This window comes from Oryctolagus cuniculus, chromosome 7 (assembly GCF_051225735.1).
Source record: "Oryctolagus cuniculus isolate XC-2025 breed Fujian yellow rabbit chromosome 7, ASM5122573v1, whole genome shotgun sequence".
NCBI classification, from domain to species: Eukaryota; Metazoa; Chordata; class Mammalia; order Lagomorpha; family Leporidae; genus Oryctolagus; species Oryctolagus cuniculus.
Window position 1 is genome coordinate 55803651 of NC_142873.1, and position 121896 is coordinate 55925546.

A 121896-nucleotide genomic window follows, 5' to 3' on the forward strand; every position below is an offset into this window, starting at 1 on the left:
GAATTAATGCTATAACTGGTACTCAATCAGTACTTTAAACTTTGTATTTCTATGTAGGTGTAAACTGTTGAAATCTTTACTTAATATATACTAAATTGATCTTCTGTGTATACAGATAATTGAAAATGAATCTTGATGGGAATGGAATGGGAGAGGGAGTGGGAGATGGGAGGGGTGCAAGTGGGAGGGAAGTTATGGGTTGGGGGAGCCACTGTAATCCAAAAGCTGTACTTTGGAAATTTACATTTATTAAATAAAAGTTAAAAAATCATTCTGAGGTATTTTAACTTTTTTCATAGCATTGTGGTGCAGTGGATTAAGCTGCCACTTGAGACACAACAGAGTGACAGCTTGAGTCCCAGCCAATCTGCATCGTATCCAGCTTCCTCTACTGCACCTGTGAAGGCAGACGATGGTGCAGGGGCTTGGGTTCCTGCCACCCACGTGGGAGACCAGGATGGAGCTCCTGGATCTGGCTTCAGCCTGGCCCAGCCCTGGTTGTTGCAGCCATCTGGGGAGTGAACCAGCAAAACTGGTTCCCAACTCTGCACAAACACATTCTCTCTCTCTCTCTCTCTCTCTGTCCTTTCAAATAAATAATAAATAGGATTATTCCTATACTCTTATAATTTCTTTCTCAGTGAATTCATTACTGTTGTTTTATTTTATTTTATTTTATTTTAGACAGGCAGAGTGGACAGTGAGAGACAGAGACAGAGAGAAAGGTCTTCCTTTTGCTGTTGGTTCACCCTCCAATGGCCACCGAGGCCGGTGCGCTGCGGCCGGAGCACCGCGCTGATCCGATGGCAGGAGCCAGGTACTTCTCCTGGTCTCCCGTGGGGTGCAGGGCCCAAGCACTTGGGCCATCCTCCACTGCACTCCCTGGCCACAGCAGAGAGCTGGCCTGGAAGAGGGGCAACCGGGACAGAATCCGGCGCCCCAACCGGGACTAGAACCCGGTGTGCTGGCGCCACAAGGCAGAGGATTAGCCTAGTGAGCCACGGTGCCGGCTACTGTTGTTTTAAAATGCTACTGGGTTTTATATGTTAATGTTGTATGCTGCAACTTTACTGAATTCATTCATCAGTTCTAATAGCCTCTTGATGAAATCTTTGGGTTTCTTACTATATAGAAACATGTCATCTAAAACCAGCAATAATTTGACTCCTTCCTTTCCTATTTGTGTGCCTTTTATTTCTTTTTCCTACCTAGTTGTTCTGGTTAATACATTCAATACTGTATTGAACATGAGTGGTAAGAATGAAATCTTTGAGCCGGCGCCGTGGCTCAATAGGCTAATCCTCCACCTTGCGGCGCCGGCACACCGGGTTCTAGTCCCGGTTGGGGCGCCGGATTCTGTCCCGGTTGCCCCTCTTCCAGGCCAGCTCTCTGCTATGGCCAGGGAGTGCAGTGGAGGATGGCCCAGGTGCTTGGGCCCTGCACCCCATGGGAGACCAGGAAAAGCACCTGGATCCTGGCTCCTGCCAGGATCAGCGCGGTGCGCCGGCTGCAGCGGCGGCCATTGGAGGGTGAACCAGCGGCAAAGGAAGACCTTTCTCTCTCTGTCTCTCTCTCTCACTGTCCACTCTGCCTGTCAAAAAAAAAAAAAAAAAAAAAAAAGAATGAAATCTTTGATTCCAGATCTTAGAGGAAATGCTTCCAGCTTTTCCCCATTAAATATGATGTTGGCTGTGGGTTAGCATATATAGCCATTATTATGTTGAGGTATCTAAACCTATTTATTTCAAGATTTTTATCTGGAGTGAATGTTAGATTTTATCAAATGCTTTTTCTGCATCTATTGAGACAATCGGGTGATTTTTTAGCCTTTATTATATCATTGTAATATTATGCTTATTGATTTGCATATTTGAACCACCCCTGTATCCCTAGAATATATCCTACTTGATTCTCATGATGTATGAACTTTCTTAATATGTTGTTGAATTCGGTTTGTTAGTATTTTGCTGAGAATTTTTATGGCTGTTTATCCAGGGCATTGATTACTGATTCCCTCTTCTGCCATTCCTATATGCTGCTGAGCTTCTCCAATGACTTCTTCATTTCAGTTATTGCACATTTAAACTCCAAGACTTCTACTTGGTTCTTTTATAATTGTTATTACTTTATTTATCTGATTTTATATGAAAGGGGGAAAGAGAGAGATAGACGTCTCATCTGCTGGTTCCCTCCTCAAGTCTCAAATTACCAAAGTAGCTGGGGCTGGACCAAGCCAAATCCAGGATCCGGACAGCCAATCTGAGTTTTTGCACACTGGAGGAAGAGAGGAACCCTAGTACCTGAGCTGTCACCTAATGCCTCTCCCCACCAGGATGTGCATTCGCAGGAAGCCAAGACTGTGAGTAGAGTTTGGATTCAGAGCAAGGCACAGACATGCTCAAGCAGTGAGGAAAGTGCCATGCCAAACACCTCTCACCCTTTTAATAATTCCTGTTTCTTTTGATATGCTCTATCTGGTGAGACATCATTGCCATATATTCTCTTAATTCTATAGACCTGGCTTCTTTTAGTTCTTTGAATACATTGATAAAAGCTTCTTTATTGTCTTTGTCTTATAAATCTAATGGGTGGACTTCTGCGAGTTTCTGTTAACTGACTTTTCCTGTGTGAGGCCATACTGTCACGCCTCTTTGCATGCCTTCTAGTTTTTTTGTGTGAAAAACTGGACACTTTAAATAACAGAATGTGGCAACTCTTAAAATCAGGTCCTCCTTCTCACCCACACATCTTGTTTAGGTTTTGTTGTTGTTGCTTAGTAGACTAAGTGCTACTATTTGTTTCCTAGAATAATTCTATAAACTCTGCCATGTGTAGCCACTGAAGTCTCTACTTGGCTCCCTTGTTGGTTAGCTAATAATGGAACAGAGATTTCTCTAAATGCTTTAAAGCGGTAATGCTTTACCACTGATTCTTTACGGAGAAACACCTTCAACTCGTATAGAATTGAGCCTAATCACAAAATATGAGTCCAAATAGATTTCAGAATTGCTATGGACATAGCAATTGCTATGGACTACTTTACTGTTTGTGAAGTGAAGGTTCTATATGTTATGCCTAACTCACATCTATATGTTGGCTATGTGGAGGACAAAAATCATATCTCCTTGTGTTCATAGTTCTACAGATCAAGAGAAACATATCTGGGGCAAGTGTGGTGGCATGAGTTAAGCTACTGCATACAACATGGGCATCTCCTATCAGAATGCTGCTGCGAGTCCCAGTTGCTCTGCCTCTGATCCAGCTTCTGGCTAATGCACCTGGGAAGGCAGAAGAAGATGGCCCAAGCATTTAGACCCCTGTCACCCACATGGGGAGACCTGGATGAAGTTCCTGGTTTCTGACTTAGACCTGGCCAAGTCCTGGCTGTTGCATTTGGGAAGTGAACCAGCAGATGCAAGATCTTTTTCTCTCTGCCTTTCCCTCTCTGTCATTCGATCTTTCAAATAGATAAAATAAACATTTAAAGAATGAAATTTAAGCAGAGATGAAAAGTCTTCCATAAAAGAAAAATCCACCTGATAACTTCACATGTAAACTCTATGAAATATTCAAAGAAGAACTAAAACATTGGGACCCAGGCAATATCTTTATGAGAAGAGCATTGCTGTGACATCCCAAACAGATACAACACAAAAAGTAATCTTTAGAGTAATACCTCTGAATACCATACATGCAAAATATCTCAACAAAATAACAGGCAATCAAATCTAGCACTACGTTAAAAAAAATCACACATCACAATCTAGTGATATTCATCTCAGAGTTGCAAGGATGGCTCAATATTCAGATAAATGAATGCAAGAAATGGCATCAACAGAATGAAGGACAGAAAGCATGCACACACTTCAGTAGATGCAGGAAGCCTTTCCTTCATGGCAGAAATACTGCACACACGGGCTACGGGAGGATCACAATGCGAAAGTAAAGGTACTAAGGCTATATGTGATAAATCCTCCACAGTGAAAATCATGCTGAATGGATGGGGATAAGCTGACAGTGTTTCCACACAGACCTGCAGGAAGATGAAGATGTCCACTCTCAACATATTCAAAGTAGTGTTGCAAATCATAAGATCAATTGAGGACGAGAAAGAAACAAAGGGCCTCAAACTGTAAAGAAGGAAGTCAAAATAACTGCACACAATACTATTTCAAACATGGAAAAGGCTACACACTCAACCAGAAAGCTGTTACAGTAGATGAACCAGTCTGTGTGTGAGCAAAAAAATAAAATAAAATAAAATAAAATAAAATAAAATAAAATAAACATTTAAGGAGAAAAAAAAAAAGGAGGAGCATGAGGATCACACCTGGGTAGCCACATCTGGTCCTGATTTAAATTATGAGACCTGAACTTCAAGCTGACCCCTAATGGGATAACACTTTGGCAGTCTCAGTGGAGGCACAAACATATTTTTTGTAAGGAGGGGATGTGACATATTGTGGCAAGAGTGTGGGCTGTGGCAGCTTGTGGTTCTCAAACCATTGCAGCAGTATCTCCCATGCTTATCTTTCTTTTTTAAATTTTTTATAGAAAGCTTTTATTTAAAAAATATAAATTTCATACTACAACTTTTGGATTATAGCAGTTCTTCCCCCCATACCTGCCCTCTCACCCCAAAACCATCCCATCTCCTACTCCCTCTACCATCCCATTCTTCATTAAGATTCATTTTCAATTCTCTTTATATACAGAAGATCAACTCTATACTAAGTAAAGATTTCAACAATTTACACCCACACAGACACACAAAGTATAAAGTACTGTTTGAAGACTAGTTTAACCGTTAATTCTCATAGTACAAAACATTAAGGACAGAGATCCTACAGAGGGAGCAAGTGCACAGTGACTCCTATTGTTGATTTAACAAATTGACACTCTTGTTTATGGTGTCAGTAATCACCCTAGGCTCTTGTCATGAGTTTCCAAGGCTATGGAAGCCTCTTGAGTCCACAAACTCTGACCTTATTTAGACAAGGGCATAATCAAAGTGGAAGTTCTCTCCTCCCTTCAGAGAAAGTTACCTCCTTCTTTGATGGCCCCTTCTTTCCACCAGAATCTCACTCACAGAGATCTTTCATTTAGGTCATTTTTTGCCACAGTGTCTTGGCTTTCCCTGCCTAAAATGCTCTCATGAGCTTTTTAGCTAGATCAGCCTTAAGGGCTGATTCTGAGGCCAGAGTTCCCATGCTTATCTTTCAATCTTATCTTGATGTTCTTCCCAGTGAGTGATTGTGTCTCTACGTCTTCCCCTTGCAGCTAGGTGGATCTCTGTGTCTGCCTCCAGCAGTCTAGTAAAACAAAAGTGACACTGCAGCTTCCAAGGTTAGGTCACAAGAATGTTCATGGACTGCTGCCTTGCTCTTGAGAGACACACCTTGTTGGAACCCAGCCCCTGTACCAGGAAGAAGTCCAAACTCTCGATTGGAGAGGCCACGTGCAGGTGTTCCGACAAATGGGCCAGTTGAGATCCTCGCCAATGGGCAGCTTCAATAGTCACACAAAACGAGTGAATGCTGACATCTCCAGACCATTCTAGAACACAGCTCCTGGGTCCCTGGATGCTGCAGGGAATCAACAAACCACCTCTTCTGCATGCTGCCCAAACCTCTAACCCACAGACAACATGAAAGATGATAAATGTTGCGCTACCTTAAGCCCTTGAGTTTTAGGATTACCTGTCATGCAGCAGCAATTGAGCACACACTTACACAAGGTGAGTCCAAGCTCTAATGCCGGGACCTTTGACTTGGTCCATCTTCTTTTCTATTTGGAAACAGGCTGCTGTGAGCAGCAAGTGTATGTTGTACATCTTCCCTAGTGTGCCAAAGAGGGTCTTTTGGGTATGTGCCTCGGAGTTGGGGGCAAGGCGTTGGATGCAGCAGTTTGAGAGGCCACTTGGGGTTACACATCCCATTTCAGATCACCTGGGTTTGAGTTCACATTTCCAGCTTCCTACTAATGTGTACCTTGGCAGCAGCAGGTGATGGCTTGAGTACTTGGGTCCCTGCCATCCAGAAGGGAGATCCAGATTGACTTCCAAACTCCTGGTTTTGGCCTAGCACAGCCCAGGCTATTGTGGGCATTGGGGAGTGAACTCACAAATGGGAGCTCGCTCACTGGCTCTCTCTCTCCCCCTCCATGTCTCTGCCTTTTGAATTAAATACATCTTTAAAATAAGCACACGGTTGCTGTTCAAATGCATAAGGTATTGCCAAATTACTTTTTAAAGCTGCTGTACTAAGTTATAGTCCAATGAACAAGGGATAAGGAATCCTGTACCTCTCACCCCAGGGCCCTCACGCCAGCTGCCCCCTGGGCAGAGAGTGCTCTTCTCAGGGGCATTTGCACAACTCGCTCCCTCCTGCCTCTCAGGTGTCCTCAGACAGGGAGGAGGTACACCGGGACTGCTTCTCTGAACTGGAAATTGTCCCACCGCCCCTCCATTGTCCTTGCCCTCCTCTCTCTCTCCCTGCCTAGCCTTGCTACAGAATGTGCTTCCCAAGCACATGGACTGCCTACTTTCTGTCTCCTGCAAGCCTCCACAGGCACTTTTGTCTTCTTTGTTCCCTGAGCACCTAAAATAGCACCCAGTGCAAAGCGAGCTCAAGACTTTTTCTTAAATCGATGAATGAATGTCTACAACCTTTTCAATTCCGACTGCAGCTTAACCGGCTAAGCAGCTGTTAATCCACTGATGTCTTCTTCAGTCTTTCCTGGATCACTAATGGAGTTGCATTCCTCTTTGGGTATTCCTTTACCATAAACCATCCCTTTCTGTGAAACCCTTGCTGATGTCTTTTACCTGATTTCCTATTGAAATGTTCAGTCTCTTTTGTCTAAATTACAGAAATTAGGAAAGTGTGATATGAACTAATCATCTGCATCCCAAATGTCTTCTCCCAGGGTGCAACTTGTCTTTAAGATGTCTATTTTAATGTAATCAATGTTTTAGTGAGGATTCTGTATGTCTTGCTTAAGAAGAAATTATTCTTCTCATGCTGGAGCATTAGCGCTGGGGGACAGTGCTTTCTAAAATCATCTTCTTAATTAAAAAAAGATTAAACTTACTTTATTGAGCACGGAAGGATCCATGCATGAAATTCAAGGCATTGCAAAGGCTCTCTGGGCAGCTGCAGAGACAAGCCCACCCCAGCCTCACCCCCAGAGCCAGGCTCTCTGTTTGTCACCAGCCTGTTCCCCGTCTCCCTCCAGCCAGGGAAGCAGACTGCACCAGGAATCCCGCTCTCAGAGCCGCCAGGTGGGCAAGAGGTGCACGAATGAGGAGCAGGGGCTTCAGTTAAGAAATACCACCAAAGGCAGGGTCCCCGCTCCGGGGCAAGCCCAAACAGGGGATTCTGAGGGGTGCTCAGAGAGCCGCGAGGTAGCAGGAAGGATGGGAGTAATGGGATGGGGGAGGCGTAATGTACCCAGAAGAACTCAGGCTGAAGCCTAAAAAGTTGCACTTTTTAAAATATTTATTTGATCTATTTGAAAGGCAGAGAGAGAGAGAGAGAGAGAGAGAGCGCTTCCATGTACTGGTTCACTCCCCAAATGAATGCAACAGCCAGGGTTGTGCCAGGCTGAAGCAAGGAGCCTGGAACTCCCTCCAGGTCTCCCACATGGGCGGCAGGGGCCCAAGGACTTGGGCTATCACCCACCTTCTCCCAGATGCCCTAGCAGGAAGCTGGATCAAAAGCAGAGGAGCCGGGACTTGCCCTGGCGCTCCAGTATGGGTAGCTGGCCATCGTAGACAGTGGCTTAACCCACTGTGCCACAACACTAGCCCCAAAGGCAGCATTTTCGAAGACACACTCTTTCTGGTGCACCCCGCCGAGGCAGGGGACAGCTGGGGTAACCTGCATGCCCCCAGGAAAACAGCCTCTGGTGTGACCCGCACATCGGCACATGTGTTGATGGGTGGACAGACAGGGGCCAGAGAGCAGGAGGTAGCAGGATCTATCAACTTGTTTGAACTTGGTGTCACTGTTCACTCATCACAGGATGCCAGAGGCCTCTTCACAGCCAAGGATAAAAATTTATTTTTCTTATTGAATGAAAAAAAGTCGGGGGGGGGGGGTGCACTGTCAAAACACAGACACCGCCATCCTAGGATTAGCCAGGCTGTGGCTGCAGAGCCTGCAGGGATGCGTCAGAGTTCTGAGCCTCAACCGACGTCCACTCAACCTTGGTGGGCGTGGTCACACTTCGCCTCCGGTGGGTACTTGGCTTTCATGCGTCCTGTTGTCTCTGCTGAGGACAGCAGCAATGCCAGGGCTCAGGACTCAGCAAACCACCCGCCCCGGGCCATCCTCCTATGCCTGCAGAAATGTAGCCTGTGTTGAGCACTGGATTGAGAACCAAGAGGCCTGTCCATCGTCTCATTTCTTCCTGCAATCGCTCCCCTCAAACACATAACAAGGGAGTTGGCCCCTTGTTCCAAGACACAGAGGCCATCAGGCAAAGAGGGAAGGGGCCAGGCCCACCCACCCCTTACCCTGGCCACATGCTGTGAAAAAGGTCCCGTGTAGCTGAGGCTGGAAACAGGCAAAGAGGCGCCCAGGGCATCTAGCTCAGGGCAAATCCCCAACTCAACACCCAGCACAGCTGTGACCCATCGGGCTCCCGGCTGCTCACCAGCTCATGGCCATTTCAGGAAGTGTTCGTGGAGGGCCTCAAACAGGCAGATAGCACCAAGCCACACGGCTCAGCCCGGGAAGGATCCAGCTCGCTCACAACGTGGTCCCCAGCTGGAGATGCCGCATCTGCAGTAGATCCACCCAGAGCACCCGACAGGTGGTTATGGGGGGGGAGGGTGACATGAGGCGCACCCAGGTCGGGATTCTCCTGATGTCCAGAGCGGAGTCAGCCCAGGAGCCCCCTTCTGGAAAGTTCAGAATGTTTCTAAGGTCATGGAGGCCTCTCCACTGATGGGGCAGCCCAGGAAAGGGTCTTGGATACCCAGTAAATGTGAATCTCAGATAAACAAGGAATCCTTTCTTAGCATAAGTATGGCCCAAGCACTATCTGGGATATCCTTATACATAAAGGATGACTGTCCATTTGGAATTCAAATTCACCTGGACATGGCGGATTTCATTCGGCAACCCTAGATGAGAACGGAGTCACCAGGACAAACCTCAGTCCACATATGTGGCAACACACAAGCAGGTGGAAAAAAAGAAGTCACAAACCAAGCCATAGGTAGCTTAGAGTCCACAGCAGCTGCACAGGAAAGCCCCCCACAGCCGGCGGGCCTCAGCTCTAACCGGTCACCACAGCTGCTGATGGCTGTGTCCCTGTGTGGCAGGCAGAGTCTGGGGCCCTGGGCAGCCAAGGCACACTGGGAGGCAGGGGTCATGGGCAGGACTCACAGAGAAAGCAGGGCCGGAACAGGGTGCAGAGTGGGAGGGGGAGTTTGTGCTCTCACAACACAGAGCGGTGGGAAGCGTTCCTCATGGCCAGGGTAGGAACCTCCCTGAGTCCTCTGCCCCTGGTGTCTGCCAACACCAGGCTCTGAGCACCCGCCAGGCTGAAAGCCAGGCAGTGGGTGCCGTCCAGGGCCGAAGCCACAGACTGATCACCTGAGCTCCCTCCAAGCTGGGAGACTGAGGCCCAGAGCTGCCGCCCTCCAGGGACCCCCAGCAGCTCTGGCACCTCCCCTACACCCACCCAGGAGACCCAGGCAGCCCCAGCGGAAGAGCAGCTGGCCCAGCGCATCCTAACACACAGCAGCCAAAGTGTGCCTGGCGCTGACTCTGTCCAGCCCAGGCCTTCCTCTTCCTCAGCCTCCACACCAGGCCCCTGTCCCTGCTGTCCTGCTCTCAGGCATGAAAGCCCCAGACGTCCACACAACCAGCGCTCCGCCCCGCTGAGAGAGGCCCCTGGCCATGGGGCCGGCCCCAGCCGCAAGCACCGCTCTCATCATCGCTCTTCATGAAGCATTTTTTAACTTCTCATTTAATGCACAAGCAACCCCGCTGGCTCTGCTTACAGATGAGAGCCTTGGAGCCGTGGGCATCCACCAATCTGGACAGTGCCCGCTCAGGGCTAGAGGAGCCCAGAGAGACAACCTCGGACTTGGAAATTCATGGCCTGAACTCAATCCCTGCCTCTCTCAACAACAGGTTACGGGCAGGCTGCAAGTCCTTGCGAAGCTGCTCTCGGACAGCAGGGGGCGCCAATGTCTGCGGAAAGGCTCTTGCCACAGCCAAGCAGACGCAGTAGGAAGGTAAATGCCGAAGGCATAAAGGGGACCAAGGACCCCGTGGGCTGATGGGCCCCAAGAAGCAAAGCCCGCCCTTTTTCCTGGTCGCTGATACAGTGCTCAGACCCAAAGCCGGAGGGTGTGAGACTCAGATGGTGGAGCCTCCTGGTCTGCGGGCCGCGGCTCAGCGGATGTGCGGGGTGGGAGAGCAGCCTCGCCTGCGAGGCTCCTGTGGCTCCCAGCCTAGAGTGTCAGTCCCGTCAGTCGGCCACAGCCCCTGGGTTTTCTCTTCCGCTCGTGGGCGCTCTGCTCACTCGGGTCAGAACCCGAGACGGGGCCAGCTCCCCGAGGAGGGCCTGTTCCTCCTCTAGGTTGGTGGTCCGCTGCTGCTCCTGCTTGTCTTTAAATGTGTGGCTTTTGCAATGCACCCGTTTTTCCTCCGTGGTGGTGGTGCGGCAGCGGCCTCCTGCAGCTTCCTCTACCCTAGCTCTGCAAGCTTGCGCTTCCCCATTAGAGTGGGAATGGTGAGACGTCGGTAGAGGGGCCAGCACAACGCCGGCCGCAGCAGGCACTTGCTAAGCAGGGCTCTGGCTTTGCCGCTGGAGGGGTGTGCAGGGCAGGGGGCTGTGGGAGCCCTGTGACAAGCACTGGCGTGGCTTTGAAGCCTAGCTCCCCCGCTGGTGTGCCTTGAATAAGTACTTAACCTCTCCTGGCCTCAGTTTTCCCCTCAATGAAATGAGGAGAAGGAACGTGAGTCACCTAACACCGCGAGGATGAAGTGAGGAAGCTCTCTCTGTGTCTCTGTGCCTGGATCTGTGAGGGTGCCCACTGCAGGTCACCCGGGACACCTGCAGGAAGTGAGGACAGGCAGACTGGACACTGGGGCACCGGGAGGGCACCTGAATCTGACCAAATACTGTCATTGAATACTGACATGGCACGCACTAGTGAAAACGATTTCTTACATTTTGTACCCATTTAGTGCAGTTTTCCCAAGTACTTCGATATTCAGGGTAGAACATATAGTATCCCTATTTTAAAGAGAAGGCTACTGAAGCTCAAAGAGATGAATCAATCAGCCAATGTCCACCAGCTCCTCAGGCCAGAACCAGAAATAGAACTTCTCTTCCTACCCTGCTTTTGGCCTTCAAGGATGCAATGATCCTATCACAAGGAGAACAGAAGCAAGTGGTATGTGATGGCATTACGCCAGGGTATGGTTGAAACTAAAAGAAAGGAGGGACCAGCGCTGTGTCACAGAGGGTAAAGCTGCCGCCTGCAGGGCTGGCATCCCAAATGGGTGCCGGTTCTAGTCCCAGCTGCTCCACTTCCAATCCAGCTCTCTGCTATGGCCTGGGAAAGCAGTAGAAGATGGCCCAAGTCCTTGGGCCCCTGCACCCATGTTGGAGACCCGGAAGAAGCTCCTGGCTTCAGATCAGCCCAGCTCTGGCCATTGCAGCCATCTGGGAAGTGAACCAGCAGATGGAAGACTCTCTCTCTCTCTCTCTCTCTCTCTCTCTCTCTGCCTCTGTGTAACTCTGCCTTTCAAATAAAATAAACAAATCTTAAAAAAAAAAAAAAAAAGGAGGGAGAGAAGCACCCGAGCAGCAGAAACGAGGTACGTCTGGGGAAAGCTTTGCTGCCGCTGCTGTCCGCTGCAGACCAGAGCCTTAGGGAGAACCCACGGAGCTCAGACGTCTTCATCTCAAATCACCTACTTATGTGAGAGGCAGAGACAGGCAGACAGCTCCCCCTGTCTGGGTTACTCCCCAGATGCCTGCAGCAGCCAGAACTTGGAAACCAGTAGGTGGGAACTCGCTCCTGGTCTCCCAGTGGCTGGCGGGGACCCGAGTACTTGAGCCATCCGCTGCTGTCTGCCAGGGTGCTCATTAGCAAGAAGTTCGATAGGTGGCAGGGCCGGGACTCAAACCCACACACTCTGATAACAGGTGTTCCAGGCGGGATCGGAACCAAACACCTGCCCTGAAACTCACAAATCTTAATGGGGGAGAAATACTGGGAACACAGGCCCAGGCCTCACAGGAGCAGACTGCACTTTTCAAATTCATCCCCCGAAAATATTTTGGACTCTTAAGCACATGCCAAGTGCTGTGCTAACCACTGGAGCAAGGACGCAAACATACCTCTCACCCTCGTGGAGCTTAGCGAGGCAGACGATGATTAAATAATCCACACGTAGATCTAGAACTAAACCTGACCTGAGTGTCACGATGGGAGAGCCCCGGTGTGCTGAGAGAGCCCCAAAGCTAAGAAACACCCCGGGCTGGGCAGGGCGTGGGAGCCCACTCAGGAAACGCTTCAAGCAGAGGAGAGCGCGTGTGAAGCCCTGCTGGGAAAGAAGCCAGTGAGCTTGAGAGACAGTCAGGGAGAAGGCAGGTGGGCAGGGGAGGCAGAGAGGCCACCGAGGGCAGAATTGGATAGGTCTTGCATGCAGGTTGGGGTTGGGATTCGGGTCCTAGTCTAGTAGAAATGGGGCCCTCCTGCTCTGGGCTGAATGCTGGTGTCCCCCCAACATTCCTCGGTGGAGCCTGATCCCCAGCGGGATGGCAGTTGCAGGCGGAGCTCTTGGGTAGTGATTAGTCGTGAGGAGGGAGCCCTCCTGGATGGGCTTAGCCCTGTTATAAATGAGACGCTAGAGAGCTTGCACAGCCCATGCACCATGTGAAGACAGATGCAAGAGCTGCAAGGCGCTGTCTCTGAGCCAGGAAACAGGTCCCTCACCAGACACCAGAGCTGCCAGTGGCTGGATCTAGGACTTGCCAGGTTCTAGAACCATGAGAGGTAAATTCCAGTCGCTGATAAGCCACCCAGCAGCAGGCACTTTGTTACAACAACCCAACAGCCCGAGGCACCAAGGAAGAGCTTGAAGCAGGGAAGAAGCAGGGAAGAGGACTTAGGGGAGGGGGTAGAAAGCAACTTTCTGGCGGGGGGGGGGGGTGTCTTCAATTATAAGCAACAGTAACAGAGTCTGGTTTGCTTTGGACAAAAAAAAAACTGATTTGCTGAAAGAAGATGCTGTAGCATCAATGGGAAGACAGAGAGGGAGCCAGGCGCCAGGGTAGGGCCGCAGCCGTGTGGGAAGGGATTTGTTCCAGCCGCTCTCCAGGGCTCATTACTCATCTCAGGACTCCAGTTCCCCAGAGACAGACTGCCAGGCTGCTGGAGAGACACCCATCTAGACCAAGAATCTCTCCACGAGACAGCGTGCAAGGGGGAAGAGTCTCCCTAAAGAAAAACACAAGAGCAAAAAATTGTCCAAAGAAGAGGGGAGGCACGCTGGAAAAAAAAAAATAAAAAATAAAAAAACTACCCAATGGCTACTGCAGATGCCCAGGGCAAGGCTGGGAGATCATTTGGCATGCACTGGAGTTACCTGGGGCTCTGCCTGGGGAGCGCAGCTCTGCCTCGGCAGCTTCTTATCCAAGGAGCGAGCCACCTGGCGGTGCAGAAGATGGGAGGTAGAGAAAGAAACTGTCAGAGGCGCTCAGTAAGGTCGCATGCCCCACGCCCTGCCCCTAGACCTCATTCTCTGAATCGTGTCCAGCTTTCAGAAGACACAGCACCACGAAATACAAAAGCCAGTAAACCCAGTGGGAGGTGCCAAGGACTGATTTAGTCCATCAACAGCAATTGTATGTGAACCTACTTAGCCGAGGATGGAGGCTGGCATAACTACTCCCTGCAAACCAGACTCTGAATGTGCAGAACCAAACACCAGGGAAACCAGCCGTGGGGCTGCACACAGACCTGTGGGTAGGAGGCATCGGGGTGGGTCAGAACCTCCTGTCCTACCCAGATCCATCCATTGGAACAGCAGGGTGCTTTCCTTTTTGAACAGGCAAACCTTGACCAAAATAGGCGAGTTCAACATGCAATTTCTCACAGGAAGGACATTTCAAATGTGGTTGCTGTCTCTTAGGAAATATACGCTTCAAAGAGAGTAGACATTGCACAGAACTGGAGATACCAATTGGTTGGAGTGGGACATTGGAGTGGGACAGGCTGCCTTTATTTGCCTCCGGGATGCTTCGTTTTGTTGGAACAGAGCTCAGGTTCCTTGGTGCAGTCCGAAGGCAGTGTCCCTGCAATTTCTCAAAGCTTTGTTTTCCCCCCTTTTCAGGGAAGACTTCTTCCACGGCATTTAGATGAAAACTTTGGTGCAAAAGAATAGCACTGATTCCAAGAGAAAGAGCCCAGAGATGAAACTGATGTGCAATGCATCAAACCTTCCAAGCATCACTGCCAAAATCAAGACACGTCTGTTTTTCAGAGTCATTTACGAACATGTCACTTCCATGTGGAGCCAGCTGATGAATGAACTAAGAGAACTGGAGCAAAGAAGGAGAAACAGCACTAGCACCTTCGAGAAACACCTCTTACTGCTAGTGTGTTACAGTAGCTTCCAGACTGCTCTCTCCAGCCTGGGTCCCCGCCTTCTCCACTTTCACCACTTCACCCCTTCTCTCAGATTAATCAGTCTATTGAAGTACTGTTCTTTAATGCTAAGGCACCTGCTTCCTAAAATGATCTTAAACTTGCAGAACCCATGTTCCCCAATTTTTAGTTGTTTGTATATTTCTTTGATGATTTTTGCCCTATCTGTGCCCCATCCATATTATCACTTCTGGAATCTTGCCTCATTGTGTGCAATGTTGTTGTTTGAAGATTTTCAATGTGTGAGAATATAAACAGTTAGTGAACTTTAAAAAGGCCATTGTGTACCACCACAAACCATCTGTGTATTCCCTAGAGGTGCCATACTTTGGGACACCTGCTACAGCCCATCAGTCGAGGCCTGCCCTCTGTTCCCACACACCCTGCGCTGTAGCCAGGGTAGATAACACCACATCACACCACTCCACTCACCCCAATGTTTGTACCACCATCCAGCCCTGCTTCTCAAACCATACTAATGATGATGCAAGACACAGCCCTCTATCTCCACTCCTACTAGGAGCCTCTCCTGAGCCATCCCTGGTCTGAAGGAATCTTGCCTCCGAACTCTCACTGCTCTTGGGGATTTTCAGACTTCTCACACAGAACTTAACACTGGCCTTCTTAAAATACCAGATATTGGTCAATGCCTCCCATTTCAGAACAGCTTCAGGCTTCCTGAGACCACAAGTCTTATCTAGTTACTTTGAATAGGGTCTTTGCATAGTTAACATCTGTTGAAGGAATGTGTCTCCCACGCTGTCCATTGTTCTTTTTTGTAAAATATAAATCTGATCATGTCACTCTGTTCCCTGTAAAATAAAGTTCCAATAACTTAGCAACCATAGATAAGATCCTTTGCAATTTTGGCCCCAAATGTCACTTGATCCACACACACTCCCTTCTGCCCTCCTACCCCCAATCACCAGTGTCCCCCAAGTATACACTCAGTTCTCTAGCTATACCCAATTCCTTGGCTTCCCCTGAAAAGGGTAGATAAATCCCTTGGGCTAGTACCCCTTCCAGCATAATCTTTAACACACACTCTCTCTCACTGTATATCAAACTCCAACTCAGTCCTCAAGGGTCACTCAAATTGCCATCTCTTCCTCGAGCCTCTCCCAGAGTCCTAGGTTCCTATTCTGTATCCCTACACATTTGTTTTATGAAGCATTTGTCAATGACTGCAATTGCTTTGTATAGATGACTGTTTCTCCAATTGGTCCATAGGCTTCCCATGAGCAGGTATCTTACTCAATATCCCCAGTGCCTAGCACAGTGCTTGGCACATAGTAGGTATGCAATAGTGTAGGGTAAGAATGTAAGCTCTATAGTCAGACCTCTGGGATTTGGAACCAATTCTCATCATTGTTCACCTGTGCAGGTTACTTAAATTCTCAAGGCCTCAGTTTCCTCATCTTTAAAATGGTGCTAATGTATACAGTTGTTCTGAGAAGTAAATGAGCTAACAATGGCAATGAGCTTTGACTAGAGCTCTGCACATTAAGTACTCAATGAATTCCCTTACTTGCAGTAATTTTGTCAAAAAAAGCATAGATTTCTAAAGTTTCTATTCTGGGCTACTAATAACTATAGCAATGGTCCCCATGAAAGGTGATGAAGTGAGATAGAAAGAGTGGTGTAGAGAAGGAGAAGGTGAGGGGACTGGGGTTGTGGTGCAGTGGGTTATGCCACCACTTGTGATGTGAGCACCCCGTATCAGACTGCTGGGTCAAATCTCAGCTGCTCGGCTTTCGATCTACCTTCCTGCTTCAAGGAACCACCTGGGAAAGCAGTGGAAGATGGCACAAGCCACTGGGTCCCTGCCACCCATATGGGACACCAAAACGTAGTTCTTGGCTCCTGGCTTTGACCTGGCCCAGCCCTGGCTGTTGCCACCATTTGGGGAATGAACCAACAAGTAAGATCTCTCTCTCTCTCTTTCTCTCTCTCTCTCTCTCTCTTTTTCTCTCTCATCACTGAAGAGAGCTGGGGGCTGAAGAGAGAAAAGTCAGTATCAGGTCCTTGTGTGAGAAGTGGAGAGGTCATGACCAAGTTCACGACTGCGGCCCAAGCAGGCTCCAAGCTGCACCAGGAATTAGGGAACAGGTGCCACTAGATTCAACATCCTTCAACATCCATGAAAGGGAACTGAGCACCCAGGAGAGTCAGGGCAAGAACCAATGGCCAAGTCACAGCCTGGTCAAAGCAGAGGGAAGCTTCAGAACCACTGGGAGCTAAGGAGGCGATGGACAGAGTCGGAGACCTGCGGCAGGAGGAATCCCACTTAATGCCTAAGTAATGGACCTGGACATAGCGTGCCCCACACATTCTGCACGCTTGTGAATGACAGGAAACTTGAATGACAGGAAGTCAGTTCCTGCAAAACTCCTAAAAGGTCTTTCAAAGCTGGGTAAAGAAGAAGAAAAAGGGCTGATGGGCTTCAATGGGAGCAGATGACAATTTAAATCCGTCAGTATACATGGCTAAGATGAACTTTCTGAGCTGCAAGCACCCTCATGGCAATTCTGGATGCCTGAGATCCGGCTGCACCCTAACTACCAGTGAGCAGCATGAGCTGCCTGGAGCCCACTTCCTTCCACAATGAAGAGACGGAGCTGATTGACCTCTGGGGCCCGTTTCATCCCTTTTATTATCCTTGAAAGATTCTCAAAGGCTTCTCTCATTAGTTCCTTCAAGGCATCACCCCTAACTTCGCTAAACTGCTAACCTGCGCATCGTTAAGTGTAAGCTCTCATTGATTTAGAGTTCCCTAGACAGCTCTGCCCTATTACTATTTTCCAACTGATAAGCTTCTGTGTTTAGTGGGGTAACCTGTGCTTCCCCCACTCACTGGACCCTGGGAAGATTACTTAATGCCTCATTACCTGTTGCTCTAACCGCAATGGTTGCTTCCTGTTGCAACTAACGGAAAAGCCAATTCAAGCTGGCTTAAATAAAGGGAATTCACCGACTCATACAACCGAACAGTTCAGTAATGAGAAAGATGTCAGGCATGATCTAATTCAGACTGGATTCCATCCAGTCCATAATTCTCTCGGCTCCGGCCCTTCTCTCTTGTGGAATTTGTCTTCAGACTGGGTCCTCCTGGTGGCAAAATGGCTGCAGCACTTTCAAGCCATGTATTTATTTGCCTAACACTTTTCCCCCAACATCCAGCAAGAAACTAAGATGTCAGTCTGATTGCATCAATGTAGGTTATACAGTTTTCCTCAGAATGCATTGGGGATCATTGCAAGACACCCCCCATACCAAAATCCAAGAATGCTCTAGTACCTTATACAGGGGGTCTTCAAAACATTCATGGAGAATGCACACTTATCTTTGAATTCCATTTTAATTATCTTTTAATTTCTCATGAACTTTTTAATCGCAACGCCATACAAAATCACACAGTATTACATCTAACCTATGCACATCTTTCCATATGCTTTAAATCATCCCCAGATGACTTTCAGTCCCTAATACAATATACGTGTGTCTGTTGCTACAGCGAAATACCAGAGACTGAGTGCTTTATAGAGAGATCCATTCAGTTCAGCATTTTGAAAGTTGACTGCCCAAGACCAGGCAGCTCTATCTGTTAGCACAACACAGCAGAGAAGCAGGAAGAGGAATGGCTTCACACAGATGGGATCGCCTGGTGAGATAGAAAGCCGGATTTAAGGGACAGACTTGCCCTTTTCCTAAGACCCCAGTCTCGCAGGAACTAACTGGAGTCCCGAGAGAACTACATTAACCCTTTCAAGGATGGTTCACACCCCGCGATGACCTCATCACCTCCCACTAGGCCCCACCCCTTAAAGTTCCACTGTCACTATGGAGACCAAGTCTGGCACATGAATATTTGGTGGACACCCTCAAACCATGGCAAAATGCTATGGAAACAGTTGCTCTATTGTAGTGTTCAGAGCATAATGACAGGGAAAGAAGTCTGTCCATATCTAGTACAGACGCAATTTTTTTCTGAATATTTTCCATCCAAGGTTGAGATGGAAGTTGAGAGTGTGAAACCACAGATACAAGGGGCCAATTGTATATCCACATAACCAAGGATGTGGTGTTGTGTTCGTGGCTTAAGCCAGTTAGAGCCTGTCTCAGGATGTGGGTAGGGTCAACTCCGCCCAAAATACATGGTGGCCACCCCATAAAACAAAGGGGTAAGGCAAGATTGAGGTAACCAGCATTTTCACACTGTGAAATGTTAAGTTTCCAAACTGTCCTGGCCCTCTCCTCCAGCAGAGTTCTCTCTGACCTACGTCAGCCTGAGGCCAAAGGCAGCCATCCTTTCCTCTGAACCCACAGGCATTGTGGGTCAGATTTATGGTGACATGGCAGTAACAGAACGGTACTTTAAAATGTTATCCTGAGCACCCTGTTTCCAAAAAGTTCTTCGATGGCCGGCTCTGCAGCTCAATTGGCTAATTCTCTGCCTACGGTGCCAGCACACCAGGTTCTAGTCCCGGTTGGGGTGCCGGATTCTGTCCTGGTTGCTCTTTTTCCAGTCCAGCTCTCTGCTGTGGCCCGGGAGTGCAGTGGAGGATGGCCCAGGTCCTTGGGCCCTGCACCCGCATGGGAGACCAGGAGGAAGCACCTGGCTCCTGGCTTTGAATCGGCACAGCGCACTGACCTTAGCGGCCACTTGGGCTGAACCAACGGAAGGAAGACCTTTCTCTCTGTCTCTCTCTCTCACTGTCTAACTCTGCCTGTCAAAAAAAAAAAAAAGTTCCTCGACTATCCTTGTAATGGATATTTTCTCACTGAGACATTTGAGTCTCTGTTGGTTTTCATTTGTGCTTCTCTGATTTCTGAGATCGAGAGTCTTATCGTATATTTATTGTCTATTTGAATTTCCTTTATAGTAAAGTACTCTTTTAAGTCTTTTTGCTCACATTTTCATGGAATTTTCTGTACTTTTTTTTAAGTCTCTGTGTGGAAACCCTTTTAGTAGTTAAATATTCTGCATACTGGCTTTTTTGGTTTTGTTTTTACTGGTCGAATGGCTCTAAATTCTCCTTATGTTCTATAAGTGTTCCTTAATTGTATTTTCTAATAAACAAGAATTCTTAATCTTGACATTAAAACTATTTTTGTGGTGAGTGTCTATTTGTAGAAGGCATAAAGATACTCTCTTATGTTACCTTCTGGGAATTAGTGCTATCCAAGAAGCCAACCCCAAATTCAGTGACTTAAAGCAAAAATTATTTATTGTTCTCACTCAGGTGCCCAGGTAAGCTTCTCTGGATTAGGCTTAGTTCAACCTGGCTGAGCTCTGCTCCAGGACAGGTTTGGCTGGGGCAGCTTAACCAGCATGGGCACACATCTCTCATATTCTTCTCACTGTCATTGGGCTGGCTCAGGCGCAATCTTTCTAATGATGATAGCACAGTGACAGGGGACAGCAGAGCTATGTAAGGCTCAGAAGAGCACACTGCCCCTTTCATGAAAGCAAGTCTCATAGCTAAACATAAAGTCAAGGAGGGAAAATGTACTCCACGCCTTCTGTGAGAAGAACTGCAAAGTCACATGGGAAAGGGCCTGGGTTCAGGGAGGAGAGAAGAATTGGAATCAATAAACCATATTTTCTATAAACTCGATAGCTTCGCCTTCCATTTAAATCTATATTTCACAGTGAGTTGGGTTTTTGTGTGTGGTGTGAGGTTGGGGTAATTTTTTTTCCACATGAATTCCCAATTGATCTAGTTTCATTTTTTTTTCCAAGAGCATTTCCCCAAATGCATAGCAGTGGTACTCTGTCATTAATTAAGTATTCACACACATCCAGTTCAGTATCTGCACTCCTCCTTGGTTCATTTTCTCTCCCACTGCCGGTACTACATCATCTTAAATGCTGCAGTTGCATATAAATCTTGATATTAGTAGATAAAGTCTTCCGTCTTGGATATTTTTTAGATTTGTTTATTTATTTGATAGAGTTACAGAGAAAAAGGAAGAGAGAAAGATCTTCTATCCACTGATTCACTCCCCAAATGGCCTCAATTGCCAGGGCTGGGAGAGGCTGAAGCCAAGAGCCTGGAACTCGTCTTGGTCTTCCAAGTGGGTGCAAACACCCAAGCACTGAGTCATCCTCTACTGCTTTACCAGGTGCATTAGCAGGGAGCCAGATTGGAAGTGGAGTAGCTGGGACTTGAACTGATGCTCGTATGGGATGCAGCATCACAGGTGGCAGCTTAACCCACAGTGCCACCATGGCAGCCCCAGTCTTGGCTATTCTTGATCCTTTACATCTCATATTTTTTTTTTCAAAATCAGCTTATCACATGCCACCAAAAATATAAAAACAAAATCTCTACAGAATTTTTTATTGAATTTTATTGAATTGTATTTATACAACAAACTGGGAAGAATTGATCTTTGTAAGCCACTGATAGAGCTAATATAAACACAGTGCACTTTCTCATTCATTTGTATCTTCCTTAATGCTACTCAATAAAGATTTTAATGCTCCCTGTAAAGATCATATGTATTATATCTAGGTACTAGATATTTTCATATATTTTAAACTATGCACTTATAATTTAGATTTTTATTCATTACTGATATAAGGAAAAGATATTCTTTATTTCTGGAAAATGTAATGAACTCTTATCAATTCTAATAATTTATCATTGTAGAAAATAAAAATGAACATACAATTAGATCATCTACAAATGATGACAATTTTAATTTTTTTGTTTTTAAACTTTTATGTTTCATTTCTTTCTCTTGACTTATTGGGCTATCTGGTACCAATGCTGAATAGAAGTAACAATAGCAGGACTCTATTTTGTCTCAAATTTTACCTTATCATATTCATGAATTCCCTTTCCTATGTGGTTGTTTAGAATTTTTACTACAAATTGATGCTGAATTTTAGCCAAGGATTTTTTTCTTTTTTTAAAAGATTTATTTATCTATTTGAAAGTCATAATTACAGAGAGAGGGAGAGGCAGAGAAAAAGAGAGAGAGAGAGAATCTTCCATCTGCTGGTTCACTCCCCAAGTGGCTGCAGCGGCCAGGGCTGGGCCAGGCTGAAGCCAGAAGCCAAGAGCTTCATCCAGGTCTCCCACAGGGGTGCAGGAGACCAAATACTTGGGCCATCTTCTGCTGTTTTCCCAGGTACATTAGCAAGGAACTGGATAGGAAGTATAGCAGCAGGGACACCAACCGGTGCCCACATGGGATACTGGCGCGGCAGGCAGCAGCTTAACCTACGCGGTGCTGGTCCCAAGATTTTTCTATATCTACTGAGATGGTCAAAGAATTTTTTCTTTAAATTTGTTACTGTGGTGGATCACACTGATTAATTTTCAAAGGTAAACCAACAATGCATTCCTGGGGTAAACCTTACATAGCTGTGATATATGAAACTTTTTATGTATGACTGCAGATAGACAGACTATTATTATTGGCATATTAAATCTATACACATTATTTTGCTCTTCAGCTACTACTTTGCTGAAATTTTTCATCTATGATTATCAGTCAGATTGGCCTATACTTCTCATCCTTTATACTGCCCCATCCTTTCTAGGTTTCAGTTTCAAGGTTATGTTACTAGCCTCACAAATTGACTATTTTTAAAATGCTCCCTCTACTATTTTCTGGAAAGATTGGAACTACTTCATTCCTGGATGTTTGCCAGAACACACCAGTAAAGGGCATTTAGGGGCCTGAACATTTTTGTGTGTGTTTTTGTTTAAAGATAATGTAGAGTTCCTACAACGGTTCCAGGACTATTTAAACTTCATCATTCCCACTGAGTCAGATTTGGTAAGTAACTCATTTAGAAGCCTGTCCATTTTGTCTAGTCTTCACACAGACAGAGAGGTGCTCATATTATCTTCTTATCATCACCAAAATGTTTTAACACCTACAGTGATTATTTCCTTGTAATTCCTGATGCTGGTTAGTTCTGTATTCCCTATTTTCATTGATTAGTTTCAATAGAAGTTATCAATTCTATTAGGCATTGTGACAAACCGGCTTTCTTGATACTCTCTATTTACTGTCAATTTCATTAGGTTTTGATATTAGCTTTTATCATTTCCTGTTTTTCTGCTCTATTTTTTCTTTTCCTTTATTTCCTTTTGGAAATGAGTGCTTGTAAGTTTTCAGACATTTTTCTTTTCTAATCTACACACCCAGGGCTGTAACTTCCTCTGTAAGTTCTTAAGTTCTGCTTTATCTGCATTCTATTGTGCTTCACATCGTATTTTGTTTTAAACCATTCAGGATAAAACAAAAGAATGCTTTAAAAATTTGTGGAAAATGGGATTAAATGATACATTTATTTTGGTGCAAAAAATTGAGAGCTCTTCTTAGTTTTTTCATAATATGTATTTTCCATAAACTTGTTGAAGACACTGCGTATTTTCTACTATATATTATGAATCTTCTTTTATTTAAAAGTACATTTCTTGATTGCAACTATCTTGAGATTTTTCTCTATTTGCATAGTTGCATTGTTGCTAGTGGACTCACTCTATGATTGTGGTTCTCTGAAGTTTGTAGAGGCGTGTTTTATGGCCCAGTGCACAGTTATCTTGTAAATGAGCCCCAGATGCTGCAATTTTAGAGTACATTGGTACATCTGTTATCTAGTGCTGCATACTAAACCACCCCAGAACTTAGTGTTTAAAACAACAGTTTTTATTTGCTCTCATTTGTGTTTTGAACTCACTGGTTGGGCTCACTTGCGTACGTGCCATTGATAGGTTGGCTAGAGATGAGCTGGTTACAAATGGCCTTCACTGTGCGCCTGGAAGGTGCCTGAGGAATCCTGGCCTTTGCATACCCTCCCCAGTCAGCGAGCTTGGACTCATTCGCACGGCAGCAGCACTCCAACCAGGCCAGGGCAGAACTGCAGGGCCTCTTGCGCCCAGATTCTAAAATCACACAGCATCATCTTTACTGCATTCTACTGATTAAAATAAGTAGCACTTCACGGTGCACTTACTCCTCATGTAGGATCTCTGTCCTTAATGTGCTGTACATTGAGGCTTAATGCTATAACGAGTACTCAAACAGTATATTTCACTTTGTGTTTCTATGGGGGTACAAACTGTTGAAATCTTTACTTAATGTATACTAAACTGATCTTCTGTAAAAAAAAAAAAGAAAAAAAGAAAAGAAAAGAAATTATCAATTCCCAACTTGACTCTCACTGGGATTAAACATGACAATAGGTCTGATCTGATGTCATCATCATTTAAAAAAAATCATCTATTATTTTTCACTTTATGTTTCTGTGTGGGAGCAAACTGTTGAAATCCTTACTTAATGTATACTAAGCTGATCTTCTGTATATTAAGATAATCGAAAATGAAAAATACAATAAAATAAAATAAAATAAGTAGCACTGCCAACTCAGACTCACAGGCTAGGGAAACAGACTCTGCTTCTTCTTAGACCAGAGGTGGGCGTTTGGGTAGCAGTTAAGATGCCACTGCAGATTCCCACATCCCCTGTTGGAATGCCTGGGTTCAAGTTCCAGCATGGGACCCAATTCCAGCTTCCTGCCAGGGCAGACGCGGGGAGGCAGCAGGTGTTGGCTCAAGTACTTGGGTCCCTGCCACCCATGTGGGAGACTTGGATTGAGTTTCCAGCTCCTGGCTTCAGCTTGGCCCAGCCCTGGCTGCTGTTGCAAGCATTTGAGAAACAAATCAGCAGATGGGAACGTGCTCTCATTCCTTCTCTCTCTCCCTCTCTCTCTTCTTCTCTCTCTCTTTTTCTCTTTGCCTTTCAAATAAGTAAGCAGTTTTTTAAAAGCTAAAAAGATACGACTAGTTTTAATCAACCACAAGCGATATATGTCTTTCTTTTGATATGAATATAGATATATCAGATTTTATTTATTTATTTGGTTAATATACATGCTTCTATTCTTTTGCTTTGAACTTGTCTGGGCTCATATTTCAGATGCATCTCTTATAAACAGCATGCTATTGAACTTTGTATTTATTTATGTTCAGATCTGATATAACCTTCCTTTTAATGGAGCACTTGTTCTGTTAACGTTCAGTGAAGTTATTAACCAGTATATCCGGGTGTGAACCTACCGTCTCATCTCATTGTGCACTTTCCAGTTCTCCTGTCTGTTCCATATTTCTTTTGCTCCTTGAGACAGTTATTTCCATGTGTCATCATGACTGAGTCATGAGAAGCCCAGGTACTTGGTCAAACAGTATCCTAAGTGTGTTTGTAAGGATATTTTCAGATGAGATTAAATCAATAGATTCCATAAAGGATGTAAACCCACCGTAATGCAGGTGGGTTTACACTATCAATTGGAAGCCTAAAGAGGAAAAAATGCTGGTCTTCCTGCAAGTAAGAAGGAACTCCTCCTACCTTAAAATGGAGCATCAATCTTTTCCCGCCTTCGGACTAAAGTGGAACAGCAGATCTACTGGGGTCTCAAGCCTACCATTCTCGACTCTCCTGGAATCTCACTAGAACCTACCTTTGGCTCTCCTTGGTCTCTAGCTTGATAACTACAAATCTTGGGACTTGCCAGCCTCCACAATGAGGTGGTCTACTTCTTTATAATGGAAGATCTCTTATACAAATATATGATGACTGACAAAGAAAAGTCTGCACCTTGCTTTAAAATGGAAAGGTTACCTAGGTTACATCCTGCTTCTGCTCCAGATCCCAGCTTCCTGTTAGTGGGAAACCTGGGAGGCAGTATGTAGTTGGGTCCTTGTCACTCACATGGGGGACCTGGGCTGAATTTCTGGTTCCCAGCTCCAGCCATTGTAGGCATTTGGAGAGTGAATCAGCAGATGGGAATTTTCTTTGTCTCTGTCTCTCTGTCTCTGACACACTATCTCTCTGCCTCTCTAAATAAATTAATTTATTAAATGTAAAGGTATTTAAGTACTTAGAATTTTGCTCCCAGTTTTTGAGGCCTCTGTTGAAACTTAGAGACAACAAGGAAATTCACATTAAAATTATGACAGATTAGCGGGTGCCGTGGCTCACTAGGCTAATCCTCCACCTAGCGGCGCTGGCACACCGGGTTCTAGTCCCGGTCGGGGCACCAGATTCTGTCCCAGTTGCCCCTCTTCCAGGCCAGCTCTCTGCTGTGGCCCGGGAGCGCAGTGGAGGATGGCCCAGGTGCTTGGGCTCTGCACCCCATGGGAGACCAGGATAAGTACCTGGCTCCTGCCATCGGATCAGTGTGTTTCGGATCAGCGCAGTGCGCCGGCCACGGCGGCCATTGGAGGGTGAACCAACAGCAAAGGAAGACCTTTCTCTCTCTCTCTTTCTCACTGTCCACTCTACCTGTCAAAAAAAAAAAAATGACAGATTATCATCTTGTAACTTTTAAAAAGTCTTTCCTGGGGCCGGCGCAGTGGCTCACTTGGTTAATCCTCCACCTGTGGCGCCAGCATCCCATATGGGCACCGGGTTCTAGTCCCGGTTGCTCCTCTTCCAGTCCAGCTCTCTGCTGTGGACAGGAGGGCAGTGGAGGATGGCCCAAGTGCTTGGGCCCTGCACCCGCATGGGAGACCAGGAAGAAGCACCTGGCTCCTGGCTTCGGATTGGCACAGCGCTGGCCGTGGCGTCCATTTGGGGAGTGAACCAACAGAAGGAAGACCTTTCTCTCTGTCTCTCTCTCTCTCTCTCTCTCTCTCTCTGTCTATAACTCTACCTGTCAAAAAAAATTAAAAAAAAAAGTCTTTCCTAACCCAGATGATTCTGATGGGAGTCATCCATGAGGTACAAATATTCAACTTAGAACTCAGATCTAAATGCACTATACTCTTTTCCTTCCCCCACCCCCTAGGAAAGCAAAAGCAAAAATAAGCTGGTTGTTTGCATCAGTTTCTATGGAAATAATCAGTTATCCTTTGAGTTTGTTCCTCTCTCCCGCTTCGTGGTCCCTTCTCTTGCTTCGCACACATTTCCACAAGCAGGTATACTCTGCTTCCTCTCCCCAGCAGATACCAGAATCTGAAACATGATCAGAGGAAGCTATTGCTGCCCGAATGCCGCTGTGAAAACACTGTGAGAGGAGAGGCCCGTAACCGTGACCATGGAGATGGTTTGCAATCAGCAAACCAAGGCCCTCGCTTTCCTTCCTCCTCTGGGCATCCAAGAAAGAGTTGGTTTAGAAACCCTGAGCCCACAGACTGTTTGCCACCAACAATGGCATAGCAACGGGATTCATACACTGCTCGTGTCCTGCTTATCAAAACCAAAGTCTCGATAGGTTGAGCTACCTTTTCCACTGAAACCGGAACACTGGTTCAACACATAAGCATTTCAAAACAAAACGACACACACACACAACAAGCTGTCCAATTAGCATGAAAGGAAGGGACTGTACAAAGGCTAAGCCGAAGCGAAAGCAAGAACCCTGGGAAGTGGGCAGGCACTAAAGCCACCTTTAGCTGTGAGTTTCCGTTTTGACAGCTGCAGTGGCTTGGGGTTTATGAAGTAAAGCCTGAAATGACATGAGCACAGTCTATTGGGAGACCCCACCCCAGAATGATGCGGTCTCCCCAGGGCTACGTCCTCACAGAAAGAGTAGACAAGAAACAAGCCTGTTGTGTTAAAGAGGACAAGGAATCTACTCGTTTTGAACTTGGTGTTGGGATAGGGGAAGTCTCTGAGGACTTGGAACCACCGGCCAGTCTTCATTGGTTTTCTTATCTGAATTCATACTTGGCGTTGGTGCCCAGAGATGATTGTGGAAGGCAAAGTAAATCCTCTTTGAGGAACAAAACCTCAACTGAGGACTCAGAGACTGCCCACAATCTTCCAAGGAAAATGTGCAGCTTACAACTGTAAAAGAACTCACACAATACACAAGCAACATGACACAACCGACTACAGTCGGAACATTCCATAGACAGCACAAGCAAATCACAGAGAGTTCAGATGCTGGGATTATGAAATGTAGAATACAAAATGTTCCTACAGCTCCTTCCTTTCCTGTTTCCAAATGGAAGCCATCACCAGTGCATTTCTGATTCTTCAGAGACTCTGCACATGCTTTTCCTCCTTGTCAACCTCTCTCTCCATCCAGGTACCCCCCCTTACGGCCATAAACACATCCAATTCTTTCCCATTAAGGAAGGACAGAGGCCGGCGCCACGGGTCACTAGGCTAATCCTCCGCCTTGCGGCGCTGCCACACCGGGTTCTAGTCCCAGTCGGGGCGCTGGATTCTGTCCCGGTTGCCCCTCTTCTAGGCCAGCTCTCTGCTATGGCCCGGGAGTGCAGTGGAGGATGGCCCAAGTGCTTGGGCCCTGCACCCCATGGGAGACCAGGAGAAGCACCTGGCTCCTGCCATCAGATCAGCGGAGCGCGCCGGCCACAGCGCGCTGGCCGCGGCAGCCATTGAAGGGTGAACCAACGGCAAAGGAAGACCTTTCTCTCTGTCTCTCTCTCTCACTGTCCACTCTGCCTGTCAAAAAAAAAATAAAATAAAATAAATAAGTAAAAAGGAAGGACAGAAAGAAAAGGAAAATGTTTTTCCGCTCATCTTGTTCCACCACTCTTTCTGTTAAGCCTCTGGAAATGGCAACTATTGTAACCTCCCCCTACCCATTCCATCCAAGCTGCAGTGCAGCGTGGCCCTCCCACCAAGACTGGGCTCTTACACGGCTTGTCAGTGTCCTAAGCTACCAATCAGATCATCAAATCCAAAGAACTATTATCACAGCTGTTACTGGTGAGGCACTTGTGCTGTAGCCACTCCCTCCTTCCAGAAACTCTTATGTCCCTGTGACAGCATTTTCTTCTGTTGTCCTCTTGTTTCTCTGGACTTTTTTTCTCAGTGTCCTTTGAGTGTTACATCTCCTCTGTCGTCGTCTTCTTTTTTCTTCTTCTTTTAAGAGCTGGGCGCCAGTTCTAGTCCAGGCTGCTCCACTTCTGATCCAGCTCTCTGCTATGGCCTGGGAAAGCAGCAGAAGATGGCCCAACTCCTTGGGCCCCTACACCTGTGTGGGAAACCTAGAAGGAGCTCCTGGCTCCTGGCTTCAGATCAGTACAGTACTGGCCATTGTGGCCATTTGGGGGGGAGGGGGCAGTGAACCAATGGATGAAAGACCTCTCTCTCTCACTCTCTCTCGCTCTCGCTCTCTTGCTCTCTCTCTCTGCCTCTGCCTCTCTGTAACTCTGCCTATTTACTTTAGTTATTTGGAAGGCAGAGTTACAGAGAAAGAGAGAGGGAAAGACAGAGATAGAGCTATCTCCCCTCCACTGCGTCACAATGGCCAGGGCTGGGCTAGGCCGATGGAACTCCATCCAGGTCTCCACATCAGTGGCAGGGGCCCGAGTACTTGGGCCATTTTCCAATGCTTTCCCAGTCACATTAGTAGGGAGCTGGATCAGATATGGAGGAGCCAAGCGTTGCAGGATGCATTTTAACCTGCTGTGCCACAACACCAGCCCTGTCTGATTCTTAAAATGTTGTTGTATTAATTTTTTGTTCTTAACACTTTTCACATTTTATTGCTTAAAAGAGTCCTCCATCCCTACGGCATGCAGACCCTGGCAACGCAAGAAGTCTCTCCAGAGGGTCTTCCGATGTGAGTAGGCGTGGCAGAATCCATTCCCAGCCCCTCCATGCCCACATGGAGTCCTGGCTAGAATCAGTCTGGATGAGAACCTGCTTGCAATCAAGGTGACCTCTTTCACAAGCTTCCTCTTGCCCATCCTCTGGTCAGGAACATTCCAGAGTGCCAGAATCTCTGGTCCATCAACTTGCTGCAGGTGCTGGAAAAGGAAATAATGATAACGTGGGTAATAAATAGTCTTCTGAGTTAAATGGGTTCCAACTTGACGCTTTCAGGAAAACTGAAGAAAGACCAAATGGAGATGTCAACTAAGTGATCATTAAAATAGTTTCTGATGATAGACAACTATATGAATTGGGGGATATAAGTCAAAAGAGGTTTAAAGAATTGACTGGCATTTCTATAACAATTTCCTCCATCCTCCTCTATCTGCTCAGGTTCTCAGCATTAGTATCAAACCAATAAAAAAGATTAAAGATTTTATGCTAAGCTCTGTGTTGTTTCAGCAATAAGTAATCTTCTTTCATGAATAAATGAACAAGTAGGAAAAAATAGCAACCCCAGAAATCTCATTCAGATGCATTTCCAGTCACCTTTTACCTTTATGTGTAATGATTGCTCATTTAAGACTATAATTGTATTTTAATCAGTTGTGTCCTAAAAATAATTTTAATAATAACTTAATCTAGAGGAAATTAATGAACACTTAGAGCTTTGTGGTCACAGGGCAAAATTCAATTCTTTTAATAAACATGTAGTCATTTTTGTTCAGACAGCAGCAAAACAACATTCAAGAAGAATCTTTCAAGTGTAAAAATGCATTATTTTTGGATTACAAGTGGATTTTAGGATTACATTTTGTGGAATGAAAATGTAATTCCAAGAAGAAAAAAGAAAATATAAAATTTCCACTCTGTTAAAAATGGGCTTGTTCACCTATTTTTCAAATGGATGACACTAGGTAGCATATCATACTATCATTTAATTTCTATTGCACTCATTAAAATGAGTGATGTGACATTTTTTCTGTTAATATGTCAATATTTAAGATAAATCAGAAATTCTCTGTGAGTGAGATCCCAGTGGAAAGAACAGGTCTTCAAAGAAGGAGGTACCTTTCTCTGAAGGGAGGAGAGAACCTCCACTTTGACTATGACCTTGTCTAAACAAGATAAGAGTCGGAAAACTCAAGGGGCTTCCATAGCCTTGGAAACTCATGACTGGAGCATGGGGAGATTACTGATGCCATAAACAGGAGTGTCAATTGGTAAAGTCAACAACAGGAGTCACGGTGCACTTACTCCTCATGTAGGATCTCTGTCCTTAATGTGCTGTACATTGAGGCTTAATGCTATAACGAGTACTCAAACAGTATATTTCACTTTGTGTTTCTATGGGGGTACAAACTGTTGAAATCTTTACTTAATGTATACTAAACTGATCTTCTGTAAAAAAAAAAAAAAGAAATTATCAATTCCCAACTTGACTCTCACTGGGATTAAACATGACAATAGGTCTGATCTGATTTCACCATCATTTAAAAAAAATCATCTATTATTTTTCACTTTATGTTTCTGTGTGGGAGCAAACTGTTGAAATCCTTACTTAATGTATACTAAGCTGATCTTCTGTATATTAAGATAATAGAGAATGAATCTAGATGTGAATGGAAGGGGAGAGGGAGTGGGAGAGGGGAGGGTTGTGGGTGGGAGGGATGGTATGGGGGGGAAGCCATTGGGATCCATAAGTCGTACTTTGGAAATTTATATTCATTAAATAAAAGTTAAAAAAAAAGATAAATCAGAATTGATATATTTTGAACATACTCAAGCTTATAATTAATAATTTTATATGGCAACTTCTTAAAAGGTAAATTTATACAAAATTTACACTTCCATCTATACGAAAATTCTAAAACAGGGAAAATTATAGGGAGAGAAAACAGGAACAATATTTTCTCTGGGAGGGGAGGAGGTACAGACTGACAGAGAAGAGTTACAAGAGAATTTTCTGACAATGATGTTCTTTTTTATTTTTATTTATTTATTTATTTGAAAGGCAGAGTTACAGAGAGGCAAAGTCAGAGAGAGAGAAAGAGGTCCTTCCTCCATCCGCTAGTTCATTCCCCAAATGGCCACAACAGCTGGAGCTGCACCAATCTGAAGCCAGGAGCCAGGAGCTTCTTCTGGGTCTCCCACATGGGTGCAGGGGCCCAAGGACTTGGGCCATCTTCCACTGCTTTCCCAGACCATAGCAGAGAGCTGGATCAGAAGTGGAGGAGCCGGAACTCAAACCGGTGCCCATATGGAACACCAGCGCTACTGATGGTGGCTATAGCACGGCTCCAGCCCCCATGATGCTCTGTACTATAACTGAATTAAGGATTAGGAAGGCAAAAGCATTTGTCAAAAATTATCAGATTATATACTTAAACTGCATACATGCATACAAGCATAAACAAACATGTGAACTCTAGTTAACATTATTTATGCTAAGCAGAGTTTAGGGTTAGACATACTGGTGTCTAAAACTTATTTGGAAATGCATTAAAAATGAACAGATGCATGGGTACGTAATGCAAGTAAAATTAAATGTTTACTGCAAAATCACTGCTTACTGCCCAGCTTTTTCAACCTTTTTATGTGTTTGAAAATACTCATGGGGCCGGGGCTGTGGTGTAGTGGGTAGAGCCACCACCTGCAGTGCTGGCATCCCATATGCATAATATACATAATAAATACATGCAAAAACCTAAACTACAACTGGCTTCAGCATTCATTGACTCTATATTGTCATCAATGGTCCAGGTTTTTTCAGCATCCTGCTTTGCTGATCTCAATGTTGGATTTGTCCTGAGGATGGTACAAAAATGGAAACAGCGACCTCATGTATAACATCCAGAACCAACAACTTAAAGAAGAGAGACCGTGGGGCCGGCGCTATGGCGCAGCAGGTTAACACCCTGGCCTGAAGCTCTGGCATCCCATATGGACACCGGTTCAAGACCCAGCTGCTCCACTTCTGATCTGGCTCTCTGCTGTGGCCTGGGAAAGCAGTAGAAGATGGCCCAAGTCCTTGGGCCCCTGCACCCACATGGGAGACCCAGAAGAAGCTTCTGGCTCCTGGCTTCGGATGGGCTCAGCTCCGGCTGTTGCAGCCATCTGGGGAGCAAATCAGCAGATGGAAGACCTCGTTCTCTCTCTCTCTCTCTCTCTCACTTTCTCTCTCTCTCTCCCTCTCCTTCTCTGTCTGTGTGACTCTGATTTTCAAGTAAAATAAATAAAATCTTTAAAAAATATATAAGAGACCATCTGGCCCTCCAGTAAATACCACTGCCGACTCGTTTGCCAGAATGCCTGTCATTTTGTTTCCCTGACTAATTATGAGGGAAATAGGATTATCTTAGCCTTATCCTGTCAAGGGCCAGGTTCCCCTAAGACATCTCACCTTGTGAAAGGGAGATTGGATGAAACTATACTCAAATGGAAAAATGTTATGTTAAGCAGGTAATCATCTGTCTCTAATGTGCATGCTGAAATTGTAGTACGAAAGAACTAATAGATGTATATGCATGTGGGAGGCTGGCGCTGCAGCGTAGCGTGTAAAGCTGCCACCTGCAGTGCCGGCATCCCATATGGGCACCAGTTCATGTCCCGGCTACCTCACTTCCAATCCAGCTCTCTGCTGTGGCCTAGGAGGGCAGTGGAGGATGGCCCAAGTCCTTGGGCCCCTGCACTTGCATGGGAGACCTGGAAGAAGCTCCTGGCAACTGGCTTCAGATCAGCGCAGCTCCGGCCGTTGCGCCCAATTGTGGGGTGAGCCGGTGGATGCATGACCTCTGTCTCTGCCTCTCCTTCTCTCTCTGTGTAACTTTTTCAAATAAATAAATAAATCTTGAAAAAAAGATGTATATGAATGTGTTTTAGTAAGGATTCTGTTCTCAGATAATGTAGAACATATAATCTCTAAAAAATATTTTGTTTTACAGACATAAAATTCAATGGTATATTTAAATTGTATAACTTTTATTTATTCAGTTGATTTATTGAATACCTACTATGTATCTGAGACTTCTCTTTAGTTCTTTTATCATAGAATAGAGGTGATAGAAACAGAACAACAGGTGTGTAATTGATACTAGTGATTTACCTCTTTCTGCATAATGACTTCCACTTTGATGTCTACAGCACTGTTTGAGGTTTATGCTTATTAGCAAAACCAGCACTTTCATTTTTTGCCTTCTATTGGCTTTTATAAATAAAATTCACTAAATATTCAAACAAATGTCCAAGACACTGATGCAGGCAAAGTTGGCAATACGGAGGCAGCTGAGCGGTTGGCTAGTAACAGTGCTAGACAGCCCTTGCACAGCACTTACTCTGCTAGCATTGCTCGAGGCACTTGACAAGTCCTAAGGCCCTGATCTTTACAACCACTTGGGGAGGCAGGAACCACTACATCCATGCTGCAGATAAGACAGTGAGGTCCACGGGCGGTTTTGCAGTTGGTCAGTGCACTGCGAGCTGTGACTGGGCCCTAGCTCCTTCCAGACTCAACCTCATCTCTCCACCCTCCCCCTCACAGGAGCTCCTGCTGCACTCGGGCTAAGCAGGGTTCTCACAGCTCCCCAGGAAGCCTTGCTTCTGCCAGTCCCATGCCTTTGCACACACTGCCGGCCTGCACTGTTTTTCTCCACTCAGACTCATTCTTCCAGGCAGATAGGCCCACCCTCCTTAGAAAAGCCTTCTGCTATGGACTGGACACGATTTGAGCATGTCCCCCAAGGGTTCTCATGTTGGGACCTCGATCCCCAGTGTGACAAGGTTCACAGGTGATGTGGAACTTGCAAGAGGTCTAATGGTTAAGACTCCTCCTCCAATACCCACATCCCACATTGGAGTGGCTGGTGAGAACCGGCTGCATTCTTGCTTCGGGTTTCCTACTAGGAGGCAGCCAGTGACTGCTCAAGTAGCCAGGTCTCTGCCACCCACCTGGGAGACCTGGATCAGGTTCCTGGCCCCCAATATTATCCTGGCATAGCCCCAGCTGTTGCAGGCATTTGGGGAGCTCGCTCTCTCTCTCTCTCTCTCTCTCCCCTACCTCTCACCTCACTGTATTTCAAATAAAATGAAGGTAAATACAAGAAAATGTAAAATAAAGAGGTGGTGCCTAATGGAGGTCTCAGGAGGTCCTGCTCTCCAAGGGGATGAAGGGAGTTCTCCTGGGACCCCTAGTTAGTGAGTTGTTACAGAAGAGCCCCTCCCTGGTCTCCGGCTTCCTGCCTAGCTATGCAGTGGCTCCTTCTTGCAGGTCAAAGGCCAAATTGGACAGAGCCTCTGACGTTGGACTTCCAGCTTCCAGACCGGTGAGCTGAATAAAACCACTTTTCCTTACAAATCACCCAGCCTCTCGCGTGTTTTGTTGTAGCAACAGAACACAGACTGATACAGTTTCCCTGGCCAATGCACTGCGACACAGGTGGTGCCTGCCCAGCACCAACCCAAGCCCTCTCACCTTGCCCTATTTATGTACTCACAGATCTGGGTTCACCACCAGCACCAGGCCTGGCTGTCCCCTCCTTGCTGCACCCCTGGGGCTGGCTGCTACGCATGACCTGTAATAGACGTTTAAAGCTTAGCTGAATCAATGCAAAAGCTGGTGGATTCCACACTTTCCTGTCTCCTGTATACTGTCTGACACCACATATTGTAGATAGTACAAAGGAGTGGGAGCCTCCTTTTCCTGCCAGCAGCCCAGCTTAGTAAAAACAAAGCAAAGCAAAACACGCCCCCTTTCCTCCCTTCTCCACATCACAATTCAGATCACCGAATCTGAACGGCTTTCCAGCTCTCCCGTCGGCGAATCCAGCCCGGACGCGGGGAGTCCACCACCCCTGCACCGGCCGCCGGGGCGGGGGAGCCGCTGCGAGAAGCCGCCTTCTCGCAGTTCTTGCCTATTAAGGTAAGAGGATTCGGCTGGGCGCCGGAGCGGCCGGGGGAGGGTCCCCGGGAGCGGCCTGGCAGCCCGCGCGCCCGCACCGCACCGCGAACCCAGGCCCGGGGCCCGGGCTGGCTGCCCCTGCAGGCGCGCGGCCGGCTGCAGCGCGGCCTCGGGCTATCTTCTCTCTAGCACCGGAGTCGCCCTCCTGGGTTTCCATGGCCACCGAGGCTGCGTCCTCATCCCTCCACCTTCACCTCGGGCCTCCAGGGAGCCCCGGCCGCAGGCGACGCCCCTTCCCCGCGGAGTTCGCGTCCTCCCTGGAAGGCAGGGCGGGAGGTGGGGCGGCCCCGGGGTGCGTGGGAGGAGCACACGCGCCCCCTCTGGCCGCGCCCCCACCGCTCGCCGGCCTCCGGGTCCCCCCAACCCGGGCCCGCGCCCCGCCCCCCGCAGCCCCGCCCCGCCCCGCCCCCTCCCCGCCGGCGCCCGCCGCTCTTGGCGCTCGGAGCGCGGGCCTGGGGACTCGGGAGCCCGCCGCCGGGGCAGCAGCATGGGGCGCTTCCGCGGGGGCCTGCGGTGCATCAAGTACCTGCTGCTCGGCTTCAACCTGCTCTTCTGGGTGAGAGCCGAGCCGGGAGGGCCGGGCCGGGCAGGGGCCGGCCGGGCGGCGGGCGCGGGGCCGGGGTCCCCGGGGAGCTGACCGCTGCGGCGTCCCGAGCCGGGCTCCGGGCAAGGGAAGGGTGTTCAGACGGCGGAGGCGAGAAGAAGGCAGACAAAGGGAAGGCAGAGAAGGGAACGGGAGAAGGGCAGCGGCGGCGTGGCTCTTCCCCACGAGGGAGCCCTCTGCCCGGGGTAGCATCCCACAGCGGAGCCGCCAGGTGCTGCTACTCGCCTGCCCAGGCTCGGTCCGGGGCGGCCCCCAGATCCGCCGGCCTCCTGTGCTACCCCCGTTTCTCTCTGCCATCCTGCCCGTGCCCAGCCAGGCCGGGTGTTGGAAGCGACACCCCTGGCCTGGAGCCGCGGGGGGTGGTACCCCTTCCGTAGCGAGTGGACGCACCCCCTGGCTCCTGGTGGTTTTGTGGAGGAGACTGAGGGATAGGAGTGAAAACGGTGAGGGATGGGGGCAGGGTCGTCCTTCTTCTGAGCATTAGGGGAGGGTGCTGCCGGATGGGGGGTGGTGGTGGGTGCTCTTCCGTGACAGGGGTGGGGGATGGAGGGGTCTCCCAGAGACATCTGCCCCCAGGCCCCAGCCCACAGCCCGCAGCCACTGCTAAGCACTAACGCTCCCAGAGATGATCTCATTCAAGTTTGCAGCGTTTTATTGAACTGACTCCATTCCCAGAATTAGTGGTTCGCAGAGAGGGAGGGCTGTGACGCGTGGCTCCTGTATTCCTGGGGCATGGCCAAGGCTAGACCATCCCCAGGTGCCAGGACACCTGGTCCCGGGCTCTGGACGACTGTAAGACCAGGTCTGAAAACTGTGTTGTTGGCACCTTCCTTCGTGGGCTTCCCTAAGAGAGCGCCAGCCAGTGCTAGGGCTCAGATGGTCTCACAGAGGGCTCCTTTGGGTGAAGAGGTTCTTGGAGCCGGGAGGAAGCAGCAGGGCCCCGGGGGTGCTTTGAACCCACTGGGCTGGAGGTGAGGTCCTCCTATCTGCTCTGAGGAGGCTGTCTTCGCATGACTGCAGCCAATGAATTATTGAACAGTGGGTCCCGCTCCCATCTGCCAGCCTATTAGCCAGGAAGGCTCCGGACCTCCGGCAGCTCCAAGCTCTGCTGCGGCCGAGAGGCCTCCCAAGCAGCCGGCAGCAGGGGCGAGTAGACAGGAGGCGCACAACAGGCAGCCCCTGCGTTTTGAAGAGGCACGTGGCATTTGTACACCTGGTATTTATTTCCAGCGTACTACAGGGAGAGCCATGGCAGAGTCCCGTATGTTGCATTTTTTAGTAGCCTGCCTTAATTTCAAAAGCCGTGAATAATAGATGTCTTGCTGTAGTGACACCCTTCATTCTCTATGCTTACAAATCAAAAGAGGTTTTGAACAGCCTGAGAAGGAATTTGTAGGCTGGGTTCTGTGCTTATCCATCGCCTGATGCTGTGCCAGCATTCCCAGGCACAACTGGAAGCATTGACTGAACGTGTGCAGTGGGTCAGGGACAGAGCTAAGCGCACTCCTTTCACTATTACACGTATTATTACTTCTTAGTAGTAGTAAGTCATCACACGCTTACTACTGTTATCCCCACGTTTTGCAGATAGGGAAACAGAGGTTCGAACAGGTTCACTTGCCCAAGATCCCCCAGCTCAGGGCAGAGACAGGGCTCCCCTCAACCTACCAGCTCTCCAACACCATGGGGCGTTCCGTTAAGCAGGGGTTCTCAAAAGTGTGGCTCCCCAACCAGCAGCCTCAGCATCTCCCAGGAATTTGTCAGACAAGCACACTCTCAGCTCATGGGACCCTGCAAGTGTTTCAGCCAACCATGCAGGCGATTCTGACCCATGCTCCAGTTTGGGAACCACTCTTAGAAACAATTCACGGGAAAGACATGATTTATGAATGTGGGACACTGTCCACCCAGCTGCTACTCTAGCTGTGGAGACACGACTGATGCATATAGAACAATGACAAAAAGTAAGACAGCTTGTTGCCACGTGACAGATTTCACACTGTGGTCTGTGAACGCAGGCAAGAAGGAACGGAGGAATGTTTGAGTGGCTCCACTGTTAGCCAGTGAGGTTAGCCATGACCTTGTAAGTGCTCTAACTAAGGAGTTTACAGAAAGGGTCAGAGCACTGGCGGAACCCAGAGAATACTCCTACAAAAGGACATGTTAGGGTGAACATGCGGGACTGGTGGGATGGGGGTGGGCACAGGTGAGCCACCCGTGGAGGGGCAGAGCCAGGGGCCAGTGAGCTGCCGTCTGGCCTGGGAAGCAGCAGGCTGGAGAGCAGAGAGCCCAAGAAGGGTGTTCTTAGGCAAGTTATTCTTTCCTCTAGCTGGTACCGGAGTTGTTGAGAGGATTAACAGGAATCGTATGAAGTATCTGCCCTCACCTTCCTATGAACCTAGTGCACAAGAAGTGTTCAGTGTCATTATTTTCATTTTTCAGTGCCGGCATGTAGGAAGCGTTCCATAATGTTAGCTCTCTTTCCCCTGACCCCTTTCATGGCGAGGGGTCGTACACAGGTGCGCGAAGCGACTTGGAGCTCATCTTCACTGGACAGTAACTTCACATGCCCCTCCCCCTTTGACCTTCTGAATTCTCCCTGGGAACAGGAATTTCTGTTTTGTCCGCTGCTATATCCAGTGTCTGGAAGAGCCCCCAGCCCCAACCCTAGGAGGCATCAAATAACTATCTGTAAAATGAATCAGTGAATTTGTAGGTTGGAAAATTTGGCCTTCCTGATCCACACAATCAATTACCCACTCTTTCTGGAAGACTGGCCCCATCTCTGCCTGCTCATCATGCGTTTTCTTTGCTTAGGTAGGGTGAACCCTGTAGGGATGTATGGGGGCCTTCCATACTTGCTGGGGGAGGGGACAGCAGTAAAGCTGTACAGGAGCCACCCCAAGTCTGTAACTACACAACCAAAGCCCGCGGGATGCACTGAAGCAGGTTCCTGATGCTTTAGGGGAAAACAAGGGTGTGGTCTGAATTGTCGGGAACCTACCTCCGCGAGCCCCACCCTGGTTTCTGAAGTTGTCTTTCCCCTGGTAGAAGGGCTTTGCGGGGAGTCTGGGGAAGGGGCTCAGAGCCCAAGACAGCTGCCCTGCAAGGACAGGCCTCGGTAGGACTGGAAGTGCTGACTTGCCCAGGACCTCAGATGCACACGGGCCTGGGTCCCCCTGGGTGACACGCAGACACTCACCCGCAGGCAGGCGCAGAGGCCAGGGTGTGCTTTGTGATCTGCCATTTGACAAACTGATCACAGCCTCCTTCTGGCAGCTGGCTTTACGTCTCCCTAGGCTGTGCTCCTGGTTTTATAAACATTCAACTCCCTCCTTCCAGAGCTAGCACAGCCCTCCTGGCCCTGGCCCGGGGCTGCGGACTGCACTCACCATTGAGTTTTGCAAAGCAAAAGCCAAACCTAGCCACCAGCCCACTCAGTCATTCCTGCTGTCATGGTTGATGTCTGTCATGAAGCCCCTCCCAACATCTGTCACGTCTAAATGCGGGCGCAGCCATCAGTGGATGGCTGTGCCTTTCATTGAAATCACCTTAATGTTTTCTCTCTGTTGCATAGCAATATAAATAAAACACTGCAACCCCCCAAGCCACATACATTCATTTGAAGAAAAGCCTGGCGCTGTTTGTTCCTTGGTTTATTGTTGTGTGCTCAGCGCTTTCCTATCATTGTGCTGCCCTGAGCCGCTCCTGCTGCCGTCCAACAGGAAGCAGGCCTGGCTCGCTGCTGAAAGTCACACGCCATATATGGCTAGCTGACCTTGCTGTCCTTTCCCCTAGCCGTCCTTGAGGCCACCTTGGGTTTTCACTTGGTGAGGCCTGTCAGGTGCCTGCAGGAAAGACAGCGGCTCATGGGCTTCGAGATGAAGCTAAAGATCACTTCTCTCTCTTGCCCAGATTTACTGCAAACAGCAACTTCAGAGCCATCACTTATCAGAAAGACTGGTTTTAAAAATACCTCAAGGGACAGGCATTTGGCAAGGGGATGCCACTTGGGATGCCTGTGCCCCTTATTGGAGTGCCTGGGTTTGAGTCCTGGCTCTGCTTCTTGTTCCAGCTTCCTGCTAATGTGCACCTTGGAAGGCAGCAGGTGGTAGCTCAGCCCTTGGATCCCTGCCACACATCTGGGTGACCAGGAATGAGTTCCCAGTGCCTGGCTTCCGCCTGGCCCAACCTTGGATACTGTGGGCACTGGGGGCGTGTATCAGTGCAGAGGAAATTTCTCTCTCTTTCTCTCTCTCTCTCTCCCTCTCCCTCTCCACCACCTCCCTCCCTCCCTTTCTCATGCTCTCTCTCTCTCTCTCTGTACCTTTCAAATAAAATAAATTTTAAAAAGTGTTTTTAATACCTAATATATGTATTCTTTGGGTTCCACCCAAAAGCTAGACCACCCCTGATGGCAAGCAAGAATCTCTTTAGCCGCACTGTAGGACAGCAGCAGTACCCAGCCCTTCCTGGTGACAGAGGGAGGGAGCTAGTGTTGCTAAGAGTGAGGGGTCCAGAACAGGGGCCAGCATAGAGAGGCCCGCGCCAGAGTTCCAGTGGGCTGGGAGATCTCGGACAGGTTGAGACAGTGTGGCAGTTCAGGTCCAGGAATTCAGAGCTTGGGAGGTGGATACTGGCATCACACCACCTGAGTTTATTCCTGGCTCCACTGTTTGCTGCCTAGGGGACCTCGGGGAAGTTGTTTAATCTCTTTGAACTTCAGTTTTCTCATCTATAAAATGGACCCAATAAAGTACCAACATCTACAATCTTCATGCAAATAAAGTTAATTAATATATGTATTGTAATAAGATGGTACACACATATAGTAATTACTCAATAACGTATTTGTAGGAATCATACAGGTGGGAAAGTAAAGTCTGGACTCCAAGAGGTTCATAAAGGCCAAGAGAAACAAGCAGCTATTTATTGAGCCAACCAAGCAGAATGGTGAGAGTCTTAAAGCTTAGCAAGGGTGTGGCATCAAGAAGATTCCTTCCCCTACAACAGTTCACTGAGCAGATGTGTGCTTCTGACCACCTACTATGTGCCCGACATTCTGCTAAGTGCTGAGGATTCAAAGATGACTAAGACACAGTCCTTGATCTCGAGGCTCTTGGCTCTGTGCTTAGCCTTCATCTGGCCTTTGGTGTGGTTTATTCCGTCTCTAGTCTTTGCTCCTTGAGAGCAGAGACACAATGTACTGCCATCCCCTTCTTCCAATCCCTCAGCACCTAACAAAGGTTTAGCATGGCCCCAGCTAACAGAGCTGTGCACCCTGACCAGAGCCGGGGCTCTCTGTCCCCATCCCGATTCTGGGTTCCCAGGGGAGGCAATGGAGAAACCTTTGGTGACCAGTGCCCCTCAAACTAGAATGGTCACACAGAGCGCATTGGGGGTTGTGCTCAACTCTATATTCTGTTCAGTAGCTCTCCATTTCTGACAGGCACCCAGCTGCTGCCTGTGCTGCTGGCCTGGGCACACACTTTGGGAACCACTGTTTTCAATGCGGCTAAAAGAGGCCAGAGCCCACCAGTGGCACCTGTTTCTGAATGGAAACACCCTTCCTCTGGGCTTGCTCACCTGGCTTGCTTTCTGTGGCCCCCTTAATTCCAGTTACCACTTTACCATGATTGTTTTAAGACTTTTTTTTTTAACATTAATCATTGATGGTTTCTAGAGTTACTTGGAGGCCACCTGTCTGTTGTCCATTGTATTTCACTGTGTTATTCTAGAACACTCTCCAGGAAGTATCTTTGGGTCTCCAATCGTATGTGACAAAAGAAAGCAGCCTCCATCCCCCAACCTGAGTGTTGTCAGTAAATCTCCCAGCAGGGCTGTGCTGCCACAGCACATTGATTCTGTTCTGACCACTGAAACAAATCATGTCATGGCCAAGGAATTAGAGAGAAGGAGTCAGAAAGAGGATGAGAATATCAGATGGCCTGGGGGTTACCAGGGCCTGTCTTTTTCATCCTCTTTGAATTTGAGAACAAAATTAACAATGCTAATTAACATAAATTGTCTTAGTTTACAACATGCATTTTCCCATTCAATAATTGAATCACAAGAACCCTAAGAAATAGTATCATTACCCCCACTTTGCAGATGAAGGAGCTGAAAGTCACACAGTAGGGAGTATGTCCCAGCTCCTATGATTTTAACTCCCTGTATTAGCTAACTGGAATATGCAGAATACAAGGTATAATAAATGTTACTGGTGAAGTCCATGACCAGGGAGGTTATGTCCAGTGTCAGATTTAATCCTGATGTGTTTCAGAAATGCAGGTGTAAAAGAGATGTAGAAAATAATCCAACAAATGGGAAAAGCAGGAGAGAGACTGAGAACACTACAGATCTGTTCAAGGCAGAGCTACAATAGGAGGGCCATTGAGAAAGAGGATGTAACAAGAGAGTTTTTTTTATTTTGTTTTGTTTTGTTTTTTTTTTTGACAGGTAGAGTTATAGACAGTGAGAGGGAGAGACAGAGAAAGGTCTTCCTTCCGTTGGTTCACTCCCCAAATGGCTGCCACAGTTGGCGCTGCGCCAATCCGCAGGTGCTTCTTCCTGGTCTCCCATGCAGGTGCAAGGGCCCAAGCACTTGGCCATCCTCCACCGCCCTCCCGGGCCACAGCAGAGAGCTGGACTGGAAGAGGAGTAACCGGGACTAGAACCCGGCGCCCATATGGGATGCCAGCGCCACAGGTGGAGGATTAACCAAGTGAGCCATGGCGCTGGCCCCAACAAAAGAGTTTTAAAAATTAACTTCAGCAGCAAAACCATGAAGAAGAGTAGCAAACAGTATATAAACATAAGCTACGCGCTGGCTGCTTTCCTACAGACATACTTACAATGACGCCCTTGGTCCTAGGACGGGAACCTGTCGTCATCCCCAGCATGTACCCAAGCACGCAGAGCCCGGTTTGTGTGTGTGGCTGCAGAGGCCCTGCCCTTTAACTCCTCCAAGGCTACAGACTCACGGAGAGACAAAGCTGAAACTCGGCAAGTGTGGGACTTCCAGGCCTGCACTGGCCCATAGTATCTCTGCTACAGATCTCAGGTAGCTCTTTCAGTTGCATTGAATTGAAATAAAATAAAATGAAACGTGACATTCTGTTCTTCAGTCCCAGTAGCCACGTTTCAAGGGCTCAGCAGCCATAGGTACATGGAGGCAGCACAGAAAAAAATTCCCACATCACTGGACAGAGATCTATCTGATAGCACCAGTCTAAATATAATTACTGTTTCTCTCTTAAATATCTCTTTTCATTCTTTGTTCTCATTGGGTCTTTAAGACACTAAAATTAAAGAAAGGGGACATAGTTTCTATTCAAGGCCACTGACACTCGAGGATAGATGGCTTAGAAAACTCGAGGGAATTCCAGCTGTCATGGAAACAGAGCGTAGAGCTAACATAGAAATTAGGAGAGCCTTCACATCTGAGTTATTGGTATCATGGGAGTAGCTTGTCCTGTCTTGAAAAAGATGAGGCTGTCAGCTTGAATGTGACATTAGTGAGTCTACTGATGTCCCACTAAGTGCTGGACACTCGCTGCCCTAGTGTGTGACATGAGGCCATTTAATCTGGTGAGGAGGCACCATAATTGCAGACGAGGAAGCAGGGGGTTAAAGGGTTGTGACTTGCCTAAGATCACGGGACTAGTAAAAGGGGGAACCCAATTCAGACCCAGATGCCTAACCCCCGTTTTGTCCACTGCACTTTGAACACGTGGACACGTTGTGATCCTGTCTAACGGTGCTGTTATTCAGTGGGGACTCTCAGAAGAGGGGAAATGTCTAGAAGAGCGGTTGGCAGAGGTTCTGAAATGCAGGCCAAGCCCTGTCCTCCCTGTGGTAATGGGGATTGGGAAGCAGTCCGCTTGTGGCTGGGAGGGTTGAGCAGGCTTGGCAAAGCTCTCCGCCGAGACAGGGCTGGGCATGCCGGGCCGGGTGAGGGTGCGTTAGAAGCTGGTGTCCCCCAGCCTGGACATTGACTTGTTCTTCCTGCACACCCTCACATCTCTCCAGACCTCAGTGAATGGGTCCGTGCCGCACCTGCCTGACCTCCAACAGGCTCTGGTAGAATTGCTAAGAAAGTTCTCTGGAAAACACCACGCTAGACTCATGTTTCGCTGAATTCCTTGCCAGCTAACTTCTCGTTAAGCAAAGCATTTCGTCTTGTTCCAATCTAACCTGAAACATTTTCATTCTGCCTTAGTCTCTATAACAGCCAAAACGGGGTGAAGCTCATTATTCTTGGCCGGTACGTAAGAATCCTGTTTACACCAACCTGGGAGAGTACTTGGCTGTAACGTGAATATTGTTTAACATCAGGTCTTTGCTTATGTAAAGCCTGACATAGATGAGATACCACAGGGGTCACTGATCACCCCCGTGATCAGTCTTTCTGTGTTCAGAGAACCAGCCGGGTGCTACAGACAGGAAGTCCAGAGAACCTAGAGAAAGTCAATCTTGTCCTCCCATTAAGTTTAATTCGGACTCGCTGGGTTGGGTTTGCATTCTGTATGCATTTAATCTTCATTTGCTAAAGCCATGTGCTCACTAGAATTGGTGGCCAGTAGTCTGTACATTAGTTTTGTTTTATAAAGAAAACTGCACAGCCATCCTCGTTTCCCTAAGTCTTGCTGTTTCCTGCTCTCCTCTTTTCTCTGCGTCTTCTAAGAGAAAAAGCACAATGCATAACCCCTGAGTCAACACAACACACCTTCCAGTGCCTGTGTGTCTAGTCACAGCAAGCTGTTCATCGCGGGTTCCTTTTCTTCCCCTGCACTGATGTTCTGCCAGGGCTTCCAGCTGTCTCCCAGAAATGTCAGCGAAGCCAGGCAAGTCAACCTGGTAACAACCCGAACCAACAGAAGCAGCTGTGTTTGGCACAATGTACAAGAATAGCCTCCCATTCCTTCCAGCATTGACCAGAACACTCCATCTAGCCAGGCTTGAATGGCGGCAACCTCCCGTCTGTGCAGGAATTCAACATGGTAAAATAGACTCTTACCTGAAGGAAGGCTTTCTTCGCATGAGCTCGGTCCTGGGAAAGTAAGAGGGGAGTCAGAAGCACAGTGTCTGAAGGAGTTGCCCTGTGTTTTCCCAGCCTTCTCATTGTCACCTGCTGCCACCGGCCTGCCGCACCTGCTTCTGATGGGGAGGCCAGGGCAGCGGCAAGGTCGCTGGGAGGCTGTTTGGTGGGAACGTCATCTGGCATTCCTCTCTTGTATTTTTGCAGATAAAGTCCTTGATTTTGAGAGGGTGCTATCTGAATGCTGGCCTTGTTTTCACTGTGTGAGAAGATGAAAATCTTGGGAGGCGATTTTCCTCTTTGAGTAAATTGGCATCACTTTGCAAAGCAAATGTGCCTCTGGCTTTCGCCCGCTGAAAGGATGAGGCTCCATTACCCTCATGATAGCATAATGGAGTTCACAATCAGATCGAGAACGGTTCCATCTAGGAAGCGAAGTGCCGCCAAGAGCAAGCATTCGCTTAAAAGCCTTTAATGAAAACTGTAGGGTTGAAATGTCATTTCTGACTTCGTGTGACTTCATCCCGAAGAGGAGAGGTACAGATGAGTTGGACCTGTGTGCACGTGTTATCTGCCCCAGAGAAGCAGAACCAAAGATCGCTGTCTCTCCTTCATCCGGTGGTGTGCCGTGCGCGTGCAGGCTGCTATCGTTGTGTGAGGCATTCACGTGGCCATACAGAGATTGATTCTCTGGGCCCATGCATGGTGCATGGCACATGGTCCTGCAGGCACAGCAAACCACAGAGCTGACACTGCAGCTCTCATTTTGTGTTATTTTCCCAAGGGGCTGTTTAGCTGATTATATTCAACATTGTGTTCATACAGCGCCTTCCAAGGTATCTGCCATTTCCCAGGTGCAGCTGAATTGAAAATAGTGTTTCATGAAGTCCTCCCATGAAGAGCTGTGAGAGACTTTGTTCCCGATCGCTCCTGTCAGCTCCACTAAGACAGCTCAAATGACAAAGAAATGCAGTAGACTGGGTAGGTTAACCACAGCCAGTGCTCTCTGCCGGTTTTGGAGACTGGAGGCCAGCCACTGAAGGTGGCTGCATTCCCACTGTGTCCTCTCATGTTAGGGAGAAAGAGAGAGAAACTTAAGTCCACTAATCCCAGTGGATCAGGACCTCACCCGCCTGAGCTCATCTGGAACTCATTATCAGGGTGGTTAGCCCAGTGGTTAAGGCACGCGCATCCCACATGGGAGGGTCTGGTTTGATTCCCAGCCCCAGCTCCAGCTCCTGACTCCAGCTTCCTGCTCCTGCAGACCCTGGGAGGCAGCAATGATGGCTCAAGCAGTCAGGTCCCTGCCCCCCATGTGGGAGAGCTGGATTGAATTAATGGCTCCAGCTCCGGTCTGGCCCAGACTCAGCTGTTACACTCGTTCAGTGTGTGAACCAACAGGTGGGAGCTCTCTCTGATTCTCCCTCCTTCCATCTCCCTCTCAAGTAAATGAATAGAGAGCTAAGTAGTCTACACCATCACAGCTGCCGTCACATTAGACGTCAGGTTTTACCATGTGACTCTTCAGGGGGACACAGTCCGGCATCACCTCCGTGGCGTCTTTGTGTAGGTGCTCCGTTCAGCCATTTGGCAGAGGCCTGTCAGGAGCCCACTCTGCCAGCTGCTTGGAATGCAGCAGCACAGACTCCGTCCTGCCCTCACACACCTTAGGCCTGCAGTAAAAATGTGTTTAACTTGCAGACATCTGTAAGCAGCAACTGTGACATGAGCTGTGAAGGCAGGTGCACAGCTAGGCCAGGATAGGCTTCCCTGAGGCGTGACGCTGGAGCTGACCTGGGTGTAGGCAGTAGCTGGGGGTGGACGGTGGGTCACTCGGAGTCGAGGAGGTAGCCAGGCAGCGGCCTCCTAGGAAGCAGGAATGACACAGGTGGCCAGTGCTCTCACCCCCTGCCCTGTGTCTCCCACCTATGTATAGGCACACATGATGTCTAGAACTGTTGCAAGTTGCACTCTGCACCCAAACAGGGGGTTTCTGCTGGGCTTGGTCACCAGACAGCAGAGTAGCATGGATTTGCCCTTGTGACCCTCGTCAGCCAGTATCCAGGAGCAGGGAGTGGGGTGACGAGAGGAGCCAATGTGTGGAGTGATCTCAGTGCTACCCCCTCCAACTGGATGAGTGCCTTCCTGGACACAATGTGTGTGATGTGGGAAAGCTTAAGTCAAAAAAAGTACACCTTCAACACAGGAAATTTCGGGGTTAAGCTGCCATCTGCAGCACTGGCATCCCATATAGGCGTCAGTTCAAGTCCCAGCTACTCCACTTCCAATCCAACTCCCTGCTAATGCACCTGGGAAAGCAGTGAAAGATGGCCCAAGTGCCCATCCAGGTAGGAGACCCGGATGAAGCTCCCAGCGCCTGGCTTCAATTTGGCCTGGTCTTCTGAACAATGAACCAGTGGATGAAAGATACCTCTTTTTCTGTCTCTGTCACTCTTTCAAATAAATAAGTAAATCTTTAAAGAAAACAGGAAGTTTCATCAGAAACCCCAAGAAAATGGAAATAACCCCAGTAAAATAGAGTTGAAGTCCGTTAACAACTTCTGCTTCATGACAAAGGACCTGTTTTTGGCATATAGCTAGTCCTCAAAGGAAATTTTCTGTCCCTTCACTTTGCTTTAAATACTTTAAGTCAAGTCTTTCTTCAGACTTCTCTTCTGTTTCTCTGGCTTTAGAGCACAAACTGTCATCTCTGTAGGCACTTGCTTACACTTTGTAGTTCTGTGTCCTGAAAACTCTGGGGAATATGGTTAGCTACTGAAAACACGCCTGTGAAAACACATAATACAACCCCCTGCAGATCCCCTATTTACTAGCATGGGTTTATTTGTCACTGTGTTCCTTTCACTGCATTCTTCTTTTATTTCTAATTTACAATTCCTCTTTGTGAAGAGTGGGCCCACCTTGATCCTCAGAATCCTGTTTCAACATTTCTGGGTGCCTTGTGCATAGCTGGTCCTCAGGAAGGGATGATGACCCAGGAATGATGCTGCCCGTGCAGCACCTTGCGGGCTCCGTGCTTGGGCTCCCACCTGCAGCACTGGGTCTCCTCCGGGGCCGCCTCGTGGGAAGCTCCTCCCTGAGCCTTGAGAACTCGGGAGAAGACCTGGATCTTCCTCATCTCTGAGACTTTGACTCCAATCAAAGTAGATGCTCAATAATTTTTTATGATTAACTCAAGCCCCAACTTGTGCTGTTGTATCACAAAGTGTGTTCTTGCGCAAATGACAATCTTTCTGGGTACACTTCTTCCAAAGGCACAGGGATTGGTGCTGGACCTGGAAGCAGGCAGCCCTCAGCCCAGTGCTAGTGGTTGCTCCTGGCTTCACAGGGCTCCGCACAGCCAGTCCCCGGCGTCCTCTGTCTGGTCCGCCGGCACTCAGGCCTTTCTCTTTGGCCTTCACTGTGCCTGGCACCATTCATACTCACAACTGTTCTCATCAAGATAAGGGCCCCCACCCCACAGTCTTGCAGTGGGCTCCCCAAGATAGAAGCAGACTAAACAGAGGTCAGCCCCAGCTCCCTCTCCAGCACTAGGCTCCGGCCTCCGCCCAGCTCATCTCTGGTCTCCAGCCTGGCGTCGAGGTCAGGCACAAAGCCCTTCTTTCTGTTGTCATCGCTGCTTGGAGTTCTCACCTCTCTCCAGACGCTGCCTGCTCAGTGACCTCTAAGAAGTCAATGCAGAGGTGCTGATGTCCCCCGCCCGCTGGGGTGGCCGCACCTTGCCCCGCCCCCTTGGCGGCGTGCACACGCTTCCTCCTCTGCACACGTCCTGCACCACGGTCGTTACCCTGCGGGCTCTTCTTCCAGGTTAGACAGAAAGCCGGGTCTTCTCAATTGCTGCTTCCACGCTGCCAAGCACGGTGCATGGCCTGGACCAGCAGCCCCTCTCTCCTTACTTGGTTTAGCACTGGCTGAGGTCAAGGTTATGTCTGAATGTGGAAGGGTGGCTGAGATTAAAAGGAGAAGGGAGAATTATGTTCCAGGAGAGTCGTTGGCATAGTAAGGCTAAAATGCAGCCCTAGAGGGGCTTGGAGGCATCCCTGCGGTCACTGGGGAAGCCATCTGTCCCGGCAGTGGGGGCAGAGAGCATGGCGGGAACTTAGTGACATTCGGCTTCTCTCTCTGTTCCTGGCTGGACTGGGATCAGCGTGGAGGTTTAGCAGGCCATTTCTGGCGTGTGGTAGAGCAGCCAAAGTGCAGTGAGCAGAGAACGATTCGTGAGCCTTACAGAAGTGGTGTGTCCCAAAGAGCTAAAGGGCTACGTGGCCTCAACCATCGCCTCTTTGTCCCAGGCAGGTTGTCACCCAGCGCGTCCTCCACACGGCCAGCAGGGCACGCCGGGAGGATTCCCCCTCCACACAGTGCTGACATTCAGCCGAGCCACGGTTCCCTGACCCAGGAGGAAACCCGTGTGGTTTGGGGTTTGGGGGCGTGGATGAGCAAGCGCAGATTTTTTCCTGTTGCCCGATGGCTTTAAATTGCAACCTCTCTTTCAATTTTCCATTATGCATCAAACACATCTGTGCCAGGGCTGGACAAATGTGTTCCGTCTGGGAGGATGATCCCAGACAGCTATAAATTAGAGCTTGTGTTCAGAGATTCCAAAAATGTGGCCTCGTGGTAGGGTGTCCCTGGGACCCGGCACCTCCTCCACAGTCTCCGCGGTGGCTGCTGGCGTTGGCCGGGTGCCTCTGTCAATAGATTTTTGCTGTGTGTTTGGAAACTCTCTTTCCATCAAGTGGCCACAGAGATGAGGCTGCAGGGTTGCCGGAGAGGCGTTGCTGGGCAGACCCATCCCGGGCAGCCTTGACCAGGAGCGAGTCAGTCTCTGTCCCCCACAGGAACAGGGAGGACCCCAGAGCTGGTCCCCACCAACCCAAGATAAAGCATCGCCCAGGAGGGTCCTCCCCCACTTTTCCTGTATTGAACATAGAAACTACCACGTGACACTTGTAAAAGAACAGTGTTGTTTTTTAATTTACAACAGGAATACATGCTTACTGTAGAAAGTCTAGAAAACACACAGAGAGCAAAGGTCACTTGTAATCCCCCTCTTGAAAGGTAAACGTCGGGAGTGTTTCTAGCATGATTTCTTTCCATGTGTTTCCATGCCATGCCACCTTTTTTAAAATCGCAGAGGTCTTTCATAAGCTAGTTGAGCCTGGTTCCTTTCACTGCCTCTCACATTATCCAATTAGTGCTTTCTGCTAAGCGCTGGAAACTTTTAGTTATTCCACATGAGAGAGTCCAGCTGGTGGACTCTGCCCCTGGCCTCCCGCTCTTTGAGCCCAGGAGGCTTTTCCGTGCAAGCCTCAAAGGGCGCTGGCTCTGGGGGACAGAGCCGCGCAGGGATAACATCTCCCTAAGGGGACGCGGCAAATCCATGACAAACTGCCCCCTGCAATACAAGGATCTTGTCCACTCAGGTCTCTCGTTCAAGCTGACTCCGATACAGCTTTTCCTTGTTAAACCTCTACTGCCTTGATTTTGGTCTCCTGTCTTCCTGTTGCCGCATCTCTATGCTCTTCTGGCTTTGGGCAGGGGAAGACTCAACCTTGCTCATCCCAGGCAAAGGCAGTCAGGCAGCGACTGGGCGCACTGGCTGTTTTCACCTCTCTGCTTCTTTTCCTATAGTGCCGCAGCCCAGAAGGTGCCCCGGTCAACATCTACTGATTGATTTATAGAGTGAAATTCCAGCATGGTGTTTGCTCGCGGAGGGCTAGAGCCTGCTGGCGCGCAGTTGGGACAACCCTGCCGTGGCAGCACAGGCTCCCAGCTCTGGTGCTGAGCCGGAGAAGGGGAGGAAGCCCGGTGATGACTCTACCAGCCGCCAGCCTGCCCAGCCGCTGCCCGCGCCAGCCGCCCGGCCACCCCATGAGCCGCACAGCACACAGACCGGGCTTTTTCAGAAAATTATTTTTCCCTTTCTCACTTTCCATGGAAACTCAAAATAGCAACCAAAAAAAAAAAAAAAAAAGGCCCCGGCCTCCCCCTCCCTGCCTGCAAAACCATCCCCAGGCAGGCAGGACAACGGGTGATGCCCATATGGGCCCGGGGGAGACAGGGATACAGACGCCTCCCAGCAGCTTTCTAATTGGGGATGCACACTCAGAGCTGTGGGTGGGTGCTGAGGTTGCTGTCTGTCCTTCCAATTTAGACCTGTGGGTCTTCCCCAGGTCTTGGAGTTCATCCTGCTCCCGGTGACCCCGCAGCGGAGACACAGGCTCCTGTCCTCGTGGCTTTGGGGAGGAGGTACAAGGTGCTCAGGGCCCACGCCTCCCGGGGGGCCTGCTGTTGGAACAGAGTTTTTGAGACACCTCCCCTGGGTCCCAAGGGGCTTCGAGCACATCCGTTCAGCTCCCTGAGGGTCTGTCTCCTCCGTGTGAAACAGGAAGGGTGCACGGGGTGGTTCCTGAAGGGGTGAGTCTCCCAGGCCTCGGCATTCGGAGCCTGCAGCCTACTCCCCCGTCCACATGTACGAGTCCCCTGCATTGCAAATGCCCTGTCCTTTGCCTTCCAGCTGGCTGGCTCAGCTGTCATCGCTTTTGGACTATGGTTTCGATTCGGAGGCACCATGAAGGACTTATCGTCAGAGGACCAGTCCCCGGAGTATTTCTACGTGGGTGAGTGACCTCTGCCTCCCCAAGCTTTAGCTCAGGGTAAGGCTGCCCCAAGGCTTGGAGCAGAACCTGCTCTTGGACTGGGGTGGGAAGGGGAGAGGCAGAGATGCGGGGGCAGAGGAGGGACAGGAAGAAGCCAACGCCGGAGCCCCTGTGCAGTCGCTCTGGCCCCTGGGACCAGCACAGGGGAGGCAGGTGCATTGGACCTTGCGCCCTGCCCCTCCAGCCCTCTGAGCAGCAAAATCAACGGTGACAAGATTCTTCTGTTGAGCTTCTGTTTCTTTCAAGAACTCTCAGAGAAAGAATCTTCATTGATTTCAAAGAATTAGGAAACTCCTTTTTGCCCTCTGGGTAGAAATGGTATGGCAGGTCTATATCATCTGGGGTGACAGGGATCCTGCTGAGTCAGGGCTTTATTTGATGATCATGTGAGTTTTTAAAAATTTTTATTTTATTTATTTGAAAGGCAGAGTTACAGAGAGAGAGAGAGACAGAAAGAAAAATCTTCCATCCGCTAGTCCACTCCCCAAATGACCACAAGGGCCAATCCGAAGCCAGGAGCCAGGAGCTTCCTCTGGGTCTCCTACACAGGTGCAGGGGCCCAAGCACTTGGGCCATCTTCCACTGCTTTCCCAGGCCATAGCAGGGAGCTGGATCAGAAGTGGAGCAGCCGGGACTTGAACCTGTGCCCATGTGGGATACCGGCGCTGCAGGCGGCAGCTTAACCCACTGCGCCATAATGCTGGCCCCTGATCTTGTGTTTTAAATTGTGTAGGAGGGGTGCACACTCAGTGTGAAGAGCAGATCTCAGGGTTTGAAGGCGGGCATCTCAGTCCCTTTGTGATGAAGGAGTGCGGGTGGGGGAGGGGCAAGGAAAAGGCAGGAAAGGGGTGGAGCGCTGCCCTAGGGCTCCACCTCCCCAAGCAGGAAGCAGGGGCAGGGCAGTGCTGTGAGTCCAGGCTGGGCTTTGTTGCCCAGGGTTGGGTTCCCTTCAGCCCTGGCCTGGGCTCTCCCTCATTGTCCAGCTCCATGGACATGGACTTGGATTTCACAAAGCCCAAGACCATTGCCCTAGTAACCCATCCCTGGCCGCCTGGCTGTTTTAAGATCTGCACCAGCACAGAGCAAGCCCCAGGTGCTGGAGGTGGTGGCCTCTGTGCCTGGGCAGGAGCGGGGGAAGTCCTGCGCGGGTCCTTGGCTCCAATCCCCAATTACAGCAGCGTCTTTCCCAGGAGGGGGCGGTCCGAGTCCTCAGAGCCACGTGTCCTTGTGCGGGGCGGCCCCTGACCCCCATCCCCTCCGCCACACCGGTGCGCACTGCATCCTCCCTTGAGGAGAGCAGCACTGTCTGCTAGGATGCCTCTAGAGAAAGGAGCAGAAACCCTACAGAGAGGGGCGGCAGGACACTGGCCCCACATCCCTGAGATCTCAGGACAGCTTTTTGTAAAGCACCCAGGCATCTGGATGACCATAAGTAGACCCATCCTGATTTCAGAGTTGCAAAATGTCAAAATGAAGCAGACGCAGCGTGGTAAAGGAAGTCTGGAGACAAGGAGTTTCCAGAGTGAGCCCAGGGCTCAGTGAAGCCCAGAAAGACCCAGGCTCTTCACTTTCCCCAGCTCGTCCATCCTCAGGATGTCCCAAGAGAGCTCACCTCGTTAGTCAGAGACAGCTGCAGGGGCTCCAGGCATGGCATCCTCACACCCAGAGGAGGAAAGGCAGCTTCATCTCTTATGGCCCTTTTCATGAATGAGTAAAGCCTTTTCCAGAAGTCTCCCAGTTCGTTTCTCATGCAGCTTGTTGGCCAGAACGCCACTGTATGTTCGTGCCTAAGCCAATCAGCGCCAGCAGGAGAACTGCTGAGACTGGCTCTCTGACTCATCAATATCCACGCCTGAGCCTTGGGAGGGGCCCCAGCTCTCCAGGGGGCCCCTGACACTCGTACAGGATTAAGAAGGAACACGCTAAGGAATCTGCTGTAGGCTCAACACTGAAGCACTCCCTTTTTTTTATGCTCACCTGATTTCCAGATAGTACATACCCCTCCCTCCAAAGCTAACACTCGTTGTTCTTCCTTGAGAGCTTGCTGCCTCTGAAAACCTGCTCAGGAGCAAGCTGGCGCCCTAGAGCAGGCCCCTTGTGCCAAGGTCAAGCTCAGCCTGTCCTTGCCCAGCGTCACCTCCAGGAGTCGGTGAGCCCCGTGGAGGGGATGCGCTGGAACAGGCAGAAGGGAGGCTGGCGGGAGAAACGTGGCTTCCTTTGTGTCCCCGATCGCCGGGAGCTGCGGATTCCATACCCGTCTCCTTAGTTTCTCACTCCCTGTTAGTGCAGTCACAACTCAGAGCCCCCTGGGTTATCTGCAGCCAAGGTTTAATCCCATCGTAATGGGGTCTGTGCCTCGCCAGACGGTACAAAGGACGTTCTTGGACTCAGTAACAGATGGCAGTCATGAGCAGTTACAGCAGCAGGCTCAGTGTGAGAGAGCACACGGGGAGGCAGAGCATGGGATGGGCCTCGGGGTGCAGAGATGCAGGGGCCTGAAGATCAGGTAGGTGTGGCCTAGGCTGAGTTAGAGAGAGTCTGATTCGTGAGCTGAGTCGGGGATGGCGCACCTGGAACACAGCACCCTCCTTTCCCGTTGTCTCGGAGAACGTGGCTCATTTTCAGGATGCTCCTTTGGGGAGGCTTTGGAACCCAGCTCTTCCCAGCCATCTACAAGGGATGCTCAAGTGGGCCTCATGTGCTTGTAACTAAAAGCCAGCCAGGTGGTATTTGCACTGAGTATGTCCAAGGTCATTTCTAAACTGGGAGGGCAGGAAGGACTTGTGCTGGATGTTAAAGACTGGACTGTGATCCCTGGAGAGGAGCGGGGACTGCCAGGGCTGAGGGGCAAGGATGCATGAGATGTGCCTGCAGGGCATTGCTCAGCAAGCCCGCACTGGGCACTGGGCGGAGGGCTCTCACCGAGGGTCGCAGACTTGGGCCTGGTGGGGAGCCAGGTGAGGAATGCTGAGGACTAACTGGGGGGACAAGCAAGAAGGACCTTGAGCGTTCAGGTTAGCTTGGAGCTCGGGCAAGGCATGATCTGCACTACATTGCAAGGACATGATTCTGGCAGCTGTGGAGTAAGAGGGAGTCACAGGGCAGAAAAAATGACCCGATATTGCCACAGTCATAAGGCCATAGCCAATAACGGCGGCAGTAGGAATTAATGAAGGAGACAGGAAAAACAAAAATGTTCCTAAGCGTCATCAAGCCTGCCTCGTCAAAGCCAGGGAGGAAGGAGTTCACATTGCAAGAGATGTCAGTGCCAGACGGAGTCAACCCTGGCAGGAGTAATCCAGGATTTCCAGGAGAAAACCGGAGTGGCAGACGTAAGGTGTCCCTGTTCAGAGTGGCAGGTGGTGGTGGGGAGCCCAGGACGGAAGCTAGTCCGGGAGGCAGCGCTGGCAGCGGTTTCCCAGCTGTAGGCTCGGACTCCCCCACGCACTGCACCCTTCTGACGGTTCGATGGCTCAGGGAGGTTGAGCTGACTTCGGCAAGCGAATGCCCTTGGTGTCAGCGTTTACCCACCCACATTGCTGCAGCCATCAGAACGGAGTGGCAGCCTGTTCAGGGGATTCCTGTGCTGGGCCACACACACATTCCTCGTTCTCTCTGCTCACCAACCCCAAAGCACTGGGCACACTGCCTGGGATACGAAGGTGTCCCTGTGGGCATATCTGCAGATGCCAGTTCTGGAAAGCCTCACTCCATGTCCTTGGGCACGGTGCGCTCCTTTCTACTGGGAATGGGTTCCAGATCAAGGGGCTCATTACGCTCTTAGGAGCCCTTTGTTAGAGACTGTCCCTAAGCAGGCTTGGCTCATCCAACTGGTGCTAAAGGAATCTGGGCCTCCCAGCCTTGAGTGCCATCTCTGTAGGGAACTGCTTTGTCTCATCCCCTGTTTCCAAGTAGGCGAGGGAGTTGTCCCTGCTTTGGTGACGCTTTCCTGCCTGGCTGCCTTGCCCCTCTCTCCGTAGCAATAGAGAGAGTTTCCCTCCTGTGATAAAGATCTGGACATCACCTCCAAGGCAGGGGCGTGACAGATCCTAGGCCAGGGCAGAAGGGTCCAGGACACGAGAAACAAGGACAGGGAGAGAGGGCACACAGGCTGACTGCCGCCAACATCTGCCTCGCAAGGGCCTCTGGGTCCAGGTCGAGGCCTGGAGGCCAGTCCCGGGCCTCTGTGCCGTCTGGTTGCTAGGGTGGAGGAAGGAGAGCCTGGCAAGGGTGGAGCTGGCAGCAGAAGGGCCTGGCGTACTCCAGGCTTCCTGGGCCGTCTTCGCAGCAGCCTTCAACACACACCTGTCTTGCAGATTGCAGATACCTGCACATCCGGGCCTTCGCTGGCCTGCCTCTTGCTCAGGTAGACCCTCACGGATCTTGTCTGTGGGGGTCCAGAGCGGGGAGCCGCCCCCTGAGCCTCTGGAAGGCTGGAGCGCATGAGGTCATGTCTGTGGGCGGAGGATGTGAGCAGGCTTCTCCACGAAGGGGTTGCCCACACAAACAGGAGCCCCCAGGCTTTCCAGGCTCACAGCCTGGCTGCAGCTGGTTCTCCCTGGCGGATGCCGAGCCCCGTAGCCTGGCTGTGGCCACGGCCCGAGGTAGCATGGAAGAAAAGTGTTCCAGGGCTGAGCATTAAGGCCTGGCTTGCCTTTTCAAAACCTCTGACTCACTCTGGTAATATTTTTGACTCCGTGGTTTTCAGTTGTACCTGACAGCCATAGTATCTGGGTAGCAGAGACATTCTGTAACTTACAAGGCATTTTTGCAAGAAGTTAGCATAGATCATCGCTTCCCGATTGCAGATCACAGTCCTGAGGACCAAGAGGACTTACCTAAAGCCATGGTTGGCAGACCTGGATTTCTGGCTCGCAGCCCTGAACTATCAGAGGAAAACCCAGGAATCATTCATTCTAGACACTTCATGCACTTTTGTCAACGAAGAAGGACAGAACATCTTCCTGCCATTTTTCAGTTGCAGATGAACAGATTTCTAGCCAAGAAAGCCACTGCCCTGAGTTCCTGCCAACACTGGGTGCCCACAGTGGAGCAGACAACCCCCAGGGGCCACCGTAATTTGGTTCCTCACGAGCTGTGCAGTCTTAGGCACATTACTTGGTTTCTCTGTGTCTCAGAGCCCGCAGCTGGGAGCTGGGAGGGATCAGCGCACTTGAGAGCGGTGCCTGGTGGGTGGGGAGCCCTCCATGAGTATGGGCTACTGTTACTGCTGCTCTGAGGTCATGCTGGGGAAAGGGGTCCCCGGGAGGGCCACGAATACGTGGGAGGCTCCAGGCAGAAAAGGTCCAGGAGTGGCTCGAGTGCCCAGACGTCAGAATGAGCGGCTGTGTGTAGCATGGAGGCTTCGCGACGCCTTAGAGACGATGGCTGGCAAATGCCACCCAGTGCAGGCTGAGCCACCGAAAAGCAGTGGTGACCATGGCTGGATTCCAAGGCACGTTCCCTGCGTGGAACAGGACGCAGTCACTGGGAGCTGCTGTTCGCCATCGTCGTTGTTTGGAGGGAAACTCGAGCCCTTCCTTTCCTATACACCGGAGTCCCAGCCTATGTCCTCGATACTTGCATGCAGTCCCTCCATCTCCGTGGGTTCCACATCCGCAGATTCGGCCAACTTTGGCAGAAAACTAGGTACTACACAGGTAAAGATTTTTCTTGTCATTCCCTACACAATGCAATATTTACGTAGCAATTACATGGTATGAGTATTATAAGTGATCTAGAGATGAGTGACAGTCTATGGGAAGATGAGCACAGGTTCGATGCAAAACGACACTATTTTCTATTGGGCAGATCTGGGTATCTGAAAGGGTCCCGGAGCCCACGCCCCATGGATACAGAGGGCTGACTGTGATACAAGCATTCAGGGGAGTTGGAAGGCAATGGAGGCCGGCGCCGCGGCTCACTAGGCTAATCCTCCGCCTGCGGCGCCGGCACACCAGGTTCTAGTCCCGGTCGGGGTGCCGGATTCTGTCCCAGTTGCCCCTCTTCCAGTCCAGCTCTCTGCTGTGGCCAGGGAGTGCAGTGGAGGATGGCCCAAGTCCTTGGGCCCTGCACCCACATGGGAGACCAGAAGCACCTGGCTCCTGCCTTCGGATCAGCACGGTGCGCCGGCTGCCACGCACCGGCCACGGTGGCCATTGGAGGGTGAATCAATGGCAAAAGGAAGACCTTTCTCTCTGTCTCTCTCTCTCTCACTGTCTACTCTGCCTGTCAAAAAAAAAAAAAAAAAGAAAAGAAAAGAAAAAGAAAGAAAGAAAGAAAAAAAAGGAAGGCAATGGAAAATAATCATTCTCAGCTTATGTACCACTACCTACAGCCAAAAAACTAAAACCACTAAAATTGTGACCATGCTGATCCAGTCCCTAAGGGGTCATTTTACTTATTTATTTATCTATTTATTTATTTTTATTTGCAAGGCAGAGTCAGAGAGACAGAGATATCTTCCATCTGCTGGTTCGCTTCCCAAATGTCCACACTAACCACAGCTGGACCAGGCCAAGGCCAGGAGCTCAGAACTCAATTTAGGTCTCCCACAGGGATGACAGGCCAAACTAGGCCAAACGCCCACTCTGGGGAGTCATTTTAAAGCGAGTTTATGACAACAAGCCTCTAGGAGGTCGTCCCTCGTTGCTATACTCACCAAAGTGATGCTCCTAGCTTAAAAATCAAGGCACTACAACCTAAAAAGGAAGTGACAGACTTGTCGGGGAAGAAGGTGTCCGGGAAAAGCTCTTGTTGGCAGAGCCCAGCTGTCAGTGCTAAGCATGCAATTTCCCAGGGGTTTCCCCTTTTCAGACCGTGGGCACTGGGATTCAGAAAGCAAGAGGGGTTTGGGAAGGAGGTCAGGCTTGGCCACATGTGCTGCTGCGGGAGGTCGAGGGCTCCCCAGAAGCCATCTCGGAGTTAAAGTGTGGCTGCACATGATTCATAGTGGCTGTGTTTTGAGGGACAAGCCATCAAAGGGAACACGTATCTTAGGAAGCCACAGGTGGCCTTCCGCTGAGCGGAGTGCTAGAGCCACATCAGGAAGAGGATTCAGCAGGCCCAAGGAGGTTTGCCACTCAGAGTTTCCTCTGATCGCCCCTGCAGCTCCAACAAGCAGTGCTCATCTTACTGGGTGCCGGGCTGAGCCAGCCGGCCTGCAGGAACAGAGACGAGGTTTGCTGGGAGTTGAGGCTGCTAGGGCAGGTTCAAGTTGTTTTGGCCATGAGCTCTGACGTTCTGATAGCCTAATAATGGAATCACGTTCAATGAAGCAAGCTTCTTTGGAAAGATCCTTGTTTCAGAAAGGCAAGGACTTTGCTGGGGGGACCAGGGAGTCCGTGCACAGTGGAAGGTGGCTCTGAGCCCCTCACATCCTATGTCACGGCCCACTGAGTCCCTGGCCCCTGAGGCACCTCCTTGTTCCTGTATCCAGACTTTCTCGGGGTGCGAACCTCGGTTCTCGTTTGCCTGGCCGGGGAGAGCCCAGCCCCTTGGTGGCTGTGAGATTTGTGAGGATGGATCCCCCGCATCTGTCTCAAAGAGGGTGGATGCCAGGCAGCCGGGCCAGGACTTCCAACACGACTTCCTCTGCCTCCGTCCACTCATCCAACCAACACTGCTTGAGAACTTGACGTTGTACTGGGCTGAGCCCACCGAGGGCAGATAAAGTTCTGGATGTGACATCTACAAAGAGAGAGAGACAAATATGAGAACCTCAAAGGCACAGGCCAGTGAGGAGCTGGTGTGGGGGGGGGGGGGGCAATCACAGTGATTCCCACGTGGCTGGAGAGCAGAATGGGTAAGAACTCCGGGGCACTGGTCCCCAGGCTGTGGCTCGGCGCAGGACCTGCACACTATATCAGGCCGCAGTTGGAGCCGCTGCCACGGGGAGGCAGTGGCCATGTTAACCACCCGCTGGACATTCTGGGTGGGCACCTAATGCGGAGTCCCTGGTGCAGTCCCTTCATCCAGTCGGTTATTCCCAAACATCCACCGCTCAGCCCAGGGAGTCCTGCCTGCAGCCTCCTCACCCCTTGCCTCTGCCTTCCAGTTGTTTCTAGAAGCCTGTCTTGCCTCCATTCCTCCTGTTGTTCCGAGTAGCCAGCCAGAGGATAGACATGAAAGAGCTTTGAAAAAAGTAAAGATGTTTTTGAAAACAATGAGGTGTTCAAGCAGTGGGGCCAGCACTGTTGTTACTGATGTGGATCCTGTCTCTTACCACCACATCCATTCCCTGTGAAATTCTTCTAGAGAAAAGGGAAGGGCAGGAAGTAGCAAAGCCAGACAGCAGGACAGAAATAACACACACACACACACACACACACACACACCCAGCACTGCCTAGGAGCTGGGCTTCACCCAATCCTGGAAAAGACCCTGGGGACGGATCTGGGTGCTACAGGAAGCCTAGCCCCCTGGCTCGCAGCTCTGGCTGTATTTGAATAGACAGATCCACCCACAAACCACTGCCAGCAACGCAGGGGAGCCCCCGGCAGCGCCCTGAGTGCCGGACTCAGGGCTTCCCTGCGGGAGCCAGACGCCAGCTCCACCCTCCCCAGCGAGTGGGAGTGCTTTCCAGGTGACTCACAGGAGTAAAATGCAAAAAAATAAAATAAAATAGAGGCTGTTAGCATGATTCCAAATAAGTCCAGTGCCAGGTCCTGTATTGTGTTCTCACTTATCTCAGGATCAGAGGAGGAAGCAAGGCAAGGCTGGGCTGTAGCTCCGTCTCGGAGCAGAGCCTATCTACCGCCTTCTTCCTCCCAGAGAACAAGTGTTCTGGGCCTTGGCTTAGGCAGCAAATGGAATTACCACTGGCGGCGTTCAGGCCGCTACCATTCCAGGGAGGCAGGATGGAGTCGTGGCCAGGAGGAGCCCTGGCTTCTGAGACCCACAGCTGTTTTCCTCCAGCCCAACACCAGCTCTGTGACCTTGGGCACTGCTTAGCCTTTGGGGACTCCGTTCCTTTGTCTGAAGAACAGAGACACTAAGAGCACTTACTTCACACAGAGCTGTCCTGAAGGTTAAACTACTAAACCTGGGCCAGTGCTTAGAACAGTGCCCAGTGGAAGGCGCAAATACTACAGGAGCAACAGTGTCCTCGGGATGTATTGCTGCCCTCTTGCCCTCATTGGCTATTTGTGGGCAACACTCACAGCCGCCTGGGTGTGTAGTGTCTATGGCGCTGCCCCGAAGATGCAAATTCACAGGAAACCAGGCCTTGTTGCTGTGACCTCCTTCAGCAAAGCCTCCCTCTGTGTCCGCCTGCTCCCAGCATCCCGCCCTGTGCCTGGTGGCGACAGCTGTGGGCTCCAGAGCGCAGCGAAAGCTCCAAGGCCCAGGTCTGTGTTCCAGCTCTGGCAATAGCTCCGGACCATGCCCCTCAGTTTCAGAAAGGTCAGGTGAACGGTGGCACCGCCCCCTTTGCAGGGGCAGTAGAAATCTGAACTGGAAAGGGCCTGGCACAGCATGAGGGCGTGAGCGCTGGGAGATGGTCACACGCGATCCCCAATCCTTGAGCAGGTCTTTTCACCTCCCCACGCCTTGGCTTTCCGCTCTGGGCATAATAGCAGCCCCTGCATCGCAGGGTCAGTGTGCAGGTGAAGGGGGCTAAGGTGTGCCTTGCACATGGCAAGCACGCTCCATGGCCCCGAATGCCCTGCAGTGTGCAGATGGCCATGGTGGTGGAGTCGTCAGCACTGTTGGTGCCAGTGGGCGCAGTTGCAGCCAGGCTCTGATGGTTTCCCCACCCCCTCCCCTGCAGGACTGTATGTGCTGGTTGGAGCCGGGGCCCTGATGATGGCCGTGGGGTTCTTCGGGTGCTGCGGAGCCATGCGGGAATCGCAGTGTGTGCTGGGATCAGTAAGTGGGGCAGGGGGAGTGGGAGGGGGGCTGGGAGGAGGGGCAGGAGGCGGGTCGGTCTGAAGAGGGTTGGGACACTGGGCCCCCAGCTCCAGCCCCTCAGGATTCCCTGGGACTTTGGTCTCACTCCATCTCCCTGAGTCTTCCTGTGTCCAGCGTTTGCAAAAGGATGGTGTTCTCTGTCCCTGCCTCACATGGAAAGTGTGAAAAAATGAGGCCGTCCGTGCATAGATGTGTTGGAAGGAAAAGAGCCTCGTCACTGGAAGAAGTGGTTGCAATCCTTTTGTTAAATAATATTCCACAGTGGGTGCGGCAGCTAAAAGATTCCTAGAGCTAGGGAAGTGCTCTTGTCTATAACAAAGCGCTCTGTTTGAGATCAATAACTTAACCAAACATGCCTCGTTGGTCTTATTTTAACAAGAAGTCTCTTTTAAAAAAATCACTCATGTTAACTGCCAGTGCAGCCTGAGAAAGCAGGGAGAAGAGGGGCAGGACTTGAGGAGATTTGGTATTTCCCCTGGGGTGGGGGTGGGGTGGGGGTGGGGTGGGGTGCGTGGTGGGCGCCTCTCCTGTCTGGTTACTCACCGCACTCGGGATTGTGCAGCGCTGGCTGCTGCCTCTGATCTCGGCTCTGTGCCGTCTCTGACTTGTTCCCGCAAGCACCCTTCCCTCCTCTCTTCCCCCAGTTGCTCAGCATCCATCGTGGTCATCACTGGACTTTGTTCTGTCAGAGCAAACTCAAGGCCTGAACAGAAATCTGTCCAGGAGGACACCACACACGCCACACACACACACGCACACACACGCACGCACGCACACACGCACACAGTCCTAGACCACAAGGTGTCAAGGCCCACCCTTCCCCAAGCCCAGGCCTCATCAGTGACTCCTTAGCTCCTATGTTGTATCTTTACAGATGCTTTCCTGCGTGTCAGAGATGGATTGAGCACTTCAGTGCCAGGGATTGTTCTAGCTGGGGGATTTCTACTGCACGATCTGAGATCCTTATTCACTCTTTATTCCTTTATTCACATTTCCTATCTCCCCTGTCCAATATAAAGCCCATCTCTGCAAAAGCCCGGGGATCTCATCTTGTTCAACACTTTATACCCAGCGCCAAAGACAGCAACTGGTGCAGAATCAATTGCTCAATAAATAATTATTGAATGAATTGATGAAAGAATGAATTCCACGAAAGTGACTCACTGTTACAGGAAGGACAAATGCTTCCTGCTGGAACAATTCACACTAATAACCTTGACTGCTGCTTTCCAGTGGAGCTAAGGTCAAAGAGGCTAAATGCATTGAAAAGGTATTAAATTAATGAAATTAGTATTTTCTCTCCTTTACAGTTTTTCACCTGCCTACTGGTGATATTTGCTGCTGAAGTAACCACTGGAGTATTTGCTTTTATAGGCAAGAGTGTAGTAAGTAACAATTACTTCTAATGTTTTTATGATTAATGCATTCTCTGTACGTCAAAGGATATGAGAATGTCAATACCCATAATGCTATTACAAAATCAAATGGCCCCCAAATCATAGGTTAAGCTGAACTTGTTAACCAGAAGTAGTGTACACAACAGAGTGTGTGTGTGTGTGTGTGTGCACACACTTCTCTGGGGAGATTGTTCATAGTTTTCATTAAACGTATCAAGCAGTCCATGATTTTTTTAAGCAGATCTCTAATTTCAGGTACTCCCCAGTTTGAAACAGGGTGAGGTTAGGTGATAGACATGAGGGAGAGGGGTTGGAGAATCACACATGTTCTCATTCTTCTCGGCCTTTATTTGTTGGTAAGGGCTGGCCTGCACAGAGGCCGCCTGATCCTCAAAGACTAAAGCCCGACCTGCTGTTTGCTAGTGAAGAGATCTGAATTTGCTGCCCAGCTCCAGGTGTGCAGAATGGGGGAGCAGAGGAAGCCCTAGAGGAAGCGGCCTTTAGGAGGGGAACACACAATATGGATGGAGAGCAAAGGAAAAGGGAGAAAAGTGGAACCTTAAGCTTCATCTATTTCACGTTCATTCATGTGCCATAACTTGTCTTAGATGAAACTGTGATAAACATGTAGAATAAGCAAGTGTCAACTCATTTGGAATCTTCCTAAAGCAGTTGGTGGCATTCGTAGGTCAGTTTAAGTTTGGTTCCATGTTGAATTAGAATTGAGACGGGTCCTATGCCTCAGTACCAGGACAAAGCATTCTCTAAGCTTTCTTTGACCTTTGAATGGGAAAAGACTTCTTTGGTGATGAACACTTTTTAAACCACGTCACTAGGGCACTTAAGCCCTGCTGGCCAGTGGGGGTACAAAGACTGCATAGGCCCCAACTGCGGCGGGGCCCCAGAACCAGCCCAGGAATCTGGGGTTCAACTGACAGCTTAGGGAGCCTACACTCTAGCAAACCTTTCGAATCCATGAACATTATCCTTGTTTAGTTTGTCCTTCCATCCTCAAAAGTATCTGAGAAACCAAAATCTGTTATCGGCTCCATCTGCGCGGAATGAGCTTAAAATACAGACAAACGCTTGAAAGGCGGTGTTTTGAAGGGTCTGGAAGAAGGGATTTTTCTTGACGGAAGGAGGGTGTTGGCAGCTTCCCACGCACTGGCCCCTCGGTTTTCCTGGTATGTTTTCAGGCTGTACGGCACGTCCAGACCATGTATGAAGAGGCATACAATGATTACCTGAGAGACCAGGGAAAAGGCAACGGGACCCTCATCACCTTCCACTCAACCGTGAGTAGCTCCGCTTCTTTCCAGAAGGTCTCACCTCCCGGGATTGTGTCTGAGCCAGGCTCTCGCCGATTACCTGGATGCAGACTGAAAACGTGTTCAGTAAACCTGAGCATCAGCGTCCCAGTCCAGCTCCCATGAGAGAGGCGGTTTGTGTGCTTCTAGGACCCCAGGAGAGAAAGGGCCTGCCACACTGAGTCACGAGGGCAAGTCAGGACAAGTGCACAAAAGCAACCAAGACCACGGTCAGGAGCACAGAGACAGCAGCCCAGGAACCCCCAGGCTCCCCCAGAGGACGCCACTGGCAAGCGGGAAGCGGGCCCTCCAAAAGGCCCGTTTCTCTGCCATGCACAGCCTTGTGCTGGGCCTCCCTGATCACCACTCAGCTATCCCCTTTGTAAAATGAAGGGGCCCGAAGAGAGCTGCTCTCCCTTCCGGAACATTCTGAGAGACTGTGCCATCCCTGGAGCTCCCTGAGCTGCAGACGGTTAGTCCAGGAAGGCTCGCGGGGCGACAGGCTATGCCATAGTCACCCTGATTTCTTCCACTCGTGGGACAGACAAATAGCTAGGAGCTCCTGGCCCCAGGGTTTTCACGTACCTCCTCCTCCATGACAGGATGTCAGGGCATGCTCCCCCCGCCAGGGTCTGGCCTCAGCTACCCCGAGGGCATCAACGAGCACACAGGTTCCTGGTGTCATGGCGCCCAGCCCGAGGCAGGCACCTGTTTCCTAGTCTGGTCTTTCAGCTTCTCCTCTGCCTCCCAGACCGCCCAGGTTAATGAGCCCTTCCCTAGGCCAGCTCCCCAGCAACTCTCAGGGACTCCCCGTCTGGAAGAAGCCACCGAAAGGCCCCGACTCCCTCCAGCTAAAAAGCAGCAACTTACAAATTCACGCTCAGTCAGCTCCTTGCCTCCTTTAGGTGGCCTTGAGTCACTTCCTGTCGTTAAACTCAGATGGCTTTAGAAGAGTCGCGGTCTTGTTTTCGCGTGATTATGCAGCTCTCTGCTCTCTTTCTAGGGAAAGCAGCCTACGTCGCAGCGCGGGGCCTCGTGGCTGCTCTGCCGCCTGGCAACCCCAGTCCTTCACGGCGACGCTCAGGCCGCAGCGCCGGCTTCCCCAGGCTCTGTCCTAAAGTCTCTTTTTCTGACTCTCTAGTTTCAGTGCTGTGGGAAAGAGAGCTCTGAACAGGTCCAACCCACGTGCCCAAAGGAGCTTCTAGGCCACAAGGTGAGCTGTGAGCAGGGTTCCTCCCCGACCTGGACTCTGAGATGGGTTTTGGCCTCCATGGAGGCTGGGAGGCTCAGGTTCTACCTCCAGGGCACAGACTGTGGGGGCCCTCACTTTCCTCCATGGATGCTGTGGCCCGTCTCCTGGGGCCCTGGAGAATGATGGTAGCTGACTTGCCAATGGATGCCACCTGCTTAGGTATTCATGAAGCTGGCCAGGGCCAGAGGGCACAGTGTCACCACAGCCTCCCTTACGTCATAGCATGTAAGTGTTTCGTGTATTAAGTGCTGCGTGTCAGGCACCATACCAGTTACTAGGAACTCCAAGATGAAAAAGATACGGTCCTTTTCCTGAGCAACCTTGCAGACCAGTCAAGGGCGATGGCGATGGCAGGGCACGGTGGCAACACAGAAGAGTAAGGAAAACTCCGGAGAAGATGGGATTCGGAAGCTGTATTTTAGCAAAGCAAGGTCATTCCAGGCCCAGAGAGCAGCAGGTGTGGGGGCATGGCACTGAGAAGCTGCAAGAGAACAGGGGCCCAGAGAGAACAGGAAATGATTTTGCAGCTGCAGATGGACGTCATCCATTTTGCACTGCAGAAAGAGTGGCCGGGCTTCTGGTGTGAAAGGCAGAATAAGAGGTTGGAGCCTGACGCAGGCAGACCACTTAAGTGGTTCTTGCGACCACCCTGTAAGACAGCTCACCAGCGGCTGGGGTGCAGAGTAACCACAGAGTCAAGAGATACTTGGGAAGTGGAATCGCCAGAACTGGGGACTTACTGGCTGTAAGAGGTGAGGGAGAGGGCGGAGGCTACGAGTCCCAGATTCCTGCTTCGGTAACCAAGACAGTGAGGCTCCTCTCACTGAGAGAGGCCAGTACAGTGAATGCAGAAGATCTTTCAGCTTGCGTCCAGTTTGCAGTTCAAGTGCCTGTGGGTGTAGGAATCCCAGCAGGTCAGCAGTAGGAGCATTGAGGCCACAGGAGCAAATGAGTACGCCCAGCAGAGCTGATAGAATCAAGGCAGAGTCTGGACTCTGCCGTCTAAGGGGTAAGCTGAAGACTGGAAGTCCAAACAAGGGACTGTGGGGAAAGAGCTAGAGTCAGAGAGAGTCCAAAGGTGCTGTTGGCTGCTGTGTTGGAAGCCGAGGGGGAGGCTGGTGTGCTTTTAAAGCCACCACTGGGGACGGGACCCATAAGAGCAGACTGAAAGTGGCTGCCTGGGTTTGTTGCTTCAAAAATTATGACCCTTGCCACATAGGCCAAATAGGCAGTGGAGTGGTTGGGGAAAACAACGGCAAACCATGAGAAAGGAGGGAAGGGTGGGGCTGTGGAGGCAATGAGAGATTCTCAGGCAGCTAACTGCAAAAGGGTGAGTGAGCTTGATGCCTCTTCGTGTCCTGAATCTCCTACTGAACACTCAACATGAAATGAACAGGATGTAGCATTACCCCCATTGCACTCTCGGCAGGCCACGGAGATCTGCAGGCGAGCTAGAGTCACAGTTAAGGCTCCACTAGAGGGAGCACAGAGCACTCACTGGGGCCTGCAAGGGAGGGTCCACAGGCACTGCCCTGAGATGACCATTAGGCTGAGATTTGAAGAATGAGTAAGCCAGTGGGGGAGGGTGCGATATCCCAGGCAGAGGGGATTGGGTAGAGGCCTGGAAGCAAGAATAGGTAGTTATACTCAGGTCAGTGCCAGCAGTGGGGCGTGGCTGAAAGCCCCAAGTGCCTGTGAGACATGGGCACTGTTCATTCCAAGAACTCGTTATTGAAGGGCTTCGGACACCCTGGCACATCCAGGAGTCTAGCTTTCCTACTGCTCACCTAGGAAGCTGTAGAAAGCAGAATCTAGGGTAGGACTTTCCCTTTACTGATTTGTCCCAGGGTGGTGTGGCGAATTGATTGGAAGTGGATGGCCTGGAGCTGGGGAGACAAGTCATGAAGAGTTCTCCTTATTGTCAGCCACAAGACCTGAACAGGGTCAAGCCGCAATGCAGAGAGGGCCATTAGGAAGTAACATCAACAAGACCAGCGACCAGTTAGATAGCAGAAGAGGGGGAATCCACCACTGCGTTTCAGCTGCACCGCCTACATAGCTGATGGTGCCATTTAATGATGTGAGGAGTACAGGAACGGGGGCCTGTTTGGTGCAGCTTCCACGGGTATCAGAAAAAGCTGCCGGTTGGCAGGCAAAAGGACCTGAGCAGCCTGCGGGCACGGCTGGGTTGGGGCACCCCTTACTCAAGAGGGCTCCAAGTAGAACCTTCGGGAAACTGATAGCAGTTACAGGTTACCCATTCTGCTCCCTACCCAATGTCCCCCTCTACAACCTCCCTGTTACGGGTACAAGGATAGGAACCCAGGCAACCCAGCCCAGCCCAGCCCAGCCCCCATAGAAGAGAGCGGTCCTCTGTATTCCAAGGCTTGGTTTTCCTTTGTTGAGGTTGAACCTATACAGACTTCTCAGCGTCTCAGTAGGTAATGCCTACTCTGTCTAATAAGTGGATCAATTACATAGAAGGCTTTTCAAACTGTCAGTGATGGTACAAAAAGTGAACACTTATTTCTTAAGTATATTTTACTTATTTTTCTTTGATGAAAGTAAGAAAAAGGCCTAAAATTTGTGAATGCCCCAGATCCTAGAGAAATAGCTTGCTTCCTCCAGGCAGATTTCAAGGCTCTGAAGTAGCTGCTGGCCTAAATAGGAAAATCCCAACAAAAGGAGAGGATTATATTTTTTCCCTCAACCACATCTTTGATTGAAGGCTATCAGGATGATGTTATCCAAGAGGAATGGTTTACAAAAGAACAGAAGCTGACGTGGGTTAACGCCAAAATGACCTGTAGAGAAGGAATGGACCGGATCAGGGAATGTTCATACGTACCATTTTTATTCCTCACTTTTTTTCCCCAAACAGAACTGCATTGATGAAATTGAAACCATAATCAGCATTAAACTCCAGCTCATCGGAATTGTCGGTATTGGGATTGCAGGTCTCACGGTGAGAAAGTCCCAGAACTTACCATGTTCACCCTCTGAGATGTCTTGAACCTTTTCAAAAATCTTAGTTCTTATCAAGTGTGATGTGGTAGTATCTTAGAAGAGAGTTCTCAGAATGGACAAAGACATTTGTCCATGGCACATGTTCTACAAACAAATCTAATTAAATGTATCAATAATTAGCCCTCTAAAATATGATACAATTTTAACTTTTACTTAATTATGACCCTGAGTTGATTACTGCAGTGACTTCGCACTCTAAGGCCACCCATTTTAACCTAGATGACTGATTTTTCCATTCTGGGTCTCTTTCTACTGTTAGATATTCAGAATAACGGAGCACAAGGTGGGTCTGCCTCCCGTACAACTGGAAGAGGCGTGGTGATGAATGGGGCGAGCTCTGGCTTCAGCTCCTGGTCCCGCTACTTACCAGCCCTTGGACTGGAGGAAACTCTCCTAACTTCTCTACACCTCAGTTCCTTCGTGTGGAAAATGGAGATTTCACTCTGCCGACCTCATAAGACTGTTGTAACTACCAGATGGGCTACTGCAGGACCAGACATTGTTGTGGTACAGCAGTTTAAGCCACTGTGTAACCTTGGGACAGCCGCATCCCATTTCAGAGTGCCAATTTAAGTCTCAGCTCCTCTGCTTCTGATCCTGCTTCCTGTAATGCAGACTGGGGGACAGCACAGGTTGACTCATGTGCTTGGGCCCTGCCACCCATGTGGTAGACCCCGGTGGAGCTGCGGGATCCTGGCTGCAGCCTGGGTCAGCCCTGGCTATTGCTGCCATTTGGGGAATGAATCAGCAAGCAGATGGAAGATTCCCTCTCTCTCTCTCTCTCTCTCTCTCTCTCTCGTGTGTGTGTGTGTGTGTGTGTGTGTGGCTCTGCCTTTCAAGTAGATGAAAGTAAACTTTAAAAAGAAATGAGCGGGATACTATGCAGGAAATATTATACGAATTAATTCGTGTAAGCATCTAGAACATACTGCACTCAATGAATGCCAGCTCTGTGTTCCTAGACTCCAGGCAAAGGAAGCAGCGTAGCAGATGGTGTGCAGCATGGGGCATCCGGGCGCCTGCAGGAGGTCACTGCTTCTAAAGCACAAAAGAAGAGTGTGGGGAAGAGGGACAGTGGTGAATGAGTGCGGCGGGGGAGCAAGCCATGATGCTGGGGAGGGCCTCAGGCCCACGCGACTGAGGTCTTCCTGTGCCCTTTCGAGAAGTTAGGCTTCATCTTGAAGGAGAGGGAGGCTCGAGGGTTGGGATGGGCTATGGAGGAGCGGTGGGAGGGCAAGACTGGGGTCAGGGAGACATGCTACCCGTGCTAAGGTAGCTAAGGCAGCTCTTAGCCTGCAGCTCTCTATGTAGATTCATTCATAGCCTAAACCAGTGCATGGGGCTGTGGGAGCTGTGAGGAGATCAATGAATGAGCAGTCCTGGGGGACGTACAAGCTACTTTTCTGTATTTAAAGTGGAGGGGCAGGGCAGTGGCACAAATGCTAAGCTGAGGATCCCCAAATCCTGGGACACATCCCTGGGTCTCCCCGCCCAGCTGGTTGCTAGGCTGGTTGCCTTTTTGCAAGTCCCAAGGACAATCCTGGGGCAGGGGGTTTGAAAACACTCTGCATGACAGAGGTACCAGCTCACATCCCAGCAGGTGAGCTTCCTCATCACAGCTGACCTCCGACAGTGTAGGCATAGGTGGAGACACCAAGTTTCTCAGGGAGGGCACCTGGCAGGGCAGCCTACAGCCTGGATGAGGGTGGCTGTCCCACATCCGTGCCTCCAGGGCTGCTTTCCTTTTTTTCTTTGTAAGGCAAGGGGTGCACAGTATGATCAGTTAACCAAGCGTCCATTAGGTGTCTCCCCTGCCACACACTGGGACTGCGTTCCATTGACCAGAAGCTTAAAGTCCTGCTCCTGGCTCTGTCCTTACTTAAGTCTGCCCCGACCAACCAAAACAATTGGTCATCCATGCCTTACTGATCCCAGGATGGAACAGAGAGAACCCGAGAGTTATGGTAGCGGTTTTTAAAAACAAAACAAAACAAACCAAAAAAAACATTGGTAGTGTTAATGAAATGGTACCCACAGAGGGTTCCACTGGCTCTGCACAGTTGGAGGGTAAATGATTGACAGCAAGAAGGGTCCTTTGGAATCCTTTGGTTCAGACAGTGCAAGTGGATGTTGATTTCTCCCAAACGTTGATCTGGCTTCTTGGAGAACTGTGTGGGAGATGGAAGCAGTCAGTAATAGCATCCTTCAGATGCCTCTGTGCTTTGAGAAAAGTATTGGGTTAAACAGGGCAGCATCATTTGCAAGTGGACAGGGAATAAGGAAATGCCCCACTTTTTAATACCCGATCATTGTTAGAAGAATTCAATGATTTTCCAACAATAGAAGACTACTTGCAGAAGCTGGTTGGAGTGTGAGGGGGCTTTGTTGCTCTTGGAAGATTCTTTAAGCAATACAGATGTTTCTCTTTCTTTGTATGAAGAAGAGCAGGGATCCAAATTTACCTGAAAAACTGAAGAGGCACAGTTCATCCCCACTGGACAGCGTGTTTTGCAGCTAGTGTTGCACGTAGATGATACAAACTGAAGAGCAGGGCCAATACTAAAATGTCCCTGCGCCTGACCCACATGCATGTAGCAGCTGAAGGCTCTGTTGTAGGAGCAATGACTCTTGGTATGGGCTATTCCATGTCTGGGGAATTCTGGGTGAAACCTAAACCTTAGAAGAAGAGATGCCAGGTAGGCTGTGTTGGAGATGCTTCCTTTAGTTAGACATCTCACACTGAGGCTACACGTTATGTCGAAAGTAAGCAATTTGAGTGGATTTAGATAATAACACATGGTATTTTGAATATTGGCCTCCTTTCTGGTGACTTGCCTGGTGACCAAATTACTAGTGACTACTTCACTAACAGGTCATTCGGGGAGTTACCTTTGCACGATGTCACCTAAATGCACCTGATGGTGTTAAAATGTCCCATTTCTTAAACCTTTGTGATGAAATTAGTCTCAAGGAGCGCAACAGGCCAACCTTGAAGATATTCCCAGTTGCTGCAGAATATCACATGCTTTGGGCTTACTCAGGAGTCCTATTTTGACCCAGTTATTTCGCCTTTATTCTGCCTGCCTCATAGACCCGGGAGTATTTTGGTTTTTAGGGCAGGTTATCTCTTGAAGGACTCCCTTTTTTTTTTTCTAAGTGCATGGAATATAACGTGTAAAGCTTTCCACAACTGAAAAAGTATGTGTGCATGTGTGTGTGCATGTGTGTGCGTGCATGTGCGTGTGCCTGTGTGTGCGTGCATGTGTATGCTTAAACCAAAAGCTTACAAGACACCTGCATAGCAGTATTTATTTCAGAATCACACTTGTAAACATGAGACCATTTTTTTTAAGATCTATTTATTTATTTGAAAGTCAGTTACACAGAGACAAGGAGAGGCAGAGAGAGAGAGAGAGAGAGAGAGAGGTCTTCCATCTTCAGGTTCACTCCCCAATTGGTCGCCACAGACAGAACTGTGCAGATCAAAGCCAAGAGCCAGGAGCTTCCTCGGGGTCTCCCTTGGGTACAGGGCCTCAAGGACTTGGGTTATCTTCTGCTTTCCCAAGCCATAGCAGAGAGCTGGATTGGAAGTGGAGCAGCCAGAACTTGAACCGGCGCCCATGTGGGGTGCTGGCACTGCAGGCAGCGGCTTTACCCACTATGCCACAGCCCCAGCCCCCGAGACAAATTTAATTATGGATTCCAGTTTAGCTCTTTTTTGTAATTGCAGGATTATGTTTTTATTGCTGCTATATTAGAGTTATTTTTAAATGTCATCTTGAAATAGAAACATGTATTTTAGCTACTAATGAAAAGATAAATTAACATTTTTAACAAAACTACTTACACCACAAATATATTTTTAAAAGGAATTGTTATAAATATTTTCCAAAATACTGACATATGTAAAAGAGGTCTAGGATTAGCCTGAAATATAAAATCCCCCAACCAAGAGTGTGTTAGTCTTTCACAGCTGTAGGAACTTTTTGGTAAGTCAGAAACAGAGTCCTTTTCTTAAATCAGAGCCTTGTTATTTGTTAGTGATAAGAATAAGTGTACTCCAAGCAGAGTCAATATGGACATCTTCACTCAGTAGCCATCATTAGTAATGCATAGGAAAATGGCATTTATTTATTTTTATTTGAAAAGCAGAGAGAAGAGAGAGAGAGGGAGAGAGAAAGAGAGAGAGAATCTTCCATCTGCTTGTTCACTCCCCAAATGGCCCCAATGACCAGGGTGGACCAGGCTTGGACCAGGCTGAAGCCAGGAGCCCAGAACTGCTTCCGTGTCTCCCACGTAGGTGGCAGATGCCCAAGTGTTTGGGCCATCGTCTGCTGTTTTCCCAGGCTTATTAGCATATTGCTGGATCAGAAGCAGAGCAGTCAGGACTCAAATCAGCACTCTGATACAGGATGCCCGCATCACAGGCAACAGCTTATCTCACTGAGCCTCAACCTTGGCCGAGGAAAATGGCATTTATGATGAGTAATTATTGGTTATAATTGCTTATTAACTTGAGTTAATCCCCCAGGCAATTTGTTGACCTGGTTATCAGTCAGCATGCGTTGCAGGTCCCTAACAAGTTGTTCCTTCTGTTTCAGATCTTTGGCATGATATTCAGCATGGTCCTGTGCTGTGCAATCCGAAACTCTCGAGACGTGATATGACAACACTACTTCCACACAAAAATCACAACCCAGAGTTTTGCTACAAATGTCACCATTGCTGTCTTCCAGCTCATTTTAATGTTCGAAGGACTTTAGGATCTATAATAATTTGCTGTTAACTGTACCTTTGCACATGTGTGTGTGTTTGGCTCAGTGCTGGTTTGCCCCTTGAGTGAGTACCCACGTGTGTTGACTGGGAGCATATCCACGTGTGATCTGAGTGTTTCTGGTATATGCATTATACACAACAAAAACTTGGGAATTCCTAATTCCTGTTATCTAAGAGGAACAACCTATTTAACTAGCAGAAAATGATCAAAAATGCTTTGAGAAACTTTAAATTCTTGGCTATTCAGAAAAGTTGATAACGTGTCAGTTTCTCAGACCATAGCCTTCAAAGGTTAGATACAGAGACTCCAGGGATTTCTGGTTAACAGAGGCAATAAGCTACCGCAATTGGGAGATGATTCTGTATCAAAATTGCCTGTGTCTGATTGCTGTAAGGGTTTCCTAGAATGTTTTATATACATGCTCTCCCTCCCCAGAATACAATCAACCGTAGTTTTGGAACTAAACACATCTGCAAAACTAAATATAGCATGGCAAATCTAATTTGAATAAGTCATGCTTTCCTAGTATTTAAAAACAAAAACCTCCCTCTGGAAACAGTAGTCACACAGACAATCATGTGCGCTGTAGAAGTGAGTGTTTTTAGGACTAAAAAAAACTTTTTAAGGAAATATTTTGTTCTTACAGAAAGACACGTAAAGATTGATTGCTTTATTACTTTCCTTTTATGACTCTGCTCTGTACTACTGCAACCCTCACATCCTCGAAAGGGCTTTTATCTCAGATTCTTCTCTGTTTCAAAGATGGAAGAGCAGAAAGACTAAAGCAAGAGATCTAGCAGTTGCAAATTGCGGGAAAGAGAATTTTTCCTGGCACTGTATCTTTGAAATACCTCATAACTCGAGTTTACATATTTTCCTAATTTTTTCTATTTTTCCTATTTATTCACCTAGAGAGTTCTTCATACATTAAGAACTACAGATTTTGCAACCTAAAATAATTAAAGCCCAGTCCTTCATAATTCAAATATTATCTTATGAGAATCCTTGGCCAAAGCAAAATAAACAAAGAAAAACATCTCTAAGTCAAATGCATGGCACAGATGCAAGTTAAGGAAACAAAAATACACACACACAACACAACTGTGTTCTTTCTGTGCAAGTCCTCTATGAAAATATAATTTTCAGATTCTGCTTTGGTCTTCATGCTCGATTTTAAATATCTAAACCCAAATTTAGGATTTAAATGAGCATATTTATCAGTACTTTTCAACAACATGTTATGTTTAGTACATCGTGGATTTTTGTATTGCATTTATAAAGGCCACACAGAAGTGGGAGTGCAGAGGACTTGGGAAATCCCCAAGTGTGCTTCCTCTGCACGCGCAAGAACAGGGGTCCCCACGCTCCTAAGAAACGTGGCAGCCGTTTGCTAAAGAGACTGCTGGGAACAGTCGCACTCCCATAGAGGACCACATTTCTTTTTCTGCCATGCTTGCTACTGCTACTAACTTTGGAGGAAGCTTTTCTAGGGGAGGAAAAAAAGTCAGATTGGAAGTAAGCTAAAAACTTCATTGTGCATGGCTACTTTACTGTGCTTTACTATAGCTAAAGAAACAATGATCTTTTTTTCAGATTTTATTTATTTGAAAGGCAGAGATATCTTAAGACAAAAATCACTTCATGAAACAGATGCTGGTCCCTCTCCACCCCCTCTCCCACCCCAAAGCTGAGAAATGTAACCTGTAGGGCAAAGAGCAGACAGTCCGTCTCTCTGAGTAGCTTTAGTGCACCTGCCTGCCTAGAGGCAGAACCAGGCTCAAGTGTATACTCAGGTTCTCTCCAGCTCAGAGTGGGCTCTGAGTCCACAAAAGAGAGTGTCAGTCCCTCTATGAATGAATAACCTTAAAGAAGTACACAGAGTAAAGAGTGAAAGAATAGAAATAAAGTAATATTTAAAATATTTTTAAGTGGGAGAGTAAGAGTCTATTCCATAAATGATTAGTGTGCCCCTCTTGGAAGCGAGCTTTCCAAACTATGTGCTGTGAGTAGAATTATAGAATTCCACCACTGCGTGAGAGTAGATTTTATAATATATTTACACACACACACACACACACACAGATCAGATATATATATGTGTGTATGTGTGTGTAAATATACAGATACAGGTATCTCTATATATAGATCTATAATCCCTCTATATCTTGAATCTATATATATATCTTGAATACATATCTGTTGAATATATACAAATGTCATTTGAATATATGTATACATGTTTGTGTGTATGTACGTGTGTGTGTACACATACACCATATACATAAGTTTTTGGTTATCTCTGTTTATGTGACCTAATTTGAGATCAGACCCAAACATTTTCTTAAACCTCGGGTGCCGATGATGAAATATTTTAAGTTATTTCAAATTAAATTTTCTATGTACCAGAATTGTTTGATTCATCTTAAAAATCCTATCATAGCTCTTTATACACTTTCACACAACTTGTCTAAATGTCCAATTACTTATCAACCCAAACAATATGGTAAAATATGAGGCCAAGTTCTAACCCTCCTATAATGTTACACTTCAGAGCTGGACTTAAGAGCAACACCCTAAGGACTATCATTGCACATAGTTGTATCTCGCTTAGTATTCTTTCACCCAAATTATCCCTCTTTTCTCTAGAATAGTCCCTTTGTCATCTGTGGTTCAATCTGTAAAACTGCACATAGAGGCAGGGCACAGGGTGGTCCTCCAAGCAATCAGCAACAGTAGCTGTTCCCCTCTCCCTGGGGGCAGTGCTAATAGGGTTGGCTGGGTGAGAATGAGGCTGGTGCGAGATGGATGTGAAGGAGACAGCATTTTCTCCCTTCTGAAGTAAATTCACAAACATCACAGGCAAAAGGTGGCTTCCATGGTCCCAGGGCAGCCACCAGGGCTTCAGTAGGTGCCCTGCACCTGCTTTTCCTGGTTCGTGGCCCCTTTGGCTCCACCCACTCTCACTTCCAGCTTCTCAGGATTCCAGCAGCCTCATTTTACCCAACCCTAGGAGGAAGTGCTCTTGGGTCCTTGAAGCTAGTAGATTAATTGCAGCATCTTAGTTGAGGCTCATCAAAATCAGATTTGCTAAGGTAGATTTGGAGAGTGATGGAAGCTTCTACTGTCTTTCAACACAACTCTTCATTTTTTCCTGTAAGACATACCTGTAAGGTATTATATGCCAGTGGCCTTTGAAAGCTGAACGGACATCACAAATCCAGAATGTAACTGTTTTGGTGTGTTCTCACTGTAACAATGAAGGAAGAACATAACCCAGGAGTCCACCGTTCACAAGGTGCTTCCTGGACCTGGGAAGCAGGAGAAGAAGGTAATGTATCTTGAACTTTGCCAAGCACATGCCAGACTGGTTTCATAAAGTGTTTGCCTAATGCGCCAGAAACTCTTTCAAAGCTTTGGATTTGAATTTGGTTTGGGGTTGAGTTTTTATTTTTCTGTGTAATATTAGATGTTTTCACTTACATTAAATAGAACAAATTAAAAGGAATAATCAATATAAAGTGCTCAGCAACCCAGCAGTTAGTGATTATTACTACTATCATACTTACTATGTTAATACTCAGAGTTTTTAAAATTATAAAAATTTTCTAAAAATCATGCATAACTGAAGATACTTTTGTATGATGCCATTTACCTATTTGAACACATTAATTTGTTGAATTAATAAATAGCTTTTGATACGTTTCCCAATTCTATTTAATTCAGAAATTATGAACTATGAACATTAATGTTCAGAGTCCTTATGTTGTCCTGTGAGCGTGAGATGCAAGTCACGCTAATATTGGAATTGGCCTTTGATTTGGTTTTCTAGGCTTACTATTGTTGAGCATTTGAAAAAAGGAATGTTAGTAAGAATAACGATATGCTTAGATGGGCAAAACAAGTGTCTGTGAAGGCTCTTCCAGTGCAGAAAAGTAGGCGGGTCTGTTACCATGAGGCAAGTGCTGTGATCATCACTGACCCAGAGTGCACCCACTCAGATGTGGGGACGATGGTCGGGGGAGACAGGAGCCCTGAGTGTTAGGGTTTCTCAGCTGGGTCCTGAAGAGACTACTAAATGAGCCAAGTCAAAAGTAGGGGTACAAGGAAGAGGCTTTTCCAGGGAAAGCACACAGGGAGGCCCGGAAATGGAGAGAGCCTAGAGACATTCAGAGAGGGCTTGTCAAGAGCTGAGGCAATATGGGCCCTGTTAAACCTGCTCAGGAGTCTTATCTTTATCCTGAAGTCATGGGGAAAATGTTAAACTGGGAGCTACAAAATCCAATTAGAACCTTTGAAAAATTACCCAAGCTCAGTTATGAATCAAGATTGGATGGCCAAAACCAGAGTCATGAGGATTTCTAACTAATGAACTGGAAGCCATACCTAGAAATAGAGCAGCTTAAGAGAAACTGGATGTGAGAGATGAGGGAAAGAGAAGAACCTAGAACAATTCCTAGATTTCTGACTTGGCAGCTTGAAAACAATGGTACTTAGGAAGAAAAGCAGGTTGTAATGATGGCGCAAGTTGCCAATCACTATAGGACATCTAAGAGGAAATATAAACATTCAGTACTTGGCCCTGAAGCTTGGGAAAGAAGTCCAGACTAAACCTATAGCTAAGGGTTGGGCATTTAGCCAAGTACTTAAGACACCAGTTAAACTACCAGCATCCATATTTAAGTATTTGGATTTGATATCTGGCTGTGGCTCCTGGATCCATCTTCTTGCCACTGCAGATGCTGGGAGTCAGCAGTGATGTTTCAAGCAATTGATTTATGTGAGAGATCTGGATTGAGTTCTGGTTCCTGGCTTTGGCCCAGTTCAGCTCACTCTCAGCCCATTCCCAGCCCTGTTGGGCATTTAGAAAGTGAACCTGCAGATCGAAGTACTTCTCTCTCTCTCCCTCTCTTCTCTTTTCTCTCTCTCCCTCCCTCCCTCACTCCTCCCCCTCAAATTAAAAAAAGAAAAAGTGACTATAGCTCAGGAATGTTCAACATGAAAGTATTAGTGCCCAATTTTGACCAAGATGAACCACCTCTCACGATTAAATTCAGAACATTAAAAGAAATTAGAATCCTCTACTCCCAAGAGTGAAAAGACCACCACAGTTCTTCACTCCCCACCCATTTCTTAATCTCAGAGTGGAGAGTCTGTCTTAGCTGCCTATTTCCTTCAGTAAATGTTACCTAAACTGTCTTTAACTGAAATGGGTATGATATGATTCTTTAGTATAGCCAAGGCTGAATCAATACAAATTCAAATTTCTCATATGCAACACAACAACGTCTAAAGGATCAACAGGACACGCAGGATTATTACAGCTCTAGGTCATCTTTCACAAAGTCCAGACTGTTCACCCCTATAACATCAAACAAAATTGTCAAGCAAAATGCAGCCTACATTGACATTACTGTTGCCAGTGAAAGACTTTAGCATAGATTTTTGAGTCATCTTGCAAAAAAGTAGAAATAAAAAGGGGAAAATGTTGAACTCATTCTCATTAGGGCTGTATTGTGTCATGAATGCAGATCTGTGACCTCCACTGGGCCCTCTGGGAAGCAAGAGGTTGGGGTCAATCAGGACTAAAAGGTGTCTGTGTTCTGAACCATTCGTGAGCCATGGTCGGCCTTCCTGAAAACCGTTTCAAAGGAGGACGGGGTAGAAGCCAGGAAAGGAGCAGATTGAGAAGAGAATGAGAAGCGAGGAAGTAGATGGGTAGTGGGTTCTTTCACATAGAACCTGGAATAAGAACTCAAGAAGAGAGGGGGGAAATAACTAGGAGATTGCACAGGGTCAAGAAAGGATTGTTCGCTTGTTTTGACCTTGGTGTGTGTTTGTTTTTTAGGAGGAGAAGATTGAAGGCTATTTCTTACTGAGGAGAAAGATCCAAGAAGGAAGCAGGAAAAGAAAGCAAGCAGCACAGTACCAGGAAGAGATGAGCAATGGAATCAGGAATATTTGAAACATGTAGAAAAGATGTAGATTAAGTCAGAGTTTTTCAGCACAAAATGTCAGAAATCTAACTCTAACCAGTAAGCAGAAAAGGAAAGTTAGGCTTCCTCTAAGAGTGAGGCCAGCTTCAGGTGGGCTCAAATGATAGTAGTGGGTTTTGTCTTGCTCGCTTCTGAGTTGGCTTTATTCTCAGGCTGACTGGTTCTAGGAGGTACCAGAGATGTCCACCAGTGGTACCAGGCTCATGTTTGATCAGCTTAGGAACTCCAAGAGGCCAAGAACCCCTCTTCCCATCCCTTAAGGTGTCAGGCTTGGTGGCGCTTGAGTAGTAGGTCTCTCATCAGAACCCTCTCACAACACTTGACTGACAGTGATGGGGAGGAGAACCCTCGAAGGAAAATCAAGGTGCAGCTACCTGAAGGAGAAACATAAGCACCACTCAGAGAGAGACAGCAGGTAATGGAACAGCGGCAGAGAAAGTGAGACACAATTGCTTAAAAGATAAGAAGTAATTAACTAAGAGAGATGAGAGGGTGGAGAAGAATTCAACACTGAACAATAAGGTTAGAGTGGAAGTTAATAAATTTTATTGCACTTAGACTTGCTGTTCTCAAAAAAAAAAGTAATTTTATGTCTAAAAGACAGCTCATATTACTGGAATTTTCTGCTATGAGGCTGAATTATACTGCTACCTGCCAATACATCCATCCTGGTACACTCACTCACTCCTAAAGAGTTTGGCCATTAGAAAAGCAGACATTGTGCCATACTAGTCCCAAATCCATCTAGGTTATGAAAGAACTCTTTATAGTTCAGCGTCAAATGAGGAATAGGAGACCTTTTTGGAAAAAAGAAAAAAAGCAAACAAACACTGAGTACTTCTCTCACCAAGAACTGACAACTTTGAATTTTAGGTTGAATTTAAGACTGGCTTCAGATATGCCAGTTTCCATCTTTTTATGACTCAAGCCATGATTCTTAACCTTCCTATTTCTAAATGCTCTTATTCATTCTCCCTCTCTTAAACCCAAAGAACACCAAGACCCTCCAAAAAAAGCATTTCCATTTCCCAAGCTCCTAAACCCAGTGGAAGCAAATTGTTGGTCATCCCTATCCTTGAACTCCGTCTTAAGGATTTTCCGTCTTGGACAACCCCATTGTTCAAGAGCAAGTTGATTTGGTTAATGTGTGCATCTATTGCACGTGGACAGTCCTCGGCGGGAGGAAACAAGCTTCTCTTTGATGCACCTGCTCTAGGGTTCTGTGACCCACATGCCTGCCCAGGCCCAGCCTCCCACCTCCATGCTGAGGAAGCCTTAGTTAGTGGTGTTTCTGAGCTGCGTGTTTACAGTGGGTCTCTCTAAACATCTGGGCCTTTCCACAGTTCAAACCCTTGAGACTTTTTTTTCCCCAGAATCCACGGAAGTCATTTCTGACTACCACTGATTGGATTGGGACATTAGACTATTTACTCATTAATTGAAGATCTATATTTGATAAATAGTTTTAAGCAATATAGAGCTTTAAGTGTCCATGTTCAAAAGTAATATGAAAACCCAAAGCCCCAGATTAATATCTGGAGACCATTTGAATGTCAACTGCAGATGCTAAGGTAAAAACAATGTGGCTTCCTGACTCTGGTATGGAAATGCAAAACTCCCTTTGCACTGACAGAGCATGGGCTTGTACTAACCGTCTGCACCTCTCATGGTCCTACCCCTGGCACTGTTGGCACTCAGGCACTTACGAGATACCCAGTTGACTTTCCCAGCGAGTGCTGGGTACAGCAAAGCCAACTGGTCCTACTGACAGTTGATTTTCACCCTAGTGGTCAAAGAGTGAATGGTGAATAATGGACAAGTAGAGGATAGCCTTGTTGAGAAAAAGTCTGCAGGGCCTAAGTTCTGCCTAATTTCAAGCATTTGTTGAAATCAGACTTCCACAAAAGAGCATCTAAGAAAGAGAAAGAAAAATAAACAACCATTTACCAAGCGTGTTTACCAGCAGTGTTTCAACACTGATGGAGGTTTAGATGAGAATTTAGAGTGATTTTATTCTATGAAACCCCTTAGTGTTCTAATTTTTTTAAAGCTTACATAATTGTACTAGATTTTTTGTGACATCCAAAGCCAAAACAGCACAAGCAAAGTGTCTCCTGTTACTTGAAGCACTATGAAGGATTTAAACTTCCACATGTAAACTGATCGTGGTCTCTTTTCTAGGCTTTGTAAATTGACCTTTTGGGATATAACTTTCATAGGTCAGTTAGCTCATTAGAGTAATTAAAGAGGATCATTCCCATATTCTATTGAGTTTTTACCAGTGCATTTGGATGACTAAGACAAAGTATTACATTGCAGATTCACATGTTACTCCCGCTCCTGCCTCTGGAAGTTCAAGTTTCCAGCAGTACCCTGATGTCACGTGTTCCTTCTGCTTCAGATCCCGTTACATTCTCCTCATAAATCTGAAATGGTCCCACCTTCGGTTTCTACATCAAGACAAACCTCCTGGCCCTCTGTTAGGAGAGTCTCCTCCAGTCTGGCATCCATCAGCACCCGTCGTTTCTGTTGTCTATTTCACCTCTACTCTACTCTTTTCATATGAAAACCACAAACAGATTTCTTTTTTAGTATAACTTTTTTTTTTTTTGACAGGCAGAGTTAGACAGTGAGAGGGAGAGACAGAGAGAAAGGTCTTCCTACTGTTGGTTCACCCCCTAAATGGCCGCACGGCTGGCGTGCTGCACCGATCCGAAGCCAGGAGCCAGGTGCTTCTCCTGGTCTCCCATGCGGGTGCAGGCGTCCAAGCACTTGGGCCATCCTCCACTGCCCTCCCGGGCCACAGCAGAGAGCTGGACTGGAAGAGGAGCAACCAGGACAGAACTGGCGCCCCAACCTGAACCCAGGTTGAATGTCCTGAAAGGATATATGTAATATCAACATATCAACATAGAACCCAGGGTGCCGGCACCTCAGGCAGAGGGTTAGCCTAGTGAGCCGCGGTGCCGGCCACTTTTTTAGTATAACTTTATATTTTAACTTTTAATTTTAGAATAGTTTTAAATTCACAGGACAGAAATTGTGAAGCAATACGAAGAGTTCCCATATGCCCCTTACCCAGATTCCCCTAGTGTTAACATCTAAGTGTTAAATAGTTGTCACAATCAATAATGCACCTATAGCTTCCCTTATTAATGTCTCATATTAGGATAATAGTTTATCATAATTAATGAACAATCTCTTGAGCTCTCTGATGCCCCTATTGGTGTGAGTATGTGTGAAATGGCACTCAGAAAACACACACAGTATTGTGAAACATAATGATATTTTATTTGTTTTATTCCATGTAAACACATTTAGCCAAATTGGAAATTATATCGTTATCAAAATCAGACAGAAAATCCCACCAGATAGGACTTCTGAGGTTTGGTGCAGTAGTTTGTCTTGATGGTCTCATGTGTGCAGTCACTATAGTCAGTATTACACTTGCCACACTTACAGCTTACAGCAACAGGATAGGAGAAATAAGGAGTGACATGGTGTGGGCACCCTGGTATTTCTACAGTCCTGTAGATGAAGTCTCCATATGTACAAACATCCTGGGAGAGGGCATATTTGGGAAGAAACAGCTTGCCATTGATATCCTATGGGAAGAATAGAAAAGAGAACAATGTGATAAGACTTTAGAAAACATGTAGATAATGGAGATACATAGAAATCAACTCATTCATATTCTTTTGTCACAAATATGAGAGGCAAGGATTCCTCGGCCCCATTCCCCAATACCAAGTTACCACATCCACATTGAATCCTATAAAGGCAAAAGTGACACCCTCCTCCCTTTTATCCTTGATCATGGGAACAAGACAGAGTTGAAATAAATCAGGGAAGTAACACTGTTATCAACTTATCTGTACCCATTGTTCTAAGAAAAGCCACATAATACTGTAACCTGTGCCCTCCACTGGATTTGGGAAATGAGGTTGTGATGTATTTCATTTCCTTTCTAGATAGGCATAGACTGCTTCTAGGCTTATGTAATTTACAGCTAAAAGAAGTTGATGAGCTACATACCCGTGTCATGCAATATCCAGCACAGATGGTGGTGTTGATGGTTAGGCAATAAGCACACTCTGTCCTGTCGACGTGCATTGTATACTCAGTTGGAATACAAAAAGACATCGTTTGTCCACATGCAAGGCCGAAAAGAATGGACATCAGGAAGATAGCAGTCATGCTAAGTCAGAGATAAAATTAAAGAACCTATTACATATATCCTTTCAGGACATTCAAATAGGATACTTCAAAAAGTGGGAAACACACATTACCTTTATGTTCCATTTTCCATGAACTTTTGCACATCTCCAATAATAAGTAGAGCTGCTGTTATTGAACACCTACTTTACCTTTGTCCTATATGAGGTGTTTTGACCTTCTCAAAACTTGCAGTAACCCCCCATTTATAAACGTAGATGTGGCTGTGATCCCATAGTATGGGAGCCCACAGAGTGGAAGTCCTGCTTGCAAGTTCCACTAAGCTCCAAAGGGCAAGGAAGCATTAAGACCTGAAACACCATAACAGAAACATGGCAGGGATGTACATCCAGCTAAATGAAAAATGATTCATTTGGTGGAAATATAATGAAGACATTGCCTTTAGGATTGTGAGAACTGAACTAAGCATTATGGCTTAGGAAGGGTTTTTCCAGAAGTACATTTTTCTATATCTGTGGTTCAATGGCTTAAAAGGCAAGCAAACTATTTGGTCATAGTCAGCATACAAACCAAGAAAAGCATAACCCAACTCCTGTACTACCTCAGCACCTGTACTGTGGCATGCAATTCCACCTACTGCCTGTGAAGGGAGACATTATGAAGCTAAGGAAGGTCCATGAAAGTTCAACTAAAATTACCACTGGTGTTAAGAGGGCAAACTCAGAAACCTTCCTTCTGAACCCTCAGGGTATGCCCTCAAGGTTGAAAGAATAGAGTTGCAACAAATAAAATATCAAAAAGATTAATGACAAAAAATATAGGTTGACACAATGAGAATAATGAAGTCAAGAACAGATCCATTATGGGTTATCCAACACTATCCAATGTTGTTTTGCTGCATGGAAAGGGTCCTCTGTGCCCCAGGAGAAAGTAGGACACGCACCTTAATGGAGCCCATCTTTACCTTTGCCCTGTATGAGGTAGAGAATGTGTGCAGCAGTCATTGGACAGCATAATGATCTGGATGTTATGACTTACAGTTATTTTAGATCTGCTCAGAGAGGGTAATCATATTTCACACTTCTCAGTGCAAATTTATCAACTCAAAGATTAAGAAGATTTTTTTCATTTTACAAATACTGTACAGCTGGCTAGGTAGGTTTGGATTTTTTTTTCCTTGTCAGTAAAGAAAATACACACCTTCATGGAGTAGTATTATCTGCGAACACAAACTTGCTTCCTTGTTCTATTCAATAAATTACCATTCACTGAACATTTTTACTCGTCCATCAAAAAGGTATCAAGGTCTTCTCAAACCGGTCATATGCATATACACATGTAGCTCAACAGCATATATGAGCTGCATACTCTTCATTTACTGAAACCTCAGAGACTTTCAGTTTATCAGAATTTTGTCTTCAATAAATTCATAAGGAAAACTAGAAGCCACATTACACAGGTTAACAGGCACTTATTTTAAATGCCAACTCCCAGAGTTTAGTGTACATGCTAATCAATCTCTTGTTCCTGGAAATGACAACTGCAGATCAATGGATACACATGTAGTAAGCATATAGGCCAGGTACTGAGAGACATAAAATGCGTAAGATACAGTCCTTGACCTAAGGAGCTGACAGTCTAGTAGAGAAACTAATTATGAACAAAAAGTATTAAAATACAGACTGTTCTAAGTGCTATGGAGTCTAAACTGAGATAGACAATGATCAAATATTTCCTTATGTTACTTCTGCATACACAAGGAAGTGAACAAACCCATTTTAGAAGACTTTTTTAAAGGTTAAAGCAAGAAGGATTTTCCAGCAAACTTTCAAAAACAAATATTGCATATTCAGTCATCCCTGTGGGTTTTTGGCATTTGAATTAGGGAAGGACAGCATAGGAATTCCTTACTCATGGAGCTTGGTCTTCTCAGGTGCTTCGAAAATGTGAGCTCCCTTGACGGTACAGCAGGTTCCATGATCTTAGACACAAACCTAGAGTAACCCTGAAGGATCTTTAAATAGCAACTGGGTAAATGATTTAAAACTAACCCATCAGGATCATGTAGCTCTTGCCTGTGTAGACAGCCAGCCGCTGAGTTTTCACCACAGAAAATAATTAACTTTACATATTTTAATTTCTAGCTTACGATTCTGCATAAACAGATGTGTGGTAACCTAGTGGCAAGAATATTGGTGCAGAAATCAAGGGACAGAATTCCCTCATGGATCTATGAGAGAATGACTGAAGCTTTTCCTCTGCCGGTGCCTTACTCCTCTGCAACACAGAAGGAGCGAGGAACACCTGACTCTGAAGTTTGGTACAGCAGTTAAGATGCCTCTTGGCATGCTCACGCCCAGTGTCAGGACGCCTGGCGCCCCATGTCCAGCTTCCTACTGAGGCACACTCCGGGAGGGTGTTGGTTCCTGCTACCATATGCGAGACCTGGACTGAGTTGACAGCTCCCATAGGCATTTGAGGAGTGAACCAGCTGATGGGAGCTCCCTTGCAGCCTCTCCTTCTCTCTTGCTCTCTCTGTTAGTCTCTTTCTGTTTCTCAGCCTCTCAAATAAAATAAAATTGTAGGATGAAAAACTGTGTTGGAACTTCTTCCCCACTGTTGCCTTATTCATTATGGACACACTAATTCCTGTGAAATTTCTCTAATAAATGTAGAACTCTCAACTAAAAACAACAAAAGTTATAATTGTTGCACTACCAACCATAGTACCTGTACAACTGTGTGGAACTTAGAAAGTATGAATGACTCTTTCTCCTTTACTTCTTTATTATAAATAGTAAAACTTCCTCATCTATAAAAGGATGGCTTAGAACCAAACGAGGATCATGGGGGTCTCTGAAGCACTCAGAGTCTGAGTTTATGTGCTACACTAGTGTCAGATCCCCAGTCTAAGAGTCAGTAATCAGGGCCGGCGCCGCGGCTGACTAGGCTAATCCACCTAGCGGCGCCGGCACACCTGGTTCTAGTCCCGGTCGGGGCGCCGGATTCTGTCCTGGTTGCCCCTCTTCCAGGCCAGCTCTCTACTGTGGCCCAGGAATGCAGTGGAGGATGGCCCAAGTACTTGGGCCCTACACCCCACAGGAGACCAGAAGAAGCACCTGGCTCCTGCCTTCGGATCAGCGTGGTGCGCCGGCCACGGCGGCCATTGGAGGGTGAACCAACGGCAAAAGGAAGACCTTTCTCTCTGTCTCTCTCACTATCCACTCTGCCTGTCCAAAAAAAAAAAAAAAAAAAAAAAAAAAAGAGTCAGTAATCAGGAATTCTGCTTTCAGATTTAATTGGAGTTTTGTGGAACTGAGCAATATACTAAGAGACTACTTCCGAAAGTTCATGGAAAATGAAATTAACTGTGTGACACCATATAAATTGATGTTAATACCTTCCTGTATGATCTGCCAATTTCTTCCTTATTGTCACCTGTGTTCTCTCTGCAACTTAATGGCATTTCCAAAATCATCATAAACCATTTATTGAGCACCTGAACACAGAAGACTTGATTTCAGGTAGGCCCTAAATAATGAGAGATGATTTCTTCAGTGACATGGCTAAAATGTTCACAACTTCCATGTTTTTCCTTATTCAAAGATGTGTTCTTTCCTTGGCCCTTTTCTCTACATTTTCTCTCTTCTCTGTGCTCTCACTTTTTTCATTTTAATAAATGCATTTCTCTCTGCTCTGCTAACTTCCTTCACCAATCTTTTCTCCTCCAGCTCCTTAGTATGCTATGAAAAAAAACCGATGAACAATCTTGGACCTTCCACAAAGTAGTGTATTTTTCTGGAGAGCTTTTTAAACATGCAGTAAGGTAGGTGTATATATATATTAGACATTATCCCATGGGATTTAGCTATTAAATAACTAAAAAGATACACAGCATGTCACTCCTACAGGCACTCAAAACTGAATTTACTCTAAAATTTCCAAAAAGCATATAAAAATTCATTGAAATACAAACAGGAGAAAGCCGTGCACATCAGTCATCCTTCCTTGGTTAACTGACCAGTTGTTTCTCTTCTGTTATAGCAGTGGAATTTTTCTTATCTTTATGTACATCCTCTACTCACCTTCACACACGAATGAACAATCTGGGAAATAATTAAAAATGTTTAGAGCTCATTGAAGCAAAGTTATGTCTCAGAATTTGCAATGTTAAATGAATGCTAAAATGGTGAGAGTAAAAGATAATCAGAATAAGAACACTGCACTCCACAGAGTCTTCTCATTTGCGACACCTACCTTTGCATTGGTGAGCTGAGGCTGTGATGACCCAGACTGAGAGCTCTTGGTTCATTTTATATCCTTCAGCATAATTCCCCTCTGAGCTTCTTGTTTATATAATTGCACTTGAGTTGCTGCTTTCTTATCTGCAAAACATCTATTGAAAATTCATACCAAACTCCAAATAAAATGTGTTTAGACAAACAAGTTCACAGTATCGTCCCCTGGAAACTCTGACATTATTGAAGCATGCATTTTCCTATCTCCCATTTCAAAATAAAATTATTCTTTCAAATATAATTCTTATTAATATTTGCTAATATTAATAGGGGATAGACCCAGAATGGGAAAAAACAAATTAGAAAAATTAAAAGTCTTAACATATCATTTAAGTAAGTCTTGAGAATGAGAATTTGGGGTTTACATGCTCCAAATTTTACCTAAATGATCATATATAAAATCATTCCTCGTCTACAATGCAAAGGTAACATCTTTATGGAAAACCAGGGCAACCAGCACATATGTTATTGATTAAAACACAATTTTAGTTAAGTTCAACGTTCCCCCCCACCTTTGGATTTTAAACAATAAAATTTACATGTGTGCTGGGGCTAATGTTCGGCACAGCAGTTTCAAGATGCTGCTTGAATCCCAACTCCACTTCCAATTCCAGTTTCCTGTTGATGTATACCCTGGGAAACAGCACACTCAAGTAGTTGGGTCCCTGCTACCCATGTGGGAGACCCAGATCCTGGCTTTGGCTGTGTCCAGCCCTGGCTATTGTAGCATATAAGGTGTATACTAGTGAATATACTCTCTTCTCTCTCTCTTTCTCTCTGTCTTTCAAATAAATAAAAAGAAATTTTTAAAACAGTTCACATATGTGAAATGATGGGTGTTTAAGTAATATGGTCAAATGTGGTGGGATGTCAAACTGACCTGCAGTCAAAGTTTGGCTCTGCTGTTTATTGGCTACATGACATTGAAATATTGGCTTGATCTCTCTTTTCTTCAGCTTCTTCACCTATTAAATGGTAATATGGGGGCCAGCACTATGGCACAGTGGGTTAAAGCCCTGGCCTGAAGCGCCGGCATCCCATATGGGTGCCAGTTCTAGTCCTGGCTGCTCCTCTTCTGATCCAGCTCTCTGCTATGCCCTGGAAAAGCAGTAGAAGATGGCCTAAGTCCTTGGGCCCCTGCACCCACATGGGAGACCCGGAAGAAGCCCCTGGCTCCTGGCTTCGGATTGGCGCAGCTCTGGCCATTTTTGGCCATCTGGGGAGTGAACCATCGGATAGAAGACCTCTCTCTCTCTCTCTCTCTCTATCCGCCTCTCCTCTAACTCTGACTTTCAAATAAATAAATAAATAAAATAAACTTTTTAAAAAAGGTAATAGTGATGTTTCTATAAAACACTTAACCTGGTGTCTGGCACATACATGTTAAATAAATGACAGCTATTTTATAATAATTCAACACATTTACTTGACAAATATGTAGTATGTAATAGGCAGTCAGCATCAATAGCTGTGGGAGAGCGTAAATAATTATTCAGATTTTGGAACCGATGTATGCTTTATGCATCTCCACAGCTATAACTCAGCTTGACTCCCTCCAACCCCTTCTCCTCCCTTTACCTAAAGAAACGTCAAAAATGCAGTGGATGGCCGGCGCCTCGGCTCAATAGGCTAATCCTCCACCTGCGGCGCCAGCACACCGGGTTCTAGTCCCAGTCAGAGTGATGGATTCTGTCCCGGTTGCCCCTCTTCCAGGCCAGCTCTCTGCTGTGGCCAGGGAGTGCAGTGGAGGATGGCCCAAGTGCTTGGGCCCTGCACCCCATGGGAGACCAGAAGTACCTGGCTCCTGCCTTCGGATCAGTGCAGTGCGCCGGCTGTGCACCAGCCACGGCGGCCATTGGAGGGTGAACCAATGGCAAAAGAAGACCTTTCTCTGTCTCTCTCTCTCACTGTCCACTCTGCCTGTTAAAAAATTAAAATTAAAAAAAATGCAGTGGAGATTTTCCATTGCTCTCAGGAGAAAATACCCCACTATCATTTACTTAGTATCATCTATAAAATCCTTCGCAATCTGTTTGCTCTCCAGTTTCTTCTTTTCCCATTATCTATCCCTCTCCCTATCCTCCCATATCCTTTCTCTGCTTTCTGTGTTTTCAGCCAAACTGAGTTGAGTTCTTCAAATCAGTCACGGTCTCCCTGGCCTTTTCATATATCATTGCCTCTGTCTAGAACAGATGCCTGACGTAACTTCATCTCACCAGACTCCTGCTCATCTTTTGTGGCCTACATGAGAAAAATCCCTTCAGCAAAACCCTCCCTGATGCTCCAACATCTTCTTGTGGTTAGTGGTTTTAGAAGAATTACAGAAAACATAAACACTATCTGGCACATATTAAATGCTTAATAGAGCATAGATAATATCATAGGTTATTCATAACCCCTTGTGTCTGCAATGGCTCAAGTCTTTTGTGTTAATTAAAGTTAAAGAAAAAAATGAGGCTTAATATAGGTGAGTTTCCCCAGAGGATGATGGAGAAGTCTGGGCTATGTTAAAAGAATACCTTCCAGGAGGTCAGTGCTGTGGCATAGTAGGCTAACCCAGCATCTCTTATGGGTATCAGTTCATGTCTTGGCTGCTCCTCTTCTGATCCAGCTCTCTGTTACAGCCTAGTAAAGCAGTGGGAAGATGGCCCAAGTGCTTGTGTCTCTGCACTGCATGGGAGACCTGGAAGAAGCTCCTGGATCCTGGTTTGGCCTAGCCCAGTGCCGGCCACTGTAGGGAGTAAACCAGTAGATGGAATGTCTCTCTCTCTCCATCTCTCTCTCTCTCTCTCTCTCTTTCTCTGTAACTCTTTCAAATAAATCAATAAATCTTTTTTAAAAAATATATCCAGGAAAAATTAATTTAAAAAAGTTTATAATTGAGCAAAGAATGATTCGGGGATCAGTCAAGCTTCAGACCCATAAGAAGGTCAGGGACCTCCCTTGGGATTTGGGCAGGTAGGATTTATGGACAGTGGAAGTGAAGTACAGAAAATGCTTGGTTGGTTACAGATCACATTCACCTGATCACCTGGCTGCCATGACTGACTCCAACTTGGTGTCTGTGATCGGCTGAGACTCAGCTATTTGTTACAAAAATATACTCCTACATTAGCCTTTCAGCTAAGCCCAAAGTTAGGTTGCAGTTCATTACATAGGGACTCACAATACAGGGATACTTTCATGTGGTGGAATGAGAAGGCCATGTCAAGATGGCCGCTGGCAAGCAAGCATCAGTTATTCAGGAATGGCTTCGGAAACCACCTGGGAAACTACCTGGCAATGGAGCCTGCCTGGCAACAGGCTGTGATTGGTTAGGGCATAAACCGCCCCTTGACTGGATTGGCTGCCTCGTCTATATAAGCTGCTGTACCAACTGAAATATATGAGTCTGCAAGCTGCTCACCTCTGGCCCGCTTTCACCTAACTCCCGGTGTCTATGTGGTGATTCTGCGCCTCTTGCCTGCACCGCACTTCTCCTCTCAGAATGAATCCACCTCAACACTTTCAGACCAAATTTAATTTAATTTAACAGATATGTACTAAGAATAGTGAGTTCAGGGACCCCCAAGTCTTAGAAATGTGAACTGTTATGTTGCAAGAGAATCCTAAAAATAGGGAAAGAGAAAATGGGAATGCCAAACTTAACCTTCTTCAAGTGATTCCAGGCAAGATATTAACACAGGAGTAAGGTAACTGGAGAAAAATGTGAGATGTTTGTTTCTAATGGAACTAGTGTCTCTGTTGTACAAAGCATTGATTTAGAGGGGCCTGCATTGTGCACATTGGGTTAAGCTGTCACTTGTGATGTCAGCATTCAGGATTGGAGTGTAGGTTTGAGTCTCAGCTGCTCTGCTTCTGATCCAGCTTCCTTCTAATGTACCTGGGAAGGCAGAAGAAGATGGCCCAAGTAGCTGGACCCCTGCCACCAAGTTTCTTGTTATTGGCTTCACTCTGGCCATTTGGGAAGTGTTCCAATGAATGGAAGATCTCTGTCTCTGTTGTTATCTCTCTTGCTTGGTCTTTCAATAAATAAACAAATCTTTTTTTAAAAAGCATTGATTTAGGAATGCAATGAATATTTATATACATATCCATGGGAATATATATAAAAATACATAGTATAACAATATATAATTTATTATGTATTACATATTATAAACTAGGTAACTCATATACACTTGGTATGTTATGAGAAGAAATACAATAAATATAATATTTTTGAGTAGTGACTGTTTTTTTAAAGGAGCACTTACATAGGAACTTGTACTGTTAAAATAATTCAGGTAGATTTAACTTGCACTTCTGATGCAGATTTACTTTCCCACCTAAAATAACTGAAAACAGGACAAAACTTAGTGGTTCTATGTACATCGGATGTCAACTAACAAAAAAAATGATCCCAGAGAGTTGGCAAACAAGCCAGGGAGTGCCAGTTTAATGCCCACAGAAAGTTTCTGGTGCATGGTATGGGGAGGTACCAAGGCAGAGGCCAGACGCGTCACCAAATCAAGGAGATTGATCTAGAAGTCTATGAGGTCCAAGGCAGACCTGAGTTTTCAGGAAAGGATTGGAGGTGAAAGTGCGAGGATTATGGAGACATACTGAGGATCTCTGAGTATTTAGCTACGAACTGATAAACTTGTACATGTGAGTAAGCCTGCTGCAACTGGGGTGAAAACACACGAAAAGATAAAAGAGAACAGTCCTAGACTCACAGAGAATGAGGCATATAACCTGTCCAGAACTGCAAAAGTAGAAAATCTAATTCACGAGAAATCAAGCGATATACTCAGAAAGGTTTCACTGCATTGTGAGGAAAAATTATCCCTGACTAAATGTTGTCCTGGCCTTGCCTAACAAAGCTTGGAAGTATTAGCTCTTTCCAAGTGACAGAACAAGTCAGTAACACAGCTGGAGAACACTTAGAGGAACACAGCAATATCCAGCATCCACCAGGGTAGGATGCACAATGTGTATCAGTTAATTAAAAAAGAAAAATTCTAGGCATGCAAAGAAGGGGGAAAATACAATAAGGAGAAAGTAATCAACTGATACTAACCCAGAAATGACAAAGGGAATAGAATTAGCAGACAAGGACACCAAAACACATACTATAACTAATTTCCATATTTTCAAGTAGATAATCCATGAGTTGAAAGAAAACAAAGGAGAAATTAGAAGGTATTTTGAACTGAAAGAAAACTAAAAGACAACACATAAAATTTCATGATATGTGACTGTCAGCCTGTCGCTAAACCACAGCCAGAGAGAGCTTCTTCACACAATAGTGACAGTTATTTGGGAACAGCAAAGCATTGCAATGGGAATGTGCATGTAATAAACTATGGGCATATCCAAAGAGGCTGAGGCCAAGGGAAGTTATTAAAGGCAAAAATGAGGGGGATTACTTCACATATTTTGAAACAATATGGCCACAGTAACTAATAACCAGGGTGGCATTAATTTGACAGTGAACATTGCTGGGCAATTTCCTTGTAGAAGTTCTTTTTTCTTAAGATTCTGTAGTTGTGGTAGCTTTCTGTGATGGTTACATCAAGGAATCATGCATAACAATCACTTCCATGACCTCCTGGCTTCAATTTTTTTTTGTTAGAGTTGATTTTTTTGTTAGAGTTGATTCTTACAAACCTTACATTCTTTTCATACATCTAACACAGTTCTCAGGGAGAAATCAATAGCACTAAACAACCATGTTAGAAGAGATTAATAACCTCAATTCAATGGCTCAGTTTTCGATTAAAAAAAAAAACTAGAAAAAAGAGATAACTAAGCCCAAAACAAGCCAAGGAAATAATTAAACTCAAATAGGAAATTGATGAAATAAAAAACAAACAAAAAATTCAACAGAACCAAATGCCAGTTTTGTGTGAAGATCAATAATATGATCAAATTAAGAAAAAAAAAAGATTTACTTCATTTATTTGAAAGGTGGAGCTACAGAGAGAGAGAGAGAGAGAGAGAAGAGAGAGAGAGGTCTTCCATCCACTGGTTCACTCCCCAAATGGCCGCAACAGCTGGGGTGGTCCAGGCCACAGCCAGGAGCCAGGAGCTTCTTCCATGTCCCCCATGTGGGTAGCAGTGGCTCAAGCACCTGAGCCTTTTTCTGCTGCTTTCCCAGGCACATAAGCAAGGAGCTGGATTGGAAATGGAGCAGCCAGGACTTTAACCAGCGCTTGTTTGGATGTTGGCATTGTGGATGGCAGCTTTATTCACTAGGACACAGGGTCAGCATCTCGATAAACGTTTAAATTGACTGATCAGGAAAAAGACAAGGTACATAGTATTGAGATTAGGGACAAGAGAAGTGATATCACCAAAGATTCTAAAGATTTTTAAATTATAATGAAGGAATTTTATGAAGAAATTTTATGTGAAAAAAATCAAGAATTTAATTGAAAATGGACAAATTCTATGAAAGACACCAATTACTAAATTTTACTCAAGAAGAAATAGATAAGCTGGCACTGTGGCGTAGCAAGTTACACCACCATCTGCAGCACCAGTATCCCATGTGGGTGCTAGTTCAAGCCCCAACTGCTCTGCTTCCGAGTCAGCTCCCTGCTAATGTGCCTGGGAAAGCAAAGTAGAAAGGCCCAAGTGTTTGGGTCCCTGCACCCACGTGGGAGACCGAGAGGAAACTCCTGGCTCCTGGCTTCTAATTGGCCCAGCTCTAGCCGTTGAGGCCATCTAGGGAGTGAACCAGCAGATGAAAGATGTCTTTGTCTCTCTCTCTCTCTCCCTCTGTAACTCCACGTTTCAAATAAATAAATAAACCTTTTAGAAATAGATAAGTTGAGTAGCTTTGCATCTATTAAAGAAATTAAATTTGTGATTTAAAGCATTACCATGGGAGGATTCCAAGATGGCTGAATAGGGAAGAGATGTGCTGCTTCTGAACAGGAGAAAATAGCAGAAGAGCAGAGGAAGTGCATTCCAGGTGGGAGTCGGAGAGAAGCTTACAATGGAAATTCTACAGAAGGAAGAGGAGAACTGTGGAGCAGCATGAAAGGTGCAGATGCAGAACAATGAACACAGACCCCACACGTGACCAGTGCAGCCTGAAGCTAGAAGAGAAGCCAGCTTCAGGCAGCAAGTGAGTGCCAACGGCGGCAGTCCCTGCTGCTGAGGATACTGCCTTGCAGACTACACTGTCTCTGGGTCCAGCCTGGAGCCCTAGTGAAGGGCAGGGTACCCACCAAATCCAGTGAGAGGAAAGCACATTGCTTTTTCTTCATCCCTCCACAAGGCCGCTCAGCAACCTGCAGGGAGAAGGTGTCACTGCGATACCAGCAGAGGTTGTGGCCAGCTCCTGTGTGTGTCTGTGACCAGGGGATTTTATCACAGGGAAAAAGCCGTATTCCCCACTGACTTCAAGGCTAGCCAGGAGGGTCATCAGGGGCTGGGCACCCACATAGGACTGTGAGGTGCCCCCATCCTTTCAACATATCACAGGCTCTGGGTCTCAAAATTGCCACAGTGGAGAACCCACAGGCAGCTGGCTTAGGGAATGACTCTGCTCTGTGGACAGGACAGGCTTTGGGGGCTTAGTGGATCCTCTGCACCCTAAGACTGTGGGAGCTGTGTGTGCTGTGACTAGGAATTCAGTAACAGCACGATATGGTGGGGGGTGTAGCTGGGTCTGGGCGATCACTGTGTCTCATGGCAAAGGCTCAGAGCTCCCTGACAGCCCCAGAGGGGTCATTGTAGAGGGTTCCTTGTTCACATTCAGGACCGCACAGATCTTTTGTGCAGTTCATGCACCAGCGTGGATGGGGGCTGTACCCACTGTAGGCTAACCCCAGTCATGGGTCATCTTGGAAGACAGGAGATGAAGTTGTGATTACACCAACAGGCATGATCACACTCTCTCCCCCACTTACAATACAGACCTACTACTCCCAACTTGGATGTCACACTGGATTCTTGCCCCACCCTGGAGCACTGACCAGAGCTCCCTGGACACAGCCATCACACGCCTCTGAGTATTCACTGAGAAAAGATGCTCCACTAAGCCACAGAGGCATGGTTCAAAGATAAAATCCGTCAGAGGAGAAAACCAACAAGTATTTCTACAAATGCCTAAAAATAAACACAAAAATTCAAGAAACAAGAATAAGGAAGACAATATGACTCCCTCACAGGAATACAACAATACTTCAATATTAGAATATTAACATAAAGAGATTGATGCAATGCCTGAAAAGGAAATTTAAAAAAATGACTATAGGATTACTCAGAAGCAAAGAGAAGCAAATTCATGAGTTAAAGAAATCCATATTTGGGGCTGGCACTGTGGCATAGCAGGTGGGGCTGCTGCCTGCCTTGTCGGCATCCCATATGGCTGCCAGTTCGAGTCCCATCTGCTCCACTTCCAGTCCAGCTCTCTGCTGTGGCCTGAGAAAGCAGTAGAAGATGCCCCAAGTCCTTTGGCCCCTGCACCCACATGGGAGACCCAGAAGAAGCTCCTGGCTCCTGGCTTTAGATTGGCACAGCTCCAGCCATTGTAGCCAGTTGGGGAGTGAACCAGTGGATGGAAGACCTCTCTCTCTCTCTCTCTGCTTCTCCTTCTCTCTCTGTGTAACTCTGAATTTCAAATAAATATATCTTTTTTAAAAAAGGGAATCCATATTTGATGTGGATAGAAAATTTTCCTATGAGATTGAGATTCTGAAGAGAAATCAAACTGAAATATTAGAAATGAAGAATTCAATATATTAAATAAAAAATACAAAGGAAAGCCTTAACAATAGACTTAGTGAGGCAGATGAAAGAATATCTGAGTTAGAAGACAAATCTTTGAAAATAGATAAAAACAAAGAAGAAATTAGAAAAATTAAAAGCAATGTTTGAGACTTATGGGATACTAACAAATGACCCAACACATGGATGTTAGGAGTTCCTGAAGGTGTTGAAAGACAGAATGGATTAGAAGGCCTATTCAGGGGCCTGGGCTATGGCGTAGCGGGTTAACACCCTGGCCTGAAGTGCCAGTATCCCATATGGGCGCCGGTTCTAGTCCCAGCTGCTCCACTTCTGATCCAGCTCTCTGGCATGGCCTGGGAAAGCAGTAGAAAATGATCCAAGTCCTTGCACCCCTGCACCTGCTTGGGAAACCCGGAAGAAGCTCCTGGCTCCTAGCTTTGGAACAGCACAGCTCCAGCCATTGTGGTCAACTGGGGAGTGAACCATCAGATGGAAGACCTCTCTCTCTCTACTTTTCCTCTCTCTGTGTAACTCTGACTTTCAATAAATAAATAAACCTTAAAAAAAAAAAAAAGAAGGCCTATTCAGTGAAATAATACCAGAAAATTTCCCTAATTCTGAGAAAGGGACATCTAAGTACAGGAAGCATTTAGAGCTCCTAATAGACATGACCAGAAAAGATCTTCACCATGACACACTGTAGTCAAACTTGCAATAGTAAAACATATTGGGGCAGACACCGTTGCTCAGTAGGATAACCCTCTGCCTGTGGTGCCAGCATCCCATATGGGCGCCGGTTCTAGTCCCAGCTGCTCCTCTTCCAATCCAGCTCTCTGCTATGGACTAGGAAAGCAGTAAAAGATGGCCCAAGTCCTTGGGCCCCTGTACCTGCATGGGAGACCCCAAAGCACCTCGCTCCTGGCTTCAGAGCAGCACAGCTCTGGCTATTGTGGCCATTTGGGGAGTGAAGCAATGGAAGGAAGACCTTTCTCTCTGTCTCTCCCTCTCACTGTCTATAACCCTACCTCTCAAACAAATAAATCTTTAAAAAAAAAACAGTAAAAGATAAAAAAAAAACTCTAAAATGTGCATGAGAGAAACACCAAATTACTTTCAGATGATCTCCAATTAGACTCACAGCTGATTTTTCATCAGAAACCCTATAGGCTAAGGGAAAATGGAAAGAGTTAGCACAAGTCTTACGAGAAAAAACTGTCAACCCAGAATACTGTACCTTGTAAAGCTCTCATTTATGAATGAAGATGAAAAAGAGACCCTCTGTATTTATTTACAGAAGTCCTCATTTATTTACTGTCTGTATATGTCAAATAAAATATATTTGAAGATATATATAGAAGATAAAAATATATTTATTTGATATATATAAAAATACAATATATAAAATAAAATCTGTATATATCAAATAAAAAATACAGAGGAAAGCCTTAACAATAGAATTAGTAAGGCAGACAAAAGAATATCCAAGCTAGAAGACAAATCTTTGGAAATATGCATATATTAGTATCTCATAAAATGTAAAATTTTTATAAGTACATAAAACAAATAACAAATTAATTTTAAAAAGGAAAATCTCATTGAAAGTCAAAAAACTATTAGAAATCATAAACTAGTAAGTTTAGTAAGACTGCAAGATACAACATCAATATACAGCAATCATATAGATAGCAATCATATAGATATCAAAATTTTAAGTAAATGAAGAAATATACCATATTCATGAATAAAAACACTCAATATTGTTAAGATTTCAACTTTTCCCAAGTTTTTTCCTGAACTCAACACAATACCAATCAAATTTCTGGCAGGCTTTTTTTGTAGTGACTGGCAAACTGATTCCAAATTCATAAATAGCTAGAAAAAATTTGAGAAGAGAAGTATAAGTTGGAGGATTTTGCACCAGCTAATTTCAAGACTTATTACAAATCTATGGTAGTTGAGACAAGGTCAATACAGCGCTGCTAAAACAGACAAGCAGATCAATGAAACAGAAAACAGTACAGAGATAAATCTATATACACATAATCAAAAATTTTTCAATAAAGGTACAAATGCAATTAAGTAGAACATGAATAGTATTTTCAATAGATGATAATGGAACAATTAATTATTCACATGTAAAAATAGATAAGACAGATCTTCAATCTATACCCTGCACCATATATAAATGTTAATATAAAGCATAACAACTAGAATTATAAAACTAGAGGTAAACATCAAATAAAAAACTGTTAGGAAAAACTGCATATAATGTCAAAATTATAATTCATTTTAAAAATATTAAATCAGAATTAAGAATTTATTTTTTCAAAAGACATTGATAAGTGAACAAAAAGATACACCACAGATTGAGAGAAAATACTTACAAATTATATATCAGATACAGAACATGTATATGGAATATATCTTAAAAACTCTCAAAGTCCAATAAATTCAATAAATCAGAAATCATAAACTACTTTAGTAAGTTTAGTAAGACTGCAAGATATAACATCAATATATAGCAATCATAAAATTATCCTACATTAAAATGAACAAAAGATTTGAGGAGATATTTCACCAAAGTGTAAAGGTAGGAAGGGAAAAACATTCATCATTAGTCTTATGCAAATAAAGGCCTCAATGATATAACACTATATACTTTTTAGGGGGAAAATGATTCAGAATGCCTAAAATTTAAAAGTCGACAGTTGCAAGTGTTATCAAGGACATGGAGTAACTGATGGAAACATAAAAAGGGGCAACCAATTTCATTAGATGGTTTCATAAAAATTTTAAACATACATTTGTCATATGACCCAGTCATTACACTCTTAAATATATAACCAAGAGAAATAGAAGAATATGTCCATACATGTACATGTATACAAACATTCACGGCATCTGTATTTATAAGAGCCCCAAACTGGAAACAACCCAAATGTCCATTCACAGGTGATAAGTTATGATTCATATATAATATAGTACTTGTCAGCAATAAATAGAAATAAACTAACAGTGCTGACATGGATGTATCTCAAAAATAATTATGCTATGTGAGAAAAGCCAGATCAAAAAAAAAAAAAAAGAATACCTGCTATTTGATTCTATTTAGGTAAAATTCTAAAAAGCTCAAATTATTCATAAGATTGGTGACTTGGGGGTTGGGGAAAGGCGAGGAAGGCAGGATAAAGGGGTAGAGGAAATTTTAGGGATACAGGATATGTTCATGATTTGACTGCGAAGATGATTTCATGTGAAAGACTTTGAGGGTACTTCCAAATGTTTGTGGGAAAATGGAATTAAAAGATAAGTCTTATCATAGTGTAAAAAAATGAAGCCCATACATATTTTTCATGATACACATTTCTGTGAACTTTATGAAGACCCTTCATCTGTTAAAACATAAAACTGCACAATTAAAATATATGCAATGTTGGGAGGTTGACTTATGTACCCCCAAAAATTCTTATTGAAGACCTAACCTCTACATTTTTCAGAACTTGATCTTACTTGGAAATAGCCATTGCAGATGAAGTCAGACTGGAGTAGAGTAGGCTTCCCAATAGGATGGTTGTCCTGATAAGAAGAGGAAACTTGAACACAAGCTTACAAAGAGAACTCCATGTGAAGACTGCTACCATGAACCAAGGGCAGTCAGAATGTGAGACACGGCTGGACCGGGACCTTCCCCGGAACCGTCAGGCGGAGCATGGCCCTGCAGATACTGATCTTGGAATTCTGGCCTCGGCAACTGTGAGACACTCAGGTTGAATACAGCGTACCCCATGTCAATTATGCCCCAACAAAACTGCTCTTTAAAAAGTCTGGTAGTAGAAATGATCTGTGACTGCCTTCTGGCTTCATGTCACTTATGTTCTTTCCTTCTTCCTGCCTTCCTGCCTTCCTCCCTTCTTACTACCTACCTACCTACTCACCTTCCCACTACCCACCTACCTACCTGTCAACCTCTATCCTTTCCTTTGAACATTTCAAACTTTCTGTAGCTACTATTTGCCATGTGTTCATTGTCAAGAGCTCTTTCTCAAATCTTTCAGTTGCTTCTTCCTTATCAAATCAGCTTAAAAATTACTTCCTCAGAAAACCTTTCTTGACCACCTAAAGTATCACAATTCTTGTCACTTTATTCTGTTAATTCATTTTCTGCATAGAACTTACGCTTTCTGATATCATAGTTTGTTTATTATGTTTTCCCTCAGTCTCTTTCCTCCAAGTAGAATGAAGCACTCTAAGGGAAAGGCCTTCTCCGTCTTGTTCATTACTGTATCCACACCAGCCTAATCATATGTTAGGTGTTCAAGAAATACTGATTTCATAAATAAATGGAAATATAGATGCTATTCCCAGAGTTTATAATTCAACCCATGGAGAGACATTACATTTTCTGAGGTTCTATAGAGAGTTACAGGCAAAGTCAGGCTAAAATCCAACTTTCTTGACATCCTTTGCATTGCATTAAAATCTTAACTCATTTTTTTGAGTGGAAAAAAAAATCCACCCACACTGTTCAATTAACTAAACTGAGGGGTGATACTGGAATATGAGTCATGCTCACCAATGTTCTCCCCTTCTCAAAGACTCTGTACTTTTCTAGCTTCTAATCTGTTCTAGTTCCATAAAATTTTGAAATCCTAGGCAACAGGTTTTTTTAAAATCAATTCATCCATCTGAAATGTGAGTTATCTGTGAGTCACATTAGAGTGATCTGCCTTTTGAAACAAACCTGTTGGCTTACTTACCTTTCATTAATATTTTTTCCTTCAATTTTACAGAAAATTGATAGCAAATAGAGTTGGCCCTTTAGTGCATATTGATCATTTTGTTATCTTAAAGCTTCCGAGTGAAAAAGACAAAGTTGATTTAATATGTATAAAAATTGTGTCAATTTGCCTATCTCTTTTGGTAGCAGATTAAAGTCTCTCATATACCAGATTTATATGAATTTATACAAGCTCCTTTCCACCTATTTCAAAACAAATTTTTGAAATTAAGGTCAAATATAAATATTAATAGGAATTGCTAACATCTCCTGTAATAAAATTCATAGTTTTATAAAGTCAGATCAATATCAAATTTTCCTTTCCTGTATATCAAAACTAGTTCCTCTGTCCCTCAGTATAATACCTTTCATGCTACTTAAGTTACTTTATATAACCACTTGGTAATTAGATATTATTTCTCTGGCTGAATAATATGAACAGTATTAACTGTACTCACAATAAATATGTAATCACTTTTCAGAAACTAACCAACAATATGCTACCAATTTTACCAAAAGTTATTTTTTTCTCTTCTTTGTATAGGATACCTTTTATTTTAAAAGAAGTTCATAACATTGTTACATGCAAAAATCAATAAAAGATCAATGGTAGCCAAAGAAAAGTAAACTTACAATAATGCAATTAACTGCCTTTACTAGATGTGTGTGTGTGTGTGTGTGTTTTTAGGTTTGCTCCTCTCCTAGTGTTTGGAGTTACCTTTTGCTGAAATTGATGGATATTTGGAAATCTATTAGGTCATTTGTTCAGCAAATCTTTATGAGATCTCTACTTCATGCCAGACACTGCCCTCAGGAGATGCATTTTAAGAAGCAGTCATGCGTGTCCGCCAGTGCCACCATCCTCACACAGCTATAGGATTGCAATCCAGACCTCTCCTCAAGCTCAACACCCACATATCCAACTTCCTGCACAGCATCTGTAGCTGGATGCTCCACAGGCACCTCAAATTCCATGAGCACCCTGGATCTCCAGGACTGGGTTGTTTGTCTCCTTCTTGTGCCAGAATAGCTCCCTCTGGGCTTGCTTCCAGAAAACAGGAGAACAGAGCTAAGCTAGCTATTCTTGCCCAAAATACTCACCAAGGTTAATAAATCTCCCCATAGGCAAAGTAAATAAAACAAAAGAGTGAGAAGTCCAGGGTTTGGTGGAAAATCTTCCTCAAAGAAACTAGAAACAGAGAAAGGTTTTTCTTGCCTGGCACAAGAGGTGGCCTCCCTGTCTATTTGTCTATTCTCTAACACTGCTAATAATTCTCAATGGTCAGCCCCTAGACCATTCAGTTCCTCCCCAAACCACACATGTCATTTCTACTTCCACCCATCAAGGATTATCTGCTATAGGAATTGCCCTACTACTGCAAACAATTAGAAAACAGGAAAAACTGATGAAACAACTGATCATAGACATAGGACGACAGACAGCACAAGACTGATGCTGAAAGAAAGGAAAAAATAAGTTAAGCCCAATGATGGTCCTAGCTTATTGCCTAAGGGCAGTTTCTAGGTCACAACATGGAGAAAGGAAACCAAATAGAGGTAAGAGTGTTGATGAGTTGAGAAGACAAATATAAAAGTTCAGGGAGGCTGAAGTGACTAGAAGTTTTAGAACAGAGTGATGGAGAGGAGGGGACTTCTTAGAAAGAAAATTTAGAAATCTCAAGAGTTTTCATTGAGTTTTTAGCAGAGGATTGGTCTGTGTATGATGGGATTGAAACTGTGAAGCCAAGGAAAGACCCCTGGAAAGTAGGAGACTGAACAATTCCTGGAGCTTATTTAGATCTGAAAATAGTTTGTGCTCCATGAGCCAGAGTGGATGAATACAATACAAGGAGTATCGAGTAAAGTCCCTAGAGGAGTCAGGCCTTAGTAGTGGGGATAAATTAGTTCTAGAGTTAAGACTGCTCTGAACCACATCCTGAACAAAAACAGAAAGCAACTTACAAAAGGATCAAGGTGTCTGGAAGGAATATAAATGTGTGCAAGGACAAACTCTAGTGTTCTTCAAAGAATTGCAACAACAAAATCCAGCATGTTTATTAGAATGTAAAATTCACAATGTCTGATATTCAATGAACAAAATCACTAGGCATATAAAGAAAGAGAAAACTATGATCTATACCAGGAGAAAAAAAAACAATAAATAGACTCAGGAATGACAAAAAAATAGAATTCACATACAAAAATGTTAAAATTGCTTTTATAATTATTTTAAATACTTTTTAAAATGTATTTATTTTGAGGCAGAGAGAGGAAGAATGATGGCTAGACATAGACTACTCCCATCTACAGGCTCAGTCCCGAAATGTCTGAAACGACCACCAACTGGGGCAAAAGCTGGGAACCAGGAATTCAATCCAGATGTGCCCAATCAGCTGCTTTCCAGGGTCTGCATTAGCAGGAAGATAGAGTCAAGAGTAGAGCTGAGTGTGAAACCCATGCACTCCAGTATGAGACATAGACATCTTAACTGCATTTTAACTACCAAATGGTTACTCTGTGTAAATGTTTTAACAGGCTGAATATCTGAACATTTTATTCTATGTAAATATTTTAACAGGCTGAAGAATCCACATGAAAACATAAACAGGAGAAGAAAAGAAATAGAATATATATAACAAAATGCCCAAATGGAACATCTAGAATACAAAGTACAGTTACTGAAAATGGGGAGGGAAATACTAGATAGATCAAAGAACAGACACTGCAGAAGGAAATGTCAGTAAACCTGAAGGCATAATAATAAAAACTGTGGTAGCCAGCACCGAAGGTGGCTCCAATAAGCCTCTCTTCCTGGTACTTGTGTTACTGTGTAATATCTTCGAATATGGTTTGAGTGTGTCCCCCACAGGTTCATGAACTGAAAGCTTCGGTGTGGCAATGCTGAGAAGTGGCAGGGCCTAGTGGAAGGTCACTAGGAGCATCATTGGAAAGGATTAATGTAGATCTCTCCGGAATCCCATTATTTCCTATAAATGCGATTACTATAAAAAGAGAAGGTCTGGTTGCTGAATCCCTTTCACTTCCTGTCTCACCATGTGATCCTTCTGCATGTCCTCCTGCCATTTTGATGTCATCTGTCACAAGGACCTCACCAAAGCTGAGAAGATGCTGGCACCATCCTCTTGCATATCTGGGACTGTGAGCTAAACAAACTTTTTTTATACAGTATATAGTCTCAGGTATTTTCTTGTAAAAACAGAAGATGAAGTAATAAACCCTCCTTTTTCATAATCTGATTCTGATCTGCAGACTACAGAAGAATCTACAGGATGTGACTCTGGAGGCTATGTCATAAATACACATCCACTTCTTTCTTGCTTGTTTAGATATCTTGCAATGGGAAAAGCCAAACATGCAGTCATAGAGACACAATGGAGCAGTCTATAATGCAAGGAACAGAGACCTCTTGCCAGGAATCAGAATCGACTCAATCCATAATGTGAGTGAGCCATGTGGGAACTCTCAGACTTGGTCAAGTCTTCAAATTATGACAGTCCCAAGACAATGTCACAACTGCAACTTGATGGGTGACACCTCAAGCCAGAACTACTAGCCAAGTCATGTCCAAATTTGTGGCCCACAAAAACTGTCTGACGTGTTTATTGCTGTTTTAAGCCATTAAGTTTCAGAATGATCTGTCAAGGAGCAATAAATATGAGCGGCTAATACAGAAATTATTCAAGACAAAGAACACAGAGAGAAAGATTTTTTAAAAAGAACAGAGTCTTAGTGGAGCAATAGCAAGTAGAAGAAAACACACATAGGTGGGTCCCAGAATAAGAGGTGAGAATTGGAACAGGGGACAAAATGCTTGACAAAATGTTTCCAAATTTGATGACTTATAAATTCACAAATCCAAGAAGCTCAATAAAATTCAAGTAGTTTTTAAAAACTACTCCAAAATAGTATAATCAAATGGCTGAAAGTTAATAGTTGAGAAAAATTTTAAAGGGAATCCGAGGAAAAGGATGTAGTAAGCACAAAGAGACAGAGTTAGGAGCAGCAGCCTTCTGAACAGAAGCTATGCAAGCCAGAATTCAATGGGAAAATATGCAAAGTGCAAAAGAAAATAAAATTGTCAACCTAGAATTCCATTGCCCACTAAAAAATCTTTTAAAATGACAGCAAAATAAATAGATCTTCAGGTGAAAACAAAGCTGAGAGAATTCATCACCAGCAGATCTGTAGTACAGGAAATGTTAAAGAAGTTTCTTTGGGCAAAAGGAAAACAACAAAAGACAAACCAGTACAGCCCAAGGGAAAGAAGAGAAAATGTGCTAAGTGAATAAGATTTTTTCATTTTTAATATATGTGAAAGAAGCCAGATACAAAGATCAGAGTGCAGGGTTCCATTTATGTGAAATATGGAAATAAGAAAATGCATACAGACACACAAAGCAGACTGGTGGTTAGCAGAGGCTGGGAGGAGCAGGAAATGGCTTAACAGCTTAATGAGTGCAGGGCTTCCTTTTGGGGTGATAAAGGTGCTTGGAACTAGATAGAAGTGGTAGTTGCACAAAATTATTAAAGTCCTAAATGCCACTGAATTGTTCACTTTAAGTGATTAGTTTAGTATGTGAAATTTCCCATGACTTTTAAAAAATGAAAATTGATAGCTTAAAGCAAAAACAATAACAATGTATAATCAAGCTTTAAAATATGTAGAAGTAAATTGTGTGTCAAGAATAGAACAAAGGATGGAAATGGAAAACAGAAATGCATTTCTGTGAGGTTCTTAAAACTAATTAAGCTACATTAAGTGAAAGATGTATGAGAATACTTCAAAAAGTTCATGGAAAACAGAATTAAAAGGTTAAGTTCATTTTGGTGCAAAAAAAAAAAGAGAGAGAAAACTGCATACAAAGAATATTCAACAAGTTCATAGAAAATGCATATTATGAAAAATTGCATGGATCTCAAAGGGTTTTTGTACCAAAATAAACTTAATTCCATTTTCCATGAACTTTTTGATTCTTCATATATTGTAAATCCTCAAACAAACACTAAAGGCAAAAGTATAGATTAAAAAAATGTCAAGAGAATCAGAGCATAAGCCACAGATTGGGACAAAATATTTGCAAGATACATCAGAATATATTATCAAAAGACAAATAACTCAAAACTCATAAGAAAATGGACAACCTGGGGCTGATGCTGTGGCATAGTGGGCTAATCTGCCACCTGCAACACCAGCATCCCATTTCAGAATGCTGGTTTGAGCCCTGGATACCCTGCTTCTGATCCAGCTCCCTGTTAATGCACCTGAGAAGGCAGTAGAAGATAGCCCAAGCTTTCAGACTCTGTCACCTTGTGGGAGACCCAGATGGAGTTTCCGATTCCTGGCTTCAGCCTGGCCTAGCCCTGGCTATTGTTGCCATTTGGGGAATGAAACTACTTATGAAAGATTCTCATTCATTCTCATTCTCTCTCTCTCATCCTCCTTCCTCCCTCCTTCCCTCTCCTGTCCTCCCCTCTTTACTCCTTTAGCCTCTGTTCTTCTCTCTCTGTCTCTCTTTCAAATAAATAAATCTTCAAAACAAAAAAAGAAAGAAAATGATTAACCTGATTTTTTTTTTATTTATTTGGCAGGTAGAGTTATAGACAGTGAGAGAGAGAGACCGAAAGGTCTTCCTTCCATTGGTTCACTCCCCAAATGGCCACTACAGCTGGCGCTACGCCAATCCGAAGCCAGGAGCTGGGTGCCTCCTCCTAGTCTCCCACGCGGGTGCAGGGGCCCAAGCACTTGGGCCATCCTCCACTGCCCTCCCAGACCTCAACAGAGAGCTGGACTGGAAGAAGAGCAACCGGGACTAGAACCCGGAGCCCATATGGGATGCCGGCGCTGCAGGTGGAGGATTAGCTAAGTGAGCCACAGCACCAGCCCCAACCTGATTTTAAAATGGGCAAAAGACCTGAACATACACCTCATCAAATAAGATATACGTATGGAAAATAAGATTTGGAAAAAAAATGTTCAAAATCATGAGTCATCAGGAAATTTAAAATGCAGAAAATAATGAGATACTATTACATACCTAATAGAATGACCAAAATTCAAACCACTGCTACTACCAGATACTGGCATGGATGTGGAACAACTGAAACACTTGTTCATTTTTGGTGGCAATGCAAAATGGAATAACCACTTTAGAAGACAGTTTGACAGTTTTTTCAGCACAAATGTCTTTCCGTAGACTCCAACCATCATGCTTCTTGACATTGACTCAAACCTATGTCCACATAACACCTGCACATGGATGTTTATAGCAGCTTTATTCATAATTGCCAAAACATGGAAGCAACTAAGACAGCCTTCAGTAGGTGAATGGATAAATGAATTGTGGAACATCCAGATAAGGGAGTATTATTTATCACTAAAAAGAAATGAGCTATCAAGCCACAAAAAGCCACAAAGCAAACTTAAATACATGAAGTAAATACAAAAGGTCTACATACTGAATGATTTTAACCATGTGATGTTCTGGAAAATGCAAAACTATGCACTCGTATGGGCACTAGTTCAAGTCCCGGCTGCTCCACTTCAATCCGACTCCCTGCTAATGTCCTGTAAAAAGCAGAAGATGGCCCAAGTGCTTGGGTCCCTGCTACCCACATGGGAGACCCAGATGAAGCTCCTGGCTCCTGGCTTTGGCTTGATCCAGCCCTAGCCATTGCAGCTATCTGGGGAGTGAACAAGCAGATAGAAGATCGATCTCTCTCTCTCTCTCTCTCTCTCTCTTTTCCTCTCTCCCTCTCTCCCTCTCTCCCTCTCTCCCTCTCTCTGTAACTCTGATTTTCAAATAAATGAATAAATCTTTAAAAAATCAGTGGTATTTGTTCCAACCTATCTTTTGTGTCTTTATTTTTTTTTCTGTTTCTGTATTCTTTTGGATTACTTGGTCATGAGTCCATTCACATTCATCACTGGCCTCTTGAAAAAACTCTCTTGCTAAAATTTTAATGGAATTCATTTTTAGTTTCAGGTTCATAACAAAATTGAACAGAAGGTACAGAGATTCCCCACTGAAACCCTCCTCCACCCAGTCTCCCTGACTATCAGCATCCACACTACAGCAGTACAGTCCTTGACACATCACTATCATCCGCGGTCCACAGGGTTCACTTCTGGTATTATGTCCCCTTTGGAGTCTGAGAAATGTACAGTGACACATAGCCCATGGCCCACATCATAACATCACACAGAGCAGTTGCACCACCCTAAAAACCCTCTGTTCTGCCTCTTTATGCCTCCTTCCCATAAGCCCTGGCAACCACTGATCCCTTATTTTCCCCATATTTTTTGCTTTTTCCAGAACATTCTAATAACTTTATTATTAATATATTCAACCACTAAGAAGAAACAGATACATCTCATAAGGAAACATCAACTCTAGCCACATATTATTATATAACTTCATTTCATAATTGAGCATATTACTTCAAGAAAAGTTCATAATGGTTCCCAGATGGTTTCACTGGTGAATTCTATCAAATATTCAAGAATGAAATAATACTGACTTGACAAGATTTTGAGAACTTAGATTTAGAGAACACCTCAACTCATACTGCAAGGCCAACATGACTTTAATGGCAAAAAACATTACAAAAAAGGGATACCGAGAAGGGTGTTTGGTGTAGCAGTTAAGATGCTTAGGGCACTTATATTCCATATCAAAGTGTTTGGGCTCAACTTCTATCTCCACTTTTGATTCTGTCTTCCTGCTAATGTACATCCCAGGAGGATGACAGCTCATGTAGTTGGGTCCTTTCAACTAATGTGGGAGACATGGATTGAGTTCTGGGCTCCAGTTTTGTCCTGGAAAACCTGTAGCTGCTGCAAGCATGGGGAGAGTGAACCAGCAGATGAAAATGTCTGTCTGTCTCCATCTTTCTGTCTTTCAAATAAGTAAAAATACAATAAATTTTTAAATTTTAAAAAGTATACTACAAATAAACTCCCTCAAAAACATGGATACAAAAATTCTCAATGAAAACTTAAGAAATACAATCCAGTAACTATAAAAATGGTAATATAACACATCTAAGTGGGTCTATTCCAGGAATGTAAAGTTGGCTTAACATTCATACATGACTCAATGTAATGCACTCAAAATATGCCCCAGAAAAGCACAACAAAACTCAACATTAATTCATGATAAAGTTTTCAGCAACCAGTAATATAAACTTCCTCAACCCAATAAAGCATATCTAACATCACACCGAAAGTTCAAATCATTGTGGAAAAAGCAAAGGAGTCCACCCTTACCACCTGGATACAACACTGTACTGGAGTTACCAGACTGTACAGTAAGGAAATACGAAATATACAGACGGAAGAAGAAGGAGTTATGTCTTCATGCGTAGGTGACATGATCATCTTTATAGAAAACCCTAAGGAATCTTTAAAAATGTTCCCAAACTAGTTAATGATTCTATCAAGGTTGCAGTTACAAATTCTTTGAGACAAAATCCTCCCCACTGACTTTCCCTTGTCACAAGGCATCTGATGGGCCAGACCATGTCACACTCATAACCCATCTCTGGGCGCATCTACCGTCTGACTGAGGGCTAGCCTTCTTTGGCTCCATGTACAGAGTTCACCAAAGCAGATACAGAACTCAGCAAAGCAAAGAGTACTCATCAGTAGAGCTAGCACCAACAGAACAGTTTTCCACACCTATCTGGCCCTTCACATACTGTAGCCACCTATCACTGATCAGAGCTTTCCTGTGGCAGGCCTGTGTGTCTGTCTGTAGAAACCACAGCCTCCCAGCATCTGCTCCATCAAAGAACCTGAGAGACACAGCTGGATGATAATAATGGCTCCTGCAGGCAACAGCTTGGCAATATGGGCTCTACAACCATCTCTGATACTTCCCGGACAAGAAAGGGGTTTCCCGAGGGTGGGGAGAGCTCACAGGACCAGTTTGAACCTGGGATGCTTCAGGAGTATTGGTCCTCATTTTTCATTATCATGGTAAAATTTTAACTTCATATAGCAAACTAAGTTCATTAAAACCCATCAAAGTCTCACCTTTGATAGACATAATATGGGTTTATTAATAAAAATTAAGGCCAGCTCTGCGGCTCAATAAGCTAATCCTCCGCCTGTGGCGCCGGCACACTGGGTTCTAGTCCCGGTTGCTCCTCTTCCAGGCCAGCTCTCTGCTGTGGCCCCGGAGTGCAGTGGACGATGGCCCAGGTGTTTAGGCCTTGCACCCGCATGGGAGACCAGGAGAAGCACCTGGCTCCTGGCTTCGGATCAGCGCGGTGCGCCGGCTGCAGCGCGCCAGCCGCAGCGGCCATTGGGGGGTGAACCAACAGAAAAGGAAGACCTTTCTCTCTGTCTCTCTCTCTCACTGTCCACTCTGCCTGTCAAAAATATAAATAAAATAAAATAAAATAAAATAAACAGAACACTTATTAGCACTTGCTTTCTGCTAGGCACCTTTCAAGAAGTATAGGAACTCTTTTCTTCTGGTTTTCATAATCGTCCCTCTTCATGATTGGGCAAGCTGAGCCTCACCAAGCTTATTCAGAATTTTTTAAATCTCTATATATTTAATTATTTTATTTGAGAGGCAGAGAGACAGAGGGCTCCCATCTGCTGGTTCTCTACTGAAATGTCGACAATGATGAGGGCCAGGCCAAAGCTGGGAACTGGGAACTTAATCAAGGTCTCCCACGCTGACTTCAGGGACTCAATCCCGGTATCTGCTATTTCCTGGAGTGCACATCAGCAGGCAGCTGGAATCAGGAACAGAGACAAGACGTAACCTGGGGTACTCTGATATGGGATTCGGGTGTCCCAGCCTTCATCTTAATTGGTAGCACAAAGCCTGACCCTTGTTACTCAGAATTTAAATGGCAGGGTTAGGACTACAAACTCAGACAGCCAAGCAAACTTCACGCTGATACATCATATTGCCTAAAGAATTAGCATGACTTCATTAAATATGATAATCCAATAAATTATATCTGTGATTTAGCTAATAAATAGAATATATTAAACCTCAGATACTATCTTAAGAGCTAGAAAACCACTTAATACTTGCTAATTTAGTAAAAGCTGAGAGAAAATTCAGGACTATGAACAATATTTTTGGTGAATACAGAAATTCTCTATATCTTTAGACTATGAGTCATTTAAAGACTACCAATGATTGAGGTCACTGAAAAGTTGATGTTTTTTCCTTTGACAAATAACAGTGCAGACAAAAGCTACTTTTAACTAAGAAAGTCATACCAAGCAAACAACAGCAACAATTTTTAAAAATTAAAAAATAAATTAAGTATTATTGTAATAACCAATTTGCTAGTTTGTTACCTGATTAGTAGTTTCATAGGAACATAATATTTGTTTACAGATTACATTTTTCCATAGAATATACTTTATTTACATAATGATTTATACATTTGACATATTTTCAAACTAGTTATATTTACCATCATTTCTAAATAGCATCTATTAATATTTTTGAAATATATACCCATATAGACTCATGAATTCAAAAACTGGATATTTTTCCTATAACAACAAAACACTAGGGTCAGTGTCCCATGCAATGGCTAAAATGCCACTTGGAATGCCCACATCCCGTATCAGTGTATCTGGTTCAAGTTCTGGCTACTCCACTTCCAACCCAGTTTCCTGCTAATGCACACTTTGGGAGGCAGCAAGTAATGTCTCAAGACTTGGGTCCCTGCCTCCCTTTGTGTGAGATCTAGATAGTTCTAGGCTCCTGGCAAGGCCCTCCAGGACCTGGAACTGCTAATGTTAACATTGTTAACAGTACCAAAAACTGTACGGAGAATTTCCATTATTTCAGTTAAAGTAAGTTATTCCAACAGCAACAACCCCAAATCCTTGGGGGCTTAATACAGCCAAGTCTTATTTCTTACTAATTCTACATGACCATGACAGATTGATGGGGTGCTTTGTTCCACATAATTTTCACCCAGAGACTGAGGAGTGCAGAGACTCCATAACCTATCACAAATTGCTGCAGCAGCAGAAAGTGTGATGGGGTAGGGAGAGCATCTCACACCATGGAAGTAATTAACATGCAATACTTCTACCTAAAATCCACTGGCCAAAACTTAGCATATAGCATCATCAAGACAGAGGGGAGGTTTAATCTTCTCATGTGCCTGGAAGAACAGAAGATTACATATAGATGACCATAAAACTCTCGATTAAACCCTTTAATGGAGATTATATCTGAATTATGCTATATCCATGAACTATTATACAGTCATTAAAAAGAATGGCCTGGAACTATACCATATGTTTCAGGGAAGTTTCTATGAGCTACCAAGTAAATAAAGCAAAACTCTGAAATGTGTGGATATTATCCTATTTTTATAAGTTAGCAACATATATGCATGAATATATAAAAACAGAACAAACTGAATGCATTGCACGTCTATATGCATGAAGAAAATAGGAAAGGATATTCTCTAGCTTCTTGTCAAGAGGCGCATTTGGCAGAGGTACTCTGATGTGTGTGGAGAGGGGAAAGAGGAGGTGAAGAAAAAAGTAAAAGAAAACCAAAAGGGCACAAAGATTTTCTAAGTCCACATTGATGTGCTGGTATCAATAATCACTTAAAAACTATCTTTTCCTTTGATTTTGATTGCTTTTATAGACCTCAAATAGCTGTCCTGTGGAAATTAAATTATTTTCTCAGTCCTCCCCAGCTCTAAATTCTATGATTCCATAATTTAAATAATATTAAAACTTACCCTTCTCTTGCTTGTCATTTCCTTTTTTCTAATCTATGGTTGACCTGTCACTGATGAAAAGTTCTTAATGTACTACCACAGCCTGTGGACTATTAATTATGATCAATTCAGATTGCCTGAATTATGAATAATTTATTTCTAACCTTTATATCAACCAAAGCACCTTGGTCTTTGACATCATTAATCTACATTTACATGAAGTAGGGGACATATTTTTACTGTTAGAGTGATAAAGTCATGGACATTTTTCTTAGGATAGGTATTAGATCTAATCTAGAAGTCTAGAACTTATACTCTGAATCTAAGAAAATTTTCCATCTTTTACCTGGACTATTTCAAAAGCTGCAGTAGTAGCCTTACCCTGTTCCAATCACCCTTGGTGATCTTCCTGAAACAAAAGTATTTTTCTTAATTGGGAAGGAAGATGACAGAGTTAGGAGGCCTTAGACTTTACAACCTTTTGTACAATTTAAATTTTAATATATCATATCTTAAATAATAAAATCTAGTTTTCATAGCCTAAACTCTCTTCCACTTTCCATGCCAAAAATGTCCAAGCTTTGCAGCCTAACACACAGAGCCCTACATGAAGAAACACTGGGCTTTGTCCAGTGCCCAGCACCCAGTACTTTTTCCTCTAATCAACTACCCCTAGACAAGAATTCTAGCAATGTCATGATTGCTCCCAGCCAACATCAATTCAACAGTGCTAAGTTGCTGTTTCAAAGTGAACAGGTTGAGTAGAGGAGCCAAGAATTTCCCTCTTCCTCTATAGAGCAGAATCAAAGCACAAATACTACATTTTGAGGGGAGTGCCTGGGGAAGAGCACTGGAGCTCAGCAAAAGAGATACAGGAATCCTGAAGGAAATGGAGACCAGAGGGCAGCAGAGAGGAATGGAGCCAACAGGCAACAATGACTCCAGCCACATAGCCAGAGGGAATCCCCATTGCAGGAGAAAGGGTTGGATAGGAGAGCCCATGTTCAAGGACAACTTTCTCTGCTACTTTAGCTGCACAGGGGTCCACAGTCATCACAGGCTTTCAGTCCAATAAGGGGAGCTCCCTGGAGTGCACATAGTAGCTTTGCTTCAGAGAAGGGACTCACACCGTCCTCCTCAGCCCCAAAGCACAGGCTGTAGCTGTATGTAGCCAGGTTGAGAAAGGAGTCACTGTGGGAATGCATACTGCCCTAGGGACCGGAAGCCCCTGCATAGTCCCATCCTTGGGGTCCCACGGATATCCCACCACACTAGCCAAGAAGACTGCAGCCTCACAAACACAACTGGACTCAGCAGTGAAACTGACCCCAGCACAGCCCACCCAGCACTGTGTGCTACAGGGGGGCAAGGGCTCAGAATAGCAGAGGATCCAGCGCGGGCTAGAAGTGAGGCACTTGCTCTCTCAGACTTGGGTCCTTCCTCTTTACTTCTTTCCCCGCTCCCCCACCACCCAGTTGGCATGCACCAGTGCTGGCACTGGGACCCAAATCTATGGAGACTGTCAACCAGGACTCCTGTGGCCTCAGCACAATCTCTGCCTGACCCTGTGAGCCTATCAGGACTGCTGGTGCCTCTCCTGCAACCTCAGCCTGGGGCTCCTGCCAGGACTGAACACCCTACCAAGACTGCCTGTAATCAGTGCCCCCATGACCCTGCCCCTACCCTTGCCCCTGTAGACCACCACAGGGACACAAGCCCATCCACAGCACCTTGATCCACTGTCAGAAAATTACACATAAGATATGGTCATCTCAGAGTTTGCACAGAGAAGTCAACCAATCCTTGTTGAACTAACTGCAGACCTGAGGAATCCCAGCACCTGAATCCCATGCGGAACTTTAAAAGCTTTAGTCCTAGGAACTCACATTTTTTAAGATTTTATTTGTTCACTTGAAAGTCAGAGTTACAGAGAGGCAGTGGGAGAGGAGAGAGAGAGAGAGAGAGAGAGAGAGAGAGAGAGAGAGATCGTCCATCCGCTGGTTCACTCCCCAGATGCCAGATGGCCACAATGACTGGAGTTGCACCAATCTGAAGTCAGGAGCCAGGAGCTTCTTCCAGGTCTCCCACATGGGTGCAGAGGCCCAAGGACTTGGGCCATCTTCTACTGCTTTCCATGGCCACAGGCAGAGAGCTGGATTGGAAGTGGAGCAGCCAGAACTTGAATCAGTGCCCATGCGGGATGCTGGCACTGCAGGCAGCAGGTTTACCTGGTACGCCACAGTGCCGGCCCCCCATGTTATACTTAGCTCTGTAGGAGATTGTTAGGCAAGCTAAACAGAACCACTGGACCAGAAGAGGTGAAGGGAATGGGTAAGTCACAGTCAGAAGGGCTAGCACTTAGATGTGTAGCTGGACTGGATCTCAGAATCCTGAAGTCACAGAACCTAGAGCAGAGCTTGTCTGGTGTGATTCAGGAAGGGCAATACTTGAAGACATAGGACTTAGCCTGCCTATAGGATGGTTTCTCCACAGAGAAGGAGGCGGATATTTTACCAAAACTGGGATATAGGAAGGAACAGAGGGGTATATCTGTAGTATAGAAAGAATGTTTAATATTATGTTACAACTTTTAAGGAAAATCCTGACATTTTCATGATGAAACCAATGAGAAGAAATTGCAACACAATATTCTTCAAAGGATAGGGAGGGCCCCATTCAATATTTGTCTTTGGTGCTCCTGGTGGGAAGGACACTGACGCCCTGGTCTCCTTGACAGTGTGGCTTTACAGGAAAAGCTGCAACTGGTGCCCGAACAGGGACCTGAACCCATAAGGTTTCTGATGCTACAGCAACAGGTTATCAGTACTCAATGAAACAGCAATGAGTAATCAGTACTAGTTATAGACGAATGCAATTTTAATTTTAATTAAATTCAGATAGAGATATAATATTAGCATCTTAAGTCATTTAGGTGTAACTGTTAAATGTAAAATTGGGTAAAGGCAAAAGAGATAAATGTGTCTAAATGTAAACTTTGGTACTCTCAGCAAATTATATTCTATAGAAAATCTATTTGGTTTTGTTAATAAGCATGTTTTCATAAATTGTCCATATGAAAATAGTTCAATACTACATGGAATTAACCAAGTTTGAAGTTTGATGTGTTATTTTAAAAAACATCAATTTGGAGATTTTTAAAGAGTTATTTCAAAATGTAAATCAAGGAAATCAGCAGATGGAAGACAAATGCTATCAGTCTATTTGACATGGAACTAGAATCTGATCCTCTCTTAAAGCAACGAGGTTTTTCCAATGCATGTTAGTAAATATTCCAAACCAGTGTTAAAAATTTATCTAAGGGGGCCAGAGCTGCCGCAGAACACGGCCTCACCCTTCAGCAAGGCAGAAGGCTGGGTGGGCCTGCGGGACACCCCCTGCCCTCGGGCATCCCGTCCCCCGCTTCCAGTGACTGCTCTTCCTCTGTGTGCCATAAACCGACAGCCGCTGACCCCAGGACCCCATACGCTCCCTGTGGAACTGGTGCTGTGCCACATCCCCCGCCCGCAGGGACTCGTTCCCTCACTGGATTTTCCAAGGCGTGCATAATCTCGTCCGAGTAGCTAAATTATCTGAAGACGCGTCTTCCGTGGGCATTGACTCCACTCCACCCCACTGACTTCTCCTCGGGGGGAGGGCCTGCTTCCGAGGACAGCTGAAATCGGTGGCTATACCTTCCGGAGCAGTCTAAAGACTGTCACCTCTCTGCATGAGTTTGGTTTTGCTATTAATTGTGAACACTGGGACCTCTGAAATGACTAGGTCTCCAGAGCTGTAATTGTGACAGGGACTCGCTTCCACTTTAACAGAAACCCTTCCCCAATAAACTTGTTCTCGAGTTAAAAAAAAAAAAAATTTATCTAAGGGGGCCAGAGCTGTGGCGCAGCGGGTTAAAGCCCTGGCCTGAAGCACCGGCATCCCATATGGGCACCGGTTCCTGTCCCAGCTGCTCCTCTTCCAATCCAGCTCTCTGCTATGGCCTGGAAAAGCAGTAGAAGATGGCTTAAGTCCTTGGGCCCCTGCACCCGCGCAGGATACCTGGAAGAAGCTCCTGGCTCCCGGCTTTGGCTTGTCACAGCTCTGGCCGTTGCAGCCATCTGGGGAGTGAACCAACAGATGGAAGACCTCTCTCTGTCTCTACCTCTCTCTGTAACTCTGTCTTTCAAGTAAATAAATCTTTTTAAAAAATCATTTAAAACCCTACAGCATCTCCTTTGGATAGTTTTGTTTAACTGGTGACTATCTGCTCAGCTTTCTAGCCAGCTCCAGTAAGCTATTCTCTCTTCCCTAGTTCTGACTTAAGACTTTCAAATTGTGGGATTTGATTCAATGCACTAGCTCTTAAATTTAAGGTTTTATTTATGATTTTTGGAACAACAAAAGAGATACAGATTTTGTGTTATGGTAAAGTAATCTATTATGTTATCTTAATGTCTCTGTTAGGTTCTAATTGTTTAAAAATGCTGAGTTTTTATTTGAGTTATGATTTGTTTAAATATATGCTTTTTCTAAAACATGTGAGTAATCACCTTGTATGGATGATCAAATCTGGTTTATATTATGTCATGATGTTAAGGGATCTTATTTCAACCAGATATTTTAAGCTTTCTTGGCATCCTTGACAGGCATTCAAAAAATCAAAGTTCCAAAAAATTTGGACTTTGATATTTCCAGTTGGCCCCAGAACTATCAAAGGATATATGTCTCTTATCTTGTAGAGATACCAACTAATCAGGCTATTTGTATCATATTAGAAGTACTGTCAAGATATGAAGTGCTAAATTTTAAGTTATAATATAAAATGCTACTGATATAAATCTCTGAAAGTTAAAAAGTCTAATGATCTTGTGTTACTAGACATGATGGTTATTTTAACGAGAAAGGCCCAGAGGCCTAACAGGGTTATTTCTCTTACAAAATTCTACAAGTGCATTTTAAAAATACGATATAGAGTAAGTAAGTGCCTCTTGTTGGTTAATGAGTTTATAATTTTCAACATAGCTATTTAAAATCTTTTGTTATCTAGTTTTATATACCAGATCTGCTGCTCATGAAACTAAAACATTGTTGGTTTTGTATTTAGCTGTTCTTCTATAGGTTCCAATGGACTTTTTCCAACCACTTCTATTGTATTCAGTGCTTTGGGATGGCTCTGTAAACAGATGAAGCCAATAATGGACTACAGGTTCCAGCTGGGAGAAAGTATGGTTAATCGAGGTTACCAAGAGCAGAAAGTAATTCTAATTGGTTGATGGTAAGAAAAGACAGCTAAAGATTCTAGGAAACTATTACTGTTTTATTGTTCTATCTTGTATGTTATGTTACACGTGTATATATATTGTATGCCTACGTAAGAAAATTTATGAAGCTCTGGCCGGTGCAGCAGCACACTAGGCCAATCCTCTGCCTGCAGCGCCGGCAACATCTTCACCATGCCCCCTGTGTGATCTCATGCCCCTGTCTGACAGCACCTTTTTTCCCACCTGCCAATAAGAAAGGCCTGAAACACAGTGGGTCCTGCATTTTTGCCCTTTGCCCTTTTTTTTTCATCCCTGCCCTTCATCCTTCTGCTAGGCATCCTTCAGTTTAACCCAGAGCTTATTGTGGGTTGTGGCTTATTGCTATGGCATGTTAAGCAGGGTCACACTCACCTTAAAGTAGGGAGATGTGGGCAATTCCAGCAGTTAGCCTGAGCCCAGGCACATTTCTCCCTACCCCCACCTTCAGCCAATCAGGTAAATTGCTTTGGGTTGTGGCCCAGGTCCACCTGGAAAGCTACTTCAAGCTGATTAGAGAGGCATATTGGCTCCAGTATCGGTTCTGTCCTATAGTTAGTGTTCCCCTGAGTTAGTTAGGTCAATTCTCTCTGACATTTAAAAGGGTATGTGGCTGTGAATAAAGTTGGAGGTGTTCACCGAAAAAAAAAAAGGATATGTATTTCATCTTCTACAATATCAGTGACTCTTAAGGTCAGCTGGAGGACTGATCAAAATGTTATGTTGGTAATGCTGAGGAGAAATGAAATTAATCTATGATGAAATTGAGTTTCTGGTAAACACATCAAGCTTTCCCCCATCCTCCTAGCAAACCATTCCGTTCATTGCTCCCCGTCCCTTGGCATGTCAGACTCACCCTTTCAAAGACAGTGAGGGACCTGTAGAGTCAGCCAGCAAAGGCAAACTAAGGAGACTCAGTTCATTCCTCACCCATCTATCCACATGCCTTGACATCTTGCACAGTGTCAGGCAATGATGTCATCTCCTCCAGGGAGGATGTCTTGTAGTCCCTTTCCGAAAAAAACCCACCTGCTCATGGCTTCCCCTGCGACAAACGTACTTCTTCCTCCCTGTGTTCTTCACTCCGCAGCAGTTTCTGAAGCCTGACTCCTCTGCCTCACCTGAAGAGACAACCACTAGTACAAGGTCATGGGGGACTTTGGCATCACACGATCTGTAGTACTTTAAGACTAGCTTTTTGGAGAGAGTGATGGAAAAAAGTACAATCCAACTATATGCTGTTTACACAATACACACCTTATATTCAACAACACAAGTAGGCTGAAAGTAAAAGAGTTTTTTTTTTTAAAAAAGTACACCGTGCAAACATTAAGTAAAAGACACACAGAGTAGCTATAACAATATCAGAAATAGGATTTAATATAAATTTGAGACAACAAAGAATGTTGGTAAAAGGGTAAAAGTCCAAGAGCATATTAAGTTATATGTATATATATATATACATATATATATATGTATATAACACACATGAACCAAAAACTGGTGTGGGGGGGAGAAACTCAACAGTAATAGTTGGAGACTTCAATACTCCACTTTCAATAACTACACAGAATATGAGCAAGGAAATAGAATACTTTAATAACACTATAAGTGTAAGACCACCACAAAACATAACAAACACCAGAGTTAGAAGAAAGGTTTATTGTTGGGTGGGGAAATCCGACGGGCTGCGGGGAGATGGCGAGAGAGTAAGAAAGAAAGCACGTGTGTGGGAAGCAGGTCCTATTATACCTTTGCTGGGGTGGGGGGCAGGGAAGTAGGAGCAGCAAATCCCATTAGGGTGGGGGTGGAGCTGACATCTCTGGTTGGGCCACATGGTCACCAGGCTTCTAGCAATGGCAGCGGGGGCTAGAGCCTAGGTTGGTATCCAGGATATAAATCACACTTCAGACAACACCACGCCATTTTACCAATATTTTTCCCCTGCTTTCTTTTGTTTAAATAAAGTAGATGGTGTATGGGATTACATCAGCCCCAAAAGTCCAGGAGGGGTGGAGGGGCAATAGTCTATCTTCTATGGCTTCTTCCTGCTGACCTGAGGTGATAAGTCTCAATAAGCTGCTGGCATGAGGCGAGGTCTCAAGCCATGATCTCCTGGGTGGGGAGCTGAGTATATCCCTGTAGCAGCATTTGGTTGCTGAAGGCTTTGGTTCATTCCATTATCACCTCCTGTAAACACTAAAACAGACACGGTAGCATAAAAGACAGGGTGAGAATAGCAGCCAATGGTCCTAAGAGTGGCATTAACCAAGTAATGAGAGGATTTTATAGAGGAGAAATGAGGGGAGTCTCTGGACCCTCGTGAAGACTGTTTGATGGATATGGTTTTGCCTGGCCTGATTGGTTAACATAATAACACCATTAAGATCAGTCTGTTCTGTAGTACCACGCCTGTTAATGAGGTGACATGGTTTTGGAGACCTCAGATGGCATCAGCTGAAGTCTTGATGAACCCAATGACCTCCTCTTGTAACTGTTGGTGTTGTTTTGGAGTCAGTTGGTTGAGGTAACACTGAAGAGAGAGAAGCTGTGAAGCTGATCCCAACCAAGACTGGCAGAAAGGCTGCCCATCTCTTGGGGGTAAAGGGGTTTGTCTGTAGAAAAATTCTGAACAATCATACAACATTAAGTTGGGGAGACAACCATCAATACACACAGGTTGAGAGTAGAGCCACTGATGTAAGAGTAGAGGCTATGATTACAAAGGAAAGAGGCCCCAAGTGGGTTAGATAGGGTCTAGAACAAAAGACAGAGTCATCATTAGAGGACCTAAGAAGCAGGGTCACAGAAGAAACCAAAAGAGAAATCAAAAAAATTTTTGAAGTGAATTAAGATAATACAACATATCAAAACGTATGGGATATCCAGCTCTCTGCCATGGCCTGGAAAAGCAGTAGAAGATGGCCCAAGTCCTTGGACCCCTGCACCCATGTGGGAGACCTGGAAGAAGCTCCTGGCTCCTGGCTTTGGATCAGCACAGCTCTGGCCATTGTGGCCATCTGGGGAGTGAACCAATGGAAGGAAGACCTCTCTCTCTGTTTCTCCCCCTCATTGTCTGTAACTCTACTTCTCAAATAAATAAATAAAATCTTTTAAAAAAACTTATGGGATACAACAAAAGCAGTGTTAAGAGGAAAGATTATAGCAATTGGTGCCTATATCAAGAAATTGGAAAGACAACAAATAAATGAATTATCAATGCATCTCAAGGACCTAGAAAAACAACAGCAAACCAAACCCAAAATTAGTAGGATAAAAAAATAATTAAAATTAGAGAAGAAATAACAAGACTGAAACCAAAAAAGTACAGAAGATCACCAAAATGAACAGCTGGTTTTTTGAAAAAATAAATAAAATTGACACACCATTGGCCTAACTGACCAAAAAAAAAAAGAGAAGACCCAAATCAATAAAACCAAAGATGAAAAAGGAAATGTAACAACAGATACCACAGAAATAAAAAGCATCATCAAGAATAACTAAAAAGAGCTATATGCCAAAAAATCAGGAAACCTAGAAGTGGAAAGGTTTGTGGACACACACAACCTGCTAAAACTGAGCCAGGAAGACAGACAAAACCTAAACAGACCAATAATCAAGACAGAGATTAATCAGTGAATCATCAATAAAGACTC

The 121896-nt window shown here is 45.8% G+C and overlaps 2 protein-coding genes, 1 long non-coding RNA gene and 1 pseudogene across 9 annotated transcripts; 2 read left to right on the forward strand and 2 right to left on the reverse strand.

Moving 5' to 3' along the window:
* Window positions 1-28183: 28183 nt before the first annotated feature.
* On the reverse strand, window positions 28184-35595 carry LOC149125572 (uncharacterized). Of its 2 annotated transcripts, none has more exons than XR_016237109.1 (3): window positions 35429-35595; window positions 34771-34848; window positions 28184-29433 (listed from the first exon to the last, which is right to left on the reverse strand). It is a non-coding gene; the product is annotated as an uncharacterized LOC149125572 (long non-coding RNA). The 2 variants fall into 2 exon arrangements; XR_016237108.1 differs by lacking the exon at window positions 35429-35595 and adding an exon at window positions 35061-35199 and having other exon boundaries at window positions 29296-29433.
* On the forward strand, window positions 35023-75638 carry TSPAN2 (tetraspanin 2). 2 transcript variants are annotated; one of them, XM_070076899.2, is made up of 8 exons: window positions 35023-35195; window positions 51420-51522; window positions 61331-61428; window positions 62781-62855; window positions 64064-64162; window positions 65316-65387; window positions 68308-68391; window positions 73055-75638. In XM_070076899.2, the coding sequence occupies exons 2-8, from the start codon at window positions 51474-51476 to the stop codon at window positions 73118-73120; spliced, it is 543 nt and encodes a 180-aa protein (XP_069933000.2). In that variant the 5' UTR covers window positions 35023-35195; window positions 51420-51473; the 3' UTR covers window positions 73121-75638. The 2 variants fall into 2 exon arrangements, with proteins under 2 accessions (XP_069933000.2, XP_051712093.3); XM_051856133.3 differs by lacking the exon at window positions 35023-35195 and adding an exon at window positions 35633-35790.
* On the forward strand, window positions 68673-71281 carry LOC103350218 (HIG1 domain family member 1A, mitochondrial pseudogene; annotated as a pseudogene).
* Window positions 75639-82492: 6854 nt separating the features above from the next.
* TSHB (thyroid stimulating hormone subunit beta) lies at window positions 82493-119383 on the reverse strand. 5 transcript variants are annotated; one of them, XM_089336676.1, is made up of 4 exons: window positions 119270-119383; window positions 87657-87784; window positions 83259-83421; window positions 82493-82828 (listed from the first exon to the last, which is right to left on the reverse strand). In XM_089336676.1, exons 2-4 carry the CDS (start codon window positions 87662-87664, stop codon window positions 82574-82576), a joined length of 426 nt encoding a protein of 141 aa, XP_089192802.1. In that variant the 5' UTR covers window positions 87665-87784; window positions 119270-119383; the 3' UTR covers window positions 82493-82573.
* Between the last annotated feature and the right edge of the window lie 2513 nt (window positions 119384-121896).

Bases quoted from the DNA above. Each gene is read 5' to 3' on its own strand.
- TSHB (XM_089336676.1), bottom strand. The intron at 82,829-83,258 runs GTATGTAGCTCA...TTCTTCCCATAG, and splicing joins CTGGATATTGCATGACACGG to GATATCAATGGCAAGCTGTT.
- TSPAN2 (XM_051856133.3), top strand. From the start codon at position 35,722: ATGGGGCGCTTCCGCGGGGGCCTGCGGTGCATCAAGTACCTGCTGCTC. The intron at 64,163-65,315 runs GTGAGTAGCTCC...CTGACTCTCTAG, and splicing joins TCATCACCTTCCACTCAACC to TTTCAGTGCTGTGGGAAAGA. The intron at 65,388-68,307 runs GTGAGCTGTGAG...TTCCCCAAACAG, and splicing joins AGGAGCTTCTAGGCCACAAG to AACTGCATTGATGAAATTGA.